This window comes from Thalassophryne amazonica, chromosome 8 (assembly GCF_902500255.1).
Source record: "Thalassophryne amazonica chromosome 8, fThaAma1.1, whole genome shotgun sequence".
NCBI lineage: Eukaryota > Metazoa > Chordata > Actinopteri > Batrachoidiformes > Batrachoididae > Thalassophryne > Thalassophryne amazonica.
Window position 1 is genome coordinate 43,036,891 of NC_047110.1, and position 142,455 is coordinate 43,179,345.

Genomic DNA, 142,455 nt, shown 5'->3' on the forward strand with positions numbered 1-142,455 from the left:
TGCTTCCATATTTTCTGTAAATGTTAAGGGTTACCAAATGATATACAGTAGAATCTTGAAACTGACCCTTGAAGAGTGTACCTTATCATCTCAAGCTTGAAATGCTGCAAAAATTCTTTGATTCACTGAGACTACTCAGGGGGGGGTCTTTCCATGTGAATAATATGAGTTTCCTGGCCAGCAACATGCAAAGGCCACCAAGTTACATCAGTATTTGCTTAGAAACACACAACCTGCAGTACAACACAAAATAATGCAATTAGAAGGAATGAATCTGCTGGTTGCTTTAGTATTTTTAAAAAAAGTATTAAAATATTTATTGTCAGAATTGATACGGTCTAGGAGATGTCCAGTGTTCTGGGGCTTTTTGTCAGTTTTCTTTATCACTGCCCTGTCTCACATTATATGTTGCACCTTTCAGGGAACACTGCAGCAGTTTGTGGATGACTTTTTCCGCAGCGTGCTGTGCTCTGGGGCAGTCGTGCCACCAGCTGTCAAATATTTCTTTGACTTCTTGGACGAGCAGGCACTGAAACACAACAACGTGGACGAGGAGACGATCCATATCTGGAAGACGAACAGGTAAAGTGCTGCACAATTTTATGCACTTGTAGTTGCTTGCAGTTGATTCATTTGTGCATGCAGTAATTGTGAAGATCTCTATCGTCTCATCCTGTCACACGTGGTAGGGGACATACACTGGCCAGCATATAAATCCCGCTGCCTGGAATACAGTGTCCCTCCAAGAAATAAAACTTACTTATCCAAGAAAGAGCTGAATACAGATGCACAATTTCATTTCAGTTGGTTTGCATTTGCAATCCCCATGCTCCCATGTGGCATTTAAGTGCATAAATTAGTGTCACGCAGGCTATGGCTCAAGTATGCAAGACTGCGTAGTGCATGTAGATGCCAGTGATTGACGGAAGAGTGGTAAGAGAGCACCCACACAAGGACAGGAGATGAGCGATTTAATTACTTACTCCATTCCACACCACGTTCTGAACCCGCCAGTTCTGTTTATTAAATCGACTGAGGGCTGTGTATTAAATATGAATGTGTGTATGAGGCATAACAACAAACACAGTAATTGTGTCCCAAGCTAATTTAATTCTGTGACTACAGCAACACTGCTATTTTCATGCTTTTATTGTATTCACACTGCAGCATTCCCCGGAGGTATTACCAAACCAGTATAAATTTTACCGCATGTGTTTCGTGTCTCTCATGGCAGAGCATTCACACTGATCTGAGAGATGAATTTCGAGAATCGCATGTATTTGGGTGTTCTTTGGAATTCAGAGGATGTCGTGATGTTGGGAAGAACTGCATACTGTCTTTGTTTTTGTGTTCAGAAGGGAAATTATGAGATGTACTGGAGCATTTACGTATTATGTATTCAGTGCTTTAGATTATTAGGCACTGCAGGACATGAAAGGTCAAGGTTATGCTCATACTTGAGCATTTCTAATCCCCATTTGTTAAGCTAGACAAGAATCAATGACTGGTGTTCTGCTCAAAATCTCTCTTGTTATTGTTTTTCTTTTAAAATGAAAAAGTGTATTCCAAGTTGAACTGTATTAATTTTATGAAACAGTAATTTGTCAGTTTTGACACAGTAAGCCAAAAAGACAGATTGAGTTGAGGCCAGCTAATGAGGTTCTCACTGTCTCTTATCACACAGTGCACTCAGTTGCACCAAATGCAGCTGCTTTCATAAATGGAATGCCTCCCATACACACAAATCCATTCATGGATGTAATGACTGGTAAGATTTCCTTTGTCTAAACCCATAATAGTAGAAATGGCAGAATTCTTCACATATCCACAATTTTGCACCCAACGTAAGCAGACTCCTGAAGACCTACTAAAACATGAGCTGTTTGGTACATACACACCTTTTATAGAAGGTCTGCAGCAATTAAGAAGATTAACAAAACAACAAAATGTCCTTATTAATCTTTCCCAAGGCGGTAATGTTTTCTCCCTGATTTGTTTGGTTGTAGAGTCTCATGAAACTTGGTGGAGTGCAGCACAGGCCTAAAAAGAAACAGCCGTGATACAACTATGACAACATTTAAAATCAAATTCAAAATGCATGTAAGAACAAAGCCAGTGATATCATTCAAATTAATTTATATAGTGCAAAATCAAAACATACACCAGCTGAAGGTGATTCACAGGGGCAAGGTCTAACCTTACCAATCCCCCTGAGCAAGCCAGTAGGCAACAGTAGTAAGGAAAAAAACCCTTGGGTGTTTTTTGAGGAAGAAACCTAAAGCAGACCGGATGCAGAGGGGTGACCAACTGCTTTGGCCATACTAGCAATAATGACAATCAAGTGAAGAAAATACAATAAAGAATCGCAAACAAAAATAAACATCCCCTTAGAAAGTCTCCAAGATAGAGTCCAGCAGGCAGTGAGACCCATGATTCATCACGATTGCCAACTAAAATGTCCACCAAATTTGCTACATTCACCACATGCTCATGCAGGTGCCAGGTGGATTGTCATCATTGAAGACGTCATCAACAGCACCTCGAAAAAGAGAAAGAAGAAATCAGTCATTCGGAACAAACAACTCACAGAACACTTCATTCTCAGCAGCAAAATAACAGAGTAAGAAACAGGATGCTAATGTGATTACCAGCAGCTACCTCTTTGCTTCACTAACAGTCCTAGAATTTATATATGGGCTGTGGACACACACAGATGGACAGACACACATACAATAGGTGCTTTGCATATATTATTACAGAATTCTTAATTTTTGTCAAGCTTGCAAGATAACATGTTACTCTTCACCAGAATAAGGCATAGACCTCAGTTAAAAACAAAACAAAATAAGTGTTGGATTATCAAATCAGGTTTGGTTGCATTCTCTGTTGTCATCACATCTACTGCAGTATGGACTGTCCTGAGACCACCCAGGCAGGCAACTGGTCCTTCCCCACCTCCTAAAAGTAATATCTTTGATTCAGTAGAAATGGGCCTATGCTCTTAGTCACTCAACAAAAATATAAACGCAACACTTTTGGTTTTGCTCCCCTTTTGTATGAGATGAACTCAAAGATCTAAAACTTTTTCCACATACACAATATCACCATTTCCCTCAAATATTGTTCACAAACCAGTCTAAATCTGTGGTAGTGAGCACTTCTCCTTTGCTGAGATAATCCATCCCACCTCACAGGTGTGCCATACCAAGATGCTGATTAGACACCATGATTAGTGCACAGGTGTGCCTTAGACTGTCCACAATAAAAGGCCACTCTGAAAGGTGCAGTTTTATCACACAGCACAATGCCACAGATGTCGCAAGATTTGAGGGAGCGTGCAGTTGGCATGCTGACAGCAGGAATGTCAACCAGAGCTGTTGCTCGTGTATTGAATGTTCATGTCTCTACCATAAGCCGTCTCCAAAGTCGTTTCAGAGAATTTGGCAGTACATCCAACCAGCCTCACAACCGCAGACCACGTGTAACCACACCAGCCCAGGAACCACCACATCCAGCATGTTCACCTCCAAGATCGTCTGAGACCAGCTACTCGGACAGCTGCTGAAACAATCGGTTTGCATAACCAAAGAATTTCTGCACAAACTGTCAGAAACCGTCTCAGGGAAGCTCATCTGCATGCTCGGCGTCCTCATCGGTGTCTCGACCTGACTCCAGTTCGTCATCGTAACCGACTTGAGTGGGCAAATGCTCACATTCGCTGGCGTTTGGCACGTTGGAGAGGTGTTCTCTTCACGGATGATGCGAAGGAGATGTGTTGCACTGCATAAGGCAAATGGTGGTCACACCAGATACTGACTGGTATCCTCCCCCAATAAAACAAAACTGCACCTTTCAGAGTGGCCTTTTATTGTGGACAGTCTAAGGCACACCTGTGCACTAATCATGGTGTCTAATCAGCATCTTGGTATGGCACACCTGTGAGGTGGGATGGATTATCTCAGCAAAGGAGAAGTGCTCACTATCACAGATTTTGACTGGTTTGTGAACAATATTTGAGGGACATGGTGATATTGTGTATGTGGAAAAAGTTTTAGATCTTTGAGTTCATCTCATACAAAATGGGAGCAAAACCATTATTTTTGTTGAGTATAGAATGATGGCTCATGCTCAGGGGAGTGTGCTACATGGCCATAAGGTTATAGCAGATATTCCCTCACAGCACAAGTACGCCTCATCTGAGTTTCCTAAAGTAATCACTCATTTGACACAGTCATTCTAATAGTACCCAAGCATATGAGAGACCTAGTACCAAAGACACCAGGAGCCAGAAGACTTGGACTTTCATTCTCCTGTAAAGATACCGCCATCACCAAACATCTCTGTCCAAGTACCTCATGATTCCATAAACTCTTCCTAGATGTTTCTCTGTGTCATAGACCGAAGTCCTAGAGACAGGAATGTCACCATCAAGATTAGTGAATCTCTCTACAGGGTTGTAACCTTCACCACATATAGATACACTGGTTGAATCCAAGAAGTTATTGAAATGCTGCATCTTACATTTTATCCAGGATAATTGCAAAACCAGACACTCCGACTTCTCACTCTGCTTCTTCGGTGTTGCAGTCTCGACTATTCTATGCTACCTTCTAGGCAGCTAGCCTCTAATTATACACAACTTTATGGCTTAAAATAATGCATTTTAATCATAATGTGTTATCATGAATGATCAAACTAGCTGTGGATACCAAGGCTATAAACATGTTGTAACATGAAGGTCTATGAGGAAAATGGCGATCAAAGGAAGTGTTGGCTTTGGCACTTTGCCTTTGGCTTAATTTTTTAGCATTGGAAGTTTTTGCTTGTTTGACACACCTCCGCGACAACAATATGACACAGTTCTGATCCACATAGGCTGAAAGGAAATTTGAATGAAACTATAGTTCCTGGTTGAGTTTTGTTTATTGGGTGTTAAGTCCTCCAACAACAACCATCCTCCTTTTCTGTCCAGTCTGCCACTGAGATTCTGGGTGAACATCCTTAAGAACCCACACTTTATCTTTGACGTCCATGTGACTGAGGTGGTGGATGCCTCGCTGTCTGTCATCGCTCAGACTTTCATGGACGCCTGCACAAAGAGCGAGCACAAACTCAGCCGGGTGAGTAATGAAAGTGGGCAAGAGGAGGAATGAGACGACAGAGGAAAACTGTGCAAAGATACGGGGGATTGGGCCATGTGGATGATAGTACATAAAATGGAATAAGGAATATGTCCTTTTTTAACACCTTTTATCCGCAGGACTCTCCAAGTAACAAACTACTCTATGCAAAGGAGATCTCCACTTACAAGAAGATGGTAGACGAGTAAGTCGCATCCTGAGTAAATATTCTTCATTCATTTAAATGTTTGCTGTCAATAATGTTTGCAAAGTGAAACATTTGTGTGTATGTAGTTATTACAAGGGCATCAGGCAGATGGTGCCAGTCAGCGACCAGGACATGAACACTCATCTGGCAGAGGTGTCGCGGGTAAGAAGCACAGTTGTTATTTTCACCGCTATTAATGCCTGCTGAGAAATAAGTCGACCTATTTCATTTATTTATTTATTTTTTCCTTTGGCCCAATTTGTTTTCATGTTGCTTCTCCCTGTGTCTTTATGAGCAGAGTTTTCGGTTTATAGTTTAGTTACATTTTCTGTTCTACCATTAAATTGTTGTTTATGTTCTGCAGTCTCACACAGACAAACTGAACACACAAGTGGCTCTCCATCAGCTTTACCAGTACGCCAGCAAATACTACGACGGGGTAAGCCCCCCCACCCTTTCCTATCGCACCCACAGGAAGCTATTCCACTGAATGCACTACTGCCCACTATATTATTACTTTTTGGGGGTTTCCCCCCCCACTCTTCACTCTTGATACGCCAGAAGTGTGATTGTATGAAATTTTAATTGAAAGCATTTCTGGTGGGATGTGAATTGGAAAATTGCTCAGGGAATTGATTTTTTTTTTTTTTTTTTTTTTTACATCCATTGTGCGTTGCCACTTGAGGTCATGAAAAGGGGATAAACGAAACCTAATGAACAAGTTGAATAAACAAATGGGGCTGTCAGGCTCTCTAAATGAGACAGACAAACCGTACGGCTCATATGACGTGACTGCTGATGTCAAATAACGCCGTCCTCTCACCGCCTTTTTTCTCTGCTTTTTTCCTATGCTTCCTCCCCACCCCCACCCCCCCCACACACACACACACACACACACAACTGCACCTCTCTCCCGCTGCCATCCTTCTTGTATTCCTCCATTTCTATCCATCCATCCTTCCTCCCTCTTTCTCCACCCTGTCTTTTCAGATCATCGCATCCCTTGATGACGACCCAGCTGCACAGAGTAAACAGCTGACCCTGCGGCTCCAGCAGATAGCAGCAGCCTTGGAAAACAAAGTGACTGATCTCTAACCCACCAAGTAGTGGGAGGGAAGGGGATGGTTGCGCACGGCCAGTGACTACAGGGGCTTAGTTCTTCTTTTAGAGAATGAACTGTGGAAAGGTGTAAAGGGACCCATATGGCTGTGTACATTGTTCCGCTTGGCCCTGGGACAATGACGCGTCTGCCCTGTGCAGACAGACTAAAGAAATGCCGATATAGTGCAAAAGGAGAGAAAATGATGGTTTAAACTGTCATAGGTACGCCTTAAAGCTCACTTGCCAAACCTGAAAGGTCTGTCTGCTCACTCGTGCTTCGCTAAATATTGTTCCAGGAACACGGCGCAGGAGACCTTTCTGAGAATTAAGCCCCTCTGTGGAGCCACTGGCACAGAGGATAATCAGATGTTCAATTTCTTTCGGTGTAGAAAAAAGGTTTTAAGAATTGTATTATATATTTTTTTTATTGTGCAGTCTTTATGCGGAAAGCTTTATAAGGAAAAAAAACTTTTCCAATGGATCACCTTGTGGTGCAGATAGTGTTTTTATTAGCCTGTGTGTGTGCGTGTGAAGTGACAAGTGTGCATTCCTAAACCTGAGTGTGCTTGCATAGTTTGTGAGTGAATGTGAGAACATGTGCACATATGGGATGCCTACTGTGGAGCGTGAGGGTGACGTAGCACCTGCTTTCTGTGGTATAGCTTGTTTTTTGTTTTTTTGTTTTTTTTTTTGTTTTTTGTTTTTTTTTTTGTAAATCTCGTGTACCCAGCCAGGCAGTGGAGCCTGCACTCTCACCGAGCTGTTTGAGAGAGACCAAAGGGTCCTGACGAGGACACTGGGTAATCTAGCAATCTGCAGGCTCATATGAATGACAGGTTACTTGTTGGTTTCAGTTTTCTGTTTGATGCATTTGCTTCAAGCTGGATTGACAGTTGTGCTAGCAGAAGTCAATAATAGCGCGGCGTATCCCTTTATTGTACAGTGTGCCATGATACATTCCACTATTGACGAAAGCACAAAAAGGACATTTCACAGCTTTTCTAAGATTTCACTTAATATCTGATGTCAAACCCCCTTTTTTTCCTTTGCTATGAAAGCCTACTTACTGGGAGCCATGTCACTCATTTTAGCCCTGCAATAATGTCAGTGTACTATGAGCCACAATGACAAGACATTAGCTCACTAAATATGTTCACTTAAAGTAGCAATTCAGCAATACATTAAGAGAATTCTCCAACTTCTTGGATCATGTACTTGTAATGTTATATTTAGTGCCATTTGTTTAGTATTACTCTTGTGATTTTTCCAAATAATGATTAAGCATTCTGCCTCTAAAGCTATGAAATAGCCTGTTGCTGATGATGGTAATCTGCCGCAGATGCAGTTGGTACTAAATGGAATGTTGTGAACAAATATCAGTGAATTTCTTTTTATGATGTTGCGTATAGTCAGACGCTGATCGTGTATATAATCATTATAGTAATTGGAGTATTGATGTCTGTCAGATTCAACAGTGTGAAAGTTTTTTTTTCTTGGACCATTCTGTCACTACGTTTCATCTCTAAATTGTAGGTCTTACTGTTGACACCTGATTTAATTGTTCTCTGTGTATCTGATTGTGTATGTGTGTAGTGACAGAGCCGCATGAGCTCCACAGACCCCAGAATGTTAATGGTTCCTGCCTTGGCTAGAGAGAGGTTTGCAGACCTCGCACCTGCCTGCCTGCTGTCTCAGCAGGGCGCCCTGGCATCGCGACCAACAGCACTTGGTGCTGCCCACTCCATGCAGTGCAGAGCGGCACTCTGTATAATGGAATCCACAGGGGAGGCTTTTGATCTTAATTGCATGCTGACTCCAGACTCCATCCTTGTCACCGCTGTTGTTTACTGCTGATTTCTCTCAGAGTTGATGCAAGACGCTTCTTTCAGAGCCTTTCTTTAACCAAAACGTGCCTTATTGAATAGGATGATACATATATTGTTTCTAAATTATTCTATTGGTAACCTAGGTGATTATAATAATGATAGTAGTATAGACAGAGCAATGTATTTGGACTTGTGATAAGTGTGTTGTCAAAAATGCTAGCTGACCTGCCGCCACCCCTCGCGTGCCAATAGGCTGAAGATGTTTTCAGTATGGTTTGCTTTATGGTTGCATTTTTGACATGTGCATTTCCTTTGGGTGTCTGTGGTGTGTGCTTCATAGGAGTTTGGTGGATAAGGCAGGAAAAAAAATCCAAAATGAGTACATGTAAAAGTGGCCAATGTGATTTGGGTTTCCCATTAAAATGTCTGACATTCTTCAATTAGTCTAAAGACAAAAGCATTATCTTACGTAGGTTGAATATAGCGCAAAACTGTTTCAACTGTGTTCACTTTTTGCCCTGTGTTTCTAAGCTATTCCAGTGTGTACGATAAATGACTATCTATACTCGACAAATTACCTTTCTTACTGCTGTGCAGTTATTTGTTTCATATAACATACAGTTATTTGTAGAACATGTTGAAATATTGTATTCTAAATGTATAATCCTATGCATTAAGTCCTGATACAAAAAGTATAAAAAATACCTGTTTGTGCAATTGTCGAGACAGTTTTTTTTCACACTTTGAAACTTGTGAATGTGCTGTAATGGTAAAACAGACGGGGATGCTCCAATTTCAATACAGGACCCCCAACAGAAGCCAACGTTACCCATCCGAGGCAGCTCAGAAGAATCCATCTGGCACCCAATCCGGTTGTACTGGATGAACTTAATTTTCCAAACATTATATGTGGACGGAGCAATTATTTGCTGGTTTCATCAAATTCTCCTCCGTAAATAACAATAAACTGATATATAAGCCCTTCATATTTGCTGTGTTTTCCTATTTTCCAAATATTGATTTGCATCAATTGGACACTTTCTTCTTCTGCATATTGCAGGAGTTATCACCATGGGGGATAGTTTAACACACCACAGGTAGCCAATTTTCTATGGAAGTGAATCTGCACACTTAAGTCATTCGTGTGTGCGCACACACAATTTGCGGATTACATACAGCTCATACTAATTAAAGAAAATGTCATTCAGGCCAACATACTGATATGAAGGAGAAGCACAAGTGCTTGAATGAGTTTCTTCTTTGTGTTTGCGTTTAATTACAAAATGCTCATGGATATAAAGCCTGCAAACTGTGAGGGGCTCAAATGCTGCCTGCCACGTGATGGCAGCATTATGTTCCTGTCACGAGGCTGAGGATGCAAACTCAAAGGCCTGGCTTCATAAAATGAGTTAACGTAAATAGCTGCACAGCACTGCTGACATCTGCAGTCAATGCTAGAAAAATTGCTGTGGAAACAATTAAGCACTGACAGCTAAGAATGAAATTGGGGGGGGGGGGGGGGGGGGGGTGTGAAAGGCAGAATTGCCTCATCTGATTACTTACCAAACATCAATGCAGAGGAGGAGATATGAAAGAACGCCGACGCCTGTGCAGGCCATCTTCTGACAGCTCGGCTCACTGATGCAGCAACGGATAGAGCAACTTCAAGGGCTGCTGTCAAACTGTGAGCGATTGCGTTTAATCATCATCTACACTGTCCTTGATCACTGGTGGAAAAACCGAAGGCAATACAGTATATTTAAATGTGTAGCTTACATGACATTGAGGGTCAATCTTATCATGGGCCGAGGGTCTCTGATCGCTGCTGTTGGTTATGCATTGTAATAAGATTTTAAACAACCGTGCGCTTCAGTTCCTGTACACAAAGAATGATTATTTTAAGTCTGCCTCTGTGCAGGTTGTCTTAGCAGAAATTGGGTTAAAATCTGCATGCTGCTGTGGCCTGTTTTCTGTCTAGGATGCCTCACACACAGCAGCCTGTCTCCCCATCAGCAGGAGACCAACCGTTTGTGTTTCACCTCCACGTTTCAAACCTTCTAATGAGATTTGCCTTTGATTTCCTCTGCCTCTGGGAAAAGGAGGAGGAGAGCTGGGAGAAAACAAAAACAATGATAGTGCAGCATCATTTTAAACAGTTGTTCTGATGAATAATTTAAAAGTCTGACAACTGATATAGGTCTCAATGTCTGAGTAAAAATGCTTCACAAAGAAACTTTGTGTATGTGTGAAAGCAGATAAATCAATTAGTGATTCTGAATTCCCAGTTTCAAATCCCCTTTTCTCTCTTTGTAATTCTCAACACAACCATTACATCAAACTTGAAACACTTGACAATCAACTTCAAAGGTGAAAGTGTAATTCACACACAATCTGACTCATTTCCTGAGACCATCAAATATGGTCATCGGGTATTGCGAAGGCTTTTCGTCCATCTGTCTGTGCTCAGCATAAGTCCAGTCGCATTACTGCCACACTTAAAATTCGTAGGGAACATTCTTGGGACACAGACCATGGACACATTCAAAGTTGGCTAACCTTGCTGTATTTTAAGAGGTTAAACAGTCACATTGTGTTTCAATGTGATCCATTTTGGTTTTAAGTGACACAGGTGACAGCTAATCAGAGTAGAGCTGCACCGTTTTGTGTGTTTATACAGTAGTGTTCAGAATAATAGTAGTGCTACGTGACTAAAAAGATTAATCCAGGTATTGAGTATATTTCTTATTGTTACATGGGAAACAAGGTACCAGTAGATTCTCACAAATCCAACAAGACCAAGCATTCATGATATAAACACTCTTAGGCTATGAAATTGGGCTATTAGTAAAAAAAAAAAAAAAAAAGTGGAAAAGGGGGTGTTCATAATAGTAGTGTGGCATACAGTCAGTGAGTTTGTCAATTTTGTGGAACAAACAGGTGTGAATCAAGTGTCCCCTATTTAAAGGATGAAGTCAACACCTGTTGAACATGCTTTTCTCTTTGAAAGACTGAGGAAAATGGGACGTCCAATACATTGTTCAGAAGAACAGCGTAGTTTGATTAAAACGTTTATTGGAGAGGGGAAAACTTATACGCAGGTGCAAAAAATTATAGGCTGTTCATCTACAATGATCTCCAATGCTTTACAATGGACAAAAAAAAAACCAGAGATGCGTGGAAGAAAATGGAAAACCATCAAAATGGATAGATGAATAACCAGAATGGCAAAGGCTCACCCACTGATCAGCTCCAGGATGATCAAAGACAGTCTGGAGTTACCTGTAAGTGCTGTGACAGAAGACGCCTGTGTGAAGTTAATTTATTTGCAAGAATCCCCCGCAAAGTCCCTCTGTTAAATAAAAGACGTGCAGAAGAGGTTACAATTTGCCAAAGAACACATCAACTGGCCTAAAGAGAAATGGAGGAATATTTTGTGGACTGATGAGAGTAAAATTGTTCTTTTTGAGTCCAAGGGCCGCAGACAGTTTGTGAGACAACCCCCAAACTTTGAATTCAAGCCACAGTTCACAGTGAAGACAGTGGAGCATGGTGGTGCAAGCATCATGATATGGGCATGTTTCTCCTACTATGGTGTTGGGCCTATATATCGCATATCAGGTATCATGGATCAGTTTGGTTATGTCAAAATACTTGAAGAGGTCATGTTGCCTTATGCTGAAGATGACATGCCCTTGAAATGGGTGTTTCAACAAGACAATGACCCCAAGCACACTAGTAAATGAGCAAAATCTTGGTTCCAAACCAACAAAATTAATGCCTTGCAGATGTGAAGAAATCATGAAAAACTGTGGTTATACAACTAAATACTAGTTTAGTGATTCAAAGGATTGCTAAAAAAGCAGTTTGAACATAATAGTTTTGAGTTTGTAGCGTCAACAGCAGATGCTACTATTATTGTGAACACCCCCTTTTCTGCTTTTTTTTTTTTTTTTTACTAATAGCTCATTTTCATAGCCTTAAGAGTGTGCATATCATGAATGCTTGGTCTTGCTGGATTTGTGAGAATCTACTGAATCTACTGGTACCTTGTTTCCCATGTAACAATAAGAAATATACTCAAAACCTGGATTAATCTTTCTAGTCACATAGCACTACTATTATTCTGAACACTACTGTATACAGGGGTGCACATAACTGGTACTCACGGTGCTCATGTGTGCTAAAAATCACTGATGCACAGCAGACAAAGGGAAACACTTATCCTACAGTCTGTCATTGCTTTCTTCCTATGTAGTGCTTTCTTTGGATTCTCTGGTGCATATCGTTTATTTTTAGCATGCACAAGCACCATGAGTACCAATTATGTGCTTATATGCATGTTTCTCATATATTATGTATTTAGAAATTAACACTACTAAAACTGAAAATGCTGTTTTTGGAACCTAGTAACTCCTCTGGAATTATTTACAAGACATTTCGCAGAGGTTAGCATGGTGATGTCACTTCCTGGCATAGCCGCTGGTTTTGTAACCTGATAACATCTCTGGAGCCATTTACAAGACATTTTGCAGACGTTAGCGTGCACGCTAAATTTGCAAATGCACAGAGGGTGATCTACAAATATTCCTTGATTTGCACAACATGAAAAAACATTGATTTGATTTGAACATGTACAAATTGTACGTAAGACAAGGATCTTAATAATTAAACAACTGCAAATTAGAAAAAAAACAATGCTCATACGACCGAAGGTATCTGCATTGCGTTACGTTTTTAAAATTTACTACAAAATCCAAGATCTGCCAGAAACAGATTCTTGATTTATTTATTATAAACAATGGGGAGTGGAACAATGACAAGCTCATTACAAAGTATACGAGGGCTGTCAATAAAGTAACGGTCCTTTTTATTTTTTTCAAAAACTATATGGATTTCATTCATATGTTTTTACGTCAGACATGCTTGAACCCTCGTGCGCATGCGTGAGTTTTTCCACGCCTGTCGGTGACGTCATTCGCCTGTGAGCACTCCTTGTGGGAGGAGTCGTCCAGCCCCTCGTCGGAATTCCTTTGTCTGAGAAGTTGCTGAGAGACTGGCGCGTTGTTTGATCAAAATTTTTTCTAAACCTGTGAGACACATCGAAGTGGACACGGTTCGAAAAATTAAGCTGGTTTTCAGTGAAAATTTTAACGGCTGATGAGAGATTTTGAGGTGATTCTGTCGCTTTAAGGACTTCCCACAGTGCGAGACGTCGCTCAGCGCTCTCAGCCGCCGTCGTCAGCCTGTTCAAGTTGAAAACCTCCACATTTCAGGCTCTATTGATCCAGGACGTCGTGAGAGAACAGAGAAGTTTCAGAAGAAGTCGGTTTCAGCATTTTATCCGGATATTCCACTGTTAAAGGAGATTTTTTTAATGAAAGACGTGCGGACGGGTCCGCGCGTTGGGACGCAGCCGACGCGGTGCGGCGGCACAGGAAAAACACCTCCGTGTTGATAACCATTTGTAAAATCCAGGCGGCTTTTGATGGCTTTCAGTGGAGTGAGTATATGAGAAATTGTTTAACAGCAGGACATGTTCCAACTTGTCCTTAAGGCTTCCAGCAGCGGATCCGTCCGCACGTCTTTCATTAAAAAAAATCTCCTTTAACAGTGGAATATCCAGATAAAATGCTGAAACCGACTTCTTCTGAAACTTCTCTGTTCTCTCACGACGTCCTGGATCAATAGAGCCTGAAATGTGGAGGTTTTCAGCTTGAACAGCCTGATGACGCCGCCTGAGAGCGCTGAGCGACGTCTCGCACTGTGGGAAGTCCTTAAAGCGACAGAATCACCTCAAAATCTCTCATCAGCCGTTAAAATTTTCACTGAAAACCAGCTTAATTTTTCGAACCGTGTCCACTTCGATGTGTCTCACAGGTTTAGAAAAAATTTTGATCAAACAACGCGCCAGTCTCTCAGCAACTTCTCAGACAAAGGAATTCCGACGAGGGGCTGGACGACTCCTCCCACAAGGAGTGCTCACAGGCGAATGACGTCACCGACAGGCGTGGAAAAACTCACGCATGCGCACGAGGGTTCAAGCATGTCTGACGTAAAAACATATGAATGAAATTCATATAGTTTTTGAAAAAAATAAAAAGGACCGTAACTTTATTGACAGCCCTCGTATGTATCTTCAAAACAGATCCTATGTTGAGATAAAAGCACCTGCTACTAATTTACATCATGCATGTGATAACATTATTCCCTGTAACAAACTCATACATGTCCAGGTGGCATGATATATTTCATACAGTTGTGTTCATAATAATAGCAGTCCAACATTATCAACCAGATCAGTCAGTGTTTTTGGTAGAAATAATATTTCTATATGGCAAATAATGGACTTGTAGGTGTAGTAGAGTAATAGAAAACCAACATGCATGCTGCTGATTCTGTGTAACTGAATCACTCATTGAAAGGGCATGTTCAGAACAATAGCAGTGTGGAGTTCAATTAGTGAGGACATGCATTCTGTGAAAAAACAGGTGTCAAACAGGTGGCCCTTATTGAAGTCAGCAAATGCTATGCATGCTGGTTGTAGTGCATTTTTCTCTGAAAATCAGAGCAAAATGGGTCGTTCCATTATTCAGAAAAACAGCACATTTTGATTTAAAAAGCTGATTGGACAGAGGAAAACAGAAATGTAATAAATGATAAGCTGCTCAGATAAAATGATCTGAAATGCTGGAAAATGGCAGCATAGGGGCGTAGTCCTTGGCACTAATGCCTCACAGCAAAAAGGTCGTGGGATCGCTTCCCACCCTTTCTGTGTCGAGTTTGCATGTTCTCCCCGTGTCTTTGTGGGTTTCCTCTTGGCACGCCGGTTTCCTCCCACAATCAAAAACGTGTATTTGAGGTCTGCTTCATTTCTCTGCCCCTGACCAAGGCAGCGTCTCTACATCTGGAGTTGGTTCTTGGGTGCCATTCTGTGGCTGTCCACTGCTCCTAGTGCTTGAATTGTGTCTAACTGTAATTAGGATGGGTTAAATGCAGAGGACAAATTTTGTTGTATGTATGTATATGTGTACAATGATAATAAAGGCTGCTCCTAATCTTCTAAAATGGCAACCAAAACCAGAAAAATGGAAAATCACTGTTCAAATGGATTGAAGAATATATAGCCAGAATGACAAAGACTCAGCCAGTGATCAGGTCCAGGGTGATCAAAGAAGGTCTCAAGTTACCTGTGAGTACTGTAACAATTAGAATATGCCTATGTTACAAGTTATGGGTAAGAAGCCCCCACAAAGACCTATTGTTGGAAAAAAAAAAATGACTTGCTTAAAGGGTTACAATTTGCCAAAGAACACATTGACTGGCCGAAAGAGAAATGGTGCAACATTTTGTGGACTGGTGAAAGCAAGATTGTTCTTTTTTTTTGGTCTAGGGGGTGCAGGTGGTTTGTCAGATGACCCCCAAAAACTGAATTCAAGCCACAGTACACTGCGAAGACAGTGAAACATGGTGGTGCAAGCGTCACGATATGCGGTTGTTTCTCATACTACTGTGCCGGATCTATTTATCACATACCAGGGATCATGAATCAGGTTGAAAACATCAGAATATTGAAAAGGTAATATTGCCTTATGGCGAAGAGGAAGTGCCCTTGAAATGGGTGTTTCAAAAAGACGTCGCCCAAACACATCAGCAAGTGAGCAGCATCTTGGTTCCGGACCAACAAGTTATGGAGTGGCCAGCTCAATCCTGGGATCTTAATACAATAGAAAACCTGTGGGCTGACATCAAAAACATTATTTCTGAGGCAAAACCAAAAAATGCAGAGGAATTGTGGAACAATCGTCCTGGACTGGAATACGTGTTCACAGGTACCAGAAGTTGGTTGACTTCATGCAACACAGACGAGAAGCAGTTGTTTTAAGAGAATGGTAAGGTCATTTTTGTTCAACAGTGTTTCAGAAAGCCAATCTAGTCAATTTGTGACAATATCGGAACTGGTTTTTATTATTTTATTGTTTACTTATTTTGAATCTATCTACATTTTACCAATCTTTGCTGCCTATTTTGTATGTAAGGACCACAATGGAAATAAGTCTTAATGTTTTTGTGCTATCCTTGAAATTCCATTATAAATGTATTACATATGCATATATTGTAACACATTGTATTTTTATTGCATGCCATGTGAAATTTCTAAATGAATAATCAATACTCAGAAACCGTGGATAGGTCAGTGATTCACAGGAAAGCTAAATCTTCAATCATTTTTCAGTTTGTACAGTAAATGGCAGCACGGTGGATTAGTGGTTAGCGCTGTTGCCTCACAACGAGAAGGTCATGGGATCGATTACCACCTGTGGCCTTTCTGTGTGGAGTCTGCATGTTCTCCCTGTGTTTGCGTGGGTTTCCTCCAGGTGCTCTGGTTTCCTCCCACATTTAAAGACATGCAAGTTAGGTGAATTGGAAACTTTCTAATTGTTCAGTTCTCCATTGCAAATGAGATTTCAATCTCAATGGGACTAACCTGGTTAAATAAAGGTTAAATTAAAATGTTTGAGTTTGTAAAGTAAAACGCAGACACTGCTTTTTAAAGAGCCTAATATTACCTTTTATTCACTTTCTGTAAAAAGTAATAACAAATCTGTTTCTTCATATTTGGATTTGTAATAGAATGTACAGTGTTCCCAATGCATTTGTGTGTACGTAAGTAGATGCTATTGTCAGGATTTTCAGCTTGACTTACTTTTTTAAACACACTGCTATTATTTTGAACACAGCTGTAGGTAAAGCACTTGAGGGTTGTTTTTTGCTGTTGATGTGGTCCATCAAAGTTCAGCAAATTTTATTCAGCTTATCCTCATTATGAGCACTTTTTGCTTTGGAGACATAAAAGATGATGACATTTGTTCTTTTTGAGTAATTGGGTTAAACTGGAGAGAATGGACTCATTCTCACTGCTTCAGTTTTATAGTGGGGTACATGGCTTTTGTCAAAGCCTAGGAAAACAAAGACAGAATTTGCTTAAGGCTTTTTAGCTTGTACCTTGATGATAAACCTAATCCATAAATTAACAAGAGCAAATCCATAGTAATGCCTACCAGCCTACGCTCACTGGTCACCTCAGTAAGTACAGTGAGCAAGGTGTGTAGCCGGTGAACATAGAACAGTGAAAGAAAGACACAGGAAAAAACTACAGTGATGCTAATGTGATATTCCCAACGAATGCAGAGCATAAGGATCAGTACACTGATCACAATTACCATTCTAATGATTTTCTCCTTTGTCCCACCAAAAACCAGCATTTGAACAAAATTTTTAAGTGTTTATATATATATAAAGCGGGTATTCCTGGTTTTCCAGGTTGCCTTGAGCATGTGTCTATGATCTGGAATAGGATAATGCAAGAAAAGAATGTAAAGAAGGAGCTCCACGTGATATGGTTGGACTTGGCCAATGCCTATGGTTCTGTCCCACATAGAATGATTCGGTTTGCTTTGGATTTCTTCCACGTCCCAGGGAAGTTGCAGCAGGCAGTTGAGAAGTACTTCGGGAAATTTAAGTTCCGGTTTACGACGGAGGAGTTTACGACTAAATTCATGCGACTGGAGAAAGGTATCGCAATGGGATGTGCGATATCACCTGTCTTGTTCATTTTGGTGATGGAAGTGATTATAAGAAGCTGTGGTGGTGATGAGTACCAGCTAAAGGCCTTTATGGACGACCTGACAGTTCTAGAAGCGGAGGAATGGAGAGCCAAGAAGTTGGTGGAGCGGTTACAAGAGTTAGTGACATGGTCAGGCATGGTGTTTAAAGCTAAGAAGAGCAGGTATCTTACGCTACGGGCTGGGAAAGTTGTTGATGAAGTTTTCATGGTTGAAGGTGAACGAATTCCGTCAGTGAAAGAAAAGGGCGTGAAGAGCCTAGGTCGTTGGTACTCCTTTCCAATCACAGACCGACATCAAGGGGTTGAAGTCCAGCAGCAAGCTGAAGATGGACTGAGGTCTGGATGGTTCAGTTTGGGCTACTACCAAGGTTGATGTGGCCGTTGACAGTTTATGAAGTGGCGCTGACAAGAGTTGAGAGTATTGAAGGGAAGATCAGTAAGATGGTACGAAAGTGGCTAGGAGTTCCTAAGATGCTGACAAATGTAGCACTCTACAGTTGGTCAACGAAGCTCCAGTTTCCCTTATCATCAGTGGTGGAAGAATATAAAGTTGCGAAGGTTAGACTACAGTCAATGCTAAATGATTCCAATGACCAAGTGATAAGTAATAACCCACCGGCCCTGCAAGTTGGACGGAAGTGGAATGTTGGTTGTATGGTGAAAGAAGTTGAGGCCGTCGCACGTCAACGTGAAATTGTTGGAGTGGTGCGTGAAAAGGGAGCTTGCCTTGGCGTAATAAGAAGGCAACGATTTTGGTCAAAGGTCGGAGCTGGGGAACGAAGAAAGATCAGAGAGCAGGAGACTCGTCATTTGGTAGAGGCGGAAAGGGTGTTGAGAGCAGCTCAGCAGGGTCAGCAAGGTCGATGGATGACGTGGGATGTAGAGGAGAGAAAGGTGACTTGGAAGGACATTTGGGGAAGAAGTTTTGGGAGTCTGAAGTGGCTACTCCAGATGACGTATGATGTGTTTCCATCACCAGCGAACCTGAGAAGATGGGGTACTGGCAAGAGTGCGAACTGTCATCTGTGTGGAAAGTATGCTACTCTTCACCATATCTTGTCAGCGTGTCATGTTGCTCTGAGTAGAGGATGGTATACATTTAGGCACAACTTAGTTCTGAAGGTGGCTGTGAAGGCAGTAAATGTGATGCATTCGTCCCAGTGAAGAAAAGCCAACCAGTTAAGTTTGTGAGAGCCGGTGACCAGGTGAGAGGTCGGAAGCAGAAGAGGACAGGCACTGGTCCAAAAAGAAAGTGGACTGTGTTAGAGGACAAGACTTTGCCAGTAGATGTGGTGGTGTCTGATTTGCGACCTGATGTTACGCTGATTGACAGGGAGGAAAGGAGGGTAATACTTGGAGAGCTGACAGTCCCATGGGAGGAGGGTATTGATGGAGCTCGACAGAGGAAGCTCAACCGCTATGAAGATCTGAGGGTGGAGATAGGGGAGCGAGGCTGGAAGGTGGAGGTCATTCCTTTTGAGGTGGGATGCCGGGGTTTCCCTGCAGCATCGGTGGGTCATTTTCTGAGGGCAGCTGGTGTTGATGGATGTCATATGGTGGTAAAGGAAATGGGAGAAAGAGCAGAAGATGGCAGCACCTGGATTTTACGGGCCTGGGCGCAACAGGAAACAGCTTGCGGACCCACTATCATGAGGGATACTGAGCTTAATGGGTCGAAATCCCGAGGAGTGATAGCGCTCAGCTGACAACCCAGGCCCTGGGAAATAGCGCTTTTTGGCGTACTTCTCTCTCTCTCTCTCTCTTTCTCTCTCTCTCTCTCTCTCTCTCTCTATATATATATAAACACTTAAAAATTTTGTTATAAATAAAAAAATTGTAATTAAATAAAAAAAAAAATTTAATTAAATTAAAAAAATTATAAATAAAAATAAACATTTTGGTATATTACACTCAACAAAAATATAAACGCTGTTGCAAGAATTGTGTACAGATCCTTGCAACATGGGGCCGTGCATTATCCTGCTGCAACATGAGGTGATGTTCTTGGATGTATGGCACAACAATGGGCCTCAGGATCTCGTCACGGTATCTCTGTGCATTCAAAATGCCATCAATAAAATGCACCTGTGTTCTTCGTCCATAACAGACGCCTGCCCATACCATAACCCCACCGCCACCATGGGCAACTCAATCCACAATGTTGACATCAGAAAACCGCTCACCCACACGACGCCACACACACTGTCTGCCATCTGCCCTGAACAGTGTGAACCGGGATTCATCCGTGAAAAGAACACCTCTCCAACGTGCCAAACGCCAGTGAATGTGAGCATTTGCCCACTCAAGTCGGTTACGACGACGAACTGGAGTCAGGTCGAGACCCCGATGAGGACGACGAGCATGCAGATGAGCTTCCCTGAGACGGTTTCTGACAGTTTGTGCAGAAATTCTTTGGTTATGCAAACCGATTGTTTCAGCAGCTGAAGAGTGGCTGGTCTCAGACGATCTTGGAGGTGAATATGCTGGATGTGGAGGTCCTGGGCTGGTGTGGTTACACGTGGTCTGCGGTTGTGAGGCTGGTTGGATGTACTGCCAAATTCTCTGAAACGCCTTTGGAGATGGCTTATGGTTGAGAAATGAACATTCAATACACGAGCAACAGCTCTGGTTGACATTCCTGCTGTCAGCATGCCAATTGCACGCTCCCTCAAATCTTGCGACATCTGTGGCATTGTGCTGTGTGATAAAACTGCACCTTTCAGAGTGGCCTTTTATTGTGGGCAGTCTAAGGCACACCTGTGCACTAATCATGGTGTCTAATCAGCATCTTGATATGGCACACCTGTGAGGTGGGATGGATTATCTCAGCAAAGGAGAAGTGCTCACTATCACAGATTTAGACTGGTTTATGAACAATATTTGAGGGAAATGGTGATATTGTGTATGTGGAAAAAGTTTTAGATGTTTGAGTTCATCTCATACAAAATGGGAGCAAAACCAAAAGTGTTGCGTTTATATTTTTGTTGAGTGTATATATAATATACCAAAATTTCATCACTGGCAGAAAAATGACTTCTTGTTTTATTGCTTTCAAACTTAAACAGGAACAGTTAAAGGAAATGTGTCAAGATGACAAAAACATTCAGAATTTCTTTATTAATTTTTAATTAAATCTTGAAGACAGCTGGCCATTTTCTGTAAAAACCTTTCAATCGGAAACTTTTTTCTTTCTTTAAGGGGTAGGTGATGGTCTAATGGTTAAATATTGGGCTTGAGACCAGAGGATCCTCGGTTCAAATCCCAGCCTGACCGGAAAATAACTAAGGACCCTTGGGCAAGGTCCTCAATCCCCTAGTTGCTTCTGGTATGTAGTGAGTACTTGTATGGCAGCACCCTGACATCGGGGTGAATGTGAAGCATTATTGTAAAGCACTTTGAGCATCTGATGCCATATAAATGCAATCCATTTACCATTTATCTGTCCAATGAGAAAATATGAGAAACATGGGAAAATAAATAATTTAATATAAATTCATAATTGGCTAAAAACATGGAAATGCAAAACGTGCTGTCAGAACTGATGCTAATGCAATATTTAAACAAAATTACTCAGTTGTTGCACTCAGTTTTGTTTATACTTTTATAAATTATATGTAAATATACTGTATTGACTTATTGTCTTGACCTATCGCAAATCTTTATTTTAATGAAGTTTATCAAGTTGTTCATATAAAAGATTACTTTATATTATACTCTGTACAAGTCTAATAATGCATGTGTGCAGCAGCGAATCAATAAAGATCTCAATAAATAATAAAAACAGCAGTACTTCCGATTGACTCTTCAATCAATCAATCAATTTTTTTTATATAGCGCCAAATCACAACAAACAGTTGCCCCAAGGCGCTTTATATTGTAAGGCAAGGCCATACAATAATTATGTAAAACCCCAACGGTCAAAACGACCCCCTGTGAGCAAGCTCTTGGCTACAGTGGGAAGGAAAAACTCCCTTTTAACAGGAAGAAACCTCCAGCAGAACCAGGCTCAGGGAGGGGCAGTCTTCTGCTGGGACTGGTTGGGGCTGAGGGAGAGAACCAGGAAAAAGACATGCTGTGGAGGGGAGCAGAGATCGATCACTAATGATTAAATGCAGAGTGGTGCATACAGAGCAAAAAGAGAAAGAAACAGTGCATCATGGGAACCCCCCAGCAGTCTACGTCTATAGCAGCATAACTAAGGGATGGTTCAGGGTCACCTGATCCAGCCCTAACTATAAGCTTTAGCAAAAGGGAAAGTTTTAAGCCTAATCTTAAAAGTAGAGAGGGTGTCTGTCTCCCTGATCTGAATTGGGAGCTGGTTCCACAGGAGAGGAGCCTGAAAGCTGAAGGCTCTGCCTCCCATTCTACTCTTACAAACCCTAGGAACTACAAGTAAGCCTGCAGTCTGAGAGCGAAGCGCTCTATTGGGGTGATATGGTACTACGAGGTCCCTAAGATAAGATGGGACCTGATTATTCAAAACCTTATAAGTAAGAAGAAGAATTTTAAATTCTATTCTAGAATTAACAGGACGCCAATGAAGAGAGGCCAATATGGGTGAGATATGCTCTCTCCTTCTAGTCCCCGTCAGTACTCTAGCTGCAGCATTTTGAATTAACTGAAGGCTTTTTAGGGAACTTTTAGGACAACCTGATAATAATGAATTACAATAGTCCAGCCTAGAGGAAATAAATGCATGAATTAGTTTTTCAGCATCACTCTGAGACAAGACCTTTCTGATTTTAGAGATATTGCGTAAATGCAAAAAAGCAGTCCTACATATTTGTTTAATATGCGCTTTGAATGACATATCCTGATCAAAAATGACTCCAAGATTTCTCACAGTATTACTAGAGGTCAGGGTAATGCCATCCAGAGTAAGGATCTGGTTAGACACCATGTTTCTAAGATTTGTGGGGCCAAGTACAATAACTTCAGTTTTATCTGAGTTTAAAAGCAGGAAATTAGAGGTCATCCATGTCTTTATGTCTGTAAGACAATCCTGCAGTTTAGCTAATTGGTGTGTGTCCTCTGGCTTCATGGATAGATAAAGCTGGGTATCATCTGCGTAACAATGAAAATTTAAGCAATACCGTCTAATAATACTGCCTAAGGGAAGCATGTATAAAGTGAATAAAATTGGTCCTAGCACAGAACCTTGTGGAACTCCATAATTAACTTTAGTCTGTGAAGAAGATTCCCCATTTACATGAACAAATTGTAATCTATTAGACAAATATGATTCAAACCACCGCAGCGCAGTGCCTTTAATACCTATGGCATGCTCTAATCTCTGTAATAAAATTTTATGGTCAACAGTATCAAAAGCAGCACTGAGGTCTAACAGAACAAGCACAGAGATGAGTCCACTGTCCGAGGCCATAAGAAGATCATTTGTAACCTTCACTAATGCTGTTTCTGTACTATGATGAATTCTAAAACCTGACTGAAACTCTTCAAATAGACCATTCCTCTGCAGATGATCAGTTAGCTGTTTTACAACTACCCTTTCAAGAATTTTTGAGAGAAAAGGAAGGTTGGAGATTGGCCTATAATTAGCTAAGATAGCTGGGTCAAGTGGTGGCTTTTTAAGTAATGGTTTAATTACTGCCACCTTAAAAGCCTGTGGTACATAGCCAACTAACAAAGATAGATTGATCATATTTAAGATCGAAGCATTAAATAATGGTAGGGCTTCCTTGAGCAGCCTGGTAGGAATGGGGTCTAATAAACATGTTGATGGTTTGGATGAAGTAACTAATGAGAATAACTCAGACAGAACAATCGGAGAGAAAGAGTCTAACCAAATACCGGCATCACTGAAAGCAGCCAAAGATAACGATACGTCTTTGGGATGGTTATGAGTAATTTTTTCTCTAATAGTTAAAATTTTGTTAGCAAAGAAAGTCATGAAGTCATTACTAGTTAAAGTTAATGGAATACTCAGCTCAATAGAGCTCTGACTCTTTGTCAGCCTGGCTACAGTGCTGAAAAGAAACCTGGGGTTGTTCTTATTTTCTTCAATTAGTGATGAGTAGAAAGATGTCCTAGCTTTACGGAGGGCTTTTTTATAGAGCAACAGACTCTTTTTCCAGGCTAAGTGAAGATCTTCTAAATTAGTGAGACGCCATTTCCTCTCCAACTTACGGGTTATCTGCTTTAAGCTACGAGTTTGTGAGTTATACCACGGAGTCAGACACTTCTGATTTAAAGCTCTCTTTTTCAGAGGAGCTACAGCATCCAAAGTTGTCTTCAATGAGGATGTAAAACTATTGACGAGATACTCTATCTCCCTTACAGAGTTTAGGTAGCTACTCTGCACTGTGTTGGTATATGGCATTAGAGAACATAAAGAAGGAATCATATCCTTAAACCTAGTTACAGCGCTTTCTGAAAGACTTCTAGTGTAATGAAACTTATTCCCCTGGGTAGTCCATCAGAGTAAATGTAAATGTTATTAAGAAATGATCAGACAGAAGGGAGTTTTCAGGGAATACTGTTAAGTCTTCTATTTCCATACCATAAGTCAGAACAAGATCTAAGATATGATTAAAGTGGTGGGTGGACTCATTTACTTTTTGAGCAAAGCCAATAGAGTCTAATAATAGATTAAATGCAGTGTTGAGGCTGTCATTCTCAGCATCTGTGTGGATGTTAAAATCGCCCACTATAATTATCTTATCTGAGCTAAGCACTAAGTCAGACAAAAGGTCTGAAAATTCACAGAGAAACTCACAGTAACGACCAGGTGGACGATAGATAATAACAAATAAAACTGTTTTTTGGGACTTCCAATTTGGATGGACAAGACTAAGAGACAAGCTTTCAAATGAATTAAAGCTCTGTCTGGGTTTTGGATTAATTAATAAGCTGGAATGGAAGATTGCTGCTAATCCTCCGCCTCGGCCCGTGCTACGAGCATTCTGACAGTTAGTGTGACTCGGGGGTGTTGACTCATTTAAACTAACATATTCATCCTGCTGTAACCAAGTTTCTGTTAGGCAGAATAAATCAATATGTTGATCAATTATTATATCATTTACCAACAGGGACTTAGAAGAGAGAGACCTAATGTTTAATAGACCACATTTAACTGTTTTAGTCTGTGGTGCAGTTGAAGGTGCTATATTATTTTTTCTTTTTGAATTTTTATGCTTAAATAGATTTTTGCTGGTTATTGGTGGTCTGGGAGCAGGCACCGTCTCTACGGGGATGGGGTAATGAGGGGATGGCAGGGGGAGAGAAGCTGCAGAGAGGTGTGTAAGACTACAACTCTGCTTCCTGGTCCCAACCCTGGATAGTCACGGTTTGGAGGATTTAAGAAAATTGGCCAGATTTCTAGAAATGAGAGCTGCTCCATCCAAAGTGGGATGGATGCCGTCTCTCCTAACAAGACCAGGTTTTCCCCAGAAGCTTTGCCAATTATCTATGAAGCCCACCTCATTTTTTGGACACCACTCAGACAGCCAGCAATTCAAGGAGAACATGCGGCTAAACATGTGACTCCCAGTCCGATTGGGGAGGGGACCAGAGAAAACTACTCTTGTGTTTGGCCACTCAGCAGTGCGTCGCAGCCATTCCATCCAACCACCCAACGCCGCTGACAGTATTGTCCAATCACAGTAAAGGAGATATATTTTATTCGTCGAAGCGGCAAATGCTGCTGAGATGAAGCGCGTCATCAGTGCTTCAAAAAGAGTCGCTGCAGAGCGTCAAACGAAAGCATCCGGTGTTGCCAGGTTTGCTTATTAAAAGCGGCTTTTGGGCTTGTTTGAGCTTTTTTTTTTTTAAAAGATATTTGAACAACTCTGACATGTTCTACAAATAATGTGATGGTCATCTGAATTTTAGAGTGTGATTCATTTGGCTGCTCCTGTTTTGCTCGGGGTTACCACAGCAGATCCACATGTTGATTTGACATAAGCTGTGCGGTGGTTGGTCTTGTATGAGGCCATTATTGGAGCAAAATAGTTTGGGGAAAATATGTGGAGAGTTGTGTAACTGCACCACATTCACTGTTTGAGTCTGTTTGTAAAAGTGTACAAGAATTTTTAAATGTGTACTGAGATTTGCACGAGTTACAAAGTCATTGTATTGGTTATTGCTAATTTTGTCAGATTTTAGACCTTGGTTGACTTTGAAAGGTCGAGCTCAAGGTCATAATGGCTTAATTCAAAGAGTCTGGACCAAATGGATCAAGCAACAAGTCCATACAGAACCATCTAATATATAAAGCTGACCGTGTGTGTGTGTGTGTGTGTGTTCACAATGCACAGCCACAGTAATTAAGCAATCAACATTCACTTGAGTCTCATGAATGTCACACAGCTCTATGAAAATGAATGATGACAACATACACACAATGCAATGCAACTTATTACACCTTAACTAAAGTGACATGAAATATACAATGACATGGCTTAAATTCTTCTCTATTATCCATGCATAGAACGGGTAACTCAGCTAGTTCAAGTCAAGTCTGGGAACATGCATTGGTGCCATGTGTTGCCACATCTACCACACCAGAACCACCTTTGGTTCTGGATGGCAACCAATCTGGAAGACCTCTCCATCTCTGACTGCAGCAGCCAGATGAAGTGATTACTCCTTGGCCTTCTGCAGCCACTGGGGTCTTCATCACTCAGACACCTGTATGCTGGATCATGTACGTGATAATCATCTGAATGTCCCTCGGTCAACTGACACAAAGTCATACCAACAGTGTCCAAGGATCTTCTTAACAGACGTATTACCAAACACATCCAGTCATCATCTTAGCAGGTCACTGGTTATTTGAATCGCTGAATGGCAAAGACTTAATTTGCAGGACTCCGTGTCAAACATGTAAGGCACAGGTCCTGCACTCGGACGTCTTTTTGGATTTCCTTTTCACAAACAAGGACGCTTGTTTCTGTCAAAAGATCTGGCAACAACGTCTATCAACATGCGCTTCGAAGTTCTGGTAGCAAGCGCAACATCACTAGCTTATACGAGTCACCGCAACATCGTCCTTTATAAATGAATGCTTCTAATCTGCGACGAGAAATCATGAAGTATTCCAGACACTTTCGATGTTTCCTGTCAGGTTCCGTCTGCTGAAATAAGGAAGCTGTCTTGTTCAGGAGAATGCTAGCTTGCTAACAGCTAAGTGCGCTAGCATGCAGACGAAGCGGTCGCTTGGGTTGGATACTGCGTTGAACCTGTCAGCTGGATAAACTAGTAACTCACCGCACTGTGAAGGTAAACAATACGCCTGTCAGCAGAGAAAATCGTTAACCATTATCTCTTTATGTATCCTTCAAAAGAAAACAGTGGGAACTACCCAGCTTAACTTACCTGCATCTTTGGATGCAGCGATTTTCATTGAAACGGATAATTTTAGAGATGACCCAGGAGTGTGGCTGTAAAAATATTTTAACGATCAGTATATTTGCTGGTAATTGTTTTTGTATTGTTTGACATTGATCAATCAATCTGCATGATCCAGCAGTACATCGGTGCTTGGGCGTTGACCCCAATGGCTGGAGAAGGCCACTGGGATGCCCATACTTCACTTGGCAGATATATGATGAGAGATGTGTGGATGGACCAGCTGGATGTGCATACGAGTCTGCCTGGGTGGTTGCCATCCAGGACCTAAGGCATTTCTGTGGTGTTGGGGTTGCAGCAGCAGTGCATTTTCTCAGATCTGACTTGATCAGTCATCTGAAAGATCAATGGAAATTTGTCACCACTTTTGATAAGCAAGCAACCTGTAATAATTAGTTGTTTTTTTTGTCTTCAAATAACGCAATATGGATGCTTGCTTATGTCAGCAATCACATCTGTGTCTTTGGATCCTCAGCCTTTGAGATCAAGAGATGTCTGGGACGAGCTTATGGGTTCTTTGTGTAGCCAGAGAAAAATTTGGTGATTGTGGTATCTTTGCAGGAGAATAAATGCCCAAGTCTTTGGGATTCTAGTGCTACCTGTGTTACTGTATGGTTGCAAGACTTGGACACTATGTTGTGTTTCTCTGTAGATGATCCAGCATATAGGTGTGTGATTGTTGAGGACCCCAGTGGCTGGAGAAACCTAAGGGGATGCTCACATTTCACCTAGCTGTGGCAGATTGCCATTCAGAAATCAAGTGGATTTCTTGGTGTTGTGGATGTGGCAAAGCGCTACATGCAAAGTGGATGCTCCCAAACTTGACCTGACTACTGAAATTATGTGTTTTTTTTAAGGGTGCAGACTCCTCGTGCTGGAAGGCAATCCACTCACTGTCCAGGTTAATTGATTTTAAAGCGTGACAGACCATCCACAAACAGACATTGCTGTGTGCACGCATATATAGTACCTAACGTAGCTCAGGTCTGCCCTTAGAAAAAATGTGACTGGTTTTATCCCAGTAGCTAGAGCGACACTCGCCCATGCAGTCTGCAGTATTGTTTGTCTGAGGGCACAGACCCCCCCCCCCCCCCCAAAAAAGATTTAAAACCTTCAAACACAGGAATCTGACAGTTGTAAAACCGATGTCCTCGTCAGTGTTCTCCATTCCACAATCAGTTTTTATGCAAATGTGTGTTCCCATTAACTGTACAAGGTCTGTCCAAAAAGTAACAGACCTTTTTTTTTTTCTTCAAAAACTATATGGATTTGAATCACGTGTGATTGCATGAGCCAAGCTTGAACCTTCGTGCGCATGCGTGAGTTTTTCCACGCCTGTCGGTTGCGTCATTCGCCTGTGGGCAGGCTTTGAGTGAGCACTGGTCCACCCATCCCATCGGATTTCTTTTGTCTGAGAACTTGCTGAGAGACTGCCGTTTTGCTCCATGAAATTTTTTTTCAGAAACTGTTAGAGACAGGCAGTTGGAAACCATTCGATAGATTCAGTTGGATATCGGTGAAGATTCTGTCGGTGTCACACGGATTATGGACTGTTAAAACCTTTTTAAAGACGGCCCACAGCGGCGGAGGGCGCGTGGCGCACCGAGCGGCTATCGACAGACTGGATCGACCAGATCATTTCTAAACTGAACGCTGTCTTGATCCGGGACATCATGTGACTACCACAGAAATGGCAAGAGAGCTGGACATAGCACTTTTGCGGCACATTCCACTGTTACAGGAGATTTTGTAATGAAAGACGTGCGGAAGATTTCGTGCGTCGGCATGAAGCAGCTCAAGACGCACAGCAAAAAAACACCTCCGTCTTGGAAGTCTCACAGGACATGTTGGGGCATGTCCAGCTGTTACACAATTTCTCGGATACTCACTCGACTGAAAGCCATCAAAAGCCGTCTGAATCTTCTGAATGGTTTCCAACACAGAGGTTTTTTTGTTTTGCTGCGCGTCCTGAGCTGCTTCGTGCCGACGTGCGAAATCGTCCGCACGTCTTTCATTACAAAATCTCCTGTAACAGTGGAATGTGCCGCAAAAGTGCTATGTCCAGCTCTCTTGCCATTTCTGTGGTAGTCACATGATGTCCCGGCTAAACACAGCGTTCAGTTTAGAAATGATCTGGTCGTTCCAGCCTGTCGATGGCCGCTCGGTCACGCCGCACGCCCTCCGTCGCTGTGGGCCGTCTTTAAAAAGGTTTTAACAGTCCATAATCTGTGTGACGCCGACAGAATCTTCACCGATATCCAACTGAATCTATCGAATGGTTTCCAACTGCCTGTCTCTAACAGTTTCTGAAAAAAAATTCATGGAGCAAAGCGGCAGTCTGTCAGCAAGTTCTCAGACAAAAGAAATCCGACGGGAGGGGTGGACCAGTGCTCACTCAAAGCCTGCCCACAGGTGAATGACGCAACCAACAGGCGTGGAAAACTCACGCATGCGCACGAAGGTTCAAGCTTGGCTGATGTAATCACACGTGATTCAAATCCATATAGTTTTTGAAAAAAATAAAAAGGTACATACTTTTTGGACAGACCTCGTACTTTCAGTTCGCTACTTCGAATTGTGTAGTTTTGTATTTACGTTCTGTAGCACATACGACACAAGCGTAATATCTGAAAGTGAGAGGACCATCTTAGCCTCCTATTGTTCACAACTGTACTTGAAATATCATGCTACAATTCCAAGGCTTTACTGTCCACCTCAAAATAATACATTTACTTTAATAACATTGCTCACTAACAGATCTGAAATTAAGGATTGATGTATTTGTATTAATAATGTTTGAAACAAGGTAACCCATGGTCAAGCATTCCCTTAGAGGTTAATTGTTGTGTGTGTGTTTCCTCAAATTAAGGACTCTTAATTTAGGGAATTAAAGGACTATTTTTTAAATACCTTGTCCTGGGTCTATCTGCTGGCAGGAGATGATATTTGTGAAATGAAAATATCCACAATACACGATGTGGAATTCCAATGAACCCTCCCCCTGCTGGTAGTCCTGCTATATGAGTTTGGTTCATTCTTTTAAATACAACTGAGAGAACCATAACAGCATTTTGTTTTTGTCACACAGGTAGAGGAAATAGTGGCACCATGTCCCTGGGTCCCAATGAGCCCCTTAAGCCCAGCTGCAGCAGTAACAGCATCACTGAGCTGCTGGGCGCCCTGTGTGACTGCAGCCTGTCTGGGCTTTCATGGAAGCGCCGAGCTATGGGAGGAGTTTCACGAGAAGCTTTCCGCAGAGTTCTCAAAAAGCGTGCATATGGTGCGCTGCTGTCAAAGCTGTTCCAAGATGGTACCAAAGGATCTGTTTCAGGACCAAGTGCCACAGCAAAAACACCACCCAGAAACAAAGTTCTGATGATTTCTTTTGATTTACGGGTGGCAGGTTGCCAGGAGGAAGCAGAGAGGTTGGAGGAGCACTTGGGGAGGCTGCCTGAGGGAGTGTCCTCTGGCCTGTTGGAAATAGACTCTGTCCTTGAGCTCCTGGTGCAGCTAGCTGGTTCGGCACTTCCACCCCCAACTTCATTCAGCAGGGACTACATGAGGCGAGAGAGGCCTGTGCTACGAAGGCCACAACCCTGGGGCTACCAGAGCAAGGAGCTGCAGAGACTCGAGGCCCGGGCGTGGGGTTTAGTGTGTAGGGAGGAATGGGGATCTCTTGACAATCTGTGTGGGATTCAAAGGTTAATGGATGCTCCTCCAGGCACAGGACTTCTTGCACTGAGGTCTAATCTAGACGTGGAGGAAAAGTTTGAGAAGGAGACTAGGTTGTCTCTGTTTGGAGCGCTACAACACACTCGTACCTCAGAGCTAGACGTAAGGCTGGATCTGCCTCCTGTTCCCAGTAATGTTGATGTAACTGGATTAGCTATCAGGGTAGGTGACTATGGTTTTTTTTTATGTAGTCTTGTATCTTGGCCAATATAGATGGGTTTGAATATTTCATTTCCATATCGGCATGTCGTCCAAGTAAGTTTTAACATCTGATGTGGTTCATGTTTTTACATGTATGTTTTTGTTTAATTGTGTGGTCAATGTTTGTGTTACTTGTTGTATGTGGAGGTCCCTTCCTTTTTAGACCAGTCTGAGGACGAGGGCTTCCAATCAGCTTCCAACTTGACGCCAGATTCTCAGTCAGAGCCGAGCCCCACTCCAGAGGTTGATATCTGGGAGGCCCTTCGGACGTTTGAGCCTGGCAGACGTCGATGTTGGGAGTCTGTTGGCTGGTTAGTGATATGACTCCCTTCCTCAGTATATTGTATGTTTTGAAGTATTATTGTTGACCTTTTTATGAAAAGCATGCCAAATGAGATGTAATTAACTGAATGCAACAAAGACTAATATTGGTATTTGGACAGTGATGCTAGTTTCTTTTTGTGATTTATTTATTTAGTTTGCTTGGTGCACAGCCTCAGAACCTTTGAAAATGATGAAGAGGTGGTGTAAATTCATTATTTCTGGTTTTATTTGAGGGCATTTGTCATGGTGCTTTTGACTAGAGGGCACTAGATCTATCAGCTCAGAGATACTATTTAAAAAAACTTAGAGACGATTTAATGAATAGTTACTCGTGTAACCACTGACCTACCTCTCTTACTTGACTGATCACTTTATGATTGTGTGCTGTACATGTTAGGTTTGTGTGTAAAACAGGAACCTGCTGTAAAACAGTGTTACTGAGTCAGGCCTGGGGTAATGTGCAATTGTGCTTTTTAACCTTTTCCTGTATAAATAAATGAAATGAAATGAAATGACTGCAGATAGGCTATATTAACATGTGGGGCTAGCCCATAGCCTAATGAGGATGGTCTCACATTCTTGTCTTTTTTTTTTTTGTCCATGACTTCAAAATTAAGGGAGTCAGGCCTAATTAATTAATTTTATTTTTTAATTATAGCTAAAACTGGTATGTAATCAGAATTCTTATGATTGCCTACTGTTTTGCATCTGAGCACATATTATTATGACTGATTGCTGAATCCACCCAATTACATACAATTCCATTATACACTTGTTTTGCATACGCGCCAGCGTGTGTGCAAAATGCTACTTCCGCATTTTTCTCACACTTTAGCAAAAAGCTTAAATGTTTCTGTTAAAATCTCAAAAATGTTTTCTGTTGTTAAATGAGGCTGCAATGTTTTAGAGTGAATATACTTCATATCAGGTCAGAGAGAGAAAGAGAGTTCCAAGGCTGTACAAAGAGAGAGAGAATAAAATGTAATGAAAATGTAAATTGTCAAATTAACACAACATGACGTCCCGCCCCAAACCATATTTACACATGTACAAACTTGCTTGTGAAAGTTTTCCAGCAAAAAGCCCTGAAAGAGGACTGTATACTAACTAGGGTGGTCCATAAAAATGGTCAAAAAATTTTTTTCAAAAAACTTCAAGTCTCACCCTCTAAATTTGTTGTACCTAACATAAAAACACATCATGTACAATTTCATAAAACTCTAATAATTTTTACTGGTAGCACACAGCCCTTAAAGATTTTGCTCACAATAACTTTGTCATATAGTATGGTCATTTCCAGATATTTCCAAATTATTTCTGTCAGTTTAATATTGATATGTCAGGACAGAAATTATGGCAATACATTGGAAAATCAAATCTTTTCATATCCCATAAAATAGTTAACACTAAAACATGAATTGTGAGATGCAGTTCTTCTCGTACATGTATCATGCTCCTACAATACCTACATACTGGGGTAGTGAAGATTTTGTAACAATCAAACATTGCATTTTCATTTTATTGATGAAATACTGTTTCATTATTGATAAATTTAAATAAGTCTATGCTTTATATATTTCCACATATATTTTGATCTAGCTCCAAACAATAATATTCTTTATGCCTTGCAGTACTTAATATTCAAAAATGTATGAATCAGCACAAGAACCAATTATACAGCTGTGTAACATAAGAGAACATCCTTTACATGATAATGATATTTAAGTTGCTTGCATCATGACCAAGACTTGCTGCTGTTTCAGTCAGAATATAGGTGGCGCTTCTGTCTGTTGTTTTGGTCCTATCCAATGCTGCTGCAAGTCCTGGTGTTACAACAGCTTTAATTTTACTGGCTTTTTGTGGCACTGGCTTAACAAATTCTTCATCTGGACTTTCTGTGTTCTCTTCACTCTGGCTGGAGACAGTGTCAGGTAGTGAGACATTAGCTGGTCCAGGCTCCTCCAGTTTGTCTTTGTATTTTGCTTCTGCAGCTTTCCTTTTTTCTGCTCTTTGTTCTTTGGCAGTTTGTATTTTATCTATGCCTGTCATGCATCCTCTACCTTTCTCTCGCTGAGCAAGTAGGAACTGTCTGTCATCTTCAAACTTTATCATTGTTAGGACATCCTGACGTGCCATGTCAGACAAGTCCTCCAAAGATTCACAAAGCACTGTTTCATCTTTCTTCTGCTTGTCTGTATTGCGATTCTTGGTCTTTTTCCGTGTTTTCCTTTTTCCGAACACCTTTTCTAACTTTGTGATCAGATGCTGCTTTGCCCTCAGTGGGATTCTAGCTCTCTCCCAAAAAGGAATTGCCATGTCTATAGAGGTCACAGCAGCATCATGGACAGTTTTCTTCAAATCAGTGTGTTTGAAGAAAAATACCTTGAGTATTTGCCCATTTGAGGGCAATTTGTTTCCCTGTATTTCAGTCGGTGGAACCAATAAGGTATACAAATGTTCTACTTCTAGTAGCTGACATGTTTTACTGAAGTTTCCAGTTAATGGTTAAGCATGTTAAGTCAGCAAGTGTCTCTCTTTACATTTATCTCATGTTAGATTCACCATCACCAAAGATCTGAAAGAAAAAAAGCTGTGAATTGAAGCAAAATTTTCAGCTTGTAGCCTAAAATAACATTTTTGAAAGTATGTTGTTTGTGAGAAATATTTAAACCCAGGTATAGTTTTAAATTGAATATAAAATTATACTTTAGTTACACTCAGGTGGTTAACTTCTATCCTCCTTTATAAGTAATGTGATTAGATACTGGATAATGGCTAACCTATTGCACGGGCACTCGGGCAGCGATAATTGATATATTTACAACCTTCAGGTATGATGTGCTACCTCTAAATATTAATGTATGACAAAAATATTTGGCAGGCTTTCTTTTTTCCCAAAGCATCATAAAATGAAGGGGTGAGAGTAATGAATTTCCAACTTTTATTTTTTTGAACCACCCTACTGTATACAGAGCTCTCTGCAGCTGTCAGCACCTCATTATACAACCCCAGTTCCAATGAAGTTGGGATGTTGTGTAAAATGTAAATAAAACAAAATACAATGATTTGCAAATCCTCTTCAACCTATATTCAATTGAATACACCACAAAGACAAGATGTTTAATGTTCAAACTGATAAACATTGTTTTTGTGCAGATATTTGCTCATTTTGAAATGGATGCCTGCAACATGTTTTAAAAAAGCTAATTGTTGAAGCTTTGTAGGTGGAATTCTTTCCCATTCTTGCTTGATGTACGACTTCAGTTGTTCAGCAGTCCGGGGTGTCCGTTGTCATATTTTGCACTTCATAATGCGCCACACATTTTCAATAGGCGACAGGTCTGGACTGCAGACAGGCCAGTCTAGTACCCGCACTCTTTTACTACAAAGCCATGCTGTTGTAACACGTGCAGAATGTGGCTTTGCATTGTCTTGCTGAAATAAACAGGGATGTCCCTAAAAAAGACGATTCTTGGATGGCAGCATGTGTTGCTCCAAAACCTGGATGTACCTTTCAGCATTGTTGGTGCCATCACAGATGTGTAAGTTGCCCATGCCACGGGCAACTATCACACCCCCATACCATCACAGATGCTGGCTTTTGAACTTTGTGCTGGTAACAATCTGGATGGTCTTTTTCCTCTTTTGTCCGGAGAACACGACGTCCATGATTTCCAAAAACAATTTGAAATGTGGACTCATCAGACCACAGCACACTTTTCCACTTTGTCTCTGTCCATTTCAAATGAACTCTGGTCCAGAGAAGGTGGCGGCATTTCTGGATGTTGATGTATGGCTTTCGCTTTGCATGGTAGAGTTTTAACTTGCACTTGTAGATGTAGCAATGAATTATGTTAACTGACAATGGTTTTCTGAAGTGTTCCTGAGCCCACACAGTAAGATCCTTTACACAGTGATGTTGGTTTTTAATGCAGTGGCACCTGAGGGATTGAAGGTCACATGTGTATTCAATTGAAGAGGATTTGCAAATCATTGTATTCTGTTTCTATTTACATTTTTCACAACGCCCCAACTTCATTGGAATTTGGGTTGTACAACCATGGCCAAAAGCAGAGGAAGCTCTCCTTTTGGAAGAATACGAGCAACGTAGGGGTGCTCTTCAGCGTTCCATCAAGTGGTGGTACATCATAGCCACCATTTTTTTTAGGTAAGACACTTAAGTTTTGTTAACTAAAATAAGATTAGCCTCCTCTTTTTCAGGTTAAAAACTTTGGTCAAGTAATGTGAAACTTTAGCTGACTATGCGCTTAGTGCAACGACTACGTCAAAAAAATTAGTCAACTGAGTGAGTTTATTCGACTTAATATGATTAGACTGCTTTATGAGACTGGGCCCAGGTGCATGCTTCTCTCTTTAGAGTCAGATGTGACATGAGTGAGTTTGAAAAGATGTCATTGTTGTTGAGGCACTTGGCAGAATAAATGTATCCTGAATTGTTGCTCTCCTCATTCAGATCAGCCATTATCTGAAACAAAACTTTAAAACCCTTTCTGTGGTACAGACGCCCAGAAACACCTTCCAGGAGGAAAGCTTGTCTCAGTCATCATTCAAGAGGGAAGTCCAACTTTGAAAGTACAAATGGCTTACCATAAAATTCAAGATTGTATACAGTGTGCAATTTACACTCCTTTGTAAGTCAGCAGCCAGTTGATGGCATCTTCATCAGCTTGATGCAGTCCACCATCATATTTTATAATGGGACAGCTGTTTGTGATGTGCCCAGTTGTCTGTAAATCTCCACATAGGCATAGATTACTGTTTGTCAGACCTCATCTTTTTTGTACTACACCACAGTGGTCCTGTCCTGTCTTAAAATGGTTCAAAAGGGACCACAGGCGTTGGGGCAGGTCAAAACCAGGTTGTTGGACTACTGGGTCAGCTACTAGAGCACTGTTGACCACATTTGCCAAGTTCTAGGCTTGCCGCCATCGACTGGTGATATCGAAAGATGGGTGTGTGGTCCATAGTGGTTTGCGTGATCGTAGGCGCAGTCTTGGGTGGTTGACAACATCATTGTGGAGTGCCCAGGATGTGTTGCTGATTGCCTTCTCAGCCTCAATTCAAGATTAAGGTTCACTCACAAAGCACAGATGGAGATAAAATATAGTTTAAATTAATGCACACCACACTTAATTCATTTGAATTTACCACTGAAGTCCACATGTGCAGCAGATGGCTGCAGCTCTTTTTCTCTCTTGGTTGCACTCAGTCATACTCTCTCACTTTGACTGTCTCACCACATGCTCCTCTTCAATCACTCTCACTTATACTTATTTGTTCACTGTTACATGGGATCAATGTCCTTACTTCCTTAGCTGTTCTTCCACTCCAGGGGAGTCTGGCCACTCTGCTCCCGTTGGACTGCAGGTCGTAGTGGGTTTGGATGTCTTCATGACTGTGAGGAATCTGCAGTGTGTCTGACATGTGTCTCCTGCACTCTGCTCCCCCATAACCCTTAACAGAAGACATGCTTTCATGCTGACCTCGTTGCACTTGCAGACAGTCTGTCAACTGTTCCCAGACAGGGCTGACCATGCACCCTGTCACAATGAGTCTCAAAAAGAATGACCAGGGAGGTTTTGCCCTAAATGATCTAAAAAAGCCTGTACAGTTTTCAGAAAATGTATCATTGATCACAACGCAACAGTTATCATACCATAGTAAGTCCGTTCGGCTTGTCCCTTGTTTTCACTCAGGGTTGCCACAGCTGATCTGAGGTGGATGTGCATGTTGATTTTGCACAACTTTTACGCTGGGTGCCCTTCCCAATGCAACTCCATATTAGAGTATGGGCAGGGGTGGGTTCACATCGGGAACATTCCACACTTGAAACAACCACACTGAACCGCATGGCCACCAACCTCTGCAGTGAAACCCCTTTTACACATGCACTCCAGTGGAATTTTGTGCCTGCCTATAGTTTTCATGTCAGTCCTGCTCTTTGACCGCACGAAACATCTTTTTCTCAAATTAGCCCACCGGGGAAACGAGAGTCTCTGTACCTAACAGAAGGTGGCAGACAGGCCTTTGACCAACTCTATCGACTGTGGGAGGGGGAGCTGAGGGTAGTTTGCACCAGCACGCCTTCTCCACTTTTCCCGCTACCCCTGGACTCACAAACCCAGCTGGTAATGGATCTTCTCAATGTACTGATTGGAGTGGCATCCACTACGTTCTCGCTCAACCAGGTATGTTCTATTGTTTTCATTTCATCACTCTAAAACATTGAAGTTGATCTTTAATTTTTGGTGTTTGACACAAAAAGTGAAGAGAAGAAATGTAAAAAATTACCTCAGTAAAGCAAAAAAGCAAGTTTACATACTCAAACAAGCATTCAACTGAAATATTTTTTTAAAATTACAGCATGAAAATACATTCACTGGCCGCTTCATAAGCTGTATCAGTCCCGTTAAAGCAGCCATACATTCAGCCTTTCATGTAGTAAAACCTCAGTGCAGTTAGGCGTGTAGACATGGTCAAAAGGGTGTGGTGAAGTTCAAACCAAGTATCACACTGGGGAAGAAAACTCACTGAAGTGACTTTAAACATGACATGGTGATTGGTGCCACACTGGATGGCTTGATATTTGCAGAAACTGCTGATTGCATGAACATCCCTAGGATGTTAGCGATTATTCTGTGGGTGAAAATGACTTGTTGATGGCAGAGGTCAGGGAAGAATTGCAAAACTGGTTTGAGCTGATCCACTGGCTCCCGCGTTGATTTTAAACTTCTCTTAATTGTTTTTAAAGCCCTTAATGGCCTGGCCCCTGTGTACCTCTGAGATTTGGCTTCGCTACACCACAACCAGAGCCTTGAGATCTTCTGAACAACTGTTGTTGGAGGAGCCAAAAACTAGATTAAAGACTAGAGGTAACACGGCCTTTGTGGTGGCTGCCCCAAGGCTTTGGAACAGTTCCGCCTTCTATATTAGATCGTCCCTGACCCTAAAAACCCACTTCTCCCTGGCGTTTCATAACCGAGCAAATGCTTCTCTATGTTTTATTGTTTTATTGACTGCTGTAATTTTATTGTTATTTTTAATTAATTAATTAATTAATTTACTTATTGAGCGTTATCTGGTGCCCACTTTTGTACAGCACTTTGGTCAACTACTGTTGTTTTAAATGTGCTCAAGAAATAAAGTTTGAGTTGAGTAGTTGAGTTGATAGAAAGGCAACAGTAACTCAAATATGCACTCGTTATAATTTAAGTATGTAATGATTTGATGAAAAAGCCATATTGTGATTATTGTGGGAAATATTTTGATATGGTAAATGTATAGTGTTAATTCAATTTCCCTAGTTGTCAAAGCTTAATGAGCAAACGCAAATGGACACATATTTTAACAATTTAAAGTATGAAACAAATGGGTATGACTGTTATTAGCAGTTTTCACCTTTCATGTCAAGAATTTTACAGGATTTTTAATTTTCCAGGTCTTTGAATTGAGGGTGGGTGTCTTTTTACGCATCCGAGGTATACTTAACTCCCTACCACCCGCCTCATTTTGGCTTGTCAGTATCTCACAAATAAAAAGTGAAATTTCCCATTGATGGGATATACAGGCTTAGAAGGGGTTAAAGCATTTTGGGGATATTTCTGTTCTATATGTTACATGCCAAACAACTGTTTGAAGCTGAAATAATGTTTAAAGCAGGTAACAGTGTTTATAATAGTGTTAAATGTAACATTATAATCTTTACAAAGCTGGAGTCTGCTGCTTATTTGATTTTAATTTGTCATTGATCTGTAATGCTTTGATATGCTTCCCAGAATTTGCAGTTTGATGTCAGGCCTAGTGTATGTGTGTCAGGAGCTTCCCCAGAGAGTGTGTCTCGCCTCTTAGGGGAACTGGCCCAGTATGGCACCTATTACTTGAGGTTGAGCCACTTTTCTCTGCAGTCTGCTCGCAAGAAGGGCTTAGTTTTTCAGGTATGTTTGTGTAATTGTCGTTAATACAACCTACATTATACATTTTCCAGTACCTGGTCAGCATTGTGCTGCATGAGATATATATGTATATTAGTATATATGTTATGGGTGTCACTTAAGCAGAAGTCACGGTTCGGATCATATGACATCACGGTTCGGTACAGTAGCTTTCATCTGTGAGGAGCACAGAGCTGCTCTCAGACACTGAGACAGTAAACATTTTTTTTTTTTCATTAAACGTTTATGATTTTGATTACATCTCTTGCATTCACCGTGGGATGTATTTGCTTCTCTGTCTGGGAGGCGGGGTCAGCCTTCTCTGTGTGTGAGGCGATCAGAGGGAACAACGAATCAGCCATTTGAACCAAGGGCCAGCATTATTCCACCAAGAAACTTTGGAAGCAGAAATGGAATTGTTGAATTTAGCTTTTGTTTTCTTAAATATGAACCTAAAAGTGAAAGTGTACCCATATGCATTTGTGTTGAATCACTGTCCCCATATGAGTTCAGTCCGCTGCAACACCATCAATGACAAAAGTTGACATTTTATATGAATTAGTGTAAAATTTCAGAGATGAGATGGCCGCCAAATAGTGACACTCTGTACAATGATTTCATATCTGTACAGTATGAGGTTTTATGAGATGCAGTTATTTGTGCAAAAATCATACAAACTTAAAACAGGCAAAATATTGAAGGTGGTTTGATTCGGAGCATCTTGCAACATAAAAATGAACAAACCAAAAAAAAAAAAAAAAAACACTTAATGTGCTGTACAGTAAATTCATGTGGCGCAAATAACAAGAGATGTAATCCAGTTTCTAAACAATGAAAGAAAGGTTATACGGTGTCTCACGGTGCTGAAGTGTGTGATGGAGCTCTCTGCTGCTCACAGATTAAAGCTGATGCATTGATCGTTACGAAAATCTCTTCTGAATCTGGGCCCACACTTTGTGTTGGAGGGGACAAAATTTGTAACGAAGAGAAGTCACGTTTTGCAACATGCACAACATGATTGTAACATTTGTATCTAAATTATATAGGTCAGGCATTTTGTAAGGTAACTAAAAAGGAATACATTTGGTGTGGTTTTATATTTTTTATGTTTTTTTTTTTGGCGTCTTGTATTGGAAGGGACATTTTTAAAGAGTAGGTGACGCCAAAAACTGTACAAATAATCACTACAAATGATGAAATGTTGATATTTAAAAAATCCTGAATAATAAAAGTCAGTAAGTGTGCAGGTGACTCGCACTCAAGATGAGCATTTACACAGAACCCCAAAAGAGCGATTTTGCAGACGTTAATGGATGAACACAAAGTTAAAATTTGGATCACGGTATCAAAATGACTGTAAGCCACGGAAGAAATAAAGCCAACAAGAAGAAGCACAGAGGCGGCTGTCCAGGAACGCACAACACGAGCGTGTAAAACAGTGATTTTTTTTTTTTTTTTTTTAGACATTAACAGATGAACACAAAGTTAAAAGTTGGACCACGGTGTCAAAATGACTGTAAGCCGTGGAACAAATAAAGCCAGCGAGAAGAAGCACAGAGGCAACTGTCTAGGAACTCGTGGTTTGGTTCTAAGTGTCTGGTTATAGATGTGTTTTGTGTTGGTTTTTTTTTTGGGGGGGGGGGGGGGATGTGAGCCACACAGTTGTGGGTGTATATAATTAGGTAAAGGCTATTCACCCAACGTAGGGCAGATAAGTCATATATTGAACATTACATGCCCAACTGCTGGGCAGATAAATATAACTTATTCGCCCAACCATGATTGTGTATTTGACACGTTTTGTGCATCTAAACTACGTTATTTTACACCACTTTTTTAAGGCTCTATTGCGGCGTGAAAAGCGGCGTATGTTTGACACGTTTAACTTACTGCGAAATAAACACCACAATGGATGAAAGCAGACAAACTTCATAAGCATTTTGAACGGAAGCCTGTTAACAACAACAAAACAGTTTTTATGAACAAAATGCTGCTTGTTGCCTGTAAGATGGTGTTAGTTTGACACAGTTCCCAGGGTGTGATGAGCCAAACCGAACCGCTTTAGATCACAGCCCCTCCACGGGCTGCAAACCCTCCCGCAGCCGGAGAGAAACTATCTGCCTTTTTTCCCCGCATTGAAACCGGAAGTGAACTTACAAGCTCGCTCATTGGTCGGTTGTGGTTGGGCGTATATGCTCGCGTATTTACTTTATTGAACCAATGGTTGGGCGTATAGCCACTCCAATGTAATTCAAGTGACCACCTCATTGTGGTGTCTTTTTTTGATCGCTGAGATCTGGGTGAACAAGTAGGACTGCTGCATTTAATGACTCTAACACAGGTGAACAGCAGCCTGGGACACGGATGTGCACACTGGCTGGACTGTACAGGAGTGTCTTTTTTTGGGGCTGCGTTTAAAAAATGTGACAGCATCTTGAATGAATGCTGTGAATTGAAAACCCACACTTTATAGGGACCAAGTGTGGGAGGGCTAGAGGTTTAGACCAAACCCATGCCTAAACGTGCATCAACGTCACATTACATGGTGCTACATAGATCATATGTGGCTTGACGTAGATCATATGCGGCGACACAAGCCATTCGGGGCTGTGCGGGGCTCAAATGACAGGTCGGTCGTGGCTCACTAGAGTCTGTTGTGAGCGGAGCCTTGTCTTCCTCCACGGGGCCGCTTTGCGCCGTAAGCTGAAAGACGGCAGCACCTCATTCATTAATGTAAGCATGATTCTGTCAGCACGTGAAGAAATTATCCCATGATCAGGGCTGTGAAAACTCAGCTAAGTTAAACGTAGCATGTGGGCATCACAAATTTTTAGAGCTCTAAAGTTTTCAAAAGAAAAATTGTACAGCATGTCTGTGTCATGGACCGACGTCGGACAGAGAGAAGATGGCGAGAAAGACTGTTTGCTTGAAAAAGTCTGATAAGGACAAGAATCCGTGGAATTGTCGCTGGCTTCATCAACACACCTGAAAGATAAAAGAAACGGGAAAAGTGAACTGTGCCATCAGGAAACACGGTAAGAGTTTTTCTCTTTCTGGAAAATAAACATTGTGCTGTTCAAACATGATTTTAGACAAGATGATGTGACTTTTTCATTAATCTAGACTTTCTTTCATTGGAAAAAAGAATGTGGCTTTGAATTGATTTACATGAATTTACACAAGAATATAAATGAGTTTTTATTAATGTAGACTTTTTTCATGGGAAAAAGACACTATGGCTTTGAGTGGATTTACAGGAATTTACACAAGAATATGTGCCTTTTTTACTATAATGTATGTTATTGATGCTTTACCATGATTTTCAAAATATTCTATGGGCTTTAGCTGTGGTTTTTGAAATGCTCTAACGGTCTTTTCAGTCTTCATGAATTTCATATAGTTTAATTGTTCTGAGTTAATGCATAATTTGATTTACAATTAAAAGGAAAATCATTCCAGGTCCTACTTCCACGTCATATTCTGTTATTTCAACATGATCATTGACGGTTCAAATGAAAGGTTGAATACAGGATCATTTAAATATGCACTAATTTTGAGATTTTTTTGTTCCAAGAGATGCTGAAAATGTATCATTAGATAAAAAATTAGTTTGGTTTCTGGGATCACACGGGGCCCGAGACCTTGGCTCCTGGGGGCCTATGCCCCCCAGACCCCCTGCAAATTTTCCTCAGATTTCACAATTTTCATTTCACGGCCCGGCATGATCCACAAAAGAAAAAAAAATGACAACAATGACGATACTCAGTTTTGCCTCCGTGTGGAGTGGAGTAGCCGCACAACACTGTGCATGTGCGCTCGTCAATATAAGTGTTCCATCTGCCAATCAAATGGTTCTGCCTGCCAGAATGAACCATTCTGACATGTATAATACCGTGCAGCGCCGACCCCAACCACTCGGTGGAAAGGGGGCTGTCAGTAGCCTGTAAAAATTCATAAATTAATGGGACTATTAAGATAATGGATTTCGTGCTGATGTCACTTGCTCTTTCTTGTCCAATGTTGGGACTCGCCCAGAAGTTCCTGGTTTTTAGTGGCGCACAGTTCAAAATCCAAATATTTATCTCTTCAGTAAATGTGCACCAGGAAAGGATCAATTTCAAACTGTTTAATTTTAGTCTTAAATACTAAAAAGAACATTGCATATTGTGTCACCTACACTTTAAACAAAACTTCCAAGTTTCCAATGTGTGATTAAAAAGTATATTTGTTGAAAAAAATATCTCCACCAGTGTTGAATAAATGGATGAGATAGTATTGGTAGCTGTCGAAGTAGGTTTATATATAATATAGCCCTTCCTTTTTTATACTTTATTAATAGTACAATTTGAAATATACACTTTTTGACACACAAAGGTACCCACAAAACAAGCATATTTCCAGCGATAATGTTTTAACAAATCATGGTAGAGCTTAGGGATGATTGGCATGATTATTCACCATGTGGATCTGATGTACAAAAAACTAATATAATACTGAAACAAATTAAACACTCGAGTCACAGTTTCACTATTAATGCCTATTTTTCACTGTGTACCCTTTAATGTGAACGTGTCCATATATAATTTTATCCTCACAGTTCCCCACATCATTAGTTAACGGAATAAGAAAATAATTATGTATTTCTTTCAGGCTTTTACAGGTGGTCTACGGAAGTATCTTCATTACTATAGAGCCTGCGTTCTCAGCACTCCCCCAAACCTCAGCCTCTTGACTGTTGGGTTCCTCTTTCGCAAAGTAGGCCGACAACTTAGGTGAGGTCACAATGGTTGTTTTATTTGATTGGCAGCAGTTCAATTTCTCGCTGTTGAACTACATAACTCAGATGCGAATATAGTTATGCTCTCAGAGAGGACTGTACGTTAAGCTAAAAATGTTATAGCTCAGTATTTTCCAACTGCACATATTCCATTGTATAATACAATGTGATGAAGGATGTCTACTTTATTTTCTTATGAAGTTATTTAAAAATATTAATTCCAAATTTCAGTTTTTCTTCACTTTCACATTTTCATTGGGTCAGCACTTTATGTACACCAAGTTAACTGCCTCTTTATGCACCATGAAATTCCAGAAAATTATGGAATTTCTTTTAAAATATTTTGCATGACTAATTGGCATAATTCATGTTTAAATTGGAATTGGAAACCTGTGGCTGTACTTATGGTCTTACATGTAGAACCAGTTCTTTCTTGCTTTTAAGTGTAGAGAATACAGATGGGGCTTCTGGAATACAATTCTGGATCTTCACAAGTACAGTTGTGTTCAAAATAATAGCAATATGTAAGTAAAGTGCAAAATCCTTAAAATGTATTTCCATACACGCAAATGCATTGGGAACACTACACATTCTATTCCATACCAAAACATGAAGAAAAATTGATCAAATTTGTTATTACTTTACAGAAAGTGAAGAAAAGGGGATATTAGGTTGTTCAGTAAATAAATAAATAACAATATCAGTGTCTGCTTTTTTCTTTCTGTGAAAAAATTTAAGGACGAAGATAGAAAATGTTGTCCATGCTGGTTGCTGTGTATTTCTGTCTGACAATCGGAGTAAAATGGGTCCTTCCAGACATTGTTCAGAAGAACAGTGTACTTTGATTAAAAAAATTGATTGGAGAAGGGAAAACATATCAAGAAGTGCAGAAAATGATAGGCTGCTCAGCTAAAATGATTTCAAATGCTTTAAAATGGCAACAAAACCAGAAAGACATGGAAGAAAATGGAAACCGCCATTCACATGGATTGAAGAATAGCCAGAGTGGCAAAGACTCAGGAAAAGATCAACTGCAGGGTGATCAAAGAAGATCTAAAGTTACTGATGTGTACTGTTACAATTAGAAGATGTCTATATGAAGACAAGCTCAGGACAAGAAGCCCCACAAAGTCCCATTGTTGATAAAATGATGTGCTGAAGAGGTCATGATTTGCTAAACAACACATTGACTGGCCGAAAGAGAAATTGCGCAACATTTTGTGCACTGATGAAAGCAAGATTATTCTTTTTGGGTCTAGGGGCGGCGGACAGTTTGTCAGACGACCCCCAAAAACTGAATTCAAGCCACAGTACACTGTGAAGACAGTGAAGCATAGTGGAGCAAGCATCATGATGTGGGGATGTTTCTCATACTATGGTGTTGGGCCTATTTTTTGCATACCAGGCATCATGAATCAGTTTGAAAACATCAAAATACTTGAAGAGGTCATCTTGCCTTCTGCCGAAGAGGAAATGGGTGTGTCAACAAGACAGTGACCCCAACACACCAGCAACTGAGTGGCATCTTGGTTCCAGACCAACAAGATTAATGTTATGGAGTGGCCAGCCCAATCCCAGGACCTTATTCCAATAGAAAACCTGTGGGGTGACATCAAAAAATGCTGTTTCTGAGACAAAACCAAGAAATGTTGAGGAATTGTGGAATGTAGTCCAATCATCCTGGGCTGGAATTCTTGTTCACAGGTGCCAGAAGTTGGTCAGCTCCATGCAACACAGATATGAAGCAACTATCCAAAATGGTGGTTGTATAACTAAATATTAGTTCAGTGATTCATAGGAGTACTCCATCTTCAAGCATTTTTCAGTTTATGCAGTAAATATTTGAGTTTGCAAAGAAAAATGCAGACACTGCTATAGTTTCAACAGCATAATATTTCTTTTTCTTCACTTTCTGTAAAATAACAGATTTGATACATTTTTCTTCATGTTTTGCTTTGGAATAGAATGTACATTGTTCCCAATGCATTTGTATGTGTGTGGAAATAAGAGCTGTTTTATGGATTTTGAGCTTTACTCACTTTTTTTAAACACACTGCTATTATTTTGAACACAACTGTATTGTTCCTGCTTTCGAGTCATCTCAAAAAAGATTCATGATACCATGAGCAACTGTACAGTCTAATACAGACATAAGGCATTTGGGATAGTACAGAGTTTACATCATTGAGGAAGGCAACTCACTGACACATCACTGAGCAGAGGCAGTGCCGCTGAGAAGCTCAGCAGCCCATGTACAAGCAGACATCTGCTTTCTTCAGTCCAGTGAAAAATCATGATCGGGCTTCTACAGCTGCCAAATATGTTCCTGCGTGCACTGCAGCTAATGGATTTAGCTTCCTCGTATTATGGAAGCATTTTACCAAAAATCCAATGGAGTCATTCAGTAGAAAGAAAAGTATTTGATAAAAATGTATGGTAAATAGAACTAAAACTGCATGATGTCACTCATACAGTGGTACAAATAATGAATGTCACATGACGTTCAATCCACTGTTCAAATGGTAAGGCTCTATTTAGGTGTCATATAACATCCACTGTGTTGTCCATCGTGTTTATTTGTCCATCTTGCCTATTTTTGGAATTTAAAACTTATGTTCAGTAATAGTGCACACTGTATTGTACACGTGTGACTGAGTTTCTGTCTTGTTAAAGTTGCCCCCAGGGAAATGTGCTTTAAAAAGTAATTTCTCCATACAGAAAGAAAGATGTGACTTATACTCAGGAAAATATGGTAATTTATTGAATTCTGGAATATTGCATGCTTTTAAAAGTGTAATTCATCTTAGTGAATGTAAACTGGTGACCCACTGAAAATCTGACATGTAGTGAATAAAAACTAAAACAAATCTAACTTTTAACAATATGGAAATAAAGTAGAGATTTTAACTGACTTCACATGAATTGTTTGATAAAATGGAATATGTGCAGTAGGGGACAGTTGAGTTTGAAAGATTTTTAGCCAAGTTCTGTGTGTGTGTCTAAACATGTTCACAACTATAAATATAATCGGATCAGAACTACTCTGTATTGTCTGAAGGTACTTGTCAGAACTCTGCTGTGTGGATGGGTCTTTGGGTGCTGGCCAAGCTACCTTCCCTGTGGTGAGTTGGCTTTTATGTCTAAACTGCAGTATGTCAGCCATCAGGATTGTGTTTAGACTGTCACATGGCATGTCAGCTCAATGTTACCTGGTTATTCTCAGGGTGTACAGCTTCTGTCCTACCTCTACAATGAAGCCCAGAATAACTGCAGCAATGAGAACTATCCAGTCCTACTGTCATTGCTGAAGAGCAGCTGTGAACCTTATACACGGTCAGTCAGTGCCTTTGTGTTAGAAGTTAAAAATGTCAGAACCTAAGAATGAAGTCTGCATCTGAAACCCCCACAGTACCAGTAAAAGTTGAGAGTTCATGCAACAAAAGTGAAAATTTAAATAGGGGTGCATGAATTGATGACAGTCATGTTGCAATTATTGTAATTGTGATTGGTCTTGTCATGTTGCAGTCAGGTCCATATATCTTTAGACAGTGTCAGTTTTTTTCTATTTTGTAGTTTTTGCCTCTGTGTACCACCACAGTGGAGCTGAAATGAAACCATCAAAATGTTCTTGTGGTGTAGACTTTCAGCTTTACTTGAAAGGATTTTAATAAATAAATAAATTTGAACCATTTATACATTAGTCACTTGTTTTAATTTTATTGTATTTGAAATTTATTTGACCAGGTAAAATCAGTTGAGGACCAGGTCTCTTTTTCAATGAAAACTTGATCAAGTGATGTCAGCAAAAAGGATGAAACACAGTCCTTCTCTCTATAATTGGACAAAATAAGTAACAAATTTTCACTTTTGTCTTGTTCCTGGGTTAAAACCATAATTTCCCATTCCTTCACAACCAATCAAAAGAGAAAAGAGTGGTCTTGACCTCCAAATGTTGGTTTTGTGGTCAGGACATTGAAATTGCAAATTAACCAGTTTTCACATTCACTGAGTGGTCACTACTAATTTCTGGAAAAGTTAAGTCCATTTGTCTGAGTTGTGGTCATCATATTTTCTTTTTGTGATCATGTCAGAAGGGTTTAAACATAATTTCAAACATAATACAATGTTGACAAAGCAATTATATTCATGAAAACCTTCCTCATTTGTACAAATTGAGCAAGAACTTTCAAGAACAGGAGAGTAATTTACTGAGGTTTGAAGAATCTCCTTTGCTCATGAATATTTCACTCTTTAATCAAAGAAAATTAAACAACCTAAACAACAGAGGGGAAAGAGAGCAAGGAAGTTTGCTATTCCAAGAATATGGCGTGAACCCACTGACCACTCAAACAACTGCTACGTCTGCATGGTGGATCCTTCCAAATGCCGAAGTGGGAAGAATGCACCTGCTATTTCTTATCCTGACATTCCATCTTCCATTGCACCAGTGCCACATAGTGCTGAGCTTCCTGTACCTTCACCTTCAGAAAGAAAACAACCATCAGAGGAAGAAAGCACTGAATCAGAGGATGGGGAGAACAGTGAAGTGGACTGTGGCATTACAGATACAGTTTGTGAGAGGAATCCTTACTTCCCAAGTCAAGGAGATCTGAATGACCTCATCAGAGATCTTGCTTTGACAAAGTCAAATGCTGAGCTTTTGATCTCAAGGCTGAAGGAGTGGGACTTGTTGGATGAAAGTGTGCAAGTAACAAGCCAAAGAAAACATCACCAACTTTTCTCTAGCTTCTTTGCTAAGGAAGAGAATTTGTACTGTTGTGACATTTCAAGAGTGTTCAATGCAATTGGAATTGCATGTAATCCAAATGAGTGGAGACTCTTCATTGATAGCTCATCCAGAAGCCTGAAGCCTGTGCTACTGCACAGTGGGAACAAGTATCCATTACTTCCTTTGCCTCATTCAGTGCATCTAAAGGAGGATTACAACAGTGTCAAATATCTGCTGGAAGCTTTGAACTATGATGAGTATGGATGGGAGGTCATTGGGGACTTCAAAATGGTGGCATTTTTGATGGGACTCCAGGGAGGTTTCACCAAGTTTCCCTGTTTTCTCTGCCTTTGGGAGAGTAGAGACAGGGCGGCACATTATCACCGGAAGCAAAGGCCTAAAAGGACTGAATTCTAAGTTGGAAGCTGTAACATTAAACATGAGCCATTGGTGGATCCTCACAAGGTTTTGTTCCCTCCTCTGCACATCAAACTGGGTCTTATGAAACAATTTATCACAGCGCTTGATAAAGAGTCTGCAGCATTCAAGTATCTTCAAGACTTTTTCCCAAAGCTGTCAGAGGCAAAAGTGAAAGCTCATTGGACCACAAGTCAAGAAAATCATAGAGTGCCCTGAATTTCCAAAGAAACTGACAGCAAAGGAACAGGAGGCATGGAAAAGTTTTGTTGACGTTGTCCAAAGGCTGACAATTATTGTGGAACTGGTTGAGACTTTAGTGAGAAACTATGGCCAAATGGGCTGTAGGATGTCACTGAAGGTCCACATTCTGGATGCTCACTTTGACAACTTCAAGGACAACATGGGGGCACACTCAGAAGAACATGGGGAGCGCTTCCACCAAGACATAATGGACTTTGAACACAGATATCGGGGATCTTACAATGAAAACATGATGGCGGACTACATTTGGGGTCTGATAAGGGAAAGTGATTCGTTGCACATTCGCAAATCAAGGAAAACTGTTCATTTTTATCTTTGTAAAATTGTTTTCAAATGTTTGAAAATAAACCTTGCCGCAGTTATGTTCTGTACTTTAGTTTTATTGTGAAAAAGTCAGAAAATTGTTAAAAATAGCTGTTTTGAGGGGATAAAATTGCTGTGCAGCCCAAAAAAACAAAGTTTGGCATGAAAAATGGGCCTTTTCTATTGTTTTGCAAGAAATGTAGTTGGAAAAAGACACTTATTTGCCAGGAACAAAAATCGTGTTATGCAGTAACAAATAATCACTTTTAGTGTTTTCTTTAGACAAGTCAGGGGATAGATACATGAACATTTCCAAGGTACTGAATAAGTCTTGAACTTCTGTTCCATCAGTTATTAAATACAAAGAGTATGGTGCTGTATAGGAAATCTGTCTGGAGGAGTCAGTTCTCAGAAACTGAGTATGTAAGGAGACTAGTGAGGGAAACCACTGACACCTGTAGTTGTGATTGTAGAAACTGTGTAGTGCTGTAAAAGCAAGATTTTTGTTAATTAAATTTGAAATAATTTAATTTAATTAAAGATAGTCTGCACAACCAGCACAATTTGAGTTTCATTTCACCTCCACTGTGATGTTGTAGAGGCAAAATGACAAAAATGGTGTCACTATCCAAGTGCTTATGGACACGATTGTATAATTAGTTATCAAAACTTAATGCATACAAATACAAGAGAAAGTTGAACTTTTTTAGTCAGCTCAATTAACCTATTTTAAATAAATTCCAGAGTGCAGTTTGTTTTTCTGTTTAAAAAAAATTGGAATAACTGTTCTGATAGCATTAAATGATCTGGTACTTTAGTTGGCTTAAAAAGACTTCATAAAAATAATATAATTACTTGTTACAGTATGAAGAGTTAGGTTAACTGTAAGCCAGAGCGTGTATCTTGAAAAATATACAACAGATTGGCAAATATATTGATCCACTAGAAGCACTCAGAGAGTGCAAACCTCCGCCATGGCCATGAGTTCACTGACGCCATAACATCTACACGCCGTGGAATCATTGAACCTAAAAAAGTCTAACAATGATGTTTGCTCAGTAGTAAAAAAAAAATTTAATCTGCTGTGACTGGATAGCATGTATCCTTAGCGCTTGGCATCACAGTTTATTGCAACTTGCACCTTTCCCAGAAGCTACTGTCATCTGAGCACTGATATTAATATTACATGTGCTTATAGACAAAAACAAATAAAAGACAAAACTCAATTTATTATTCAACTAAACTGCAAATATATGAATTTTTTAACATTTATGAAACACTTGTCTAAAGGCCATAGGGTCACTGACCCTAAAGAGATTCCCTCCTTGGCACAGTGATCTATTTCTTTTTGTCTCTTTCTCTAAAATGGTATATAATAATCATTAGATTATTAATATATAAACAAAACTAAATTTAAGAAATATTACAATTTGAAAACAAATGCACCCGAACGTGATGACAGCTGCAACTGCTTAATGCTAACTTTTAACATTGAAAATGCCATAGACATGCTAACACGTTAGCATCTGGATCGTGATCTGGATCACCACTAAAATTTAATCACTTGTTCCTCTTGTCATTTCCAACGACTCCACAAAATTTTATCAAAATCCGTTCAAAACCTTTTGAGTTATCCTGCTGACAAACAGACAGACAAACAAACAAACGCAACCAAAAACATAACCTCCTTGGTGGAGGTAATAATAATAATGTGTAGGCACTGACTTGTAGCTGCCTGAAAGTCACCCCGCCTGTGTCCGGTTACAGTCCTCTTCATGACTTACACCAGTACACACAGTCAACCTGAGTTGCTTTTTGTCTACAAATGTAATATGGCCGATGGAGGATTATCATCAATTTCCTTGCTGGAAGTCATTGAGGTAGTGAAACACCTCCGCAGTGGCATGGCCCGGGGGTTGATGAAATCCCATTCAACTGTGACATAAACAACGGGAGGTGGGTGGTTTAGTGGTTAAGTGTTGGGTTTGAGACCAGAGGATCCTCTGTTCAAATCCCAGCCAGACCAGACAATCACTAAGGGTCCTTGGGCAAGGTCCTTAATGCCCAAGTTGCTCCCGGTGTGTAGTGAGTACCTTGCATTCCAGCACCTGTGTGTGTGTGTGTGTGTGTGTGTGTGTGTGTGTGTGTGTGTGTGTGTGTGTGTGTGTGTGTGTGTGTGTGTGTGTGTGTGTGTGTGTGTGTGAGAATGTGAGGCATCGTAAAGCACTTTGAGCTTCTGATTCGGATGGAGGGTGTGGGCAGAAGCACAAGCTTATAAATCCCCACCCCGTACATCAGTTTCTGTGTACAAACAAAAAATAAACACGAAAAACAATTACAGTCAGCAATGTAACGCAGTGAAACAAACAATGTAATACAACAGACAAACAAAAAATAGCCACACAGGCAATTTACTTAATTACGCACACTATAAGTCAATATATTATTTTTATACAGTCTTTTAAAACAAGCCACTGTACTAGATACTTTAATACAATCTAAACAGTCATTCCACACTCTAACAGCCTTTACGGAAATGCAATGACTTTTTTTCGGACCATTCTCTATAAACCATAGAGATGGTTGGAAATCCCAGTAGATCAGCAATTTCTGACATACAGCGAGGAAAGTATTTGAACACCCGGCGGTTTTGCAAGTTCTCCCACTTAGAAATCATGGAAGGGTCTGAAATTTTCATCTTAGGTGCATGTCCACTGTGGGAGACATAATCTAAAAAAAAAAAATATCCGGAAATCACAATGTATGATTTTTAAAAAAAAATAATTTATTTGTATGTTATTGCTGCAAATAAGTCTTTTAACACCTACCAACCAGCAAGAATTCTGACTCACACAGACCTGTTAATTTTTCTTTAAGAAGCCCTCTTATTCTGCACTCTTTACCTGTATTAATTGCACCTGTTTGAACTTAACTGTATAAAAGACACCTGTTCACACACTCAATCACACTCCAACCTGTCCACCATAGCCAAGACCAAAGAGCTGTCTGAGGACACCAGGGACAAAACTGTAGACCTGCACAAGGCTGGGATGGACTACAGGACAACAGGCAAGCAGCTTGGTAGAAGACAACTGTTATGATTATTTATTAGAAAGTGGAAGAAACACAAGATGACTGTCAATCTCCCTCGGTCTGGGATTCCATGCAAGATCTCACTTTGTGGGGTAAGGATGATTCTGAGAAAGCTCAGAACTACACAGGAGCACCTACCAGCACGGCCCCCCTGCTCAAGCCAGCACATGTCCAGGCTTGTTTGAAGTTCACCAGTAACCATCTGGATGATCCAGAGGAGGCATGGGAGAAGGTCATGTGGTCAGATGAGACCAGAATAGAGCTTTTTGGAATAAACTCCACTTACTATGTTTAGAGGATGAGAACAACCCCAAGGAAACCATCCCAACCGTGAAGCATGGGGGTGGAAACATCATCCTCTGGGGGTGCTCTTCTGCAAAGGGGACATGCCGACTGCGACGTATTGAAGGGAGGATGGATGGGGTCATGTATTGCGAGATTTTGGCAAACAACCTCCTTCCCTCAGTAGGAGCATTGAAGATGGGTCATGGCTGGGTCTTCCAGCATGACAATGACCCCAAACACACAGCCAGGGCAACTAAGGAGGGGCTCCGTAACAAGCATTTCAAGGTCCTGGAGTGGCCTGGCCAGTCTCCAGACCTGAACTCAATAGAAAATCTTTGGAGGGAGCTGAAACCCCAAGCCTGAAAGATTTGGAGAAGATCTGTATGGAGGAGTGGACCAAAATCCCTGCTGCAGTGTGTGCAAACCTGGTGAAAAACTACAGGAAACGTTTGACCTCTGTAATTGCAAACAAAGGTTACTGTACCAAATATTAACATTGATTTTCACAGGTGTTCAAATACTTATTTGCAGCAGTAACATACAAATAAATTATTTAAAAAAATCATACATTGTGATTTCCGGATTTTTTTTTTTTTTTTTTTTTTTTTTTTTTTTTTTAGATTATGTCTCTCACAGTGGACATGCAGCTAAGATGAAAATTTCAGACCCTTCCATGATTTCTAAGTGGGAGAACTTGCAAAATTGCAGGGTGTTCAAATACTTATTTTCCTCACTGTACTCTGACCAGCTTGTCTGGCACAAACCATGCCATGTTCAAAGTCAATTAAATTCCCTTTCTTCCTCATTCTGACACCCTGAATTTCAGTACTTGTAAGTCATCTTCACCATGCCTAAATGCATTGAGTTGCTCCTATGTGACTAGCTGATTAGCTATTTGTTGTAACAGTCAGTTGAACAGTTGTACCTAATGAAGTGGCTAATGAGTGTATAGATTCCATCTTCTGTCCAATTTTGTAAAATCAGAGAAATTCAACTTCTGTTTTTTTTTTTTTTTTGTGATTTATGACATTATAACTGACAGCCAGCCTGTCAGCTAACTGCTGAATGCTTCAGAATCAAAACCAAATTGAATAAGTTCTGGAGGTTTTTATTTTTTATTTTTTAAAAAAGGTTAAATGCCCTTTTGGTACTTGTTCTTTTATTGTTTTTGTTTATAAAGCTATCGAGGAATGTATTTGACTATTTTACATTGTTGCTTGTAGGTTTGTGTCTGACTGGGTGTATAATGGTGTGTTTCAAGATGTTTATGGAGAATTCATGATCCAAGTCAATGAGGAATACCTTGACTACAGAGGTGGGATAACACACTTGCACACATTTATTTATTTTTTTCAGCCAACAGGTTCTGAATCTAGGTTTTTCATACAGACTAAGTAGCAGCAAAAATTGATTTCATTGTAGCCTGTGTGGTAAATTTGGATCTGTCATTGTGTCTGTCAAAGATATTATGTAGTTACTGGATGAAAGGCAGGGGAAAACACAGTCAGCAATTACATCTGTGGGGCCCAGAAGAAATCCATGCCTTATAAAACCATGGGGACATACAACAATGAAAGAAAATCACTTTTTGACAGTTTATACTTTTCAGTTGGTACTTTTATGTTAGTAATTTCGCATTTACTTTCAGTAGAGAATTATTTTTGTTTAGTAAATGCTCACACTCCTACACGAGTAATGAGCAGCAGCAGCAAGATACAGACTAAACTCTACCTGGCAGAAAACGTTTACCTGCTTCTTTGTGTATGGGTATAGCATTGCTCATTTTGCTGTTATAAACAGTCGTACTTTGTTGCAATATTTCTTCATTCTCAAAATATTGTGTAAATGCAAATATGCCAATACATATACTAAGGCTTTTGAAAAGCTTTACCCTGTAAAATACAGTGAGTGGATGAATAGAAAGATTGATCAATAAATGTGTCCATCTTCTCCAGTTTAATACAATAACTGACAATTCCACGCTGTTTGGTATATTAGTAAAAAGAAGGAATACAACAGCAAGCAAACCAACACCAAAGTGTTGTTTTAACTGCTAATGTTTGTGCTCTTTGATTTATTATTATTATTATTATTATTATTATTATTTCATCCTTATGATGGCCTTCTTAATTAGAGTTCTAATGACCATCTACCACATGCAATTTTGGTAGCTTTGATTCAACTCCATGAAGAAAACAAGACAATGAATTAAGGAATAACATGTTTGATTTAAATTGTTCAAGAATCAACATGAAAATTTGCACAAAATCAGTAAATATGAGACAGCTCTTATACCTTGTCCAGATGTATATCAAGACAGTCTATTCAAAGTTAGATCATGACCTCTTTGTCTATGTAAGAGTTTCATTTGTTCATCGGCTACACCTCATCAGCTATGTATAGCAGTGAGCCTGTGCACTTATCGCTTCTGATTCTTGGAGGACACGGTGCTCATGTTCTTCTCACAGTCTGTCAGACTAAAGCTATCAATGATAAGCTTTCTTGGCAAGCCGTTGGCTATCGGTAAAGAGCTCTGGAAGCCATGTGCATTCATGTTCTCATATGCTTTTAGCTGAGGATCACTGAGCTAAGCACTAACAATTTCCAAGTGTTAATTCAGGTGCTCAGAGGTTTTCCATGCTTTGTAAGCTGTAATAATAAAGAATGTAATGTGCAACAGTTATCAGAGCTTAACTGAGCAGAAAAGTACTTAAATTGTGGGTCTCAAGCTACTGTTTGACAGGCTCAAACTTGGCTTATGAAACAATTTTACACTCTGAATCTGGTCCACAGTAATTGCAGAGGATAAAAATTTACATTTTATTTTGCATTTAATAAGTTTTGGTGTAACTCCATGAAAAAAAATGAGGAAGAGGAGGAGGGCCTCTCAGTGAGCGCCTGGTGGCCGGGCTTGCCACAGAGCCTGGTCGGGCTCAGCCTGAAAAGGCAACATGGACTTTCCAGTGGTCCGTTTGTTGTTGGACGTCTGTGCTAGTCATAAGGATATGGATATGCATAAGGATATGTTCATAAGGATGAACATAAGGATGCTGATAATTGTACATGGTACCAGAGCACCCTAGGCCGAGGGTCGATGATCGATTTTGTGATCGTATCAACTGATCTGCATGTTCTGGACACTTGGGTGAAGAGAGGGGCAGAGCTGCCAACGGATCACCATTTGGTGGTGAGTTGTATCAGAGGGTGGGGGAGGACTTTGGACAGACCTGGTAAGCCCAAATGGATAGTGCGGGTGAACTGGGAACCTCTTGAGGAGCCCACTGTCTGACAGATCTTCAATACACTTTGGCGGAGCTTTTCTGGTATCCCTGTGGAGGTTGGAGGCATTGAACCAAAATGGGCAATGTTCAAAGCTTCCATTGCTGAAGCAGTAGCAGGGAATAGTGGCCTGAACATCTTAGGTGCCTCAAGATGCGGCAACCCTCGAACACCGTGGTGGACACCGGTTGTCAGGTAAGCTGTACGACTGAAGAAGGAGTCCTTCCGGGATATGTTATCTTGGAGGACTCCGGAGACACTTGCAAGGTATCGACAGGCCCGAAGGGCGGCAGCCTCTGCTGTGAGGCAAGCAAAGCAGCGGGTGTAGGAGGAGTTCGGACTTACCATGGAGAGGTACTTTCGGTTGCCGCCAAGGTGTTTCTGGCGGACTGTAAGGCACCTCAGGAAGGAACACTTTGAGAAACTCCTGCATCAGACTGGAGCACCCCCTCTATGGTAGGGACAGAGATAAAAGCTGATGGGGGATCATCATCAGTTTCCCTGGTGGAAGTCACTGATGTAGTCAAGCAACTCTGCAGTGGCAAAGCTCCGGGGGTTAACGAGAGCCATCCAGAAATGCTGAAGGCTCTGGATGTAGAGGGACTGTCTTGGATGAGGTGTCTCGTCAACACTGCGTGAAGGTCTGGGAGATTGCCTAGGGAGTGGGGTGGTGGTCCCCATTTTTAAAAGGGAGGACCAGAGAGAGTGTGTGCCAATTACAGGAGCATCACACTATTCAGCCTCTCTGGTAAAGTCTTCTCCATAGTGCTGGAAAGGAGGTTTTGGCCAATAGTTGAACCTCAGATTGAAGATGAACAATGCGGGTTTCATCCTGGCTGTGGGACAACTGACCAGCTCTTCACTCTCATAAGAATCCTGGAGGGGCTCTGAGTATGCCCATCCAGTCTACATGTGTTTTGATCGGGTACCCCAGGAAATACTGTGGGAGGTGCTGTGGGAGTATGGAGTGAGGGGGTCCCTTCTCAGGGCCATCCAATCTCTGTAATCACAAAGCAAGAGCTGGGTTCGAGTTCTCTGCAGTAAGTCTGACTCATTTTTGGTGGGGGTTGGCCTCTGCCAGGGCTGCGCCTTGTCACCAGTCCTGTTTGTGATATTCATGGACAGATTATTGAGGTGTAGTCGGAGGGAGGAGGGTCTTCTTTGTTGGGCTCAGGGTCACATCACTGATTTTGCAGATGATGTGGTCCTGCTGGCTTCATCGGCCTGTGACCTCCAGCACTCACTGGATCGGTCCTCAGCCGAGTGTGAAACGGTTGGGATGAGGATCGGTACATCTAAATCTGAGGCCATGGTTCTCAGTAGAAAACCGATGGATTGCCTACTCCGGGTAGTGAATATGGTCTTGCCCCAAGTGAAGGAGTTCAAGTACCTTGGGGGCTTGCTCACAAGTGAGGGGACAATGGAGCGTGAGATTGGCCATGGAATCAGCGCAGTAGGGATGGTGTTGCATTCACTCTTCTGTACTGTTGTGATGAAAAGGGAGCTGAGCCAAAAGGCGAAGCTCTCGAGCTACTTCATTCCTACTCTCACCTGTGGTCATGAGGTTTGGGTCATGACCGAAAGAACTAGATCGCGGGTACAAGCAGCCAAAATGGGTTTCCTCAGTAGGGTGGCTGGTGTCTTCCTTAGAGATAAAGTGAGAAGCTTGGTCATCGATGAGGAGCTTGGAGTAGAGCCACTGCTACTTCTCGTTGAAAGCAGCCAGCTGAGGTGGTTCAGGCATCTGGTAGGGATGCCCCCTGGGCACCTCCCTAGGGAGGTGTTCGAGGCATGTGCAGCTGGCAGGAGACCCCAGGGAAGACCCAGGACTAGGTGGAGAGATTATATCTCCACACTGGCCTGGGAACACCTCATCAGAGTTGGTTAATCTGGCCTGGGAAAGGGAAGTTTGGGGTCCCCTGCTGGAGCTGTTTCCTCCGTCCTGGTCCTGGATAAGTAGAGGAGATGAGAAGAGATGAAGTTTTGTGTAAGCCAACATAAACATATTATTTATGGGATTAACAGCACTCTGTCGCCAGACACCAAAATGTTTTTCTAAATGTTAAAGGCAGGACGTGGACCTTAGACAACTGAACAGTTATTTTTGTTGTGTTGTTTTTTTTATTTCACTGCCACAATACAGTATCTGACAAATAATGCATTTCAAACACAATTACATTTCATACTGTACTTCTTTGTGGGGTGGGGGGCATGTACAGTTGGTACTTTGAGAAGACAAGCTAGGTTTTGGTTCCAAACAATTTGTGTTTCAGACTTTTGTTCTAAATTGTGTGGCAACAACTTAGCGAAGTTTTTGAATTTCTGCAGACAAGCACTTCTGGGTTCAAGGCTACACTCTGATCTCGAAGGATGCGGAGGATTGTGTGCCCCTGTTCCTGAGACATATTGCCAATGATGTGTATGTCTGTGGCAAAACCATCAACCTGCTCAGGATATGCAGTCCACAGGTTTGTTTTAGCTAACCTTCATGTACACTAGTGATTCTGTTTCTGAATAGGTAGCACAGTTAAAGATTTTATATTCAAATATACGTGGGATTTTTTTTTTTTCAGTACAAAATATTTCTAAAGTTGTTTAAATTGCAGAACATTTGAATGCTTTTTCTTGCTAGCAGTAATATTTTAAATATGGGTTGACCGATATGGATTTTTAAGGGCCGATATCGATTATTTACTATTTTTGGAGGCCTATGCCAATATTTTCCTGCAGTAAACTGTGCCAAAAAATGTGTCAAAATTTAGTATAACCCAGGCTTAACACAAAACTTTCTTTAAATGTTTTGCAGCATGTTTAATTCACAGAACATTTCAACATGACCTTAGCACAAAAAGTGCAAGGAGCTATAAATAACATTATTATGAAGTTAAACAAATACATAGATATAGTCGACACAGCTCCAATCTGCACACTACTATCTTCTGTGCCAGTCTGTGGGACAGCAGGCTTCAGTACTGACAGGCTGAACTTCTGTAACACAAATTTCCCTTCCTGGCACATAGACTACACTGTCACCATAGTGGATTTCCAGCACTAATTTCTCTGCTAGGCTAATGGATTTCACACCCACATTAATAGTAGGCCCTGGAGGTTTCTAATCACCTGCTCCGTGGCCTGCTGTGGAGTCCTAATGTTACCTTCCCTGCAGAACTTATGTTCACTGATAAGATGGCGGCGCTATCCCCAGTAGGGTGAAGGCTGTCTGGCATCAGTAAGCCACGGTGTCCCCAGAAAGAGGACCTGTTATCAATAAAACTAAAACCTTGCTGTCTACAAAACTGCACCAGCCACTATTCAACGATGTCAACGTGCTAAACACCTCATCATTAGACCAAGAGGGGAGAGTCCAGACAGTGTTAATTGATAGAGACACCTCTTTCTAGTGATGTCACAAGTCCTCCCTATATACATTTCTGTCACCGTCGATTGTCGCATCCTAATATCATTGTTGGACATGAATGTGCCATCATGCAGGTTAAGTGTAACCTGCATGTCTTTCGAAGTGGGAGGAAGCTGGAACATCCGAAGGGAATCCGTTTCAGCAATACTCAAATTCCACACAGAAAGTACCGGGTGCCAGGAGCCGGGGGCCAGGAGCCCCCAGTCCTTTCTGCTGTAAGGCAATGGTACTAACCACTAAGCCAGCATTCTGCCCAAAATCTATTCTGTGCTCAGTAATTATTAGTATTAGTAAGTATTATTCACATAAATGCACAATAATGTCTCCACTCTGACACTCTAAATTTTATGCACAGTGTACGCACTCAAGTCAGCACAGTGCATGATCTAATTAAACATACAAACGATACTAATTTGTCAAATCATGCAAATAATTTGTATTTTGTGTGCACAAAGTAGTGTCTTGTGGTGCCTCTCTCATACATATGCACACTCGCACTCTGTACATCTGCAGCACAGACAGGGCCAAGCTGCTACACACATCCTGTGCTCTGTTCCTCTGCTACACTGAACAGAGATGAGCACATACCGGCACACATTCTCTGGGTCTATGAACTTCATCTATTCATTCATGATACAGCACGATCACACTGTATTGTCATCTATATATTACAACCCCTGGCAAAAATTATGGAATCACCGGCCTCAGAGGATGTTAATTCAGTTGTTTAATTTTGTAGAAAAAAAGAAGATCACAGACATGACACAAAACTAAAGTCATTTCAAATGGCAACTTTCTGGCTTTAAGAAACACTATAAGAAATCAAGAAAAAAAGATTGTGGCAGTCAGTAAGGGTTACTTTTTTAGACCAAGCAGAGGAAAAAAATATGGAATCACCCTGTAAATTTTCATCCCCCAAATTAACACCTGCATCAAATCAGATCTGCTCATTGACATTGACCCTATGCCGTGACATTGACCCTATGTGTCTTTTTGCAAGGAATGTTTTTGCAGTTTTTGCTCTATGGCAAGATGCATTATCATCTTGAAAAATGATTTCATCATCCCCAAACATCCTTTCAATTGTCCAAAATATCAACATAAACTTGTGCATTTATTGATGATGTAATGACAGCCATCTCCCTAGTGCCTTTACCTGACATGCAGCCCCATATCATCAATGACTGTGGAAATTTACATGTTCTCTTCAGGCAGTCATCTTTATAAATCTCATTGGAAAGGCACCAAACAAAAGTTCCAGCATCATCACCTTGCCCAATGCAGATTCGAGATTCATCACTGAATATGACTTTCATCCAGTCATCCACAGTCCACAATTGCTTTTCCTTAGCCCATTGTAACCTTGTTTTTTTCTGTTTAGGTGTTAATGATGCCTTTTGTTTAGCTTTTCTGTATGTAAATTCCATTTCCTTTAGGCGGTTTCTTACAGTTTGGTCACAGACGTTGACTCCAGTTTCCTCCCATTCGTTCCTCATGTGTTTTGTTGTACATTTTTCGATTTTTGAGACATATTGCTTTAAGTTTTCTGTCTTGACGCTTTGATGTCTTCCTTGGTCTACCAGTATGTTTGCCTTTAACAACCTTCCCATGTTGTTTGTATTTGGTCCAGAGTTTAGACACAGCTGACTGTGAACAACCAACATCTTTTGCAACATTGCGTGATGATTTACTCTCTTTTAAGAGTTTGATAATCCTCTCCTTTGTTTCAATTGACATCTCTCGTGTTGGAGCCATGATTCATGTCAGTCCACTTGGTGCAACAGCTCTCCAAGGTGTGTTCACTCCTTTTTAGATGCAGACTAACGAGCAGATCTGATATGATGCAGGTGTTAGTTTTGGGGATGAAAATTTACAGGGTGATTCCATAATTTTTTCCTCAGAATTGAGTGATTCCATATTTTTTTCCTCTGCTTGGTCTAAAAAAGTAACCGTTACTGACTGCCACAATCTTTTTTTCTTGATTTCTTACAGTGTTTCTTAAAGCCAGAAAGTTGCCATTTGAAATGATTTTAGTTTTGTGTCATGTCTGTGATCTGCTTTTTTTCTACAAAATTAAACAACTGAATGAACATCCTCCGAGGCCGGTGATTCCATAATTTTTGCCAGGGGTTGTAAAAGCCAAGTGGCTTCTGGGTACGTGTATCCGTGTGTATGACTTTGATCATGGACAAACTGGGGAGAGTTGACATTTGCCATTTGGTATGCTAATGTATTTTGGGTCAAGGATGAACGCTGTCAAAACGAAACTAACGAAAAATGAATGTCACAAATTGCTCTGTGAAAATTAATGATGACAACATACTCGCAATGCAACTTAGTACACCTTAACTGAAGTGACATGAACTATACAGTGGCATGGCTAAAATCCTTCTCTATAACCTGTGCATAGAATGGGTTAGTAATATATAAGGCTGACTGTGTTGTGTGTTTCTGCATGTATGCTTTCAACCTGAGGGCCCCAGTGACCTCCCCCTTGGTGCCCCCAGTCATCATAGCAAGTTTGGTGTGGATTACTTAATTACTGTGGCTGTGTATAGCGAACACACAAGCACATGGTCAGCTTTATATATTAGAAGATAAACACTACCCAATCTACAGCCTGTGGATCCCCACGGGCAAAGCGCTAGTATAGTTTATGGTCAAACATAAAAATTTACAGTTTCCAATTCTTTGGAGAATTTCTACTGCTTTAGCTAACAATATGATATGGCCCATCCATAGATCACAGGTGTCAGGTTATATACTGCTATACTTTTACTCCAGAGACTTTTTTCGCCCTCACTTTTGTGTTTACGCATAAAGTCGTAATAATAAATTTGTGTTTTTTAGGTTCTGACTAAAAGGAATTAAATCAGTCCGTTTTCAGGCAGAGGAAAATGTCTTTGTCTGAAGGATGTCTGTTTTAGTCACACAAGCTAACTTTAATTCCTCTGTCTCTCCTCAGCACTACATTTGTTGGTCTGAGCTCCCAGTGCCCCGCATTGCTGTCACCTTCTCCCTGCGTGAGGTGGAGGAAATTGAGAAGGACTGTGCAGTTTATCGAGGACGCATGGAGATGATTGCTAAATACAGCGCCATCAGCAGGGAAGCGCAAGTACTGAGAAACCCATTAATTATTCCAGTTACATCATATATTTTAGTTCTTGGTCTTTTTTCTTATTTTCTTTTGAAGTCTGAGCTTGTGATGATAGTTTTACAGAAGAATTATGTGAAGAGATGATGAAAGGATTTTCTTCAACTATATGTAGGTCATATTAACACACTACATTCATCTTTATGTAGTAATACATGTGACTGTGCAAATCTTTTAGGCACCTTTGAGTTTTATTCATTTTAATGTTTTTTTTCATAATAAGATTTAATTCAGTTGTTAAGTGACAGCTGGAGACATTTGTATACACCTTGGGTAAAACCATTCAGTCTCAGTTACTGACCTACTGACATCTGTACTTGTTTCATTTTATTAAACATCTTAAGTCACTTAGAATATCTATTTTATTTCCATATGGAGTTATACAGAATCTTTATTAGATCTATTTATTTTAATACTTATTCAAGATTATTAGGCAGTCAACATTTACATACACCAAGATGAATACCTCTTCAAATAGTAATAAAGATTGTATATTATCAGGTATTGATGGAAAGTTTTCTAAAAACATTTGAATGACTATTTGAGGTTCATTTGAGACCCTGTATTCAAGGGCATACATGTAGAACTCGTGCCTTCCTGCCAAGGCTTTCAGAAAACAATTTTGGATCTCCAAAAGTGAGGGTCTTAGGACCCATGTGAGAACTATTGTGGTAACACAAGCAACTGTACTATATATTACAAATATAAGAAGGTTGAGAGTCTCAGTGAATATTGGTAAGATTTTATCGATATCGATACCATTATCTATTCCGCTTATCAGTCCGATTCCTTATTGATTCCCTTATCGATACCGCTTGTGAATTTTCTGTGTACTAAAAGTAGGCTTTACAGGTTTTCTATGTCAGTAAAGAAATATGAAATTGGTCACTGGCTCAATAAACTCTGGACATAAATAAACTCTATATGGTGGATGCTTGATCTCTGGACATAAATAGAAATAAGCAAAATCTGTAGTTTTTGTCAAAAGCATTTTCTTTCAGACATTATTGGCATGAATGTCTTTCCATACATATGAGCTGAGATCTTGCAGCTGGCTGTGCTGCATGTCAGGATGTAATTCATAAAGCATGCAGGACGTCTCATTTTGGCAGGGAAAAAAACGTTTTAGTCAATTGTAGTTTATTGTCTGTATTACAGCGTTTGGAAAGAGGCATCATTTTATTTTATTTAAAGAGGCAGTTTGTTTTGAAGTTATTAATTCTGACCGGACTCTGTTTCGGTAGAGAGCTGTGCAGCATTTTGAGCTGTGCCAACAGAATGGAGGGCGATTCTTGTTTCTTGACTGCAACAAGACACCAGTTAGTGACATATTTGAATGGCTTTGAGAAGGGTTAAGAAGTGGACTTGCTGCTTCTGAAGAGCAGTGAATCAAAGAACGAACGGGCCAGCAGATTGAAGCACTGCTTCATTGGTTCACGCTTCAAAATGGAGTCATGCTGGAGAAGCAGTTGATTACAGAGCCGCTGCAGGGTCTGTAATCAACGTAGAGAAATGATCATTTTCCCGACAAACACCATCAAAAACAACGGCCGCTCTGAAGGCCCAATAAGGGAATCGTTAAGCAAAAAGACTGTTGATATCGTTGGATCGAGTCATTTCTTAACGATACCCGAAAAGGACAGGTTCTCGATACCCAACCCTAGTCCTTAGCAGCGGCATCAGACGCTCAAAACGCTTTACAATTATGCCTCACATTCACCCATTTACACAAACACTTGCACACCAATGTCAGGGTGCTGCCATGAAAGGCGCTCACTACTCACAAGGAGCAACTGGGGATTAAGGACCTTGCCCAAGGATCCTTGGTTATTTTCTGATTATGCTGGGGTTTGAACAGAGAATCCTCTGGTCTCAAGCCCTATGCATAACCACTAGACCATCACCTCCCCTTCCACAAGCTGCTTATTCTGCTCAGCTGATTCAGACTTTTCTGGCCAAACACAACATTCCTGTGATTCATCAGGCTTCTTACTCTCCTGATATTGCTCTCTCAGATTTTTAGCTGTTCAAAATGGCACTAAAAGGAACTCTATTTGAGTTGCAAGAACACAACATGTGGAATGTGACGGCCCAGCTGGACACCATTCCAAAGAGAACTTCTAGAAATGCTTCCATCAATGACAGAACCACTTGGATAATCGTCTGTGAGAGAGAGTCTGGAGCCTGATGAATCGCAGGAGTGTTGCGTTTGGCGGGGATACCTAAATCAGTGGCTGTGAGACTTCCTGAAGGCAGATTCTTCTTCGCCACTGTCAGTGGCTTCAGCACAAATTTCACTGACGCACTTCGCATCCCAAAATCCTCTATCAAAATGGAATGTACTGAACCAGTGCTTTTCCACCTCCTCCACAAATTCTTGTCCACGACGGTCATCCATGACCAATAATGGGAATAATGCCGTTACAAATGGCATTATTTTTTTCAGTAATGGGTAATCTAAATAATTACTGTTTTCATCATTACAACGCCGTTATCTTTACTGACAATAAAATGCAGGTAGTTATTGTAATTAAGTTCATTGAAGCAGTTTCTTCTTCAATACATCAGAGGGAGTTTTTCCTTACCACTGTCGCCTGTGTGCTTGCTCTGGGGGTTGGTAATGTGTATATATGCAGGGGTGCACATAACTTTTTCAGAGAGTTACTCAGGTGAGTACCAGGAGATGGTGTTTGGTACTCACTCCATATGTAGCGTGGTCTTAAGTGCAGTCTTCTTCTCTGTCCTCCTCACTGTTGCCTCCACTGACCTCTGCTTCAGCATCCTGCATGGTAGATGATGAAGATGCTGCAGATGCATCTCCCCGTCCTTGGTTGAGCCTCCGATTAGCTGTCTCCATCCATAGGTCAACAACTTGCTTTGGGTCAAATGTCTCTGTGGTCTGCTTTGACAGGTGTATGTGCATCAGGGCTGAGAGACAAGCATGTGACAGATGAAATCTGTACTTGGTTTTTATTATGTTGAGATGTGAGAATCCCCTCTCACAAGCTGCACTGCTTAAAGGCAGTGTAAGAGACAGCTTAACCACCTTGTTGATGTTGGAGTAAGCATCTGGGTTACTTGTATTTATTATTTGGACCAAGTCATATACAGAAGAGGCTCCCAGGCACTTTCCTGCCATACATATATACATATATAATACAACCCCTGGCAAAAATTATGGAATCACCGGCCTCGGAGGATGTTCATTCAGTTGTGTAATTTTGTAGAAAAAAAACAGATCACAGACATGACACAAAACTAAAGTCATTTCAAATGGCAACTTTCTGGCTTTAAGAAACACTATAAGAAATCAAGAAAAAAAATTGTGGCAGTCAGTAACGGTTACCTTTTTTAGACCAAGCAGAGGGAAAAAAATATGGACTCACTCAATTCTGAGGAATAAATTATGGAATCACCCTGTAAAACTAACACCTGCATCAAATCAGATCTGCTCATTAGTCTGCATCTAAAAAGGAGTGATCACACCTTGGAGAGCTGTTGCACCAAGTGGACTGACATGAATCATGGCTCCAACACGAGAGATGTAAATTGAAACAAGGGAGAGGATTATCAAACTCTTAAAAGAGGGTTAATCATCACACAATGTTGCAAAAGATGTCTAAACTCTGGACCAAATACAAACAACATGGGAAGGTTGTTAAAGGCAAACAAACAAATGAGGAACGAATGGGAGGAAACTGGAGTCAACGTCTGTGACCGAACTGTAAGAAATCGCCTAAAGGAAATGGGATTTACATACAGAAAGCTAAACGAAAGCCATCATTAACACCTAAACAGAAAAAAACAAGGTTACAATGGGCTAAGGAAAAGCAGTCGTGGACTGTGGATGACTGGATGAAAGTCATATTCAGTGATGAATCTCGAATCTGCATTGGGCAAGGTGATGATGCTGGAACTTTTGTTTGGTGCCGTTCCAATGAGATTTATAAAGATGACTGCCTGAAGAGAACATGTAAATTTCCACAGTCATTGATGATATGGGGCTGCATGTCAGGTAAAGGCACTGGGGAGATGGCTGTCATTACATCATCAATAAATGCACAAGTTTACGTTGATATTTTGGACACTTTTCTTATCCCATCAATTGAAAGGATGTTTGGGGATGATGAAATCATTTTTCAAGATGATAATGCATCTTGCCATAGAGCAAAAACTGTGAAAACATTCCTTGCAAAAAGACACATAGGGTCAATGTCATGGCCTGCAAATAGTCCGGATCTTAATTCAGTTGAAAATCTTTGGTGGAAGTTGAAGAAAATGGTCCATGACAAGGCTCCAACCTGCGAAGCTGATCTGGCAACAGCAATCAGAGAAAGTTGGAGACAGATTGATGAAGAGTACTGTTGTCACTCATTAAGTCCATGCCTCAGAGACTGCAAGCTGTTATAAAAGCCAGAGGTGGTGCAACAAAATACTAGTCATGTGTTGGAGCGTTCTTTTGTTTTTCATGATTCCATAATGTTTTCCTCAGAATTGAGTGATTCCATATTTTTTTCCCTCTGCTTGGTCTACAAAAGTAACCGTTACTGACTGCCACAATTTTTTTTTTTTTACTGATTTCTTATAGTGTTTTTAAAGCCAGAAAGTTGCCATTTGAAATGACTTTAGTTTTGTGTCATGTCTGTGATCTGCTTTTTTTGTACAAAATTAAACAACTGAATGAACATCCTCCGAGGCCGGTGATTCCATAATTTTTGCCAGGGGTTGTATATGTATGTATGTATGTATGTATGTATGTATATATGGGGTGGGCATTTATAAGCTTTGCTTCTGCTCACCCCCTTTTTGGTCACACATGTCACTGTGGAATTGTCTTGTGTATCAGTTTTTGTTATTCTCGAGTTTGTGTGCCAAAATAAGTTCAAGTTCAAAAAAAGTTTTCACCTCTCTTAAGGTGCCCTGACACTTGCACGACTTTGATTTGCGCACTTGAACGCAGTCTGCCGTGCAGGAGAGTAAACTCGTCTCAAACTCGTTGTAAACCTTGCATGGCTTCGTTAAACTGTGCAAAGAAAATTTTGAAATGTTCAGTATATCAAAATCTCCATCACACATTAATAACACGAACTTCACGTGAACATTGTGCAAACAATTAAAAAACACTGCACGAGTGTGAGTGATTACTTTCAGCGCATGGCATCAGAGTGCAGCTCATCTGAATGATTATAACAAGATTTTAAATCTAGCATAAACATAATTTTACAGCTACTTTTGAGAAGGAAAGAACATGCAACTGTTTAACCAAGCTATTACAATATAAACATTACAGATGCTTACCTTTTAGATGGTTCCATTCTCCATGTAGAGAGAGAGAGAGAGAGAGAGAGAGAGAGAGAGAGAGAGAGAGAGAGAGAGAGAGAGAGTCAGTGCACCTTTTTAGCCTCAGCTGAGCTGCAAACTTTTGTTTTTCTTCTTTTCTTTGGTGAGGGGGGGAGGGAGGGGCAGGACAGCCACATAAGTGATGGTGATTGGCTAAGGAAGAGTAAAGTTTCATGGTAAACCAACCAGAGGCAGAGGTGGGTTTGAGTTCACACACAAATACAAACAAAGCATTCGCTCACATCAACGACCAAGATACATACGCATCATTTGCATTTTTCAACTAGAACTAAAAACATTATTTTCCCGTCACTGAGACAAAAGGCAACAATGTACATGTGAACAGGCGTAATTTAATTTTAGATTTATTTGATTGATTGCTGAGGCCTGTTGAGGCTCAATAATTGTCAAATGTTGTAAAATGTCTATTATGTTTGATTGTTCTACTATTATAAACATAGTAATGGTAATATCTACAATAATATATTAAATTTGATAGGTGTCTTGTCTCACACTGTCCCACCGCAACATTAAAATAGTGTAGATTATTGTACAGTGTTTAGTAATAATTTATTGTATTTATTGTCCATTTAATTCATTAAACATTTGATAATCAGTTTTATTATAAATAATCTAACACACAGCTGAATTTAAAGTTCATGGGGGGGGTGTCCAAATTCATTGACATATTTGAACATTTAAAAGTAAGTTGTCCCACAGCAACACCAAACTAGTATAGATTAGTGTACAGTGTTTTCTGTTAATAATTCACATTTAACAAAAGTAAGTTGTCCCACAGCAACACCAAAATAGTGTAGATTAGTGTACAGTGTTTTCTGTTAATAATTCACATTTAACAAAAGTAAGTTGTCCCACAGCAACACCAAAATAGTGTAGGTTAGTGTACAGTGTTTTCTGTTAATATTTCATTCTATTAAGCGTCCATTTAATTCACATATTTAAGCATATTTAATATTCCGTTTTATTATAAATAATTGAACACACAGTTGAATTTAAAGTTCATTAAAGGGGGATCCAAATTCATTGGCATATTTGAGCTGCTTTTTTTTTTAAAGTAACGCAATAGTTACTCTCCCTGTTAACTAATTACTTTTATTATGGTGTAACTCAGTTACTTTTTGGGAGAATTAACTAGTAAGTTTTACTAATTACTTTTTAAAGTAACCTGCCCAACATTGTCCCTGACCAAAGTGTGTATTCTGTCAATCACTTGGTTATTTCACTTTGTGGATAGCCTCAAGTACAGTTTTTCCGTGATCTTACACAAAATGAAAATCCGACAAGGACTCATTATATAGCTTTACTCTAAGGCAGGTCTCTTCAACTCATTCCAGAAAGGGCAGACAGGGTGCAGGTTTTCTTTGCAATCGCCTACTCCACCAGGTGATTTCACTTTGAGCAGATGGAATCATTTAATCTGTGAAATCACCTGGTGGAGTAGGCGGTTGCAAAGAAAACCTGCACCCTCTCTGCCCTTTCTGGAATGAGTTGAAGAGCTCTGCTCTAAGGTTTGCTGCTCATGACTGATGTGTTCTGCGCATGAGAAGAAAATTCACACGTGCAGTAATGTTCGCTATGCCTCTACGCCAAATCACAACTCCCACTCTTCATGTGTTTCTGTGGGATAAAACAAGGTTGGATACTTTTTGGATGCTATATCGCTCTATGTATAGATAAAGAGATGTATATCCATCTGTCTCTCCATGAATATGAAATCATTGTACGAAGTGTCACCATTTAGTAAACATCTCATCTGTGAAATTATACACTAATTAATATAAAATGTCAACTTTTGTCATAAGTTGGTGCCATTGCAGCACACTGATCTCATACGGGTACAGTGATTCAACACAAATGCGGATCAATACGCTTTCACATTTAGGTTCATATTTCGGAAGAAAAAGTTATATTGAACAATTCCATTTGTACTTCCAAAGTTTCTGGGTGCAATAATGCCATCATTTGCTTCAAATAGCTGGGTTGCTGTTTCCTCTGATCACCTCACACACATAGAGCAGGCTGACCCCGCCTCCTGCACAGAGCAGGAGACGAGAGGGATACAGTCTATGGACATGAGCACTGCAACTTGCTGAAATGTCAGTGGCTTATGGAAACAAATGCATGTATGTATAATCATACTGTGCAGAGTCGTACCGTGTATTCTGCTTAGAGTTCTGTGCACCGAACTGTCACGTGTGTACTGTACAGTTCAATGCAAATACATCTATTGTGACACCCCCACCTTGTGTAATGGTTCATTTCTTTGTGGAATTAATTGCTGTAATCCTGTCCTCACAAATTCCTGGAGGGTCTGAATCAAGGAAGGAGGCCCAACGTAACACCTAGGAATTAACAAACATTTGTTTAAAAGTCTACCAGAACCACAACTCAGCAAGTGATGGAGTTGAGGCCATCATATAGAAATGTGACATCATTTTTCAATTTCAATTCAATTTCAGTTTCAATTTATTTTCCTTTATATAACGCCAAATCACAACAGAGTTGCCTCAAGGCGCTTCACACAGGTAAGGTCTAACCTTACCAACCCCCAGAGCAACAGTGGTAAGGAAATACTCCCTCTGAGGAAGAAACCTCAAGCAGACCAGACTCAAAGGGGTCACCCTCTGATTGGGCTTGTTACAAACATAAATTACAGAAATAATTCACAGAACAATTCACGAACGAATATACAAGAATTGCTGTTGGGGCACAGGACAGGAGGGTCGCCAACACAAACACAACTCCCATCTCTGGATGGAGCTGCACCTTAAACAGAGAAAAAACAGAATCAGGCATCAGAAAGACAAAAAATACTGTATAATTTGCCAGCATTAATCAACAAGAAAAACAGAAGAAATGCTAAGGTGATCGCCGGCCGCTAGCCCTAAGCTTCAATAAAAGACCCAGAATTTAGGTGAAGTTGAGGCCGCGGCATGCTCCAATTACTAATAACATGAATTAAAAGAGTAAAAAGCGTAAAACAAAACTGTACCAGTATGCTAGCCATATGAAAGGGAAAATAAGTGCGTCTTAAGTCTGGACTTGAACGTCTCTACAGAATCTGGTTGTTTTATTGACGCAGGGAGATCATTTCACAGAACAGGGGCATGATAAGAGAAAGCTCTGTGACCCGCAGACTTCTTATTCACCCTAGGGACACAAAGTAGTCCTGCACCCTGAGAATGTAAAGCCTGGGCCAGTACATAAGGTTTAATTAGGTCAGCTAGGTAGGGAGGTGCCAGTCCATGAATAATTTTCTAGGTTAGTAGCAGAACCTTAAAATCTGATCTCACTGGGACAGGAAGCCAGTGAAGAGACGCCAAAATGAGTGTAATGTGGTCGAACTTTCTGCTTCGTGTCAAAAGTCTGGCTGCAGCATTTTGAACCAATTGGAGAGCCCTAATTCTAGACTGCGGTAAACCAGAAAATAGAACATTGCATCAAATCAAATCATTGACATCATCAGTCTTTGACTGATGATGTCAGTGATTTCATGATGACGTGACTTCATCATGACCTGAAAGGTTGCTAGCCAAGGAAGAAGCCACTACTGTAAAGTCAGAATTAAAAAATATACACAAAGTACAGTTGTGCAGGAAAAAAGGAGCCTTTTTGAAAATGATGTTGTACAACAGTACAAGGGTTGTTTACAAAATACAGAAAAGAAAGCGGGGTGGGGCACCTCCATTATTTTATTGTATGTGTGCCACTCAATAATTAGCAGCACAAACACTATGCCCAAGATGAGAAAAGATTACTTATCCTATAAATGACATATTAAAAATTAATATACCAGCCAACAAGTATTTTTTTATGACGCATGACACAACACTCCCTCTGTGTTGTAATCTGAGGTTTAATTATTTTTGATAGCTTTATCGGGTACATGTGAATCCCACTCTTTGAAAAACATTATCAGTGATTATGTTGCACCTCAAGCACTGAGTGCTTCCCTCCAGGCCATTAAGAGAACACAGTTGATGTCCGAGGCCTGTGCATGACTTGACTTAATGTGACACTGTACTGTATGGTCATTAATTTGTGTAGTGCTCTCCTGAGTGACAGCGGTGACGAAAGATTGGTAAGATATAGTGTAGATGGGTCAATGTTCAATTATGATTTCTTGTCTGTCTGTTAGGCACTGCGAGCAGAGCAGGTACGCCTGGAGCTGATCAATCATGTCAGAGAGTCTGCAGCCAAGACACTGGAGCACATACGCGGTTAGTGTTGCACATAAGACTCAATTTTATCACAGATTTTTATGTTTGATCTTTTACCACATGCAAACTGATAGCTTTAGCTAAATTTAAATTTTCTCCTTTAGTTTAGCCTTTTCAACTGTGTAACTAAATGTTTGATCCACCCAGCATCATTTTAATTTAATTTTAATTTTTCTAATGATGTGTGTGTATTCACACAACTTTCTGTCAATAGCATATACAGTATCAATCAATCAATTTTATTTATATAGCGCCAAATCACAACAAACAGGTTGCCCCAAGGCGCTTTATATTGTAAGGCAAGGCCATACAATAATTACGTAAAAACCCCAACGGTCAAAACAACCCCCTGTGAGCAAGCACCTGGCGACAGTGGGAAGGAAAAACTCCCTTTTAACAGGAAGAAACCTCCAGCAGAACCAGGCTCAGGGACGGGCAGTCCTCTGCTTGGACTGGTTGGGGCTGAGGGTGAGAACCAGGAAATAGACATGCTGTGGAGGGGAGCAGAGATCAATCACTAATGATTAAATGCAGAGTGGTGCATACAGAGCAAAAAGAGAAAGAAACACTCAGTGCATCATGGGAACCCCCCAGCAGTCTAAGTCTATAGCAGCATAACTAAAGGATGGTTCAGGGTCACCTGATCCAGCCCTAACTATAAGCTTTAGCAAAAAGGAAGGTTTTAAGCCTAATCTTAAAAGTAGAGAGGGTGTCTGTCTCCCTGATCTGAATTGGGAGCTGGTTCCACAGGAGAGGAGCCTGAAAGCTGAAGGCTCTGCCTCCCATTCTACTCTTAAAAACCCTAGGAACTACAAGTAAGCCTGCAGTCTGAGAGCAAAGCACTCTATTGGGTTGATATGGTACTATGAGGTCCCTAAGATAAGATGGGACCTGATTATTCAAAACCTTATAAGTAAGAAGAAGAATTTTAAATTCTATTCTAGAATTAACAGGAAGCCAATGAAGAGAGGCCAATATGGGTGAGATATGCTCTCTCCTTCTAGTCCCCGTTAGTACTCTAGCTGCAGCATTTTGAATTAACTGAAGGCTTTTCAGGGAACTTTTAGGACAACCTGATAATAATGAATTACAATAGTCCAGCCTAGAGGAAATAAATGCATGAATTAGTTTTTCAGCATCACTCTGAGACAAGACCTTTCTAATTTTAGAGATATTGCGTAAATGCAAAAAAGCAGTCCTACATATTTGTTTAATATGCGCTTTGAATGACATATCCTGATCAAAAATGACTCCAAGATTTCTCACAGTATTACTAGAGGTCAGGGTAATGCCATCCAGAGTAAGGATCTGGTTAGACACCATGTTTCTAAGATTTGTGGGGCCAAGTACAATAACTTCAGTTTTATCTGAGTTTAAAAGCAGGAAATTAGAGGTCATCCATGTCTTTATGTCTGTAAGACAATCCTGCAGTTTAGCTAATTGGTGTGTGTCCTCTGGCTTCACGGACAGATAAAGCTGGGTATCGTCTGCGTAACAATGAAAATTTAAGCAATGCCATCTAATAATACTGCCTAAGGGAAGCATGTATAAAGTGAATAAAATTGGTCCTAGCACAGAACCTTGTGGAACTCCATAATTAACCTTAGTCTGTGAAGAAGATTCCCCATTTACATGAACAAATTGTAATCTATTAGATAAATATGATTCAAACCACCGCAGCGCAGTGCCTTTAATACCTATGGCATGCTCTAATCTCTGTAATAAAATTTTATGGTCAACAGTATCAGAAGCAGCACTGAGGTCTAACAGAACAAGCACAGAGATGAGTCCACTGTCTGAGGCCATAAGAAGATCCTTTGTAACCTTCACTAATGCTGTTTCTGTACTATGATGAATTCTAAAACCTGACTGAAACTCTTCAAATAGACCATTCCTCTGCAGATGATCAGTTAGCTGTTTTACAACTACCCTTTCAAGAATTTTTGAGAGAAAAGGAAGGTTGGAGATTGGCCTATAATTAGCTAAGATAGCTGGGTCAAGTGATGGCTTTTTAAGTAATGGTTTAATTACTGCCACCTTAAAAGCCTGTGGTACATAGCCAACTAATAAAGATAGATTGATCATATTTAAGATCGAAGCATTAAATAATGGTAGGGCTTCCTTGAGCAGCCTGGTAGGAATGGGGTCTAATAGACATGTTGATGGTTTGGATGAAGTAACTAATGAAAATAACTCAGACAGAACAATCTGAGAGAAAGAGTCTAACCAAATACCGGCATCACTGAAAGCAGTCAAAGATAACGATACATCTTTGGGATGGTTATGAGTAATTTTTTCTCTAATAGTTAAAATTTTATTAGCAAAGAAAGTCATGAAGTCATTACTAGTTAAAGTTAATGGAATACTCGGCTCAATAGAGCTCTGACTCATTGTCAGCCTGGCTACAGTGCTGAAAAGAAACCTGGGGTTGTTCTTATTTTCTTCAATTAGTGATGAGTAGTAAGATGTCCTAGCTTTACGGAGGGCTTTTTTATAGAGCAACAGACTCTTTTTCCAGGCTAAGTGAAGATCTTCTAAATTAGTGAGACGCCATTTCCTCTCCAACTTACGGGTTATCTGCTTTAAGCTGCGAGTTTGTGAGTTATACCATGGAGTCAGGCACTTCTGATTTAAAGCTCTCTTTTTCAGAGGAGCTACAGCATCCAAAGTTGTCTTCAGTGAGGATGTAAAACTATTGACGAGATAATCTATCTCACTTACAGAGTTTAAGTAGCTACTCTGCACTGTGTTGGTATATGGCATTAGAGAACATAAAGAAGGAATCATATCCTTAAACCTAGTTACAACGCTTTCTGAAAGACTTCTAGTGTAATGAAACTTATTCCCCACTGCTGGGTAGTCCATCAGAGTAAATGTAAATGTTATTAAGAAATGATCAGACAGAAGGGAGTTTTCAGGGAATACTGTTAAGTCTTCAATTTCCATACCATAAGTCAGAACAAGATCTAAGATATGATTAAAGTGGTGGGTGGACTCATTTACATTTTGAGCAAAGCCAGTTGAGTCTAATAATAGATTAAATGCAGTGTTGAGGCTGTCATTCTCAGCATCTGTGTGGATGTTAAAATCGCCCACTATAATTATCTTATCTGAGCTAAGCACTAAGTCAGACAAAAGGTCTGAAAATTCACAGAGAAACTCACAGTAACGACCAGGAGGACGATAGATAACAACAAATAAAACTGGTTTTTGGGACTTCCAATTTGGATGGACAAGACTAAGAGTCAAGCTTTCAAATGAGTTAAAGCTCTGTCTGGGTTTTTGATTAATTAATAAGCTGTAATGGAAGATTGCTGCTAATCCTCCGCCTCGGCCCGTGCTACGAGCATTCTGGCAGTTAGTGTGACTCGGGGGTGTTGACTCATTTAAACTAACATATTCATCCTGCTGTAACCAGGTTTCTGTAAGGCAGAATAAATCAATATGTTGATCCATTATTATATCATTTACCAACAGGGACTTAGACGAGAGAGACCTAATGTTTAATAGACCACATTTAACTGTTTTAGTCTGTGGTGCAGTTGAAGGTGCTATATTATTTTTTCTTTTTGAATTTTTATGCTTAAATAGATTTTTGCTGGTTATTGGTGGTCTGGGAGCAGGCACTGTCTCTACGGGCAATGGGGTAATGAGGGGATGGCAGGGGGAGAGAAGCTGCAGAGAGGTGTGTAAGACTATAACTCTGCTTCCTGGTCCCAACCCTGGATAGTCACGGTTTGGAGGATTTAAGAAAATTGGCCAGATTTGTAGAAATGAGAGCTGCTCCATCCAAAGTGGAATGGATGCCCTCTCTCCTAACAAGACCAGGTTTTCCCCAGAAGCTTTGCCAATTATCTATGAAGCCCACCTCATTTTTTTTGAGAAAAATTTTTATGAGAAAAGTGTAACAAAAATACATGACGGGGAAAGAAATAATTGTTGTCTGGACAGAAAAAAGATCAAAACACTTACCATATGTTCCGGAGTATAAGTCGCACTGGTGATTGTTAGGGGAGTTGATGGTCTAGTAGTTAAAGCGTTGGGCTGGAGACCAGAGGATCCTCAGTCCCATGCAAACATGAGGAGAACATGGAAACTCCACGCTATTTACATGAAATTTTTGCCAGATGTTGGCAACAACCCAAGTAATCCACAGGTGCAAAGAAATTAAAACAAATAAGTACAGAAATTAAATGATGTGTAATAAAATGGAATGACATGGAAAAATATTGAACATGCTCGCTCACTCACTCATCACTCATCTTCAACCGCTTATCCGGAATCAGGTCGCAGGGTCAACAGCTCTAGAAGGGGACCCCAGACTTCACTTCCCTGGGCCACATTGACCACCTCTGACTGTGGGATCCCGAGGCGTTCCCAGGCCAGTGTGGAGATATAATCTCTCCACCTAGTCCTGGGTCTTACCCGGGGTCTCCTCTCAGATGGACATGCCTGGAACACCTCCCTAGGGGAGGTGATGGTCTAGTGGTTAAGCGTTGAGCTTAAGACCAGAGGATCCTCGGTTCAAATCCAGGCCTGACCGGAAAGTAATTAAGGTGAGTGTGTAAAGTGCTTTGAGCATCTGATGCAGATGGAAAAGCACTATATAAATGCAGTCCTTTTACCATTTATTTACCATTTACTGGTCCAAAAATGCCTCCTCAAGAGATAAAAACATATTTAAGTAGCACCAGAGTGTAAGTGGCATTTATCACTTCATGCAAGAAGAAGCAAAATGGATTAAATCGCTGTATTATTCATTTATAAAGGCCCTGTCACACCTTGATGATTTAGCATGTGTATGCTGGCCGTATTAAACATGCTGGCACACGCTGGCGAACGTCTAATAAATTATTTCAGCTGTCACACCTTGACGATTAACCAGCATATGCCGACAGCCCCGTTTCCACCTAGTGGTTCTGGTCGGTACTGCACAGTCTGGTACCAATCAGAAACAGAGTAATTTACCATTATTTTATTTTTTATTTTCATTTTTTATCTTGGTGGACCATTTTCATTGTGTACAGAATGCTGATGAGTGGACTGGCTGGGGTAAACGCTGCTGTGAATGAATGAAGTGCTGTGACTCTTTAAACTTTTAAACAGCAGTTGATTTGACCTGCTGATCAGACCTGATCAGGTCATCACAGGCCTGAATAATGAAACGATGTGATGATTTATACTTTTAAAGTGCCAGTCGACCGCGATCAAGTGTGATCTGAATGAAGTGCTGTGTGATTTGTCGGTGTAATCTGTTGGTCTGGTAATTATTGACAGCGATGGTTTAAATCATCATAGCGCTTCTGTGTGTTCAGAGAGCGACACGGTCATCCTCTGAGAAACGCACCTGCAGCAGAAATACCACAGAGGGACTTTTTAAAACGCTGCGTTTCCAGCCACGAATTAAAGTATTTTCAGAGTTCATTTGCAAAAATCAGGAGCTTTATGTGGATTCTTGTCCTTCTGTGATGGTGAATTGGATTAAAATGAACAAGTCAGATGTACTCCATGTGTGAATGAAACAGTCAATCTGCATGAGGACCGCAGCTTTCAGCCAGTCAGTGGCCAGCATTAATGGACGTATTTGGATGGATGGATGAGATTTATTGTCGTTGTCATTACAAGTGCAACAACAACGAGATTATGTCCACACTCACATTTCCACAGACAAGATACAGCAATTAATACACAATTATTACTTGTTTGCCGTAATAATGGCACACATCAGAATTAAGACAACACATGTACATTTGACATTGTTTATGTGCACTAAACTTGAAACAGTCAATTTTCCAAATTGAGGCGATGTGAGTGTGTGGTAGCCACTGCAACAGGAGTCGCGCCGCTAGCTTGTGGGGAACGGGGACCTGCCACAGCTAAAACTGCGCAGCCCCCGGAGGGGAGAAGGGATGGTGTGAGCGGTGGCCGAGATGGGGTTTGTGATGGGGGCAGGAGGGGAGGTAGGAGGGAAAGTGGAGCATGCTTCAGTCTTTGTCCATGTGTGAGTCTGTCTGTCCTTGTACTGGAGTTGGAGAGATAAGGAGGCAGCCAATATTCCCAAGGCCGTAGAGATTCTTCTGGAGGAAAAACAATGGGGCATTTTATCCTTGAGAGGCTGATAAGCCTGCCGTGTTTGTGATTGAGCAGTGGAAAAACACTTTTCCAGCTTCACATGACCAAACCAGATCCCAATTATGAAAATTCCTCAGCCTCTGAAATCTTCACCTTCTCCTGCAAGGTGCACATTTGCTCCGAGATGTTATCCAATTTGCGTCTGAGTTCAAGGGTTAACGCAGTCTGAGAATGCATCGCCTTGCCCAACTCATTAATCATGACGGACAAGCGAGGGGTCGTGGTTTTGGCGGCAGCCGTCTTGCCAATCTTCTGGTAGGTTAGGGCAGCACATAAGCCAATAAGTACCAGCCCTCCTACTATGAAACCAAATATGAATAAATCCTCGACGTCCTCCACAGAGAATGGTGCAAAGCATGCGACCCGCCACGTCTCCCAGGTATCGAGAACATAGCCCGCAGGGTAAGTTTCATCCGGGAATGCAGGGTCCCCCGGCCCTGATCTTCTTGTAGAAAAAATGGTGTCAGTAGCATTCAGAGATCAGCTGATCAATTCCATGATTAATCCAATATAGTTTGAAGAATTCACAGCCTGGTGAAGTAGGGACTTTGAAGGTTGGAGCAGAGATACAGGAGAGATGAGGAGATGCGACCGCCCTCGCTGGAGTCCCAAGCTTATTCGCACTTGTATTTCACTCACTCCACTGTCTTCCAGTTCATGTTAGAATTGATTTTTAGAGTTTAATGTTTCTTTTTAAAGCTATTAATTGCCTTGCACCATCCAACCTGTTTGAAATTTTAACTCTCCACACGTGCAGTAGGACATTACAGGCATCTGGTCAACTTTACTTAGATGTTTCAAGGTGAAAATATAAACTCAGAGGTTACTGTGGTTTTGCGACAACAGGCCCCAGACTGTGGAACAAGTTACCTTCTGATTCATGCACTATTTCTGACCAAGCACAGACCGGCGTCCTGTGGGCCAGGTAGTTTCTCCTTCTGGGCAGGCACGGGACTCTTTGTGGATCTTCCCAGCTACGAATCCACCCGGACCCTGTTGTGATTAGAGGACAGACTGTTTTATTTGAGTCTCTTTCCAAAGCGCAGTCAGCTGTTTGGGACTTTTCCTCTTCCTCGTTTAATAATTAATGGTGGATTATCACACTGACCCAGCGACGGACTGGTGTCCTCTCTGGGGTGTAGCCCACCTCATGCTCTATGACTGCTGGGATGGGCTCCAGCTCCACCCAGACACATTCCTGTGAGGTTTTTTTTTGTTTGTTTTTTCTCCACAATATACATCGAGATATTTGTTTTGTAGATGCATGTCTTAATTAAGTGGTAGTGTGTCAGAAAGTAAAAAAAAAAATAATAAAAAAAATGCCTCACCAACACAACACAAGTTCATGACATAGGGCATTGTGGAGACCATAAAGAGCAGGTTTTTATATCATAGAAAAGTTCTTCCTCTCCCCCCAACAGTAAAATTGGCAGCAATGGAGTTGTTTGGCTTAGATGAACTCACACTATACAGTCTGGACTGCTTCTGAGCACTTTATGTCTGCAGAGTCCCAATTATTTGACTAGGTTGTGCGCTCTGGACCGTGGCCGGTGCCGGCCTGCTGGCTCAAGTATGCTCAACTTGCAGCGGTGTTCTGTGTTGCAGTATAGCCGGGGCTGTGCCTCAGGCCAAGTGGGGAAAAGATAAAATACTGATGAGTCCAAGTGTTCTTGAAAGGAGTTTTCTAGGGTGCAATCCAGCTGATCCAGCCACTGCTGCATATGAGTACAAACTGCCCGGACACATGCATGTGTCACAGTGTCCAAATTACTGCTGTATTGCTGATTGGAGCAGATTGTGGTTTACCTCTTAAAGCGGCTCTTACACATTGCTGAATTTGGTGCCTAAGTTTCCCAGGCAGCAACTGAGCACAGCTTGTGTGTCCTGGGTAGAGGTAAGCCTGCTGCTTGGCATAGATTTAGCACAACTTGAGGGAAAGGTTGGTTACACTCATCCTGTTTTGAACACATTCAAAATTTCTCTAGGTATAGGCTTGACACACATCGATTTGTTCTCTGACCACAGAAAGAATTACACAGAGTTAAGCACAGAAGTTTCATCAAGAGTCACATCAAACCTTCCCTAGGCAGTCCTAAGCCAAGCACAGGCAGGCCCGATCTGACTGTAAGTCCACTGGGGGAAAAAAAACTACTTTTCCTGACTTTTTCGAAGTGGTGTTCCTGCTAAGAACTCTGTGCCAAATGCAGCCAGGCAAGAACTTCTTGGGCAGAAGTGTACTGAGTTGTCGCTTGGCTTATTATGGCATGAAATGGAGCCAAACACAACCAAGTGTAACCACTGTATAACTCTGCTGCACTTCCACACAATAAATGTGTATTGTGTATGCAATGATTAATGATCCTTCTCAGTATACCTTTAACACCTGCCTCAGTCTTTAATATAACACTCAGTAATTGGCTCTTGACTGTGAGAGCTTCCGTTAGTTCCATTCACCCCTCCTGTTAAAGAGAGAGAGAGAGAGAAAAAGATTCATACGGGCAGACTGCAGTGAGAAATACTTTCAACACCTTCCAACACTACAGGATGTGAAATCTAATTGCTGGCACAGTTTAGCAATGCTTCATATCGTTTATTACTTCAAACACGAGTTGCAAAATTTAGAATAGTTGGGTTAAGGTAAACCCTGGCCTAATACATTTTTCATGCCCTGGCAAAGGCACACTTGTGGATGAAAGGTGTGTGTGCGCATGTGTTATGGGCTGGTTTTCAGTGCAGCGGTGCGACATGTTGGTGCCATCATGACCAGCGTGCACAGGTGGTGGATATTTGCACAGAGAGCATTTGTACTACAAATTGCATCCCAGTAGAGAAAACATTAGCAAATGTATGGGGAAAAAATGTTAACAGTCAGAACAAAACGATGAAACCTTGAAATTGTATGGACAGATACCATTGTATTGCACCCTAATTGGATATTTTTATGATGACATTTGGCCATATTGTAAAGATTCTTGTAATTGCAGACTTGCTGTGTACGCCTCTGTTCTTTATATTTCTTTTTGAGTTTATACTTTTCACGTTGGAAGAAGCTGACAATGCATTGAGTTAAGTTGTTTGCCAATGCAGCACTGGCAACTTGATGTTGAGAGTTGGGAGGGCTACTTGTGATTCTGTCACAAAGCCCTTACGCTTTTTGGTCACCCAATTTTTTTTTATTTTTTTTTGCTGCATTAGCCCAAAGCGATACTGCAGTAATGTAGTATTGCTGTATTATACACCAACCTTTAGTGAGACACATATAGCTTCAGATGTACTGGGGGTATGCAGTCCATTGTGATCTACCTTCCCTCCTGTAGGTCGCCAGGTGTCACAACATTTGGCTGAGGAGGCGAAGAAGAGGGAGCGTTTTAAGGAACTGAAACAGCATCTGGAGCAGGAGGTACTAATACTAAAGACGGTCCTTTTGTGGTTACAACAAAGTGGAAGAAAATATAGAAAGAGCTTTAAACTTAATTTATTTACAGTTTGTATTTGTTGTGTTTTCCTGCTGATTTTTAAGCTGAAAGAAATATGTTTGTTTGTTGGGTGGACAATAGTGGCGAAATGCTGCAAAGAAGAAGGAAGAGGAGGATGACTTCAGTTTTGCCAGAGAGCTGAGAGACCGAGAGAAGAGACTACAAGCTCTGGAAGAGCAACTGGAGCAGAGAGCAAGGTTGGACATTAATGATTAATAAAACTAGGAAAATAAATTTTTTATTCACAGCTGATTAATATTTATGTTAATAACTTGGTCAGTCTACAGTATACTAACAGGCTGTATGACAAAATTGTAAGAATGACATTGTTCTTTCCAGGACCTCACTTCTATCGGAATGGATTTTTTTTAATAAGTGGCTGCATTAGAAATTTGCTTCAGCATGTGGAAAATGTGGGATAAAAGCTCAGATTTTTGGTATTCAAATGAACTATTGTTATTTCATTATTAAAAGGAATTTCTTGCATAGTTGAAGCATCAAAGCATAATTCTGTCAGTATATAGTTTGGATGATAACTTTTGTAGAGGAAAGGTTTACAGTCATGTTTTCAAGTCATTAGCTAATTTTAACCTAAAGGATGCAAAGTCATAGGTTGTACGTTTTTATTATATGTCTCATCTCCATGTGCCCAGCACACTAGTAATCTTTACTCGCATGTATACTGTAAAATTCACTAGATAAAAGCCTTTAGGTGACTTATCGTCAACTTGCACGTTTCTGTATTTAAAATTCAGAAAGGAGCTGATTGCGCAGTACAGCTGTCTCTCCGAAGAAGCAGCTCGCAGAGAGAGACGGGCTTTGTGGAAGGTGCAGCGAATGACGCTTAATAAGGCTCGTGCTCAGTTTCTCACTCAAGACTGGCAGGACACACAGGTTTGTAAAAAATTTAAATAACTGTAAGGTAATGATGACTGACTATTGCATTTGGTTCATTATGAGTAACATTACTTTGACTAAGCCTCTCCTAACTTCATGCCAGGCAATTCTGAAAAAGTATCCTTTAGGTCAGGCAAAACCTCCATTGCCTTCTGGTGCTACAGCACTGCAGGAAACACAGGTATAGCAGCAGATCTTGAATGTTCATAAGGCCCAAGCATTTATACACTTTAATATGTTTTGTCTAAGATGGTAACCTCTGTTAGCAGGAATCTGAGACTCTGCACACATCTGAACAGAAGTCAGAAAAGACTGAGGAATCTACTACTGTATCAAAATCACAAGGCTCTTGTTCACTGCCCCCCTCCCAATGTAGAGGAGACTCTGTGCTCATCTCTGAAAACATTGATATCTGTGACTTCATCCCTAAATCATTCAAAAGTCTGCAAGTAGACAAGGCTCTACAAGAGATTGGATCTGACCTCCCTGAAACACTTGAATCTAACCTGGTGGACTATGACTTCAGTGCTCCCTTTACTTCATTACATGGCATCACTGGCCAAGCATCAGATCAAACCAGGCCTGACGGGGATCTTGCAAGTAAGCCAGATATCACCCAGAGCCATCCTTTTGTTTCTTGTGGTTCTGTTGTGAAGAATATCCCTCAAGTACAGGAGCCTCTGCCTAAAGCTAAACTCTTCGGTCAGGCTTCCAAACCCAGCACGGCCCTAGGTCATCATGAACTACAGGCATCCAAAAAAACATCTAAAGCTAATGTTTGTGGATATCCCTCACAGTCCTCAGAACAACTTGTTGATGAGAGCAGTTTAATTATGCCCAGTAAGCAGGAAGTTGCGTCTGTACCAAAACACACCATATCTGTAACTGAAATGAAATTGGAGGCAAAGGATAATGATGATGAATTGACTGAGCACACCAAAGGACTTGATGTGCTTGATCAGCTGACTTCTCTACCCTCAGTGTTCCCTTTGACCATGCCAGTACAAGGTACTGATGATGTTGATCACAATGTCCTGACTGAACTTTCTCACTGTGGTGATGTTCAACCTCTTACGCTAAACACCGACGAGGATGGGTATATTTCTGAAGTGACCTCTGCTGTACCTGTGCCAAACATTCCCGGCCATGACTTCACTGTACACCTAAATATTCAAGAACTAGTTCCAGATGTTTCTTCTCAAACTGTTTCCAGGGATCATGGGCATTCCTCTGATACTTACATAAGTGGAGACTGTCTTTCAAAGGTTACTGCTACTGAACCATCTCCTAACATCCATGGTCATGCCTCAGATGCACATATAAAGATTGGAGAATATGTTTCTGAAGTTATTAACCTTCTCCCTTCCGCCACTGGTCATGGTCACTGTTCCGATGCTCATATAAAAGTCGGGGAAAACATTGCTGAATTTGTTGCACCTTTCCCTTCTCCGAATATCCACGGCCACTCTTCAGATGCCCACATCAAAGTTGGGGAACATGTATCGGATGTATTTGACCCTCAGCCCTCCCGTAATGTTCATGGTCATGCATCAGATGCTCACATCAAAGTTGGGGAACATGTTTCAGAAGTTGTTGCACCACTTTCAACACCCAGTATCCATGGTCACTCCTCTGATGCAAACATTAAAGTGGGTGACTTTGTGTCTAACATACCTGATGCAAGACCTCGATGGAGTAAACATGGACATGCCTCAGACTGCATCCTTAAATCGGGGTGTGTAGTATCTGGAACTGAAACGTCCTTGCTCCCTTTGCCTGGAAGCATGTACGGCCATTCCTCAGACTCTACACTAGGTATTGGTTGTGTGGTTTTAGGAGATGAGCCCCAGCATTCTCCTTTACCTGGCAGTGGATATGGCCATGCTTCAGACTCAAATTTAGCTGTTGGATGTGTAGTGTCTAAAGCTGAGCCACTTCCATCACCACTACCAGGCAGCACTTATGGTCACTCCTCTGACTCAAGTTTGGGAGTAGGATGTTTGGTGTTGGGGTTGGAGGATCCCCCCTCTGCACTACCAGTCAGTGCTTATGGACACTCATCAGACTCTTCACTTGGAGTTGGATGCGTGGTGCAGTGTAAAGGCAGTGAAGGTCGGCAGAGAACAGATGACAACAACGATGATGAAGGTATTGAACATAATTACACACAAACACACTTCTAAGTTGTTGAACACAGTGGTGAGACTCCCTCCAGGCTGTTGAATACGAGATTGAAAAAGATGTTTTGAAAATGCAGTCGCCCTTGATGCATGTCCACATCGGATCTGTTGGCGACACCGAGTGAAAACAAGTAAGCAGCCAAAGGGACTTACTATCTGTATTTTCCAACTGTTCTCTGGGGAATTAATTTGTATTTTGTTGTCCTGTTGAAAATTGTTTCAGCCAACTCAGTCTGAATGTCCTCCATATTTGAAAAGCTTTAAGGAGTTAGAAAGATGAGTGTGGTAGCCTTTTACTTGGGGGAAATTAATATATATGCGTGTGTGTGTATGGTGGTGGGGGGAGTATAATTTGGTGTGTATAAAATAGTACAACCCATCTCCCTTCAGGTCCGAAAGTGAACATCGGTGAACAACATGTTGAAGGAATGGGTTCCTGGGAACCCAATTTGAATATCTCTCCTGGTGATAGTTCTGAACAAGAATACCTCTCGACTTTGGCTTCTCACTACCAAGTGGAACACTATGAAGACTGTTACAACATCATGGGTTAGTTCAGTGACACTTAAATTATGGAGGCAGTACATGTATGAATGTATTATTCTTCATGCTGATTGTGGTTGTGTATATAAGCTATGAAAATGTACCAAAGCGCACTCTGTGATGATTACGGATGGTAATTATTTTTCATAGTTGGCAAATATTCCTTGAAAATTGATCATAGAGGACAAAAGAATGGCCCAACACACTCTTCAATGTTGGCAACAGTGTTAGTTTAAGTTAACCATCCTTTGATGTCTGCCTACTTGCAGTGTCGAAAATGAGGAAATTTCAGATTGTTCGTCATTTGTGAAAAACCAAAAAATTCATACAGATCCACATCTTGAGTGAAGACAGACTATTCAGCAGAGACATAAATTTTATTTGTGTGTAGAACAAAGAAATGTTGCAATGTAGAACCTTGGTGAACAGAGCTGCCCCTTGCTTGAGCCAGGTTGCCAACCTGCCTGAACGAGGTCAAAGAACACCTGATTTAGGCTTCATTTAAAAGTTCATTTGTTGGGAAGATTTGTGCTTATGTTTTTATTCTGATAGTGACAGGAGTGAATTGATCCAGCATCTCTCTTCTTCGCCAGCATACAACCCCTGGCAAAAATTATGGAATGACTGGCCTCGGAGGATGTTCATTCAGTTGTTTAATTTTGCAGGTGTTAGTTTTGGGATGAAATTTTACAGTGTGATTCCATAATTTATTCCTCAGAATTGAGTGATTCCATATTTTTTTCCCTCTGCTTGGTCTAAAAAGTAACCGTTACTGACTGCCACAATTGTTTTTCCTGATTTCTTATAGTGTTTCTTAAAGCCAGAAAGTTGCCATTTGAAATGACTTTAGTTTTGTGTCATGTCTGTGATCTGCTTTTTTTCTACAAAATTAAACAACTGAATGAACATCCTCCGAGGCCAGTGATTCCATAATCTTTGCCAGGGGTTGTAGTGGTGTAGACTGAAAGTCGTGCGACTGCGCAGGGTCTACTGGGACTACCACATTGTGGGTGTTAAATTCACTGATCTGTCTCAGGGGTGAGGGTGGAGCAGTCTGTGCCAGGGTGAAATGTACAATTATAGAATTGGGTGTACATCTCACATACTACTCTTTAATTGACTTGAAATTCCCTGTGTTTAGAATTTTATGCTATCTCTGTCATCTCTCTCATACTCAGCTTCATCCCCCGAGTGTCAGCTGCTGAAGCATGTGACTCGGGGCACGTGGGGCCTTCCTGTGGACCCCAGTCTGCGCAAAGCCACAGACACCACTGCTGTTCAGCTCAGCGAGATGGTTTCCCTGCCAATTCTTATTAAACACTCTGTCACTACCCCACTCATCACACAGTGAGTATCTACGTAAAAGAAATCTGCAGAAGCAGAGAGTCCTTTGTGTTGTAAAATAGTTTAAAACATTTCTGACACTTCTCTCTGGAAGTGTTTGACCATCTGGGAAGGCTGGTGTGTCTAACTCTCCAGTACAGCCAATTAGGTGTTTGAAGAGGACCTAAAGATAGGATGATTTCAGTGAACTTTAGTCATTTTTTCTGCTACTTGACAGCCTCCTAAGTGAATGTATACTGGGCAACAAAGGTATAATTTAAATTCTTGTTACCCTCCACCTTTGGAGTTTGAATCAAAGGCTATTTCCATCTTCAGCGTCAGTGTTTTCACACACTGCAGTGTAGCCTTTGTGTGAAATAGCTTTCTCATCTCATTCTCCACAGAGCAGGAGTGCAATATATTTGGTGTTGCATTCACAGCTGTGTATTTCTGATAACTTATTTTTATCCCATGAATAAACAAATTGGTGAAGTATTGAAGAGACTTTTCGGCTCTGTTTTATCTCCTTTGTGCTGTATTCATCTCAAGACGGCTTTCTCTAAATTCCATTGCTATTTAAAAAAATGACTTGCCCAAGGACTAATTGAAAGAAGTGTGAAGGAAGTCATCCAGAAAAATGAAAAGAAAAAAAAAATAGTTGCCTTAGTTTTTTCGACAGCTGGTACTTCTATTTTTCTAAAAGCCTGAATCAAATTTTTAATTCATCTGGTTCTGATGTCACAGTGTCATTATTTTGGTTTTTGTTTCCTCCAGTGTGTCTTTGGTGAACAAGGCAGTGGTGGACTACTTCTTTGTGGAGTTGAGATTGGAAAGACACTTTGAGACGCTGCGCCACTTCTTGTTGATGGAGGACGGAGAGTTTGCCCAGTCTCTCAGTGATCTGCTCTTTGAAAAGGTGGCACTTTTTCAGAAGTGTGTCATTGATTTATCTGGAGACAGGAAAAAAAGGGCAATGTGTTGTATTCTTTAATTTGTGGCATTCTTGAATGAGAGTACAAAGAGCAAGGCCAGATATCCTTGTCTGCCTTTGATTGCTATACGAGTACAACTGAAACTCTTTTTCTTTTTAATGGATCAGCACTCTGTATGTTATTTTCTATCTTTCAGTATGAGTATGCACCAGAATAAGTCTGAGTCAGCTCCTGGTTTCAGAATGGGTTGTGCTGTCATCTTTCGCGTGACCTACATCACCTGGTGTTCAAGACCGTTTCTGATGCAAAACCAAAGAAACCTTTCTCTGTGAAATCACACTGCTCATGCAATTCTCCTTGGGCATGAGCCCAAGGAGAATTTCTTGAGTAATCCTTTTTTAATCTAAAATAACATATGTGGCGTAATTTCAGTGCTTTTATTGGGCTGTCAGTGTGTTCAAATATTTAATTGAATGATTGTACATACGTAACTCGTGATTAATTGCAATAGGGTACCGCAGTCTCATTTGAACCATGCATAATTTGCAGGATTTGACCACTTATGGCGACTGCTTCTGCCGTTGTGCAATATATACACAGCATAAGTTCACATGGAAAAATGGTGTACTGTTTTGTTTCTGGCTGCAGTCACCAAAACAGTTGCGAAAAGTGTTTTTTTTTTTTCGATACCCAGTGGACAAGGGAAGACGAGGCAAATGGGAGATGACGTGTCGGTAAGTGTTAGCCTACACACCTAACCAGAGTAGCTGCGTTCTCTTGCCTGCACAACCGCCTCAACATGTTTGTGATCTGGGTCATAAACCAACCACAACACATTTTCACTTTGTTTGCATGTAATTTGTCTAAAAACTCAGAGGAGAGAAATTACATCATATGCGTCATATTTTACCCCTTTAGCGCTCGCCCTCAAATGAGACTGCCCTGCCCAATTAATCACACATTTTTAACACATTTTCATATGTTTTAAATGTACCTTAAAGTGATATTTTTTTTGAGTTCTTAATACTCTTATCAACATGGGGAATATGTTACATAGAGCAGTCACTGGATGTGATGTGAATTATTTCAGGCAGACCTACATCCTCTGCCGTGATATTTGGCTTGGGAGCTCTAACCACCCATTGAGATTTTGCTGCTAAAAATTTAAAATAGACAACATACTTTAGGGTGGGTATGTCTTTTTATATAAGAAGACATGCAAGAAAAGTAAAGGAGTTTTGTTTGTTTTTTGCTTTTTTTGAAGTTGTGACATTGGGCAGTCAGCTTTAATGGAATGTTACGAAAAATTGATCAATGGATTTGGCCTGTCTAAATTTGAAAATGGTTCTATATCAAAGTTAGACCCAGGAAATGTTTAATGATTTTTGTGTATGTGGGTGTATTCTTAGGCCTTGTTGCAGTTATATGTTCTAATTATTATCCCACCGGTATGAAATATGGGGGGATGTAGCAATCAGCATGTCCGTCCGTGTTCATTTGTTAGCGCAGTATCTCAAGAATCAGTTGACTAATTTCATTCATATTTACCGTAAGGGTGTACTTGGGTGATCCACCGACACCAGTTGATTATGGTGACCTTGGGGTCAGGATCAAGGTCACAGTGAGATATTCGATATTGTCATTGCCACACTTGTTAGCGTGATAGCTCAAGAACCAGTTGACTAATGTCATTCAAATTTACCAGAACCGTGTACTTGGGTGATCCCCCAACACTAGTCAGTTATGGTGACCTAGGGGTCAATTTCAAGGTCACTGACTTGTGAGGATCGGCAGAGGGGGGTTTTATGTCATTTCCTGATAACTCTTGTTTATTTGTCCATGATCACAGTCAAACACATTTACAGTACGCTTCAACACATTTGAAGCGTAATTATACGTTCTGCATTCACAAGTTTTTAACATGCAAAAGTGGCCTTGGTGGCCACCATACCTAGGTATTAGAAATGAAAGGAAGCTTCATATAACTTCAACAACATGCTGAGCTTGTTCCCTGCAACAAGCAAACTCAGACATGTTGAGCAGGTGGAATGATGCATAAGTAAATGGACTGCATTGCAGGAGCACTTTTCCATCTCATGCAGCACCTCAGATACCACTCACACACGTGCACATCTTTCTTTATATATATTTCGCATTAATTTTGATCACATTCATTTGTATCAATTGATTTTTGTTGCCTCTACCTTTTGAGGACACTTTTGTGAAATGATAAATGACAAATTTGGGTTGTATGTGATGAATGCAAGATGAGAAAAAATTTTTAATCAGATATAATTTATCACTCCATTTTTATTTCACTTCCATTTTCTCATGTAATCTATGTTACTTTCACCCTTCATACTTTCCACATTTATGCAGATTTTTTTTTTTTTTTTTGGTAGTTTAATATGTCCAGTCACATGTTTGCTGTTCCTAGTTTTAAGTTATGCTTTGGAATTCTCTGTGTATCTCTGCTATGGAGCACATGGCATGTCACCACCAAGCTCATTTGGCAAATTGTTTTAGCTGCCAATTCCTCCAACACTGCATATGCCAAGGCCAGATTTCTGAGCGTGAAACAACACATTCAGCCTATGCTAATGCCTCAACATGTTGAAATATTCAGGTAGTGCATTAATACGCCGTCTGTCTCTAGAGGCTCATTGGACAGCAGGTCTTCACTGTAGGTTACACTGCACCAGCTGATATCACTGATTAGCAAGAAACAGCTAATTGTTGCATTTGGTAATCAGTGGGGTTACAATGAAACACAAACACAAAGTTTCAGTAGTAGGTGTGAAGTGGTTGGTTAGTCATGTGTGACCTTTGTCATCATGTAACCAGTGTCTCTTCCACATACGTAGCTGAGCAGTGGTCAGACTCCAGGTGAGCTGCTGACCCCTTTGGTTCTGAACTCCATCCTCAGTAAGGCGCTGCAGTACAGTTTGCACGGCGACACCCCTTCAGCTGCAAACTTCACCTTCGCCCTCCGCTTCCTCCCAGAAATGTTTCACCCGCTCGCCCCAGATTCTCTAAACTGTCTAGAGCTGCGCTACAAGGTAAAGCCCTGCATTTTAATCATGCAAAAGAGTGTGCCTGTTTGCACGCATATCCCTGCGTTTTTTGATAAATCTGCTGTGTGTATAGAAAGAGTTTGTCATGCACATCACTGATTGAAACAGATTGATTATAGTTAGATGCTTTGGATGACATGTACAGGATTGCCTGTATTTATTTTCTATGCTGTCCCCCTTCCTTCCCTCAGTCTTCCTCTTTATCTCTCCATGCATTCTGCATGCTTTCTCTCTCTCTCTCACATACATCTTTCTTTTCCACTTCTTCTGTTTCATACCACTCTGTCATACTGTCACATTACTCTCACCTCCTGTGTTATATGTTCTCTCACCTGTCGCCACCTGTCATTTCATCTGTCATTCTTCACCTGCATTTCTGTTCTTATTTCTTCCTTTCAATCCCTGGCTCATGTATTCACACATTTTTAATGGTGTTTCTCTTGTTCTTCTTGTCATCTCTCAGGTGGACTGGCCGTTAAACATCATCATCACAGACAGCTGCATGAACAAATACAACCGTCTGTTCTCCTTCCTGCTGCAACTCAAACACATGGTGTGGAGCCTCTGTGATGTCTGGTTTCACCTTAGGAGAACTGGTGAGAGGCTAGTAGTTGCTGATTTTATTTGTACATCAGTTACAAAATCACAAGAACGGTAAACCTGACCTCCTTTCAGTTTTACACAATGTTTTGCGCATGAAATGTTAAATCTTAATTCAATTTCAATTGTGCTTGGCCTCTAATTTTTGCCATCTGACTTCTTCATCTTTGCAGAAAAGTTGAGTTGAACTTGAAAGTACTTTTTTTTTTTTTAGCTTTGTGCAAATAAAACTTATTCATTAATGATTATCAAATTTGATAAGAACTCTAACAAGATTGAAGTCAATATCCAATTTTCCATAATTATTGCCAGGGGTTGTACAAGGAATTTGATCTGGTGTCATTGATGCATAAACAACAGTAAAAAGAAAAGGAAATTATACTTCTGTAAGAAGTAATTTGTGCATAAACAACAATAAAAAGAAAAGGAAAAATACTTCTGTAAGAAGTAAAGGAGTCAAATAGACAAATGGGCAAAACTATGTTCACTATCAAATAAATATAGTGTGCAAAGGCATGCAGATGTACAGTAGCTTTTAGTGCAGGGATAATCAATCTGTACTGTGAGAGAGAGTGCAAGTGTGTGTGTGTGTGTATATATATATATATATATATATATATATATATACACAAAATAAGACACAGACTTCATGCGGGTGGCCTGAGGGCCAGACGCCCTATAGTGTTTCCTTTGCTCACTGCTCAGCACTGTGGAGCTTGACTGGCATTTGCCATAGACCACCCGAATTGGCAGGTCCGCCACTGGTGCCCTGTGCTTTTTACCAATGACAGCAGGTTCAACCTGAGCACATGTGCCAGATGAGAAAGGGTCTGGAGATGCCGTGGAGAACATTATGCTGCCTGCAACATGATTCAGCATGACCAATTTGATGGTGGGTTTTTGTGGGAAAGCATATCCTTGGAAGAACTTGCAGACCTCTACAGGCTAGACAACAGCACCCAGACTGCTGTTAGGTATCTGAATGAAATCCTTGGACCCATTGTCAGACCCTACGCTGGTGCAGTGCGTCCCGGTTTCCTCCTGGTGCACGACAGTGCCCTGCCTTGTGGTGAGAGTATGCAGGCAGTTGTTGGAGGATGAAGGAATTGACAACATTGACTGGCCCCCATGCTTGCCTGATCTAAATTTAATACAACCCCTGGCAAAAATTATGGAATCACTGGCCTCGGAGGATGTTCATTCAGTTGTTTAATTTTGTAGAAAAAAAGCAGATCACAGACATGACACAAAACTAAAGTCATTTCAAATGACAACTTTCTGGCTTTAAGAAACACTATAAGAAATCAAGAAAAAAAGATTGTGGCAGTCAGTAACGGTTACTTTTTTAGACCAAGCAGAGGAAAAAAATAAGGAATCACTCAATTCTGAGGAAAAAATTATGGAATCACCCTGTAAATTTTCATCCCCAAAACTAACACCTGCATCATATCAGATCTGCTCATTAGTCTGCATCTAAAAAGGAGTGATCACACCTTGGAGAGCTGTTGCACCAAGTGGACTGACATGAATCATGGCTCCAACACGAGAGATGTCAATTGAAACAAAGGAGAGGATTATCAAACTCTTAAAAGAGGGTAAATCATCACGCAATGTTGCAAAAGATGTTGGTTGTTCACAGTCATCTGTGTCTAAACTCTGGACCAAATACAAACAACATGGGAAGGTTGTTAAAGGCAAACATACTGGTAGACCAAGGAAGACATCAAAGCGTCAAGACAGAAAACTTAAAGCAGTATGTCTCAAAAATCGAAAAATGCACAACAAAACAAATGAGGAAAGAATGGGAGGAAACTGGAGTCAACGTCTGTGACCGAACTGTAAGAAACCGCCTAAAGGAAATGGGATTTACATACAGAAAAGCTAAACAAAAGCCATTATTAACACCTAAACAGAAAAAAAACAAGGTTACAATGGGCTAAGGAAAAGCAATCGTGGACCGTGGATGACTGGATGAAAGTCATATTCAGTGATGAATCTCGAATCTGCATTGGGCAAGGTGATGATGCTGGAACTTTTGTTTGGTGCCGTTCCAATGAGATTTATAAAGATGACTGCCTGAAGAGAACATGTAAATTTCCACAGTCAATGATGATATGGGGCTGCATGTCAGGTAAAGGCACTGGGGAGATGGCTGTCATTACATCATCAATAAATGCACAAGTTTACGTTGATATTTTAGACACTTTTCTTATCTCATCAATTGAAAGGATGTTTGGGGATGATGAAATCATTTTTCAAGATGATAATGCATCTTGCTTGGTCTAAAAAAGTAACCGTTACTGACTGTCACAGGCTTTTTTTCTTGATTTCTTATAGTGTTTCTTAAAGCCAGAAAGTTGCCATTTGAATTGACTTTAGTTTTGTGTCATGTCTGTGATATGCTTTTTTTCTACAAAATTAAACAACTGAATGAACATCATCCGAGGCCGGTGATTCCATAATTTTTGCCAGGGGTTGTAGAACACCTCTGGGACATTATGTTTCAGTCCATCCGACCCCACCAGATTGCACCTCAGACCGTCCAGGAGCTAAGTGATGCCCTTGTTCAGATTTGGGAGGAGATCCCCCATGACACCATCTGTTGTCTCATTACATGCACAGACATAGTCAGGCATGCATACAAGCATGTGGGGGCCATTCAAATTACAGAGTACCATTTTGAGTTGATGCAATGAAATTTTGGCAAAATGGACAAGCCTACCTCATCATTTCTTTCACTTTGATTTTTAAAGTGTCGTTGAATTCAGCCCTCTGTCGGTTAACAATTTTAATTTATATCAAATGATGTGGCATCTTTTCGTTGCAAACACATTACCTAGTCCATAACAGGAAAGATATCCAGCATGATTCCCCACCCCCCCCATTGAGAACTGATATGTTTTCAATGTGTTCTTTTAATATTTTTGAGCAATATGTATGTGTGAGTGTGTATGCATATGTTGTATGTAGTATTTGATCCATTGCCGATTTTGTAAGTTTTCCCACCTTCAAAGAATGGAGAGGTCTGTAGTTTTTTATCGTAGGTACACTTCAACTGTGAGAGACAGAATCTAAAAAATAAATAAATAAATCAGAAAATCACATTGTATGATTTTTAAATTATTAATTAGCATTTTATTGCATGAAATAAGTATTTGATAGAATAGAAAAACAGACCTTATTATTTGGTACAGAAACCTTTGTTTGCAATTACAGAGGTCAGACGTTTCCTGTAGTTCTTGACAAACTTTGCACACACTGCAGCAAGGATTTTGGTCCACTCCTCCATACAGCTCTTCTTCAGATCTTTTAAGGTTGTGAGTCTCAGCTCCCTACAAAGATTTTCTATTGAGTTCAGGTCCTGAGACTGGCTAGGCCACTCCAGGACATTGAAATGCTTCTTATGGAGCCACTCTTTAGTTGTCCTGGCTGTGTGTTTTGTGTCATTGTTATGCTGGAAGATCCAGTCACGACCCATCTTCAACGCTTTTCCTGAGGGAATGAGGTTGTTTGCCAAAATCTCATGATAAATGACCCTGTCCATCCTCCCTTCAGTACGATGTAGTCGTCCTGTCCCCTTTGCAGAAAAGCACCCCCAAAAATGATGTTTCCACCCCCATGCTTCACAGTTGGGTCGGTGTTCTTGGGGTAGTTCTGATCCTTATTATTTAGCTTGAGACTCCGGCCAGGCGGTCGCATCTCCTCCTCTCTCCTCTATCGCTGCTCCAACCTTCAAAGTCCCTACTTCACCAGACTGTGAATTCTTCAAACTATATTGGATTAACTATGGAATTGATCAGCTGGTCTCTGAACGCTATTGACACCATTTTTCTACAAGAAGATTAGGGCTGGGGGGCCCTGCGTGCCCAGATGGAATCTACCCTGCGGGCTATGTTCTCTATGCCTGGAAGACGTGGCGTGTCGCATGCTTTGTGCCATTCTCTGTGGAGGACGTCGAGGATTTATTCATATTTGGTTTCATAGTAGGAGGGTTGGTACTTATTGGCTTATGTGCTGCCCTCCCTGACCTACCGGAAAATTGGCAAGACAGCTGCCGCCAAACCACGACCACGCAAATTGGATAACATTTTGGAGCAAATGCGCACCTTGCAGGGGCAGGTGAAAGATTTCAGAGACCAGGAATAATTCATAATTGGGATCTGGTTTGTTCATGTGAAGGTGTAAAAGTGTTTTCACTGCTCAACCACAAACATGGCAGGCTTATCAGCCTCTGAAGGACAAAATGGCCCATTGTTTCCTCCAGAAGAATCTCTACGGCCTTGGGGAATATTGGCTGCCTCCTTATCTCTCTAACGCCAACACACAAGGACAGATACTGACTCACACATGGACAAAGACTGAAGCATGCTCCACCTCCCCCCTACCTCCCCTCCTGCCCCCATCACACACTCCATCCTGGCTACTGCCCCTCCGGGGCTGCACGGTTTTAGCTGCGGCAGGCCCCCATTCCCCCCAAGCCGATGGCGGCGTGACTCATGTTTGCTGCGGCCTTCACCCACTTTGCCTCAATTCAAATGACGGACTGCTTCAAGTTTAGAGCACATACAGTAGTGTTCAGAATAATAGTAGTGCTATGTGACTAAAAAGATTAATCCAGGTTTTGAGTATATTTCTTATTGCTACATGGGAAACAAGGTACCAGTAGATTCAGTAGATTCTCACAAATCCAACAAGACAAAGCATTCATGATATGCACACTCTTAAGGCTATGAAATTGGGCTATTAGTAAAAAAAAAAAGTAGTAGTAGTAAAGTAGTAAAATAATAGTAGCATCTACTGTTGACGCTACAAACTCAAAACTATTATGTTCAAACTGCTTTTTTAGCAATCCTGTGAATCACTAAACTAGTATTTAGTTGTATAACCACATATAACCACATGATTTCTTCACATCTGCGAGGCATTCATTTTGTTGGTTTGGAACCAAGATTTTGCTTGTTTACTAATGTGCTTGGGGTCATTGTCTTGTTGAAACACCCATTTCAAGGGCATGTCCTCTTCAGCATAAGGCAACATGAACTCTTCAAGTATTTTGATATATCCAAACTGATCCATGGTACCTGGTATCCAATATATAGTCCCAACACCATAGTAGGAGAAACATGCCCATATCATGATGCTTGCACCACCATGCTTCACTGTCTTCACTGTGAACTATGGCTTGAATTCAGAGTTTGGGGGTCGTCTCACAAACTGTCTGCGGCCCTTGGACCCAAAAAGAACAATTTTACTCTCATCAGTCCACAAAATATTCCTCCATTTCTCTTTAGGCCAGTTGATGTGTTCTTTGGCAAATTGTAACCTCTTCTGCACGTCTTTTATTTAACAGAGGGACTTTGCGGGGGATTCTTGCAAATAAATTAGCTTCACACAGGCGTCTTCTAACTGTCACAGCACTTACAAGTAACTCCAGACTGTCTTTGATCATCCTGGAGCTGATCAATGGGTGAGCCTTTGGCATTCTGGTTATTCTTCTATCCATTTTGATGGTTGTTTTCTGTTTTCTTCTACGCGTCTCTGTTTTTTTTTTTTTTTTGTCCATTTTACAGCATTGGAGATCATTGTAGATAAACAGCCTATAATTTTTTGGACCTGCGTATACGTTTTCCCCTCTCCAATCAACTTTTTAATCAAACTACGCTGTTCTTCTGAACAATGTCTTGAACGTCCCATTTTCCTCAGGTTTTCAAAGAGAAAAGCATGTTCAACAGGTGCTGGCTTCATCCTTAAATAGGGGACACCTGATTCACACCTGTTTGTTCCACAAAATTGACAAACTCACTGACTGAATGCCACACTACTATTATTGTGAACACCCCCTTTTCTACTTTTTTTTACTAATAGCCCAATTTCATAGCCTTGAGAATGTGCATATCATGAATGCTTGGTCTTGTTGGATTTCTGAGAATCTATTGAATATACTGGTACCTTGTTTCCCATGTAACAATAAGAAATATACTCAAGACCTGGATTAATCTTTTTAGTCACATAGCACTACTATTATTCTGAACACTACTGTAAACAATGTCAAATGTATATGTGTTGTCTTTAATTTTGATGTGTGCCATTATTACGGTAAACAAGTAATAATTGTGGATTAATTGCTGTATTCTGAGTAATCTCGTTGTTGCATTTGTAATGACAATGATAATAAATTCCATTCCATTCCATCCTTCATCTTCCTCCAAATACAGTGAGTGGAGTTGATACCAAAAAACTCTATTTTGGTCTTGTCTGACCACATGGCCTTCTCCCATTCCTCCTCTGGATCATTCAGATGGTCACTGGTAAACATCAAACGGGGCTGGACATGTGCTGGTTTGAGCAGGGGGACCTTGCGTGCCCTGCAGGAGTTTCAACCATAACAGCATAGTGTGTTACTAATGAGAGCCAGAATTGGTTGGTAGGTGATCAAAAACCTATTTCATGATGCAGTAAAATCAAATTTATTATTTAAAAATCATACAATATGATTTTCTGTCTCTCACAGTTGAAGTGTACCTATGATAAAAATTGCAGACCTCTCCATTCTTTATAGGTGAGAAGACTTGCAAAATTGAAAGTGGATCAAATACTCGTACTTACTTGCCTCACTGTGTGTGTGTCTGTGTGTGTACGTATATACGAGTATGTATATATATATATATACACAGTGAGGAAAATAAGTATTTGAACAAAAAAAGTATTAAATAGTAGTAAATAAGTATTTGAAAAAAAAATCCAGAAATCACAATGTATGATTTTTTTAATAATTTATTTGTATGTTACTGCTGCAAATAAGTATTTGAACACCTACCAACCAATAAGAATTCTGGCTCACACAGACCTGTTAATTTGTCTTTAAGAAGCCCTCTTATTCTGCACTCTTTACCTGTATTAATTGCACCTGTTTGAACTTGTTACCTGTATAAAAGACACCTGTTCACACACTCAATCACACTCCAACCTGTCCACCATAGCCAAGACCAAGGAGCTGTCTAAGGACACCAGGGACAAAACTGTAGACCTGCACAAGGCTAGGATGGACTACAGGACAACAGGCAAGCAGCTTGGTAGAAGTCAACAACTGTTTTGATTATTTATTAGAAAGTGGAAGAAACACAAGATGAATATCAATCTCCCTCAGTCTGGGATTCCATGAAAGATCTCACTTTGTAGGGTAAGGATGATTCTGAGAGCTCAGAACTGCACAGGAGGACCTGGTCATTGACCTGAAGAGAGCTGGGACCACAGTCACAAAGATTACATTAGTAACACATGATGCTGTCATGGTTTAAAATCCTGCAGGGCAGCAAGGACCCCCTGCTCAAGCCAGCACATGTCCAGGCCCCTTTAAAGTTCACCAGTGACCATCTGGATGATCCAGAGGAGGCATGGGAGAAGGTCATGTGATCAGATGAGACCAGAATAGAGCTTTTTGGAATCAACTCCACTTACCATGTTTAGAGGATGAGAACAACCCCAAGAAAACCATCCCAACCGTGAAGCATGGGGGTGGAAACATCATACTCTGGGTGTGCTCTTCTGCAACGGGGACAGGACGACTGCACCGTATTGAAGGGAGGATGGATGGGGTCATGTATTGGGAGATTTTGGCAAACAACCTCCTTCCCTCAGTAAGAGCATTGAAGATGGTTCATGGCTGGGTCTTCCAGCATGACAATGACCCCAAACACACAGCCAGGGCAACTAAGGAGGGGCTCCGTAAGAATCATTTCAAGGTCCTGGAGTGGCCTGGCCAGTCTCCAGACCTGAACTCAATAGAAAATCTTTGGAGGGAGCTGAAACTCCAAACCTGAAAGATCTGGAGAAGATCTGTATGGAGGAGTGGACCAAAATCCCTGCTGCAGTATGTGCAAACCTGGTGAAAAACTACAGGAAATGTTTGACCTCTGTAATTGCAAACAAAGACTACTGTACCAAATATTAACATTGATTTTCACAGGTGTTCTAATACTTATTTGCAGCAGTAACATACAAATAAATTATAAAAAAATCATACATTGTGATTTTTAGATTATATCTCTCACAGTGGACATGCACCTAAGATGACAATTTCAGACCCCTCCATGATTTCTAAGTGGGAGAACTTGCAAAATCGCAGGGTGTTCAAATACTTATTTTCCTCACTATATATATATATATATATATATATATATATATATATATATATATATACGAGGTCTGTTAGAAAAGTATCGGACCTTTTTATTTTTTGCAAAAACCATATGGATTTGAATCACGTGTGATTACATCAGCCAAGCTTGAACCTTCCGTGTCGCGGTGGAGCCGCATGGGGCAAAGCAACGCCGTGATGAAGCCTCACAGGACATGTTGGGGCATGTCCAGCTCATGCACAATTTCTCGGATAGTCACACGACTAAAAAGCCACCGACAGCTGTCTGAAATCCATCTCAAAGCCGTCCTGTGAGACCAACACGGAGGTGGTTTTGTCCTGCGCCATGAGCGGCACGGTGGCGCATCCGTCCGCTTCTTTTTCCATGAAAAAAACTCCTGTAACAGTGGAATGTGCCGAAAAAGTGCTGATGTCCACGCCTTATGCCTTTGTGGACGTCACACGACGTCCCGGATCAACAAAGCCTTCACGTTGGAAATGATCTGGTTGTTTCAGCGGGGTGTGAGCCTGTCGATCGGTGCTCGGAGTGCGCCGCGCTCTCAAACGCTGTGGGCGGTCTTTAAACAGACTGGAGCACTCCTTAATCTGTGTAATCCCCATAAAATGGTCCCAGAAAGCCATCTAAATTTTCCGAATGGTGTCCACCTGGAGGTCTCTCACAGTTTCTGGAAAAAATTGATGCAGCAAAGCTCCAAATTGTTCAGACATTTATTCGCAATAAAAATCCGATGAGAGGGGTGGACCACTGCTCACACAAAGACTGCTCACAGGCGAATGACGCAACCGACAGGCGTGAAAAAACTCACGCATGCGCACGAAGGTTCAAGCTTGGCTGATGCAATCACACGTGATTCAAATCCATATGGTTTTTGCAAAAAATAAAAAGGTCCGATAGTTTTCTAACAGAACTAAAGTCATTTCAAATGGCAACTTTCTGGCTTTAAGAAACACTATAAGAAATCAGGGAAAAAAAAAATGTGGCAGTCAGTAACGGTTACTTTTTTAGACCAAGCAGAGGGAAAAAAATATGGAATCACTCAATTCTGAAGAAAAAATTATGGAATCATGAAAAACAAAAGAACGCTCCAACACATCACTAGTATTTTGTTGCACCACCTCTGGCTTTTATAACAGCTTGCAGTCTCTGAGGCATGGATTTAATGAGTGACAAACAGTACTCTTCATCAATCTGGCTCCAACTTTCTCTGATTGCTGTTGCCAGATCAGCTTCGCAGGTTGGAGCCTTGTCATGGACCATTTTCTTCAACTTCCACCAAAGATTTTCAATTGGATTAAGATCCGGACTCTTTGCAGGCCATGACATTGACCCTATGTGTCTTTTTGCAAGGAATGTTTTCACAGTTTTTGATCTATGGCAAGATGCATTATCATCATGAAAAATGATTTCATCATCCCCAAACATCCTTTCAATTGATGGGATAAGAAAAGTGTCCAAAATATCAACGTAAACTTGTGCATTTATTGATGATCTAATGACAGCCATCTCCCCAGTGCCTTTACCTGACATGCAGCCCCATATCATCAATGACTGTGGAAATTTACATGTTCTCTTCAGGCAGTCATCTTTATAAATCTCATTGAAACGGCACCAAACAAAAGTTCCAGCATCATCACCTTGCCCAATGCAGATTCGAGATTCATCACTGAATATGACTTTCATCCAGTCATCCACAGTCCACGATTGCTTTTCCTTAGCGCATTGTAACCTTGTTTTTTTCTGTTTAGGTGTTAATGATGGTTTTCGTTTAGCTTTTCTGTATGTAAATCCCATTTCCTTTAGGTGGTTTCTTACAGTTCGGTCACAGACGTTGACTCCAGTTTCCTCCCATTCGTTCCTCATTTGTTTTGTTGTGCATTTTCGATTTTTGAGACATATTGCTTTAAGATTTCTGTCTTGACGCTTTGATGTCTTCCTTGGTCTACCAGTATGTTTGCCTTTAACAACCTTCCCATGTTGTTTGTATTTAGTCCAGAGTTTAGACACAGCTGACTGTGAGCAACCAACATCTTTTGCAACATTGCGTGATGATTTACCCTCTTTTAAGAGTTTGATAATCCTCTCCTTTGTTTCAATTGACATCTCTCGTGTTGGAGCCATGATTCATGTCGGTCCACTTGGTGCAACAGCTCTCCAAGGTGTGATCACTCCTTTTTAGATGCAGACTAACGAGCAGATCTGATTTGATGCAGGTGTTAGTTTTGGGGATGAAAATTTACAGGGTGATTCCATAATTTATTCCTCAGAATTGAGTGAGTCCATATTTTTTTCCCTCTTCCTGGTCTAAAAAAGTAACCGTTACTGACTGCCACAATTATTTTTCCCGATTTCTTATAGTGTTTCTTAAAGCCAGAAAGTTGCCATTTGAAATGACTTTAGTTTTGTGTCATGTCTGTGATCTGCTTTTTTTCTACAAAATTAAACAACTGAATGAACATCCTCCGAGGCCGGTGATTCCGTAATTTTTGCCAGGGGTTGTATATGTATGTGATTTCATTCGGGGTTCCACGGTGGATTTGCTTGTCAAATTGGCAGAAGTTTTATGCTGGATGCCCTTCTTGATGCAACTCCACATTACTTGGAGAAAGGTGGCAGGGGTGGGGTTTGAACCGATGTCACCCAGTGAACAGTCCTCCCTAAAAATTGGTCTGCCCTGCCTTCACTGCACATGCATTATTTGTCTGGCTCAGTCACAGTTCACCAATTATCGCCTTGTTTCTGCTTCAAACTGCTCTCCAGTCATCATCTTTGTCAGCAACAGATATCTGAAGCTTTTGTACAACAATCATTTCCACATAAATTCAGCATTATTTCATAATAAAAGACAGAGCAAGCGATCTGAGCACCGCAGCTACATGAACTGCTACCTGATACGTTCACTGGGCATCGGTCATTTCAAAGTGTCATGGAGTATTGCCTCATTTCTGCTTAAAACTAACTTCAGAATGATTTAAGAGGTTTTACCTTGTCACCTAATGGTTAATAATCCCATTAATCCATTTGATTGCTTTGGGTGTAGAGACTCAGTCTCAGACGAGCTGCTGTGGTCCCAAATGACACATGCACAGTGAAGGCAGGGCGGACCAGTTTTTAGGGGGAGCTGTTCGGTTTGCGACACCGGGAACCTTTTCAACAACAACCAAAAGCAACTCATGCAGAAATCACATTGTAGTACTGAGGAATAACATTTAGTTAATGAAATCAACAAAGGAAAGTTCTTTAAAATAAATAAATAATGAAAACAACACACATTTGTTAAAAATGTTTACGTTGATGCATTTTCTGTGCTGATGTTCCGTAATTGATTACACTGAGTAATCACAGCAGTGCTTGTGTTTTTGCCATGAGTTACTGCGGTCATATCACACTTCAGGACATAAACTAGGCTTCCCTCCTTGGTTAGATCTCCTCAGTCCCACCAACATTGAGCAGAAGGAGTGGCAGATAGAGCCTTTTAGCAGGTTTAACAGCTCTCTGTGGAAAACACCACATATACGTATATTGATTTTAGTAAAGCCACATTCTTGGTCAGAAATGTTTGTGAATGCTATATATATATATATATATATATATATATATATATATATATATATATATATATATATATATATATATATATATATATATATATATATATATAAAATGAATGTTTATGAGTTCAATGGTACGAATATTTCATGAGGTGAAAGCTGGAACAAACCATTCAATGAGACGCCGCGTTGAATAGTTTGTTCCAGCTTTCACCAAATTAAATATTCGTTCCATTGAAAGATTGTAAAAACATTCATTATTTGTTTTATATAACGGCTAAAATAGATTTGTCATTTGACATTTTATTAATTTATAAACAACAGAAAAGGGACTTACATTTTGGTGTTCCACTGCTGCTAAAGTCCAAATTGTGACATGTAGTCCAGTGATGCTGTGCACTGACTTTGGACTTCCATAAAAAAAAAAGACTTTGTGTAGTTCCTCATTCCAGCAACAAAAATCAGCATTTCAGTGTTTCATGTGAACAGGTCTTCATGCATCCAGACGGCTTATTTGTTTTGTGTGCATGAGCGTGTGTTGTGCATGCCCGCGCACACGTGTGGGCACGCGTGCATGTGCGCGATCACATGCATGCTTGTGTAGAGTACAATGGTACCAAATGTATGGAACCAAATTTGCACTCTAAATGGAACCAAGCTGCACTCTAAATGCAATGCAACACAAATGGGATGAATTAATCCATGTCATGTGACATACAAAGACCAAACAAATGAGAAGGATCCACTCAGCCGTTATATAAATATATATACCAGAGGCCATCAAAATATGGCCATCAGGTATTGCGAAGGCTTTGCATCTGTCTGTCTGTCCGCCATCTGTCTTTGCTTAGCATAAGACCAGTTCTATTTCTGCCAGGGTCTTCAAATTCACAGGGAACATTCTTGGGACACAGACCTTGGACAAATTCAGAGATGGCTAACCTTGACCTGTTTTAAGAGGTCAAAAGGTCACAATCCCTTTCCTATTTTATGCCATGAATCATGCAGATGTGTTCAGTCAGAGAAGAGAGGCACCATGATGTCACTGGCTGATCTCTCTCTGGCTGCTAATTGAACATGGCAGAATTCTGCTCCGAAACCGCTGCATTTATGTGTAAATATAACATGTCTCGCATATTATGTAAAAGCTAGTGAGAAATAAACACTTCTAAACCTGAAAAACACTATTTTTGTAACCTAATAACACCTCTGGAGTGATTTACAAGACATTTCGCAGACATCAGCATGTACGCGCATCACACTTAGCCAAAGGTAACTTCCGTTCTTTTCAAAAGCTCATATATGTGCACAGACACACCCTACTACAGACGCCGTTAAAACGTAAATAAAATATTGTTTATGATTGATCGATTAAGTTTATTCTGCAACATCAATATAAACAGAGGTGAATATATCAGTGATGCACAGATACCACAATAAAACATAAATGCTTATTTCCATTGTGCCCCCCCCATCATTCAAAATATTGAATTAGCAGTTGTTCATTTGTGTGGTTTGTGTCGTAATATTTGTTGTTTGTGCTTTTGAAGGTTTTGAGTAATTCAGAAATACATTTTCTGACCCGTGATATCACCCCCCCCCTCCCCCCACCACACACACACACACACACACACACACACACGTTCAAATCTCATCAAACTGGTCTCCATGTGCCGTGTTTGTGATGTTGTGCATTTGTGCTTTTATGTTTTTTTATGGTCTTTCATGCATAACATTAAATTGACCAATCAGTGTTACCTTAAAGCGACACTTTCACTAGCAACTGGTGCATTGCTATTTAAATAGTGAACTCAGAAGTGAGAGGTTTTCTGGGAAGGAAATGATTCTGCTTGCAAAATGTACGAGCGGTAGTCATCCACCATGGGTCGCTGAAGTGAAACCTTACGGCATGATCTGCAACCCATTCCAGGGTTTTACCAAAATTAATTTTTCATATTCTTTAATTTGTTCATTTAAATTAATCAGTTTGTGTATTTAATATAGAATGACATCTGCCCGTAAAATTTCCAGTAGCTCATAGTGAATTGTTTGTCCTACTGAAAAATGGGAAGACTCAATTTTTTTTGTATTTCCAGTGAGATGAAGCCAAACATGGTAATTGTGCTCATTTCACAGGCTGTGTTAAATCTCAGTTCTTGGTTTTTAAAAGATTTGTATTTATAATTAATTTTCTGTTGGATGACTTTATTATTTATCAACTAATCACTGCTGCAGTAATAGTCAACACTGGTTTCCCTCAGCGCTGGTGAAAGGTGCAGGTCGCTCGGTGCAGTTCCGGCAGTTGCAGTTGTACCGTCATGAGATGCAGCACTTCGTCAAGGTGATTCAGGGATACATCTCCAATCAGATACTTCAGGTGTCCTGGAGCGAATTCACAGCCAAGCTGGCTGCTGCCAATGACCTGGACGCTATCCACCGCACACATGCAGACTACCTCAACAGAGCCATCTTCAGGTGAGGGCTGGAAGTATACATGATGCAAAAAAATGTGTTCATTGTTCATGCTGTATTTTAATAAAGTTAATGGCACATTGCCCCCCCCCCCCCCAAACATGTTTTGCTGTAATATAATATTACCTTTGCCCAAGAAGTTACAGCCAGGTATTTGGACAGCGACACCATATTATAGTATTGCTTCTATATACCACCACAATGGAATTGACATTAAACACTTAAGATGTACTTGTAGTGTAGACTTTCATCTTTAATTCATGGGGCTAAATAAAGACATCACATTAACTATTTAGGAATTAGTCTTTTGTGTGCATAATGCCTCCATTTTCAGAGACCATAAGTAATTGGACAAACTAAATATAATAGTTATTACCTCCTGCAACAAAATTGGAGGAGGTTTCAAGGTCAAAGGTCAATGTCAGGAAAAATCTTGGAAAAATCCCTGTCCTTTAACATTGAACGAATTTTCAAAAAAATTCATAACTATGTCAAAAAAAGATCAAATTTCTTTCACTTTTGAGAGCATTATGTAGGATGGTATCCTTTATTGACTGACAAAGTTTGATTGGGTTACAGATTTTGTGACCATTTAAATTTAACATGGAAAACCCCATAACATGCCCCAATCACACTTGTATTTGAAAGTGAGGTGCAGACTGGCACTTACTATCACCTAACAAATTTAGATCCGGATTCATTTAAATAAATCATTAAGCAGTGCAAATGGCATTTTGTTATCTGGTAAATCTTATCTGGAGTAGCCATTTCTCAAAATCTGAGTGACTATGCAAGGAAAAGACTTGTGTTGGAACAAGACACCCATGACAACTCTGAAGAAGATAGAGCTTTCTGTGGCTGTGATTGTAGAAACTCCGTCCTTCAAGCCCAGTCACATGGTGAAGGAGCTGCTATCAGTTTGAGTTCATTTTTGTCAGACAAAAGTCTTTTTTCCATCTTGCAAATTGAGTTCCTTGTCAGTTGATGTCTGTGGAGTTCATCAGAAATTTTGTGCATGCTCAAAACTTTGTGGGGAGATGAGATGAGATCTTCCCTGCTGCCTCGGTATTTGTTTGCCATTTTGAGTGTGAGAGAGTGGGACCTAGAGAGCACACGCAGTATTTTTGGACCAAACATGGAGAAAACTCACTTCAGGTAATGAGTCAGTGACAGACTGGTTGTTCCACTGTTTTTAGATGGTGACGGGAAAATTGTGAATTTTTTAACTAAAAGCCCTGTCATACCATGACAATTTAGCCTGTGTATGTCGACAGCCCTGTTTCCACCGAGTGGTTTGGGTCTGTACTGCACAGTGTGGTGCCGGTCAGTAACAGTAATTTAACGTTATTTTATTTTATTATCTTTATTTTTTATCTTGGTGGACCATTTTCATTGTGTACTGAATGCTGATGAGTCGATTGGCTGTGGTAAACGCTGCCGTGAATGAATGGAGTGCTGTGACTCTTAAAAGTTTTAAAGCGCCTTGCGGTTGCTTTTTGATCAGGTCCGCTGATCAGCAGACTTGATCAGGTCATCACAGACCTGAATAAAGAAATGCTGTGATGATTTAAACTTTTAGAGCACTACAACCCCTGGCAAAAATTATGGAATCACCGGCCTCAGAGGATGTTCATTCAGTTGTTTAATTTTGTAGAAAAAAAAAGCAGATCACAGACATGACACAAAACTAAAGTAATTTCAAATGGCAACTTTCTGGCTTTAAGAAACACTAAGAAATCAGGAAAAAAAAAATTGTGGCAGTCAGTAACGGTTACTTTTTTAGACCAAGCAGAGGGAAAAAAAATATGGAATCACTCAATTCTGAGGAAAAAATTATGGAATCATGAAAAACAAAAGAACGCTCCAACACATCACTAGTATTTTGTTGCACCACCTCTGGCTTTTATAACAGCTTGCAGTCTCTGAGGCATGGACTTAATGAGTGACAAACAGTACTCTTCATCAATCTGGCTCCAACTTTCTCTGATTGCTGTTGCCAGATCAGCTTCGCAGGTTGGAGCCTTGTCATGGACCATTTTCTTCAACTTCCACCAAAGATTTTCAATTAGATTAAGATCCGTACTATTTGCAGGCCATGACATTGACCCTATGTGTCTTTTTGCAAGGAATGTTTTCACAGTTTTTGCTCTATGGCAAGATGCATTATCATCTTGAAAAATGATTTCATCATCCCCAAACATCCTTTCAATTGATGGGATAAGAAAAGTGTCTAAAATATCAACGTAAACTTGTGCATTTATTGATGATGTAATGACAGCCATCTCCCCAGTGCCTTTACCTGACATGCAGCCCCATATCATCAATGACTGTGGAAATTTACATGTTCTCTTCAGGCAGTCATCTTTATAAATCTCATTGGAACGGCACCAAACAAAAGTTCCAGCATCATCACCTTGCCCAATGCAGATTCGAGATTCATCACTGAATATGACTTTCATCCAGTCATCCATAGTCCACGATTGCTTTTCCTTAGCCCATTGTAACCTTGTTTTTTCTGTTTAGGTGTTAATGATGGTTTTCGTTTAGCTTTTCTGTATGTAAATCCCATTTCCTTTAGGCGGTTTCTTACAGTTCGGTCACAGACGTTGACTCCAGTTTCCTCCCATTCGTTCCTCGTTTTGTTGTGCATTTTCGATTTTTGAGACATATTGCTTTAAATTTTCTGTCTTGACGCTTTGATGTCTTCCTTGGTCGACCAGTATGTTTGCCTTTAACAACCTTCCCATGTTGTTTGTATTTGGTCCAGAGTTTAGACACAGCTGACTGTGAACAACCAACATCTTTTGCAACATTGCGTGATGATTTACCCTCTTTTAAGAGTTTGATAATCCTCTCCTTTGTTTCAATTGACATCTCTTGTGTTGGAGCCATGATTCATGTCAGTCCACTTGTTGCAACAGCTCTCCAAGGTGTGATCACTCCTTTTTAGATGCAGACTAATGAGCAGATCTGATTTGATGCAGACTAATGAGCAGATCTGATTTGATGCAGGCGTTAGTTTTGGGGATGAAAATTTACAGGGTGATTCCATAATTTTTTCCTCAGAATTGAGTGATTCCTTATTTTTTTCCTCTGCTTGGTCTAAAAAAGTAACCGTTACTGACTGCCACAATCTTTTTTTCTTGATTTCTTATAGTGTTTCTTAAAGCCAGAAAGTTGTCATTTGAAATGACTTTAGTTTTGTGTCATGTCTGTGATCTGCTTTTTTTCTACAAAATTAAACAACTGAATGAACATCCTCCGAGACCGGTGAATCCATAATTTTTGCCAGGTGTTGTAGTCAACCGCGATCAGGTGTGATCAGACCTGAATGAAGTGATCTGGTGAGCTGTCGGTGATCACACCATCAGCGACGGTGCTTTAAAAGTTTAAAGAGACACAGCCCTTCATTTGGGTCGGATCACACTTGATCGATCAGGTCATCTGATGATCACATCGATAACGACAGTGCTTTAAAAGTTTAAATCATCACAGTGCTTGTGTGTAATTGGAGTGCGACACCGGCATCTTCTGAGAAATGCACCTGCAGCAGAAAAACCACAGAGGGACTTGCTTTAAAATGCTACGTTTCCAGCCACGACAAGAAATTAAAGTAATTTCAGATGTCGTTTTCGAAAATCAGGAGCTTTATGTGGATATGTGTCTGTCAGCCTGTGATGATGAGTTGGACTGAAACAAACAGGTAAGAGTTTATATTTACTCAGTGTGTGAATGAAACAGTCTGTTTGCATGAGGACTGCAGGTTTCAGCCAATCAGTGGCCAGCATGAATGGACGGATTTAGACTTATGAGAAAATTGCAAGAAACGTGTGCCAACAATCACCTGCAATTTATGTCCCGCATGTGCGGGACATATGAGTCATACACTGGCACTCATTGAAAATTTTCAGCATGCCAAAATTTTTCAAGGAGCTCAGCGTATTAGGATGTAAACAACCCCAATTCCAGTGAAGTTGGGATGTTGTGTAAAATGTAAATAAAAACAGAATACAATGATTTGCAAATCCTTTTCAAGCTATATTCAATTGAATACACCACAAAGACAAGCTATTTAATGTTCAAACTGATAAACCTTGTTTTTGTGCAAATATTTGCTCATTTTGAAATGGATGCCTGCAACACATTTCAAAAAAGTTGGGACAGGGCAACAAAAGACTGGGAAAGTTGATGAATGCTCAAAGAGCCCCTAATTGGAAACAGGTGAGCGTGTCATGATTGGGTATAAAAGGAGCATCCCCAAAAGGCTCAGCCATTCACAAGCAAAGATGGGGTGAGGATCACCACTTTGTGAACAACTGCATAAAAAAAAATAGTCCAGCAGTTTAAGAACAATGATTCTGAATGTTGAATTGCAAGGAATTTAGGGATTCCATCATCTACAGTCCATAATATAATCAGAAGATTCAGATATTCTGGGGAACTTTCTACACGTAAGCAGCAAGGCCAAAAACTAACATTGAATGCCCATGACCTTTGATCCCTCAGGCGGTACTGCATTAAAAACTTACATCTTTATGTAAAGGATCTTACCACGTGGGCTCAGGAACACTTCAGAAAACCATTGTCAGTTAACACAGTTGTCGGTTAACACAGTTCGTCGCTACATCTACAAGTGCAAGTTAAATCTCTACCATGCAAAGTGAAAGCCATACATCAACAACATCCAGAAACATCGCCACCTTCTCTGGGCCCAAGCTCATTTGAAATGGACAGACGAAAGTGGAAAAGTGTGCTGTGGTCTGATGAGTCCACATTTCAAATTATTTTTGGAAATCATGGACATCATGTCCTCTGGACAAAAGAGGAAAAACAACATCCAGATTGTTACCAGCGCAAAGTTCAAAAGCCAGCATCTGTGATGGTATGGGGTTGTGTTAGTGCCCATGGCATGGGCAACTTGCATATCTGTGATGGCACCATCAAGTGCTGAAAGGCCCATCCAGGTTTTGGAGAATACATGCTGCCATCCAGGCAACATCTCCTTCAGGGACGTCCCTGCTTATTTCAGCAATACAATGCCAAGCCACATTCTGCACTTGTTACAACAGTGTGGCTTCGTAGTAAAAGAGTGCAGGTACTAGACTGGCCTGCCTGCAGTCCAGAACTGTCACCCATTGAAAATGTGTGGCGCATTATGAAGCGCAAAATACGACCATGGAGACCCCAGACTGTTGAACAGCTGAAGTCATACATCATGCAAGAATGGGAAAGAATTCCACCTACAAAGCTTCATCAATTAGTGTACTCAGTTCCCAAACGCTTATTGAGTGTTGTTAGAAGGAAAGATGATGTAACACAGTGGTAAACATACCACTGTCCCAACTTTTTTGAAAGGTGTTGCAGGCATCCATTTCAAAATGAACAAATATTTGCACAAAAACAATAAAGCTTATCAGTTTGTCTGTATTGGTAATTGGTGTATTCAATTGAATATAGGTTGAAGAAGACTTGCAAATCACTGTATTCTGTTTTTATTTACATTTTACACAACGTCCCAACTTCATTGGAACTGGGGTTGTATCAGCATGCTTCAACATGCTTTGAACTTATGAAAAACTTACCCTTAACTTATTAGACTTATGCCAGCATTTTTAATATGGCTGGCATACGCTGGCTAAATCGTCATTGTGTGACAGGGCCTTTAGGGCCCAGTCACACAGTACACAGCATTAGCTGAATGAAGGAAAAAAAATCACAGTCACAAATCGTCAAGAAAAAGTGGATGAATGAGCCAGCACTTCTCCCATCATCGAAAAGCCTGCGAGTCCACAGCGCATAAAAGAACGAAACAAAACCGAATCAGTCAGACCGAGCGCCAGACTGTGATCATTTCTGCAGCCAGCCTGTGCTCTCCACAGCACCTGCAGGCGCAAGATCTGGTTGTCTTGACAACAGGTTTGTCTTCACAACACCAACGTGCATGTGCGCACAGCTGCCACAAATGGCTGTCTGCCACAGAAGGCTGGAACTTGTGTAAATAGTTCAAGTAGTTGATCAAACATTCTTGCCACTATTGTTTCTGTATGACAACATTGCTTTTCGTCCCACACATGGATGAGTCGCATTCAGCTCGTCTGAGCTTTAGTTATTGATCCATTCATATATCGTCAATATTTGTGCAAAATGTCGGACTTGGGAGGTTGGACAAAGTTGGACAATAACCAAACGGAATGCTAATGGTACAGGAACTATGCAAATGATGAGGAACTGTCAACACAGAAAGCAAAACGGAATACGGACGAATTGAAGTTCTCATCGGGATTCGTTCACATTTTTCAACAGTTTGAAAATTCTGATGAAGCACCAGCTACAGGAACGAAGCTGGACAATGGTTAAACGATGTCTCTGAAAGTCCACATTTCTTGTTTCATTTTGGGTTCAGTGTCCTTCGTTAGTGCCGTGTGACCGGGGATTAATCAATCAATCAATCAATTTTTTTTTTATATAGCGCCAAATCACAACAAACAGTTGCCCCAAGGCGCTTTATATTGTAAGGCAAGGCCATACAATAATTATGTAAAACCCCAACGGTCAAAACGACCCCCTGTGAGCAAGCACTTGGCTACAGTGGGAAGGAAAAACTCCCTTTTAACAGGAAGAAACCTCCAGCAGAACCAGGCTCAGGGAGGGGCAGTCTTCTGCTGGGACTGGTTGGGGCTGAGGGAGAGAACCAGGAAAAAGACATGCTGTGGAGGGGAGCAGAGATCGATCACTAATGATTAAATGCAGAGTGGTGCATACAGAGCAAAAAGAGAAAGAAACAGTGCATCATGGGAACCCCCCAGCAGTCTACGTCTATAGCAGCATAACTAAGGGATGGTTCAGGGTCACCTGATCCAGCCCTAACTATAAGCTTTAGCAAAAAGGAAAGTTTTAAGCCTAATCTTAAAAGTAGAGAGGGTGTCTGTCTCCCTGATCTGAATTGGGAGCTGGTTCCACAGGAGAGGAGCCTGAAAGCTGAAGGCTCTGCCTCCCATTCTACTCTTAAAAACCCTAGGAACTACAAGTAAGCCTGCAGTCTGAGAGCGAAGCACTCTATTGGGGTGATATGGTACTACGAGGTCCCTAAGATAAGATGGGACCTGATTATTCAAAACCTTATAAGTAAGAAGAAGAATTTTAAATTCTATTCTAGAATTAACAGGAAGCCAATGAAGAGAGGCCAATATGGGTGAGATATGCTCTCTCCTTCTAGTCCCCGTTAGTACTCTAGCTGCAGCATTTTGAATTAACTGAAGGCTTTTTAGGGAACTTTTAGGACAACCTGATAATAATGAATTACAATAGTCCAGCCTAGAGGAAATAAATGCATGAATTAGTTTTTCAGCATCACTCTGAGACAAGACCTTTCTAATTTTAGAGATATTGCGTAAATGCAAAAAAGCAGTCCTACATATTTGTTTAATATGCGCTTTGAATGACATATCCTGATCAAAAATGACTCCAAGATTTCTGACAGTATTACTAGAGGTCAGGGTAATGCCATCCAGAGTAAGGATCTGGTTAGACACCATGTTTCTAAGATTTGTGGGGCCAAGTACAATAACTTCAGTTTTATCTGAGTTTAAAAGCAGGAAATTAGAGGTCATCCATGTCTTTATGTCTGTAAGACAATCCTGCAGTTTAGCTAATTGGTGTGTGTCCTCTGGCTTCATGGATAGATAAAGCTGGGTATCATCTGCGTAACAATGAAAATTTAAGCAATACCGTCTAATAATACTGCCTAAGGGAAGCATGTATAAAGTGAATAAAATTGGTCCTAGCACAGAACCTTGTGGAACTCCATAATTAACTTTAGTCTGTGAAGAAGATTCCCCATTTACATGAACAAATTGTAATCTATTAGACAAATATGATTCGAACCACCGCAGCGCAGTGCCTTTAATACCTATGGCATGCTCTAATCTCTGTAATAAAATTTTATGGTCAACAGTATCAAAAGCAGCACTGAGGTCTAACAGAACAAGCACAGAGATGAGTCCACTGTCGGAGGCCATAAGAAGATCATTTGCAACCTTCACTAATGCTGTTTCTGTACTATGATGAATTCTAAAACCTGACTGAAACTCTTCAAATAGACCATTCCTCTGCAGATGATCAGTTAGCTGTTTTACAACTACCCTTTCAAGAATTTTTGAGAGAAAAGGAAGGTTGGAGATTGGCCTATAATTAGCTAAGATAGCTGGGTCAAGTGATGGCTTTTTAAGTAATGGTTTAATTGCTACCACCTTAAAAGCCTGTGGTACATAGCCAACTAACAAAGATAGATTGATCATATTTAAGATCGAAGCATTAAATAATGGTAGGGCTTCCTTGAGCAGCCTGGTAGGAATGGGGTCTAATAAACATGTTGATGGTTTGGATGAAGTAACTAATGAAAATAACTCAGACAGGACAATCGGAGAGAAAGAGTCTAACCAAATACCGGCATCACTGAAAGCAGCCAAAGATAACGATACGTCTTTGGGATGGTTATGAGTAATTTTTTCTCTAATAGTTAAAATTTTGTTAGCAAAGAAAGTCATGAAGTCATTACTAGTTAAAGTTAATGGAATACTCAGCTCAATAGAGCTCTGACTCTTTGTTAGCCTGGCTACAGTGCTGAAAAGAAACCTGGGGTTGTTCTTATTTTCTTCAATTAGTGATGAGTAGAAAGATGTCCTAGCTTTACGGAGGGCTTTTTTATAGAGCAACAGACTCTTTTTCCAGGCTAAGTGAAGATCTTCTAAATCAGTGAGACGCCATTTCCTCTCCAACTTACGGGTTATCTGCTTTAAGCTACGAGTTTGTGAGTTATACCACGGAGTCAGGCACTTCTGATTTAAAGCTCTCTTTTTCAGAGGAGCTACAGCATCTAAAGTTGTCTTCAATGAGGATGTAAAACTATTGACGAGATACTCTATCTCACTTACAGAGTTTAGGTAGCTACTCTGCACTGTGTTGGTATATGGCGTTAGAGAACATAAAGAAGGAATCATATCCTTAAACCTAGTTACAGCGCTTTCTGAAAGACTTCTAGTGTAATGAAACTTATTCCCCACTGCTGGGTAGTCCATCAGAGTAAATGTAAATGTTATTAAGAAATGATCAGACAGAAGGGAGTTTTCAGGGAATACTGTTAAGTCTTCTATTTCCATACCATAAGTCAGAACAAGATCTAAGATATGATTAAAGTGGTGGGTGGACTCATTTACATTTTGAGCAAAGCCAATAGAGTCTAATAATAGATTAAATGCAGTGCTGAGGCTGTCATTCTCAGCATCTGTGTGGTTGTTAAAATCGCCCACTATAATTATCTTATCTGAGCTAAGCACTAAGTCAGACAAAAGGTCTGAAAATTCACAGAGAAACTCACAGTAACGACCAGGTGGACGATAGATAATAACAAATAAAACTGGTTTTTGGGACTTCCAATTTGGATGGACAAGACTAAGAGTCAAGCTTTCAAATGAATTAAAGCTCTGTCTGGGTTTTTGATTAATTAATAAGCTGGAATGGAAGATTGCTGCTAATCCTCCGCCTCGGCCCGTGCTACGAGCGTTCTGGCAGTTAGTGTGACTCGGGGGTGTTGACTCATTTAAACTAACATATTCATCCTGCTGTAACCAGGTTTCTGTAAGGCAGAATAAATCAATATGTTGATCCATTATTATATCATTTACCAACAGGGACTTAGACGAGAGAGACCTAATGTTTAATAGACCACATTTAACTGTTTTAGTCTGTGGTGCAGTTGAAGGTGCTATATTATTTTTTCTTTTTGAATTTTTATGCTTAAATAGATTTTTGCTGGTTATTGGTGGTCTGGGAGCAGACACCGTCTCTACGGGGATGGGGTAATGAGGGGATGGCAGGGGGAGAGAAGCTGCAGAGAGGTGTGTAAGACTACAACTCTGCTTCCTGGTCCCAACCCTGGATAGTCACGGTTTGGAGGATTTAAGAAAATTGGCCAGATTTGTAGAAATGAGAGCTGCTCCATCCAAAGTGGGATGGATGCCGTCTCTCCTAACAAGACCAGGTTTTCCCCAGAAGCTTTGCCAATTATCTATGAAGCCCACCTCATTTTTTGTTGAGCAATGAGCAATGTTCACGGACAGCGATCATTTGAAGCTTCCATGAGGTTTCTGCTTTAATGTAACACTGTGCAAAATATTATTGTCCGTGTGGTTAGTATTGAAAACTGACCTTGCACATTTCTTTTTTTTTTTTCTTTCTTTCTTTTGCTGCCAAGATGAAAAAGTGCCCGACATCAGCTGACAATGAACATATTTAATAAATGACACAAGGATGGGGGGGCAGACAGGTGGTTTATTCTTTATTTGTGAGGAAATCAGACATTTAATTGAAATGAGTGGCCCGACAAATGTAATATTTGGCAGAGTTTGTGCCAACGCTCACATCCACTTCCAGCGGAATTTTATGCAGAACGCCCAAGGCACTCAGATGCACAACGACGGTACTTTGCAGAAAGTGAAGAAAAAGGAATATTAGGCTGTTCAAAAAAAATAGCAGCGTCTGCATTTTTCTTTCTGTGACCCTTATTACACCCTTACAGGTGGCCCTTATTTAAGGACGACGGCAGTAAACGTTGTACATGCTGGCTGTTGTGCATTTCTCTCTGAAAATCTCAGTAAAATGGGTCGTTACAGACATTGTTTAGAAGAACAGTGTACTTTGATTAAAAAATGATTGGAGAGGGTAGTGCAGAAAATGATAGGCTGCTCAGCTAAAATGATCTCAAATACTTTAAAATGGCAGCAAAACCAGAAGGATGTGGAAGAAAACATAAAACCTCCATTCAAATGGATGTAAGAATAGCCAGAATGGCAAAGACTCGGCCAGTGATCAGCTCCAGGGTGATTAGAGAAGGTCTAAAATTACCTACTAGCACTGTTACAATTATAAGATGCCTATGTGAAGTCAAGCTATGGACAAGAAGCTATCAGAATGTCCCATTGTTGAAAGAAACGTGCTGATGAGGTTACAATTTTCCAAAGAACACATTGACTGGCCTAAAGAGAAATGGTGCAACATTTTGTGGACTAATGAAAGAAAGGTTGGTTTTTTTGGGGGGGGGAGGGGGGGGGGGGGGGTCACAGCTGGGATGTTGTGTGAAATATAAATTAAAACAGAATACAATGATTTGCAAATCCTCTTCAGCCTATATTCAATTAAATACACCACAAAGACAAGTTATTTTATTTATTATTTATTTATTTATTTATTTTGTGCAAATATTTGCTAATTTTGAAATGGATGCCTGCAATGCATTTCAAAAAAGCTGGGACAGGGGCAACAAAAGACTGGGAAAGTTAATGAATGCTCAACGAACACCTGTTTGGCACATTCCGCAGGTGAACAGGTTAATTGGAAACAGGTGAGTGTCATGATTGGGTATAAAAGGAGCATCCCCAAAAGGCTCAGCCATTCACAAGCAAAGATGGGGTGAGGATCACCACTTTGTGAACAACTGCGTGAAAAAATAGTCCAACAGTTTAACAACAATGTTTCTCAATGTTCAGTTGCAAGGAATTTAGGGATTCCATCATCTACAGACCAAAATATAATCAGAAGATTCAGAGAATCTGGAGAAATTTCTACATGTAAGCGCAAAGCTCAAAACCAACATTGAATGCCCATGACCTTCGATCCCTCAGGCGGCACTGCATTAAAAACTGACACCAAACCATTGTCAGTTAACACAGTTCATTGGTACATCTACAAGTGCAAGTTAAAACTCTACCATGCAAAGCGAAAGCCATACATCAACAACATTCAGAAACGCTGCCACCTTCTCTGGGCCTGAGCTCATTTGAAATGGACAGATGCAAAGTGGAAAAGTGTGCTGTGGTCTGATGAGTCCACATTTCAAATTGTTTTTGGAAATCACGGACGTCGTGTCCTCTGGACAAAACAGGAAAAAGACCATCCAGATTGTTACCAGCGCAAAGTTCAAAAGCCAGCATCTGTGATGGTATGGGGGTGTGTTAGTGCTCATGGCATGGACAACTTACACATCTGTGATGGCACCATCAATGCTGAAAGGTACATCCAGGTTTGGGAGCAACACATGCTGCCATCCAAGCAACGTCTTTTTCAGGGATGTCCCTGCTTATTTCAGCAAGACAATGCCAAGCCACATTCTGCACGTGTTACAACAGCGTGGCTTTGTAGTAAGAGTGCGGGTATTATACTGGCCTGCCTGCAGTTCAGTCCTGTCGACAACTGAAAATTTGTGGCACATTATGAAGTGCAAAATACGACAACGGAGACCCCGGACTGTTGAACAACTGAAGTCGTACATCAAGCAAGAATGGGAAAGAATTCCACCTACAAAGCTTCAACAATTAGTGTCCTCAGTTCCTAAACGCTTATTGAGTGTTGTTAGAAGGAAAGGTGATGTAACACAGTGGTAAACATACCACTGTCCCAGCTTTTTGAAACGGAATTCTTTATTTTATGTTAGCTATCAAGTATTTGTGTTATTTGTTTGGAAGTTCTGAGAAATATAAGTTTAAGTTTTCCTTCATCATATGTCCAAGTTTCAGAAACGGGAACGCTCCCCCTATTGGTGAGAGCCAGTAACATTAGAAATGTGAGACTAAACCACACCCATTGTTAACACCCACATGGTTTCTATCATGACCTTTAATAAACTCAAAATGAGAAATATTGTTGTTTGTTTTTTGTAAGAGCCAGAATCTTGCAAAAAAGAGCCGGGGGAAATAACACTCCCAACTTCACTGGAATTGGGGTTGTAATAGAAAACCTGTGGGGTGACATCAAAAATGCTGTTTCTGAGGCAAAACCAAGAAATGGGGAATGTAGTCCAATTGTCCTGGGCTGGAATACCTGTTCACAGAAATAGTGGTTATATAACTAAGTATTAGTTCAGTGATACATAGGAAAGCTACATATTCAGGCATGTTTCAGTTTATACAGTAAATGTTTGTAAAAAAAAAATAAAAAAAAAAATGCAGACACTACTATGTTTTTGAACAGCCTAATATTCCTTTTTCTTCAGTTTCTGTAAAATAATAAGACATTTAATCAATTTTTCTTCATGTTTTGATTTAGAATAGAATGTGCAGTGTTCCCAATGCATTTGTATGTATGGAAATAAAAGCTATTATAACATTTACTCCTTTTTTAAACATACTGCTATTATTTTGACCACAACTGTACAAAAGGTCGTAGCTGATACTCCCTCACAATGCAAATGGTGCTACTCATCTGAGTCTCCTCAAATAATTGTTTCATAAGAACTCATTCCAGCAGTATCCAAGGACACAAAGAGCTTTTATCTTTGATCCTGAGTTTCATATCAGCATAATTCCTTCAAGCCTGTAAACGGGATTGCATATTAGTGCATTGATCCCAGGGTCAGTATTTTGCCCTGGATCCTGATTCCTTTGACCCTGATTAGAGAATATTGTAATTTAATTTATCGGTGCTAATTAAATCAGGCGTGGTGCTTGTGTCAGTTTTCAGCTAGATAAGCTTGTTTGTGTCTCTGAAGCTGCCTGATGTTTCCAACAAGACTAAACTGGAATTGTAGGTTAGGAAAAAATTTAAAGTATCTGAGTTTCAGGCTGCAGAATTATATTCGTGGTCTTTACAGGCACTGCATGCAGAACCACGCTGTGCATTAAATTAACTCTGCCACCGTGAAACAACGTCATTGAAATTCCAGTTGAATGCAAAGCTAGCTTTTGAACCTGATGAGTGATTGTGTCTCATTAGGAGGCGTTGTCTGTATCACCGATCAAGTTGTCTGACAAGTCATTTGAAAGTGTTGTTTGTCGCCCTTTGTGTGCACTGTGCACACGCTCATCTCCAGGGCTTTGCTGACAGACAAAGCTGCCCCGGTCATGAACATCATCCACAGCATCTTCAGCCTGATTCTAAAGTTCCGTGCACAGCTGATCGCACAGCCCTGGGACAGTCAGCAGGGGGAGGCAGTGCACCCCAGCTTCATAGCCATGCAGCAGTCTTACAACACCTTCAAGTACTACTCTCACTTCCTCTTCAAAGGTAAGGACAGCAACATGTCTACACATTTAACTCAACTGAGTCAAGCTAAGAGCAGCTTGACTTGCTATTATAAAAAAAAAAAAAAGTTAAAACTTTGATAATAACAACTCCGGCCCTCATGTTCTGGAACGCCAAAACAAACTACCCTGCAGTATGTCCTCTGCATCTTTTGTTTATCACAGTGATGTAATTCCTCTGAGTAAAAATGTCATTTTTGTGTCATAACTCAGTTCCTAGTTCAGCTACAGCCTCTAAATGGGTAAATTATGGGTTATGAAACTTGAGCGTTTCCAGGCTGCTTCCTGTCTGCGGTTGATTGTTTTGGGTTGAGTTGAACTCTGGTTACTTTCACTACAGCTGAACTAAGAAACACTTCATTCTCTGCTTCCAGTGGTGACCAAGCTGGTGAACCGAGGCTACCAGCCTCACTTAGAGGATTTTCTTCTGCGCATTAACTTCAACAACTATTACAAGGACTCGTGAGTCATGCTTCAGTGTGCACAAGTGTCGGTGTATCACATCCTACACGCTGTTCTCTGTGTGCTTTTTATATGATTTGCCACATTATACAGTGAATGCAGTTTGAGAATCCCCTCTGTTATATCTGTCTGTGTGGAGCAAATAATTTAATAAAGCAAGCGATTTGCCATCAAAACTGCTTCAGGCAATCAGTCAGAATCAGTGTTCAGGATATGAGCTGCATGTGTGTCTTTTTTCTCTTTCTTTATTTCTAAAATGAAATTCTGCAGAATTTAATGTCAAACTAAGATGGAGCTGATACCTAAAATGTTCATTTGCAGCTGTTAGTCAGTGAGCTGCACGAAAACTGTTTCATTATATGTAGATATGTATTTTGTTAAATGTTCTCTGCTGTTAACTTTGATCTTTTGATGTAAATAAACCACATTTACTTAAGTAAGAAGTGTTACATACGAGGGCTGTCCATAAAGTATAGGTCCTTTTTATTTTTTTCAAAAACTATATGGATTTCATTCATATGTTTTTACGTCAGACATGCATGAACCCTCGTGCGCATGCGTGAGTTTTTCCACGCCTGTCGGTGACGTCATTCGCCTGTGAGCACTCCTTGTGGGAGGAGTCGTCCAGCCCCTCGTCGGAATTCCTTTGTCTGAGAAGTTGCTGAGAGACTGGCGCTTTGTTTGATCAAAATTTTTTCTAAACCTGTGAGACACATCGAAGTGGACATGGTTCGAAAAATTAAGCTGGTTTTCAGTGAAAATTTTAACGGCTGATGAAAGATTTTGAGGTGATACTGTCGCTTTAAGGACTTCCCACGGTGCGAGACGTCGCGCTGCGCTCTCAGGCGGCGTCATCAGCCTGTTTCAAGCTGAAAACCTCCACATTTCAGGCTCTATTGATCCAGGACGTCGTGAGAGAACAGAGAAGTTTCAGAAGAAGTCGGTTTCAGCATTTTATCCGGATATTCCACTGTTAAAGGAGATTTTTTTAATGAAAGACGTGCGGACGGGTCCGCGCGTCGGGACGCAGCCGGCGCGGAGCGGCGGCACAGGAAAAACACCTCCGTGTTGATAACCATTTGTAAAATCCAGGCGGCTTTTGATGGCTTTCAGTGGAGTGAGTATATGAGAAATTGTTTAACAACTGGACATGTTCCAACTTGTCCTTAAGGCTTCCAACGGAGGTGTTTTTCCTGTGGCGGAGCGTCGCAGTGGCTGCGAGCCGACGCTGCAATCCGTCCGCACGTCTTGCATTAAAAAAATCTCCTTTAACAGTGGAATATCCAGATAAAATGCTGAAACCGACTTCTTCTGAAACTTCTCTGTTCTCTCACGACGTCCTGGATCAATAGAGCCTGAAATGTGGAGGTTTTCAGCTTGAAACAGGCTGATGACGCCGCCTGAGAGCGCTGTGCGACGTCTCGCACTGTGGGAAGTCCTTAAAGCGACAGTGTCACCTCAAAATCTCTCATCAGCCGTTAAAATTTTCACTGAAAACCAGCTTAATTTTTCGAACCATGTCCACTTCGATGTGTCTCACAGGTTTAGAAAAAATTTTGATCAAACAAAGCGCCAGTCTCTCAGCAACTTCTCAGACAAAGGAATTCCGACGAGGGGCTGGACGACTCCTCCCACAAGGAGTGCTCACAGGCGAATGACGTCACCGACAGGCGTGGAAAAACTCACGCATGCGCACGAGGGTTCAAGCATGTCTGACGTAAAAACATATGAATGAAATCCATATAGTTTTTGAAAAAAATAAAAAGGACCTATACTTTATGGACAGACCTCGTATGTGCCTTTATTAGAATTCATGTTATTGGTTTAGAAAAGTCAAGTCTGGGAGCATGTGCTTCTACTGGATCCACAACACCACTGAACCACCTTGGTCCCTGGATGGCAGCCACCCAAATAAACAATCAAACCAGTCAAACATCTTTAAAATGACCATTTGTATGCCACAGCCAGCTGAAATGTGGGTGTCCCCATGGCTTTCTCCAGCCACTGGAGTTCTCATCACTGAGACACATCTACTGGATCACACACGGCATGTCCAACTCCTCATCTTAGTCTCCCTAAGTAACCATTTGTTTGACATAAAGTAATTCCCAACGATTCTAAGAAGAGACCTAATAAAGACATCTAGTTGTCACCTTGGGTAATTGGTTCATGTCCAAGTCTCACAACCATACAGCAAGAAGGGAAGCACCAGGAACCTAAAGACTTGGACATTTTTTCAAAGATATCAGCATCGCCAAACACTTAGGTTGAGTGACCTCATGACTCTGTAACCTCTTTCCAGGTGTCCCTTGATCTCAGAAGCTGAGGACCCAAAGACATGAATCCTACTGAGATCAGTGTGTGGTGAAAGTATTGAACCTGTAGAGTTACTTATTTCAGGGTCATCTTGATACAATGATTGATTTTAAAAAAAAAAAAAGTTTTTTTTTTATCAAAATTCTCAGGTGACTAAAACCTTTGCACAGGATTTATACTTTGTGTACATTTATCCATTTGTACAAATGTATCCTTATTCTTTAACAATAGCTCAAAACAATGCAACGTGTTAAAAATGGAATAGCATAGTGAGTTGAAGAGGTGATTAAACTCTTCTCATTGACCCATCAAAGGAACAATTAAGACAATTTGTTGGATTTTAAATAAGTCTGATTTCTGCTGTCCAGTGGGCTGATAATGCTTTAACATAAAAAGCATGAACAGTCAAAAGAATCTTCTCTGATTAAACCTGCAGCATAATTAGTATTTCCAACCTCAAGACAGTTGTGCTCCTGAGTTCCTCTTGTTAATATTTCAACATATTTTGAAGTTATATATCCATTCACCCTTGATAGATGTGAATGGTGTTGTGTGGCTGGGGGGGCCTGGCTGCCTTTTGTTTCTGTTTTCTGTCCTGTCTTTTGTTTTTCCTTCCAGGTGGTGCGCATTTGGGACTGAGTGGCTGTGTAGCTGAGTTTATCAGGACCTCACCCTGATCACCTGAGGCTGATCACCTGCGGCTCGTCAGGACTCACAGCTGTGGTGCATCTACAATGGATTGGAACATGGTGGCATTTAAGACTGGAGTACACAGTGTGTATTTGCCAGAGACTCGACCTTGTGACCAGACGGGTGAGATCGTCGTCTCGGGAGCCATCTCATCATCAGTGGATGCAGAGAACGTCCAGGTTTGATGCATGGTCTGCGAAAGAGGAGGGGGTGAGGTCTCACGCTCGTCAGCACACTTCCTGAGGTACGTTAGATTTTGTGACTAACATTTATACAGTCAGTAAATGTGGTGTCCCTCATACCTTATTGTATTGAGCTGTATGTTGGTCGTGGGGTCAGCTTCCTCTGCAGTGGAGTTTTATGAACTGGGTGTTCCATGCCTGCAGGGTGGGAAGCTGATTAGTAATTAGGCCAGGAAGTGTTTGCTGTTTGTGCACCTTTGAGCGTTCTCTCTGTGTGTTGAGTGTGGACTCACATAATGATTCCTTCTTTCACAGACTCGGTTTGTCGCGGCCACTTGGGGGGTGTCGGCGGGGTCCTTGGGTCCGGGTTGGTTCTGGCTCCGGACCGTTGGCGCTGCTGGGAGCGCACCGCAAAACCACCACGCCAGACCGCGCACTTTTATATTTTTACACAGCACTGTTATGTTCATTAAACTCTGTTATCCTTTGTACCGTGCTCTGCTTATTTTATACTGGGTCCTTCAAACGCTGGTCGGTTCTCCGGGCTGCGTCCGACACATAACAGTAGTCTCTGGCCAAACATCACGGACCCAGTGGTAGCAGAGACGGTAACGCGCCGGGAAGGCGGCAGCAGACGTTCAGAAGTTATCCGGATCAGTTGCGGGTGCTCTCCGCCCGGATGGTGCGCGTTGGAGAAGCCATTACTGAATACTGATTTGAGCGCTCATGCAGCCGTGTTTCCTGTGTTTGTGCCTTATCCGTGGGTCGTGGTGGAGTGTGACTGGCGACGGCTTCGCGTCACGCTTCGACCGGATAAGAGGTTTAAACGGGAGCTGCAGGAGTGGGTCTGTAATGGGTGAACGCGCACGGCGGAGCTCTGTGGCACGGGTCGCGGTGCTTCCTGTGTTACTGTTAAGGATTTTATATATATATATATATGTTATCACTGTTAAACATTTGTACCTTTGTCTTCTTTCTTATGAAAACGTTATTGTGCTGTTATGCACCTGTCTTAAAAGTAACCCTGAGAATGTATTTGTTATTCAACCTTGTTTTTAGCATGCTGGGATCAATCTGAACTGGGAATGAAGAGCTGGATGTACTTATTATTATTATACAACTTGTTTTTGTAGCCGCTAACGACTGGGAGTGAAGCATGACGGGGTCAGGCTGAACTGGGAGTAAAAGAACTGAAGGTTGTTTTGACTGTTGTGATGTGATGCTTAGTGTGAAGACCAGGACACTCCAGGCAGATGCACAACAGCTGATAACTGCAACAGACGAACGAGATGTGCTGACCTTCGACGATAAGAGCAAAAGAAAGAAACTGTTTTTCCTTACAGCTGCACTTATTGACGTATGTGTTTGTTACGGGAAGAAACTTGTCTCGCGTTGTCCCCCCCCCCCCCCTCCTTAGGACAAGTTTTATGATGTAATGAGGGCTTCTCTAATAAAAAGAGCGGGAGCACAGGCCAGACTTTAGTGTAGCCTTGGTGTACAGCCTGGCCGCACTCCGCGCGTGATTAATTTGACTTTCTGTCTCACTGGTGTTTCTTGACTCTGTTTGTCTTATCAAAGGTTTTAAGAATGTTTGGAGGAGAAAATACCCAACATTGACTGGGGGCTACGTCCGGGATCTCAACAACACCGGAGGTGTCCGGCGGGGGTCGCCAAGTCCAGACGTAAATCCTTGGCCAAGGTCCGATCGATTGATCGTGTCTGCAATTGTCGACCACCGTTGGCATCGTCTGGTTGACGAGATTTTCCCGAAGAAGACAGACAGGAGGTCGAGTCAGTGAGTAGAATTTCTTTGTAACAGTACTGAGTGAGTGGTGATCAGATCACATAAAACAGTTAAACTCCGTAAGCGATGGCGTGGAATCGTCTGTTAATGTAAAGCAGTTAAAATCCGCGAGGAGGGCGGACTCCTCTACGGTTGCGAGGGACGCCCGTAGTTAAATTCCGGAAGGAGGGTACGGACTCCTCTGTTTTAATACGTAAAGGAAATCCCGGGTAGAAATACGTGCACTGTAAAAAAGCAGTTAAATCTGGCAGGGACGGCGGAGTCCCCTAATGCAGGACATTAGTTAAATTTCACAGGAGGGCGAGCTCCCCTGGCCTAAGAATACACGTACGATTATTAAAAAGTGTTTTTATGTGTAAATAGTGTTTTGTGTAAGTGTAAATAGAATAACTGTGTGAAAGTGTAATACTTTGGACAACGTTAGTGACAACCGTGTGTGTGGATGCAGAGGCAAGTGATTCCGCTTCCTACGGGGAGGTGAAAGGAATCAACCACACGACGGCAAATTAATTGTCACGTCCAAAGAAAGTGTGAAAACTTCAGATTTAGAACACCCTAGGTGTGCCCCCGTCTGAAGTCCAAATTATAACAAGGGATAATAAAAATGGGGGGTAAGACGTCTAAAAATAAGGAAAATTTATCAACTGACGACTGGAAATTTATGGAAGCAAAAAATCCAAAAGCAACAAAGAAATTGGAGACCTGGATAAATAAACATGACTTTGACGGACGACTGAACCTGATCAGTATACAGAAGCTAAAGAAGGAGTTAGAACAGGAACATAAAGGTGATGAGAAAAAGATGCAGAAAGTAGGGGCAGATTTAGTGGCATTTTGGGAGGAGGAAGCAGAGAACAGACGGAAGGGAGCAGAGAAGCGACGATTAGAGAAAGCAAGGAAAAAGAAAGTTGTAGGTAAGGCAGAAGAAGATGTGATAATTCAGCACAGAGAACCAGAACAGCCTCAACAACCACCGCCGGCTGGATCGTCGGTGACAACAACACCTTCATCTCCTCTACCAGAGGATGATGATGTACCGCCACCACAGTATGATTTGGCAGTAAAACCTAAGGTAAAAAGTGAAAAACCAGAAAAATCAGAAAAACCACAAACACGCAGTCAAGCGAAAGTGCCCACAGCCCCTCCCATGGTGGAACACAGTGACCAGGGAGGTGCCTATCCTATGATAGAAGTACCAAATCCTCGTGCAGGAACAGCAGGACAGCGATCAACCATGCTCGTATATCGAACATGGAATGCTGATGATATCAAAGCAGCAGTCGACATGATACCATCGCCACATGTCGATATCAAGGGATTTATGCAGGATATAGAAAACATTAGAAATTCTTACCACCTTAATGGACCTGAAGTCCAACAGGTGTGGATGAAAGCATGTGGCCCTAAATGGAGTCAGATACGCGGAGACTGGAATCCTGCAGACCAGGATGGCGTACCGTTGCCACATGATGATCCAGTCTTGCAAACAAGAGTGGAAGCTATGATTACACGTGCAAAAGGTGTGTTAGGACCAAAGATAAATTATACTGAAATTACCAGGACAACACAGAAAGAAGGAGAACCATGGACAGAGTTTAGATGCAGATTTGAGAGTGTATTTAGAGTCCATAGTGGCATATTGCCAGGAACACCAGTGTATGAAAACAAATTGAAAAATATTTCACCTGTGAAGCTGACAATGACCGATTTGATTCATGATGGCAACTCAACAGCTGTCATAACAGTAACAGGTGCCACTGAAGATGTTTTAACATTGAGATTCACAGGTATGCCATTACATGTGTCACTTTGTAAGCCATATTTGACAGAATGGCAAGAATTGGGACTGACAGTCATAACAGCTTTGTCAGCCACTGATTGGAGCAGAGTTGGACCACGAACGGAGTTCAGTCCATCAACTAAATTGTACAAAGTGCCAGTTAATGTCTCATTGGTGCTGACAGCTGGAACACACATTGATGTGTCCACTTCACAATCCTGAGTGTTTCAGTTGAGTCCTGAAGAAGATGATTTTCTCTCTTCGGTACCATCAGGATTGTGGACAACAGGTTCTTCAGACGTAGGACTGATAAAAAAATGCACAACCTGTAGTTATAAGACCAAAAACAGAATACAGACCATGTGTAAGACAGTATCCATTGAAACCTGATGCAATTGAAGGAATCAGGCCAGTAGTAGAGAATTTATTAACAGCAGGAGTAATAGTGCCATGTCCAGATTCACCATGTAACACACCCGTATTTCCTGTAAAAAAGGCTCCGCCCTCAGTGGGGTGGAGAATGATTCAAGATCTGCAGGCAGTAAATGCTGCTGTAATTAAAAGAGCACCATGTGTTCCAGATCCACACACCTTGTTAAATTTGCTGAGACCAAATTCTAATAGTTTCTCAGTAATTGACATAAGTAATGCATTTTTCTCTGTGCCAGTACACCCAGATAGTCAATTCTGGTTTGCTTTACCTTTAAAGGACAACGATATACATTCACCAGATTACCGCAGGGTTACGCAGAGAGCCCAACTATTTATTCTCAAGTCATGTTAGCATGTTTAGCCAATTTCGTTCCACCGGCAGATAGCCAACTATTAGTGTATGTTGATGACATTTTGATTGCCTCTGACACACGAGAAAACTGCATAACTGACACAGTAGCATTATTATGTTTCTTATTTGATAATGGCCACAAAAGTGAGTAAAAACAAAGTTCAGTTGTGTAGGGATAAAGTAAAATATTTAGGACATGAATTATCAGCCACAGGGCGCATGATCCTGTCTGACAGGAAGGAAGCAATTTTGCACGCTCCAAAACCACAAACCAAAAAGCAGATGATGTCATTTCTTGGACTGACTAATTACTGCAGGGCATGGATTCCCTGCTATGCAGAATTGACTAGTCCACTTTCTGATTTGATGTACAAGGATGATATTTCAATGTCAACCGTGTTGGAATGGAGCAAAGAAGCTGAGGAAGCTTTTGTAAAAGTAAAACAAACATTAGTGTCATCCACAGTTTTGGCACTACCAGATTATAGTAAACCATTCATTCAAACAGTTGATTGTAAGAATAAGTTCATGACTAGTGTTTTGGTTCAAGTGTATGGCTCAAAATTGAGGCCAGTTGCCTACTACTCATCTAAATTGGATGCAGTGGCAAGTGCTCTACCACCATGCGTACAAGCTGTTATTGCAGCCTCTATAGCTGTTCAAAGTAGTAGTAATGTTGTTCTATTCCATCAGTTGACATTGAAAGTTCCACATGCAGTTTCTGCACTTCTGTTGCAGACAAACATGAGCCTTTTGTCCCCAGCAAGACATCTTTCGTGCATGTCCTTGCTATTATCACAACCACATCTTACGGCAGAGCGCTGTACAACATTGAATCCGTCCACATTGATACCTTTACCTGAGGATGGTGAGCCGCACAATTGTCTTGATGTAGCTACAGTCTGTACGAAAGCACGCCCGGACCTCCGGGACACACCCATCCCAAACAGTACAATTGTGTATGTAGATGGTTCTTCCACTAAAAATGCTTATGGACAACCACAATCTGGATATGCTGTTGTCACAAATTCAGAGGTATTGGATTCTGCTTCATTGCCATCGTCATTTTCAGCACAAGCAGCTGAATTAGTTGCTTTAACTGCAGCTTGCTATCTGTTTAAAGGTACGGCTGTATCAATTTATACAGACAGCCAGTACGCTTTCAGCACAGTGCATGTGTTTGCAAAACTGTGGGAAGAGCGTGGAATGGTGACATCATCTGGAAAGCCAGTGACTCATGCCACTCTCCTAACTGCACTACTGAAGGCTGTGAGATTGCCTAACCAAATTGCTATATGCAAATGTGCGGCTCACACCAAAGGCTCTGACAGTATTTCAAAAGGAAATGATTTTGCTGACAGAGCAGCAAAAGAGGCAGCAGCAGCTTCTTCTATTTTTGTTGTACAGGAAACCACTCCAGATTTGCATTTAGGTCATACACTGCTTGCTGACATGCAACAGCAGGCAACTGAAAGAGAAAAACAAATGTGGATAAATAAAGGAGCTACGTATGCAAATGATTTGTACGTGTGACCACAAAAGAAACCCATATTGCCAAAAAATATGTTTAAATGGGCAGCTGTTATGAGCCATGGCGTGACGCATGTCTCATCAGGGGGTATGATATCGCAATTGCAATCTATTTTTTGTCTTTATGGGTTCGATGCATATGCAAAACAGCATTGTAGAGCATGCATGACATGTGCAAAACACAACTCACAAGGCAATTTGAGACCCCAAAGAGGCAAATTTCCAACACCACAATATCCCTTTCAAGTGATTCATATGGATTATATACAGCTGAGTAAACATGAAGGGAAGGAATTTTGTTTAGTCATAATTGATGCCTTCTCAAAATGGGTAGAATTGTTCCCTACAAAACATGCAGATGCACTTACAGTGGCTAAGGCATTGTGCAAAGACATCATTCCACGATTTGGAATACCAGAAACAGGTTATTCAGATAATGGAGCGCATTTTGTTAATACAATAGTGCAATACGTAGGAGAAGCGCTACAGATTAATCTCAAAAATCATTGTGCTCATCATCCACACAGTGCAGGATTAGTGGAAAGGACAAAGGGCACAATAAAAATAAGATTAAGGAAATGTATAGAAGAGACTAAACGAACCTGGATTGAATGTTTGGACCTAGTAAAATTGTATATGAGAATAACACCAACACCATCAGGGTTAACACCATTTGAGATACTTTATGGACGACCATATCGTCTACCAATTTTGACATGGATACTAAAACAGCAGATGAGGAACAAACATTAGCAAATTTTATGAAAAAGACATTTAACACAGAAAGAGATAACTTAAACACATTTACTGCCGAATAATTTTGATCTTCCACAGGACGGCCTTCCAGTAGTCTAGCCAGGAGACTGGGTGTTCATCAGAGTGATTAAGAGGAAGAACTGGTCCAGTCCTCGTTGGGAAGGTCTATACCAAGTGCTGTTAACAACACCAACTGCAGTAAAGATAGCGGAGAGATCAACGTGGATACATCACTGTAAGATACAGCGTGTGTTGGCTGCCTCCACAGTGTAAGGGGAAGTCTGGCTACAAAGGGAGTCTATTTAATTAGCAATAGATTGTCTCAATGCCAGTGAAGCAGGGAGATCCTTGCACTATTAGGTGAGGTGGTTAACAACACTGTATCCTAGCAATCATGACTGAACTACAGCAGACCCCGGAGCGGCGTGCTCAGCGCCGCCGCTGCCGGACTGTTGGTAGGGCAGCCGGTTGCGTTGTGATCTTAGTGTGTTTCGTGCTCCTCGGATTCCTGGCCTGGTGGTTGACCCAAGAATTGCAGCTCACTGTGGACCGAGCCAGAGAACAACGCAAGCAACGTCAGAAGAGGTTTATTCATAATGTGAATGAGACAGATGGACACCCTCATATATACCATACTAATTTGTGGTACAGAGATGTTCATTTATTGGCTATGGAATTACGTTACTAATTGTTATGTTTGTTCGCAAATACCTATATCCTCAACACACCCAGCTCTGACGGCTAAACCGTACCCTGCTAGGGTGACAGAATGTCTTATCATACGGATGCATAATCAAACTGTATTTCGGGGGCAGTTCTAACACCACTTGCCTCAGTGCAACCACTTATATGATAGGGATTTCAACAGAGGACGTACAAGCGTGCCCAAGTGCTGCTCCATTGACTAGACTGAAGGGAAACGCAAAAATATCATCACGTTAAATTGTCATCACAACGGCCATTCCCAATTTGCTTTTACGGGACAGGGAATAAAACTGTAGGTAAAATTAAGAAACGTCTGTGTACCCAAACGTATGTTTTATCAAATAATTTAAGCCTAACCAAAACATAATATGTGGATGGTACTTATCTTCTTCACATTGGACGGGGATGTAATTATACAGGCTCCTGTCCATGGGGAACGGATGAATCATGTGCTTATGTTAGTAAGTTTTTGCTACCACCTGTAAATGGTACTCCGGTGTATGATGACATCTATTGGCTTTGTGGTTCCAGACTGTACATGAGTCTCCCACCAAATTGGGGTGGTGTGTGTGCACCTACCCAGGTGACTGACCATACATATGTGGTAGTGCCAAGGACCTCCGCAGAGAAGAATGGCAGCACCAGACGGAGGAGATTGATATACCCAGATGTGTTACCACATGATCACATGTGGGGCTCGGATGTACCAAAGGACCAAAAAATTGTGGTCTGTAGGAGATAAAATAGCACATTCATTGTTCCCCTGGATAGGAGTGGGGAAAAAAAAAAAAGAAAAAAAACTCATTAATGATTGAAACACTGAATTATCGATTGGGTCTGTTCATGAATGTAACTGAAAAAATAGTAGCAGCTCAAAGCACTGAAATAGATGCTTTACGTACCATGATGAACCTCTTAGTGAAAATCTCAAGAAAGAAGTGCTAAGCTAGGTGATAACTACTACTATATGTTTAACAGGCGATAAACAGGTGGGAAATGTTAAGGATTTTATATATATATATGTTATCACTGTTAAACATTTGTACCTTTGTCTTCTTTCTTATGAAAACGTTATTGTGCTGTTATGCACCTGTCTTAAAAGTAACCCTGAGAATGTATTTGTTATTCAACCTTGTTTTTAGCATGCTGGGGTCAATCTGAACTGGGAATGAAGAGCTGGATGTACTTATTATTATTATACAACTTGTTTTTGTAGCCGCTAACGACTGGGAGTGAAGCATGACGGGGTCAGGCTGAACTGGGAGTAAAAGAACTGAAGGTTGTTTTGACTGTTGTGATGTGATGCTTAGTGTGAAGACCAGGACACTCCAGGCAGATGCACAACAGCTGATAACTGCAACAGACGAACGAGATGTGCTGACCTTCGACAATAAGAGCAAAAGAAAGAAACTGTTTTTCCTTACAGCTGCACTTATTGACGTATGTGTTTGTTACGGGAAGAAACTTGTCTCGCGTTGTCCCCCCCCCCCCCCCCCCCCCCCTTAGGACAAGTTTTATGATGTAATGAGGGCTTCTCTAATAAAAAGAGCGGGAGCACAGGCCAGACTTTAGTGTAGCCTTGGTGTACAGCCTGGCCGCACTCCGCGCGTGATTAATTTGACTTTCTGTCTCACTGGTGTTTCTTGACTCTGTTTGTCTTATCAAAGGTTTTAAGAATGTTTGGAGGAGAAAATACCCAACAGTTACAGTCGTAGCCCCGTTTCCCCGGGTAATGATAGCTACTGCGTCTGTTGTGTCAGCTCCGGTGTTATTTAGTTGAATCACATTTTTGGTTGTGTGTTGCACTCAGCTGCGCACAGAAAAGCAGCTCGTTTTCTCTGTCACCAAAGGGGGTTTTTCATTTTTAGCACTCTGGCTCCCTCTGTTGGTGACTGAGTCACATTACCGTCAAGCTCTTAAGTTGGAACAGGTGTGTTCCATTTGTTTGAGCTTGACGGTATAAATCACTTATTTGTTTTGTGTTCATTTTGTGTGGGTGTTTTTTGAGTTGGTTTTTGTGTGGGATTTTATTTTTTGTTTTTCACTATTAGTGTCTGGGGTTGTGACCCTGCAGCCTGTTTGGAGCAACAAAAAAGGACCCAAGCAACTTTATGTTAGTCTTTTTATTTCTTTTAGTTTCACCTCCCCAGGGTTTGATGGGACGGTCCCCTGGGGGGTGATGGGGGGTAATTGGGTTGTTTTTTCTTTTTTTTGTTTTGTTTTTTGTTATGCCCTCTCTTCTCCTCTGACTCCAGCCGGGTGAGCCGTAGAGTCGGCGTTGCTGGAGTGGTGCAGTTTGGTTATGCTGGGCGTTTCCCAGGTAACTTCTGCACCCGGGAGGGGAGGGGGGGGGATTTGGGGTATTTTCTTTTTGTTCCCTCTCTTCTCCTCTGGCTCCAGCCGTGTGAGCCGTAGTGTCGGCGTTGCTGGAGTGGTGCAGTTTGGTTATGCTGGGTGTTTCCCAGGTAACCTCTGCACCTTGGGGGGGGGGGGGGGGGGGTTGTTTGTTGATTCCCTGTTCCACCTCCGGCTTCAGCGCGCCTTTGAGCCGTCTGCCATCAGCGTGGCTGAGGTTTGGGGCAGTGGGATATACCCGCAGCTGGTGGCTGGTTTGGGAGTCGGAGGAGTGGCGCCGTTTTGTGCCGTCTGCCATAACCGCTGTTCCACTCCTCCCGGTTGGCTTCTGGGGTATAGTCACGGTTGGTGACACTGGACGTGCTTCCAGTTTCCACTGTGCCAAGGGGGTGGGGTTGGGGTTGTTTTGTTTGTATGTTTTTTTTTTCTCTCCTTTTGTTTTTCCCCCCAGTTTCCACCCTCAGGGTTTGACTGTGGTGTCCTCTGGGGGGGAAAGGGCTGTGGGTCCATCTAGCCATAGACGGCCGGGGCTGGGTCCGTTGGTCATGAGGGGAGGCGTCTCCTGGGGTTGATGGAATGGTCCTCTGGGAGGCGCTGGGAGTCCCCGTGGGTGACATTGGATCCCAGAGGGACCTCGGCTGTGGTTATTACTCCTGGAGCTGGCGGGATGTCCTCTGGGGGGTGTTGGTCCCTACATGTCGTTAGGGGGGGGGGTGTTAGTGTTTTTATTTGTTAGCTTAAGTTTGGGTTGTTTTTCTTTTCTCCCCTTCCCGGGGTTTGATGGAACGGTCCTCTGGGGAGGGGGGGGGGGGGTGTTAGCATTTTTATTTGTAAGCTTAAGTTTGGGTTGTGTTTTTCTTTTCTCCTCTTCCCGGGGTTTGATGGGAAGGTCCCCTGGGGAGGGGGGGGGGTGTTTTGGTTGTTTGTGTTTGTCTTTTTTGTTTTATGACTAATCAGACTGTAAACATGGTTGGACAAAGGCTGACCGCACAGGTTTAAGAACTCCTGGCCACACCTGTGCTAAGTGACTGACAGAAACAAAGGCAAAGATGCAGCCAGAGGAGAAGACATCAACCATTCTGTTGGAAGATGAATGCAGATACGGTTTCCAGCCATGGCCCCTGGAGGGGGGTATTTATCCTGGGCCGGTTTTGTGTGGTCGCCGGGAGGCTTCCCGTGAGGGTGGGGTGCTGTTGTGTGGCTGGGGGGGCCTGGCTGCCTTTTGTTTCTGTTTTCTGTCCTGTCTTTTGTTTTTCCTTCCAGGTGGTGCGCATTTGGGACTGAGTGGCTGTGTAGCTGAGTTTATCAGGACCTCACCCTGATCACCTGAGGCTGATCACTTGCGGCTCGTCAGGACTCACAGCTGTGGTGCATCTACAATGGATTGGAACATGGTGGCATTTAAGACTGGAGTACACAGTGTGTATTTGCCAGAGACTCGACCTTGTGACCAGACGGGTGAGATCGTCGTCTCGGGAGCCATCTCATCATCAGTGGATGCAGAGAACGTCCAGGTTTGATGCATGGTCTGTGAAAGAGGAGGGGGTGAGGTCTCACGCTCGTCAGCACACTTCCTGAGGTACGTTAGATTTTGTGACTAACATTTATACAGTCAGTAAATGTGGTGTCCCTCACACCTTATTGTATTGAGCTGTATGTTGGTCGTGTGGTCAGCTTCCTCTGCAGTGGAGTTTTGTGAACTGGGTGTTCCATGCCTGCAGGGTGGGAAGCTGATTAGTAATTAGGCCAGGAAGTGTTTGCTGTTTGTGCACCTTTGAGCGTTCTCTCTGTGTGTTGAGTGTGGACTCACATAATGATTCCTTCTTTCACAGACTCGGTTTGTCGCGGCCACCTGGGGGGTGTCGGCGGGGTCCTTGGGTCTGGGTTGGTTCTGGCTCCGGACCGTTGGCGCTGCTGGGAGCGCACCGCAAAACCACCACGCCAGACCGCGCACTTTTATATTTTTTCACAGCACTGTTATGTTCATTAAACTCTGTTATCCTTTGTACCGTGCTCTGCTTATTTTATACTGGGTCCTTCAAACGCTGGTCGGTTCTCCGGGCTGCGTCCGACACATAACAAATGGCCTTGCTTTCAAATATTTAATTTGAACAATTCTTTGTAACATAATGATTGAACAGATATTTATTTTGGGTTTACTGTAACAAAAATGATAGATACAGCACCCCTAGTATTTTGTTGGATGTTCTTCAGCAATTTTCATCTTGACCAGATGTTTGCTATTGCCATCACCAAGCTGACTGATTGGATATTTGACCACTCAGAACTGGTACAGAATTTGCTTTCAAGTACAGCATACAGTGGGGGAAATAGATATTTGATCCACTGTCACTTTTGCAGGTTTTCCCACCAACAAAGAATGGAGAGGCCTGTAATTTTTATCGTAGGTACACTTCAACTGTGAGAGACAGAATCTAAAAAAGAATCCAGAAAATCACATTGTATGATTTTTAAATAATTAATTTGCATTTTATTGCATGAAATAAGTATTTGATCCCCTAGAAAAACAGACCTTAACAATTGGTACAGAAACATTTGTCTGTAGTTCTCCAGTAGTTGGAGTAGTTTTCACACACTGCAACAGTGATTTTGGTCCACTTCTCCAGATCTTTCAGGTTTGGAGTTTCAGCTCCCTCCAAAGTTGTCTATTGAGTTCATGTCTGGAGACTGACTAGGTCACTCTAGGACCTTGAAATGCTTCTTACGGAGCCCCTCCTGAGTTGCCCTGGCTGTGTGTTTGGGGTCATTGTCATGCTGGAAGACCCAGCCACGACCCATCTTCAATGCTCTTACTGAGGGAAGGAGGTTGTTTGCCAAAAGAAATCTTGCAATACATGACCCCATCCATCCTCCCTTCAATACGGTGCAGTCGCCCTGTCCCCTTTGCAGAAGAGCACCCCCAGAGTATGATGTTTCCACCCCCATGCTTCACGGTTGGGATGGTGTTCTTGGGGTTGTTCTCATCCTCCAAACATGGCAAGTGGAGTTGATTCCAAAAAGATCTTATTTTGGTCTCATCTGACCACATGGCCTTCTCCCATGCCTCCTCTGGATCATCCAGATGGTCACTGGTGAACTTCAAATGGGCCTGGACATGTGCTACCTTGAGCAGGGGGACCTTGCTGCACTGAAGGATTTTAAACTGACGGCATCTTGTGTTAGTAATGTAATCTTTGTGACTGTGGTCCCAGTTGTCATCAGGTCATTGACCAGGTCCTCCTATATAGTTCTGATTTGCAAATCCTCTTCACCCTATATTCAATTGAATACACCACAAATACACCAGGTCCTCCTGTGTAGTTCTGATTCTTCTCAGAATCATCCTTACCCCACGAAGTGAGATATTGCATGGAATCCCAGACAGACAGTCATCTTCATCATCATAACAGTTGTTGTCTTCTACCAAGCTGCTTGCCTATTGTCCTGTAGCCCATCCCAGCCTTGTGCAGGTCTACAGTTTTGTCCTTGATGTCATTAAACAGCTCTTTGGTCTTGGCAATGGTAGATAAGTTGGAGTGTGATTGATTGTGTGTGAACAGGTGTCTTTTGTACAGGTAACAAGTTCAAACATGTGCAATTAATACAGGTAAAGAGTGCAGAATAAGAGGGCTTCTTAAAGAAAAACTAACAGGTCTGTGAGAGCCAGAATTCTTGCTGGTTGGTAGGGGATCAAATATTTATTTCATACAATAAAATGCAAGTTTATGATTTAAAAAAAAATCATACAGTGTGATTTTCTGGATTTTTTTTTTTTTTTTTTAAGATTCCGTCTCTCACAGTTGAAGTGTACCTATGATAAAAATTACAGACCTCTCCATTCTTTGTAGGTGGGAAAACCTGCAAAATTGACACTGGATCAAATACTTATTTCCCAAACTGTAGATATTTTCAATAAGTTTGAGGTCAGAACATTCCAAAAGCTTTAACCTGCTGTATCCATTTCACAACAGTCATGTGTGTCAGCGTCCTTTTAGGACCCCTGATTGTGTCAAAGCTTCATTGATCCTGATAGTCTGAGATTTTGCTGAAGAATTTTGAGACAGTTGTACTTTTTTTTTTATTCCATCGACAACCCCAGTTCCAGTGAAGTTGGATGTTGTGTAAAATGTAAATTTAAACAGAATACAATGATTTGCAAATCCTCTTCAATCTATATTCAATTGAATACACCACAAAGACAAGATATTTAATGTTCAAACTGATAAACTTTATTGTTTTTGTGCAAATATTTGCTCATTTTGAAATGGATGCCTGCAACACGTTTCAAAAAAGCTGGGACAGTGGTATGTTTACCACTGTGTTACATCACCTTTCCTTCTAACAACACTCAATAAGCGTTTGGGAACTGAGAACACTAATTGTTGAAGCTTTGTAGGTGGAATTCTTTCCCATTCTTGCTTGTACATCTTCAGTTGTTCAACAGTCCGGGGTCTCCATGTTGTGTTTTGTGCTTCATAATGCACCACACATTTTCAATGGGTGAGGTTTTACAAAACGTTTTGGGTGTATTTCCACAAACATTTTCAAAATGTTTCGGAGATTCTACTACACACTTTCATGTTTTCAAAACGATTCTCCAAAATGTTTCTGAGATGTTTTCAAAACATCAAATTGTTTCCGAGGTGTATGATAACAAGAACCTAAACAATTTATAAATACACTAAGACAGACATTAAAAAATTGCATAATTAACAGGAAATAAAGGGCTGAGTTCTTCTGAAAACTGTTGAGGTCAAATGATCTATAAAACATTCTGGACTCACACACCATTCCAACTCATTATAGACGCTTTGCATAATTTATTACTACCCTTGAAAAATGTCAGCTACCTTTCCTGGTTTAATGACACATGCGCGCTGTAGGAAAGCTGGATCTGAACAGAGTGTGCCGTTTAATGAAAGGATGACATATTTCCTTACTGGTCGTGTGTCATCCTCAAAGCGACCACATGAAAGAACTCTCACATGTCCTCGGGGTGGGGAAGTGAGCCAGATAAAGAAAGATTCAAAATGACACACCGCTGTGCACCCTGGTGTTTGTATGTGTGTGTGCGTGTGCATGTGCAATTATGACCGAAGGGCCCAAGTGACCATACCAAGTTTGGTGTCGATTGTTTAATTACTGTGGCTGTGCATAACGAACAAACACATGCGGCCAGCTTTATGTATAGATTATATCTTAATCAAACATGCACCAATCACGCTCATATCTGAAAGTGAGGTGCAGACTGGCACTCACTATCGCCTGACAAAGTTTGATACAGATCTGATCCGGATTGTGGATTTTTTAGATTTTTTAATTTAACATTGAAAAGCCCATTTGGTGTACATTTTGCATTATATCTCAATCAGAAGTGCCTCAATCACTCTTATTTTTCTGTTGTGGATTTACCGACACCAACAAAATTGGATGGAGGCTCCAATGTTATGCGTGCTGTCTATCTTCCAGTTATCAGTCAGAAACCAAGTGCCAAAAAGCAATGCCAAATTGTGCATAGCAGAGATAACCAATGTTCTGTGAAAATTATCTGAAAAAGAATTCAGAAACTGGAAAAAAAAAACAAAACAACCCAACAGCACCACAAAAAAACTTTGATTCAAGTGCATGAATAAATACATACTCCTGATATTTGATCACATCTAATTTAGCTTGTGAAAAGCCACTTCTAACAGGACTTCGGCCTTTCAAAATTTTTTCCAAGGTAAAAATTTGTGGAATTGGAAACAAGTGTGGGTGGAGGTTTGTGCTCTACAAGTACGGTGCTCTAATTTTGGATGTGTGTTTAGGATTATTTCCTGTTGAACACCAACTGTGGCCAAGTTTCAGCTGTCTAGCTGTTGATTTGAGGTGATGTTGAATTTGAAGGGGCAGCACAGTGGCTTAGTGGATGGTACTGTTGCGTCATAGTAAGAAGGCGTCTTGTCCAGGGTGTACCCAGCCTCACCCAGTTGTTTGAATGGATGATCTTGGAATCTGCAGGTACAGTAGTGTTCAGAATAATAGTAGTGCTATGTGACTAAAAACATTAATCCAGGTTTTGAGTATATTTCTTATTGTTACATGGGAAACAAGGTATCAGTAGATTCTCACAAATCCAACAAGACCAAGCATTCATGATATGCACACTCTTAAGGCTATGAAATTGGGCTATTAGTAAAAAAAAAGTAGAAAAGTGGGTGTTCACAATAATAGTAGTGTGGCATTAAGTCGGTGAGTTCAACAATTTTGTGGAACAAACAGGTGTGAATCAGGTGTCCCCTATTTAGGACGAAGCCAGCACCTGTTGAACATGCTTTTTCTTTGAAAGCCTGAGGAAAATGGGACGTTCAAGACATTGTTCAGAAGAACAGCGTAATTTAATAAAAAAAAAAAAGTTGATTGGAGAGGGGAAAACTTATACGCAGGTGCAAAAATTATAGGCTGTTCATCTACAATGATCTCCAATGCTTTAAAATGGACAAAAAAAAAAACAGACACGTGGAAGAAAATGGAAAACAACCATCAAAATGGATAGAAGAAGAACCAGAATGGCAAAGGCTCACCCATTGATCAGCTCCAGGATGATCAAAGACAGTCTGGAGTTACCTGACAGTTAGAAGACACCTGTGTGAAGCTAATTTATTTGCAAGAATCCCCTGCAAAGTCCTTCTGTTAAATAAAAGACGTGCAGAAGAGGTTACAATTTGCCAAAGAACACATCAACTGGCCTAAAGAGAAATGGAGGAATATTTTGTGGACTGATGAGAATAAAATTGTTCTTTTTGGGTCCAAAAGCCGCAGTTTGTGAGACGACCCCCAAACTCTGAATTCAAGCCATAGTTCACAGTGAAGACAGGTGGTGCAAGCATCATGACATGGACATGTTTCTCCTACTATGGTGTTGGGCCTATATATCACACACCAGGTATCATGGATCAGTTTGGATATGTCAAAATACTTGAAGAGGTCATGTTGCCTTATGCTGAAGAGGACATGCCCTTGAAATGGGTGTTTCAACAAGACAATGACCCCAAGCACACTAGTAAACGAGCAAAATCTTGGTTCCAAACCAACAAAATTAATGCCTTGCAGATGTGAAGAAATCATGAAAAACTGTGGTTATACAACTAAATACTAGTTTAGTGATTCACAGGATTGCTAAAAAAGCAGTTTGAACATAATAGTATTAAGTTTGTAGCGTCAACAGCAGATGCTACTATTATTGTGAACACCCCCTTTTCTGCTTTTTTTTTTTTTTTTTTTACTAATAGCCCAATTTCATAGCCTTAAGAGTGTGCATATCATGAATGCTTGGTCTTGTTGGATTTGTGAGAATCTACTGGTACCTTGTTTCCCATGTAGCAATAAGAAATATACTCAAAACCTGGATTAATCTTTTTAGTCACATAGCACTACTATTATTCTGAACACTACTGCATTTAGAAATGGCTCCAAGAGACCTTACCAAACTTGTCTAAATTGACATCTCCTTTTTAGATCTTCACTGTGTTCCTTGGACTTTGTTCTGAGTATTGATCAGTCCAATGAGTGTTGTCAAACATCTTTTTTCTCCCCCTGGTATAAAATACGGGGGAGATAGTGATCAGTATGTCCGCCTGTACGTTTTTGCTTGTTCGAGCGATATCTAGAGCCAGCTGACCAATTTCATTCATATTTAGCATAAGGGTGTACTTGGATGATCCCCCAACACCAGTCAGTTACGTGACCTTGGGGTCAATTTTAAGGTCACAGTGAGATATTCAAAATATTGTCACTGCCACCCTTGTTAGCACAATATCTCAAGAACCAGCTGTCCAATTCATACACTGAACAAAAATATAAGTACAACACTTGTTTTTGCTCCCATTTTTCATGCGCTGAACTCAAAAATCTAAAACATTTTCTATATACACAAAAGACCTATTTCAAATATCGTTCACAAATATGTCTAAATCTGTGTTAGTGAGCACTTGTCCTTTGCCGAGATAATCCATGCCACCTCACAGATGTGGCACATCAAAATGCTGGTGAATATTGCACAGGTGTGCCTTAGGCTGGCCACAATAAAAGGCCACTCTAAAATGTTGCTTTATCGCACAGTACAATGCCACATGTTGCAGGTTTTGAGAGTGTGCAGTTGGCATGCTGACTCCGGACATGTCACCCACTGAGTATGTTTGGGATGCTCTGGATTAGCACATATGACAGCATGTTCCAGTTCCTGCCAATATCCACAGGCCACATCAACAACCTGATCAAGGAGATGTGATGTGTGAGGCAAATACTGGTCACACCAGATACGGACTGATTTTCTGAACACCCCCCCACCACAAATAAAGCAAAACTGCGTATTTCAGAGTGGCCTTTTATTGTGGCCAGCCTAAGGAACACCTGTGTAATAATTTTGTCTACTCAGCATCTTGATATGCCACACCTGTGAGGTGGGATGGATTATTTTGGCATTAATAGATTTAGACAGATTTGTGAACATTTGAAATAAGAATTTTGTGTATACAGAAAATGTTTTAGATCTTTGAGTTCAGCTTGTGAAAAATGGAAGCAAAAACAAAACTGTTGCATTTATATTTTTGTTCAGCATATTTAGCATAAGCGTGTACTTGAGTAATGCTACGACACACTATAGTACTGATTTGTGGGGACAGGGGAGGGATATGACATTTCTTGATGACTCATGCTAGCAAAGAAGAAACCTGTTGTTGTCAGTCATAATCACTATTGAGGAGTTAATAGGCCTGGACCTTGTCACGTGAAAAGACATTGTGTAGAACCTTTAGCACCAATTATTAAAACATTTAAGTGAATGTATGTATATATTTGAGCCTGGATGTATAATTCTGTGTAGATTATGGAAGATCCAAAATAAATTCAAACTTGTGCACCCAATTCTTCTTTTTGAAAGTCATT

The 142,455-nt window shown here is 41.0% G+C and overlaps 2 protein-coding genes and 1 long non-coding RNA gene across 6 annotated transcripts in view; 2 read left to right on the plus strand and 1 right to left on the minus strand.

The window, feature by feature from the left end:
- The window catches only part of plxnb2b (plexin b2b), a 391,971-nt gene extending 382,733 nt beyond the window's left edge, over positions 1-9,238 (plus strand). For both annotated transcript variants that reach the window (XM_034176072.1, XM_034176073.1), the window contains 6 exons: positions 422-582; positions 4,973-5,120; positions 5,261-5,325; positions 5,415-5,490; positions 5,693-5,767; positions 6,319-9,238. In XM_034176072.1, the coding sequence (XP_034031963.1) occupies positions 422-582; positions 4,973-5,120; positions 5,261-5,325; positions 5,415-5,490; positions 5,693-5,767; positions 6,319-6,423 (630 nt within the window). In that variant the 3' untranslated portion in view covers positions 6,424-9,238. The remainder of the gene's footprint in view (positions 1-421; positions 583-4,972; positions 5,121-5,260; positions 5,326-5,414; positions 5,491-5,692; positions 5,768-6,318) is intronic.
- Positions 9,239-26,172: 16,934 nt separating this feature from the next.
- Positions 26,173-48,422, minus strand: LOC117515497. Its single transcript, XR_004562171.1, has 3 exons — positions 48,079-48,422; positions 38,486-38,487; positions 26,173-26,183 (listed from the first exon to the last, which is right to left on the minus strand). It is a non-coding gene; the product is annotated as an uncharacterized LOC117515497 (long non-coding RNA).
- tubgcp6 (tubulin, gamma complex associated protein 6) lies at positions 26,829-121,062 on the plus strand. 3 transcript variants are annotated; one of them, XM_034176076.1, is made up of 26 exons: positions 26,829-27,120; positions 30,338-31,143; positions 31,330-31,493; positions 37,502-37,715; positions 39,303-39,461; positions 44,109-44,230; positions 47,294-47,357; positions 47,459-47,568; positions 54,550-54,641; positions 58,934-59,073; positions 62,989-63,138; positions 72,677-72,758; positions 82,208-82,290; positions 82,448-82,563; positions 83,122-83,260; positions 83,367-83,444; positions 83,530-83,873; positions 83,907-85,411; positions 85,834-85,992; positions 87,165-87,333; positions 88,084-88,225; positions 91,106-91,300; positions 91,779-91,911; positions 105,884-106,097; positions 119,956-120,149; positions 120,541-121,062. In XM_034176076.1, the coding sequence occupies exons 2-26, from the start codon at positions 30,358-30,360 to the stop codon at positions 120,630-120,632; spliced, it is 5,646 nt and encodes a 1,881-aa protein (XP_034031967.1). In that variant the 5' UTR covers positions 26,829-27,120; positions 30,338-30,357; the 3' UTR covers positions 120,633-121,062. The 3 variants fall into 3 exon arrangements, with proteins under 3 accessions (XP_034031967.1, XP_034031965.1, XP_034031966.1); XM_034176074.1 differs by having other exon boundaries at positions 83,530-85,411; XM_034176075.1 differs by having other exon boundaries at positions 83,533-85,411.
- The last annotated feature ends 21,393 nt before the right edge of the window (positions 121,063-142,455 follow it).

Bases quoted from the DNA above. Each gene is read 5' to 3' on its own strand.
- tubgcp6 (XM_034176074.1), top strand. From the start codon at position 30,358: ATGTCCCTGGGTCCCAATGAGCCCCTTAAGCCCAGCTGCAGCAGTAAC. The intron at 39,462-44,108 runs GTATGTTTGTGT...TATTTCTTTCAG, and splicing joins AGAAGGGCTTAGTTTTTCAG to GCTTTTACAGGTGGTCTACG. The intron at 82,291-82,447 runs GTACTAATACTA...GGTGGACAATAG, and splicing joins AACAGCATCTGGAGCAGGAG to TGGCGAAATGCTGCAAAGAA.